At 43.7% G+C, this 129,301-nt stretch overlaps 2 protein-coding genes across 2 annotated transcripts; both read right to left on the reverse strand.

Moving 5' to 3' along the window:
• Positions 1–14,130: 14,130 nt before the first annotated feature.
• Positions 14,131–33,052, reverse strand: LOC118239404 (putative protein FRMPD2-like). Its single transcript, XM_035453444.1, has 6 exons — positions 32,945–33,052; positions 31,211–31,358; positions 29,034–29,248; positions 25,861–25,959; positions 18,476–18,816; positions 14,131–14,179 (listed from the first exon to the last, which is right to left on the reverse strand). The coding sequence occupies exons 1-6, from the start codon at positions 33,050–33,052 to the stop codon at positions 14,131–14,133; spliced, it is 960 nt and encodes a 319-aa protein (XP_035309335.1).
• Positions 33,053–33,784: 732 nt separating this feature from the next.
• Positions 33,785–99,202, reverse strand: LOC100758229 (FERM and PDZ domain-containing protein 2). Its single transcript, XM_035453069.1, has 20 exons — positions 99,079–99,202; positions 97,442–97,599; positions 88,105–88,296; positions 87,743–87,875; positions 85,308–85,546; positions 84,132–84,203; positions 82,657–82,831; positions 79,001–79,148; positions 78,470–78,608; positions 73,391–73,546; positions 67,767–67,952; positions 62,364–62,520; positions 55,339–55,543; positions 49,201–49,289; positions 46,110–46,217; positions 45,900–46,016; positions 45,070–45,180; positions 44,215–44,450; positions 38,743–38,844; positions 33,785–33,934 (listed from the first exon to the last, which is right to left on the reverse strand). The coding sequence occupies exons 1-20, from the start codon at positions 99,200–99,202 to the stop codon at positions 33,785–33,787; spliced, it is 2,997 nt and encodes a 998-aa protein (XP_035308960.1).
• Between the last annotated feature and the right edge of the window lie 30,099 nt (positions 99,203–129,301).

Below are 129,301 nucleotides of genomic sequence, written 5' to 3' on the forward strand. Positions count from 1 at the left end.
AAGGAGCCCCTAATCTGTGCCAGAATAGAAAGTCAGTTGACTACATTAGTTGAGACAGTTTCATCTAGAGTGGTTGTATTAGAGGAACTTCGGGAGTAGACGTTGTCTGAAATTGTGACGCCAGATCCTCTGTCTTGACTAGTATATCTGTCCATTTGGTCCAGTTGCCTTGAAAATATGACAAGGTGTGTGTGCAGCACTTAGCCCCAGCTTTTCATGCTTGTCCAAGAAGAAAGCCACCCGTTTGAGCTGCCGTGTGGCTCAGTAGCAAAAGCTATGCTTTGTCCTGGTTACAGGGCAGTGAGTTTCCTGTTCCAGGCTCCAGGGCTTGGAGATATCCTCTCTTCAATGACCTTTCTAAACCTCTGTTTCACCAGCTGTCATTAGTGTGAAGCATCTTGCAGGCCCGACCACAAGCAAAGTCATCACTTTGCTCCAGAGAACAGATCACTCCAAGAAACTTTCCAACTTTTGTACCACTTTCTAAAAAGGAGACAGAATTTTGTTGAGACAAGAGATGGAAGTATTCAGCCCCAGTTCCTGGCCAGAGTTCTTGCACGCTCACATCCCTGTCTTCATCTGTTTCTCTCTAAACAACAAGCCCACTGCTCTCTCCCCTTGGTCCTCCTGAAAGAGGGACTGGATCCTGTCATGAACCAGACAGTGATCCCAAAAATAGAGGCCAAAACCTGGTTTCTAAGGTCCCTCTTTTCTTTGATCCAGAACTTAACCTTAGGGATTCCCACTACACTCTCAAACCCTTGTTCCCAGTGAAGGCCTAGTCCACTCTCCAGCCCAGATCTCAGCTTTGCCTATTTGGTTCCATTCTTCCACATCCCCTTTCAACCTGGTGGACAAATGTCTTTATTGGTCTTTGCCCTGCTATTCCTCAGATTCCACACTCTATTATTTTTGGTGCTGTAAGAAAGCACCCAAGACTGAGTGTAGTAGACTGTACCCATGGGAGCACTTTTCAAGAACCATCACAGAGACCTGAAGTCACAGAAGACACTAGACCCATATATATTCTTCTTTCTATAAATATAAATACTACAAAGCTTAATTTATAAATGAAACACTGTGAGACATAGCTGACAATATTCATAATAAAGTAGGAAAATTGTAAAAAAATATTTTTAAATTATCACCATCATTACTCTTATACTCTGTGGTCATTATTAAATAAGAGTTATTAGAACATAGTGCTGAGATATCAGGATAGTCAATCTGAAAACCAAGAAGGCTACTATTTGGCATATGGGAAGGCAGCATATACTGCTTGGATATACTAGATAGAGAAATGACTCATGGTTCTGGCACATGGAGTAGGAGAGATTGGGCTTCTACCATACTGTAAATTTTAATGATAAACCTGTACATTATTTTGGGAGATTTTCCATTAATTTTTCATTGATCACAGGTACCGAGATTCATTACCTCAGGATCCCAAGTTATTTTTATTTTGCCTTTAAAATGTTTTATTTACTATTCATACATGCATATAGTTATGAATCTACCCTGTTTCCTCCACAACAATTTCTCCTTTATCCCTCCCCTCACTTTTCCTTTTTAACTTTATATACTCACTCTCATTTCTTTTTAATACCCACTGAGTCCATTTAGTACTGATTGTATGTACATGGGTGTAGAACCATATATTTGGGCCATGAGTTGTCTCTGAGGGTCTTCATCCTTGAAAAAAGTTGACTGCACCCACCCCAGGCAGTCATAAGTTACTCGCAGATCCTTTGTGAGTCTCATCCATGCCGGGATTTTGGCTGGCTTGATCTTGTGCAGATTTTGTGTATGCCGTCACAGCCTTTGGGAGTTTAAATGCACTGTCATATCCAGAAAACGCTGTTTTGCTATGGGAATACATTTCCTCTGAATCTTACCATTTTTCCACCCTCCCTTCCTGGATGATCCCTAAGCCTTTTAGGCAGGGAGTATGATATAGATGTCCCATTTGGAACATCTGCAGTCACTTATTCTCTGCATGTGGGTCTCTTTATTAATTGCCATCTACTACAAAAAGGACTTTCTCTAATGAAGAATGAGAAATGCACACAAATCTATGATTATCAAGGATCAGTTTATTACTATGTCCATTTAGAAGAATAATGGAACTAGTTTTAGATTGGATTCAAGGACTATATCACAAGATAAAACCCATTCCTGGTACCATTAACTGGGCCAAAAGTCCATAGCTGGCAAAGTTACTTCTTCATAGTCTCCAAGGCCCAGGCTTAAACTCAACTTCAGAGCTTTCCATCAAGGCTTGGATCTGGAAAAGCAGATAATAAAAAACAAGAAATACTAACAGAAAACTAAACATGGTAATACACACCTCTAACCCCAGCATTCAGCTAGCCCAGGCAGGAGGATCAAGAGTTTGTAGCCAAGCTGGAGAGGTGGCTCAGTTGATAAAGTAAGTGCCATAAAAGTGCGAGGACCAGATCCCCAGATCCAAGTAAAAAGATGGGTACAGTGGCACATGACTGTAATGCTAATACTAGGAGAGGGGCTGTGGAAACTGGTAGATCCCTGAAGTTCATTCCAGCCAGCCTTGCCCAGTAGATAAACTTCAGGTTTAGTGAGAGACCTGGTCTCAAATAAATAAATAAATAAATAAATGTGGAGAGTGATCTGACCTCTACCTCTGCCTTCTACATATGTGCATACATGTTCATAAACAGCCACACACACATACATGTGAGGACACTCACATTAACAATCACAAACAACATATAGCATACATACACCTCACAATACAAAACACACACACACACACACACACACACAGAGAGAGAGAGAGAGGGGGGAAGGGGGAGAGAGACAGACAGACAGACAGACAGACAGACAGACAGAGAGACATTGTTCAAGGTCGACTAATCTACATAATGATTTCCAGACCATTGTGGGAGTCTGTCAAAAAAGAAGAAAAAAAGGAAAGAAAAACAATGAGAAAAACAGAATAATCCCTTGAGTGGCATTTTCCCTCCACAGCACCCCTGGTGCAGGCCTATGCTTGGTTGCTTGGTTTATTTTGGGATGGAATTTTTTACAGCCAGAATTAAATATGAGTTTGATGAGAACCATGAGCTTGAAAGAAGCTGTGTGGCCTCTCTGCATGCTGCTTTCTTTCTGCCCGACTTTGAGACACTTGCCATAAAAGACTCTATAAAAATAAATTGAGCAAAGTCCAATCCCAATAAAAGTCCCAGCAGAGACTGAAAACCATTTTATTTAAAGAGTGGAAGGACATGCACTTGCTTTGTAATTAATGCCCAATCCCTGAGCCTGGAAGATGGCATATACCCCACAAATATAAAATGATGATTCCATTAGGTGGCTGCTAATCCATCTACAGCATCGATGTACCCATTGCTCTGCAAGTGACACCTTGAGGAGAGGCTGTAGGCTTTGCCTGGAGATAGCTGCTAAGTTGGCATGAGGGCCTGCCACAAACTCTTACACATCCACACTCAGTTCTGCTTATTCACTATAAAATAATTATGTGGCAGAAAGCTGAGTGCTGACTGCCAGACTGTAAGGGACAAGCTGGATTCAGGGCTTTCCACCTTATATGTTACTACTTACTTGATCAATGCCAAGCCTTGTGCTTTATAGAAGGAATACAGATGTTGCCACCTTATTGTATCTTAGTTGAATTTAATAGAGTGCAACTTCTTTGTGTCATTCCAACATTCTCACTTGACCCAGTGTCTTTTCTCACTGGGCTTTTGCATGTAAAACCTTGGTCTGGTCCTCAGTGTGAAGCACCCAGAACAGTTCCATTTTTGTGTAAGTCTCGCTCCGACTTACCTCATTGCTAGTCCCCATTCTGTATTTCTGCCTGGGGAAAGGGAACTCTATGCTTCTACTTTCTCACCCAGGTTTACATGCATGTCCTATTCAGGCCCTGGTATCTCTACAGTTGGCACTGTCGGAAACAAACAAACAAACAAACAAACAAACAAACAAAAACTGTCTAGGCAGGTACTTTGAGCTGGGTGAAAGATACTCATTGCTTCTCAGGGATTTCCCTGCAGGAACTTCATTGCCTGTGTGATGGCACGTAGCCTCCACCTACTGTGGTAATTAACCCTTGCAGAGTTGTCACCATGAGATCTCCAGCGCCTACTGCAGGGCAGGACTCCTACATAGTTGGCTCAGAAGCTCATATATAAAAGACCCAGGGTCCCTCCATCTTCCTGCTCTGGCATCCATAACACTGATTTCATTTGGCTGACTCTGAAGATTGGTTCTACTCCTTAGGTCCTGGAAAGGCCATCAGAACCTATCCAAAGGAGTGCATAAATAGCTCATTTTCTCAATAGATATGTGGAGGAACTTTTCCAAAACACCCCCCAAAATATCTCTGTGTCTCCTGAGTTAAATACAGTGGTTCATTCTATCACTACTTTCTCTGAAGCCAGCAAGTCAGGCATAGCCAGGCAGGAAGGAGGATGGCAGGACACTGAAAAGGCCATTCACAGGCTACTCTATACCCACTGAGGTACACAGGATGGGTGTTGAGAATGGAGTTAGAAAGAGATTTAGAGCCTGTTGATCTTGAACAATCTCTTATCAAAGGGGAGGGTCATCGGGCCAGTCAGCCAAGGATAATTCTAATAATTAAAACAAAGCAGAGGACCCACAGCTTCCATCATTTCCTCTCTTGTTCCTCTGCTGGCCCTTGGTTGTGTGTACTTCAACTCACATCTACACTCTCCTACTGTTGCTCTCCCAGCTTATTAGTGTGTGCAGCACATATATCTCTAGGGCCCTTTCTACACAGAGTCTGGTAGATAAAGCCATGGCTCATATTGCTTTGAGGCCTTAGTAATTGCATCCTCTGCAAAAGAGTCCAGTGCAATCTCACCTTAATAAAAATGTCCCTCTGTTATGCTCTATATCTCAAGAAATCTCAAACTCTACATGTACAGAACCAAACATCACTAAATAGATTATTCCTCAATGGTTCCTGCTTTTTTTTCAGCTTTCTGTTGCTATAACAAAATATCTGAGATTATCAGCTTTCAAAAGAGGTATGGTTTAATTAGACTGCCAGTTTGAGCAGTGTCAGTCTTGTCGTTTGGTCCGGGTGCATGTGAGCCTGTCTTCCTTGAGCCAATTGTTGCCCTACCCCACAAACCAGGTTAATCTCTCCAATATGAACTCTAACAAGCATAACTGAGAATCCAAGCCTCTTCACTCACAATCCACCCTGCCCTTGACTCCTCCTCAACTTCAACTTGTCACCTCCCCATACCCAACAACTCAAGTCCTGTAATACACATCTCTTCTCATTCAAGGTATAATCTCTAACAGGATTAATCTTTCTTTGGAGGTTAAAAAGTATATGTTGTCTATTTGTTGGTTTCTATACCATCATTCTGGCACCAGTCCCTCTGATTATAGTGCTATATCATTATTTGAATTTGATCTCCTCCCTAGGAAGCAGGACTCTAATCGTAAATCACACCCCCATTCATCTCCATCCTTTTGGCCTCATTATGTAGTGAGTGTTCAATAAGTATATATCAAGATGAAATGGAGCACACAGATAATGCTTTTCCAAAAATTGTTTTGGTTCCTTTGTTCTCCATGGTTGTATTCTGCAACAGAGCTTGTGTAACTAGGAGAAAGAAATGCTTTATATTATTTTAATTTGTGGAAAACTACTAAAGTGCCACAGTGGCAACACTGTGCAGGCAGGCTGATGAGCAGTCATGGGCAACTCAGATGCAGTCAATATCTAAGGCTTCCCATCTTTGCCCATGGTCTATAGAGCCATAGCTTTCTGCAGAGCCCATCCTGACAGCATACAAGGCAGCGGTGGAGTAATTTAGTAGAGTTTGGAATCCAGACATTTTCAATTAAACTTTTTTGTTTTGAAATGATTGTATTTTTACAAGCTATTAAAAGAAACAATTCAGAGAATCCCCTCCACCCAGTTTGCCTAAAGATAGCATCGTGAAGAACTGTGGTATAATACCATAATCATGATAATAATCCATCTATCTTGATCAGGTCTTCTCTAACTTCTCTTACTTATGTACTGAATTCCATATAATTTTATCATACAGATAAATCCACATACTCAATATTACAGGGCAGTTCCATCATAATGGGGTTGATGTCTCTCATCTCACAGCACTCTCCCTCCCACTATACCTACTCTCCTCTCTATCCTTAATTTCTCATCTATGCACCTTTTATATAGCTTTGTCATTTTTAAGATATTATGCCATGCCAGTGCAATGGTGGATCAGAGGTGGTGGGAGTGGCCAACCAAAGACTGGTGTAACATCAGGCCCAGGCCACAGAGGCAGCTGGGCCTGATCTGCCCAGATAGACAGGATCTGAAAGCTGGATGGCTCAGAGACCTAAGGTAGAACCAAATACAACTGACCCCCCCAAAAAAAGCCTATGAAATTATTCCTAATGATATTCTGCTGTACTCATAGATCCACGCGTAGGCCAATCATCATCAGAGAAGCGTCCTCCAGCAGCTGATGGGAGCAGATGCCAAGACCCACAGTCAAACATTGGGTAGAGCACAGGGAAGCCTGCTAAACTGGGGGAGGAAGGGTTGTAGGAGTCAGGGGAGGATGGAGCACATGAGGAGAACACAGCCCATAGAATCAACTAATCAGGGCTCATTAGGGGCTCACAGAAACAGCAGTGGCAGCCATAGAGCCTACATGGGCCTGCACTAGGTCCTCAGCATACATGTTGTGGTTGTTTTGTTTGGGTTTTTTTGTGGGACTCCTAACAATGAGAATGGGGTGTCTTTGACTCTTTACCTGTTCATGGGATCTTTTTTCTACTACAGGGTTGCCTCATCCAGCCTTGATATGAAGGTTTGTGCCTACTTTTATTGTATCTTGTTACGTCATGTTTGTTTGATATTACTACTCTTTTCTCAAGGGAAATGGTGAAGTAGTGGATTGGAAAGGGGAGCCTGAAAGAAGGGGAAGGAAGGGGAGACTACAGTCAGGATGTATTGTATGAGGAAAAATAATTTTTTTTTGTTTTGTTTTTCAAGACAGGGTTTCTCTGTGTAGCTTTGGAGCCTATCCTGGCACTTGCTCTGGAGACCAGTCTGGCCTCGAACTCACAGAGATCCGCCTGCCTCTGCCTCCCGAGTGCTGGGATTAAAGGTGTGCGCCACCAATGCCCAGCTGGGAAAAATAATTTTTAAAGAATGTTACACAAATGGAATCAGATTTGTACTATCTTTTGGACTGCCTTTTTTCTTAGTATAATTATTTGGAGTTCCACCCTACCTGGTTGTGTGTTAATGGCCCATTCTTTTTTATGTGGATTATCACCCATTGTTTAGCCATTCATTTGTTGAAAGACACTTTGCTTTTTCTGGTCCAGTGCTATTGCAAATAAAGTCACAATGAATATTTCTATAAACATAAACTAATTTTTCTGGGATAAACTCACAATGGGCAATTTCTTGGTCTTGTGATAATTGCCTGTTTGGCTTTATAAGATATTAGCAATATGTTTTTGAATCACATGTACTAGTAGCATGTATTATCAGCAATGTAGAGGCAGTGCATTCTTGTTTTGTTTTGTTTCGAGATAGGATTTCTTTATGTAGCCCTGTCTGGCCTGGAACTAGCTCTGTAGACCAGGCTGGCCTGGAACTCACAGAGATCCACCGGCCTCTGCCTTCCGAGTGCTGGGATTAAAGGCATGTGCTACCAATGCCCAGCCCTTATTCTATTTTTAAAAGATATTTTATCTATTCTAGAGCCCTTGCCTTTAATATAAATTTCAGAATATATTTTCTTCATATAATTATATTATGAACATAAAACCAAATTGATTGCAGAATAAAGTTTTCTACAGTTCTAAATTATTTTTCCAGGATTACAATAGAAACCACAGTAAAGATACAAATTATTTGAGGAGACTTTGCTATCTTAACTACTTTGAATGAGTTAGCCAACTGACACTGTATTTAGGGCTGGATATACATATATTTCAGCAACTTCTAGCATATATGAGAGCTTGAAATTTCTTTGGCAAGGAATGAGGATGGGGGTTTTGGAAATCACTGAAAAAACCTCAATGATTCTGGGTCAGTTATCCCCAAATCTGGCTATATAAAAAAACATCTGCTGAGCCAGATAGTAGTATGGACCTTTGCCATCAGCCAGCTCTAGTGATTCAGGATTCCTAACGATAAGGTCAGTGAGTCTGTGTTTTTGGACCCCCAAGCATCAGTAAGTTTGGAAGTGTTCCATCTAGAGAAGTGTGAAGGTGTGTGCTGAGTGCCAGGGCTCACCTGTGAATTCATAGGACTGTACCACTCCTTCTCATACTTCCCCTGACATAAAGCAAGTGGCACCTGCAATGGAGCCCTTAAGGCAAATTAACATGTTTTCTTGAGAAATGGCTCAGCATGGACATATGTGCCTGAGGAGACGGGGACCTGTCCAAAGAAAGGAAGACCATGTTTGCTTGGCTGTGTATCTGCCCATTTCTAGTCCAAGTATAGAAGAAGCAACCAGAGTTCAGTGGATTGAAAAGTGTTGTTATTCAGTCATTTTATTGCATAGCTAATTAATTTTCCAAAGCTGAGGTCTACAAAACTGTACAGCAGCATGAGAAGCTGTAACAGTCTGAAGCAGGGCTATTCAAATTGCTGAAAAATTCTTCTCCTTAAGCAGCAGAACAAGCCATGACCTACAAAAACACACACCCTCACTATATTATTAAGTTGTCTTTATTTCTCTGATGTGAGGCCTTGTCTCTGCTATGCGGTCCCCATTATACAGTATCACACCAATGGCTTACACTGTGGTCTGCCAGGTCTGTTTCTTTTATGTATTTGCTAATTCCACCAGTTTTAATTTATTAATGGTAGCATCTACATAGCAACATCAAGAAATATAAGCTCTACGATAGTTTACTTTTTATATAATGAGAATCAGGCATTAAGAACAAAAGGAAAAAAACATTTAAAAACACATCACTATTTGGAGCTAAAGGACAGACATAGAAAAACCAAAAAAGAAGAATACAGAAGTTATTTTGCCTGTGGCCTTTGAACCAAGCCCCTTGGCAGATTCCTTCCAGTACACTAGGGACACTTTGATAAGCAGAGTCCTTTGATCAATGAGGACTCAACGGTGCAAACCAGAATGTAGCATCATCCTTCTCGGAAAATGGTGCACCAGTGTGGCAACCAGAACTTTCCCCTGCCCTTGTTTATCTTACTTAAAGGAACTAGTTCCCAGTTCCTTTCATGAGGGAAGCCCCACCCTATACACACAAAGATTTGCTTGACTTAAACTGAAGAGGAAGTAGTGGCTACTAATGTCTATTAGCCTCAGAAATAACAGGCACAAACTGGTAGAAATAATCACTTAGTAACTGGGCAGGAGCTCCATCCATCCTAGCCCATCCTCTCAGGGATGCTTCTTTCCCAGTAGCACGGCAAGTAGATGCATTCTCTGGACCAGTCAGCTGAGGGGCTCTTCCGCCAAAAGGATGTCCACTCAGAAACCTTCAGGTTCTGTCCCAGGAGATCCCTAGTTCAGTGTGTTCACCTAAAAGTGTAAGCAACTGTTAGTAAGTGGCCTGTTTGGGCAGAAACCTCTCTAAATCACATAATTCAACCCTGTTATTACAATCCCCCTGAACTGTGGTTTGGTGATTTTATTTTTACTGGGTTTTGTTATTGTTGTTTTGGCTTCATAAAAGAAAAGCGCTTGTTAAAAAAAAAAAAAAAAAGTTGAAAAAAAGCATGTTCTTGTCCAGGGCCATGATGAACTGAGCAGGGCAAAGAGACCCACTCACAGGCCCACCCAGGCTTCGAGGAGAACACATGGGCCCACCTGGTGCCACTGGATGAGCAAATGAATAGTATGTTATGGGGGTGGAGGGGGGAAACAATCTGCTTCATTTCCTGTGAAAAGCAGTGAGGAGCAGGGTGAGGGGGTGGCTTGATTGCCACTCAGTGACATGGTGATGTCTTGGCCTGGGTTGTTGCTGGGGCCCATGCCTAGGTTCATGGCCCTGATAAAGCCAAGGTCTATGTTGATGTCTGAAGTCCTTGATACCACAAAGACAGAGAGGATAGGGCTGTACAGAGCTGGCCCTGACCCTCACTGGTTGCAACACTAGGAAGAACTGGTCCTGCCCCTCACTGGCTGAAGCACTCAGGAGAGAGGGTCCTACACCTCTCTGACCCTGTTCAAAGGGGCATAGGCAAGCTGGCTCTGTGGGTATGAGAATGGTAGAGCAGGTTACTCCCCTCTCGTCTGCCATGTGGTGGCTTGGGTGACAGAAAGATGCCCTGCTCCTCTCACCCCTCAATACCTGCAGCAGGTGGGAGACCTGAGCCAATCCCTCACCAGCTGCAGCATTTGGGTGAACAGGCCCTGCACCTCACCTGGGCAGCACAGTAGACAGGGACATGGGTGAGCAGCCCTGAGGGTGTGAAAGGGGTATATCTGGTACTGTCTCCCTCATCCACAGTGTGGTGGGGGTGAGGAAAAGATGCCTTCCTCCCTTTCCTTCCCACCTCAAACAGACAAAAGAACTGACCCCTTTACCAGCTGCAACACTCAGGAAAACAGACCCTACACCTTGTCTGGGCAGCACAGCAGAGCTGATCCTGTTGATGAGGGCACAGGTGAACTAGTCCCAAGACTATGAGCATGGGAGACCTGGACTCATTCCTCATCTACCACATGGCAGCATGTGAGAAAGAGAGATGCCCTCAACCCGGCCCCTATCAACATCTGAGGCAGGCAGGAAAGCTGGCTCTGAGATTAGAAGAGCAGGAGAGCTGCTCCTGCCCTCCACCTGCCCCCCCCCCACCAGCTACAACACCGAAGAACAGGCCCTGCACCTCACCAGGACAGCACAACAAAGCCAACCCTGTTGGCAGCGAAGGTGTAGGTGAGCCAGCCCGGAAGTTGTAAGTGTGGGAGAGCTGTCATGTGGTGGCATGGGTGAAGGAATTATTCTCCCGCCTCATGTGGGAGAGCGGGCCCTGAGGTCATAAAATCTTGAAAACTGTCCCTACCCCTCATCAGCTTCAGCACTCAGGAGAGTGGACCCTACGCCTACTGGGCAATAGTAGAGCTGGCCCTGAAGGTGGAGGTGTGGCAGACCTGACCCTGAGGATTTGAAAGCAGAGAACTGGCCCTGCCCCTTGCTCATCACTGCAAGGGGTGAACTAGCCAGGGCAATGCTGGAGAGCTCACCCTGATGGTGAGGACAAGGGAGAGCTGGTGGGCTGACCAACCCTGCAACTACCCAGGCCCAGAACCAGGGTTAAGTGTTGGCCCGCCCCAACATTCACCCCACCTGTGATTTGCTGTAGCATAGATGGGGCAGGGGTTAGGTTCCTGAAGACAAAGGGATGTCCATAAGCAGAGCATCAATGGAATGTCCAGGAAGAGACCCCGTAAGGGCCCAGTGTTGATAGTGTAGCAGAGAACAGGGGCCTTGAACCAAACCAATGGTTCTTTGCAACAAATGCCTGCATGTAAAAATGTATGGATAAAGGGGTTTACTGCATGAAAATAAATAAATGCTTGTGTTTCTGGAGCCTTAAAAAGTTGTTCTCCTACTACTTGATGGAAAGATGTGTGTGCTGTAGGCTGACGTGGAAAGATACATTCTGTGAAAATGTATCCAAAGCCAATTCTGACAGTTATGAGTCCACACAGTATGTGATCCTGGACAAACTAAATAAAACAACTAAGCCTACTGATAGATGAGAAATAAGAATACCACAAGGGTTGATTACATTTATTTATAGAAAGATTTATAGAAGATACCTTTTTAAGATTCTTAAATTTGTGTGTGTGTGTGTGTGTGTGTGTGTGTGTGTATGCCACCTGTGTACAGGTGTCTGTAGAAGATAGTAGACAGAGTCAAATCCCTGGGAACTGGATTACAGGTGATTGTGAGCCACCTGATGTGGGTGATGAGAACCAATCCAAATCTTCTGAAAGTGCTCTTAACTGTGGATATATTTCTCCAGCACCAGAAAATAAATTTTACTATCATCTATGTCTGAATAGAGCAAATGAAATTTTGAATACGTCCGTAAAGGATGCACTACTCAGCCATAAGTGAAGTCCTCTTTGTATCCTCCTCTCTCAGCTTCTGGGACAAAAGAGGGTAATATGCAGAAGTACTTAACCCTCTGGATTACTTGGACCCTTTAGAGAATTTAAGGGATGTTCATGGTGTTTTTCCCAAAAGAATCACACTGTCCAGAGATGGGTAGCCCTGGGTGCTATGAAACATGTATGTGAACCAACCACAAAGCCCAGGCCCAACCTGGCACCATGAGCGTTCAACACCTGACTGCCACCCTCTATCAAGAGGGGGCAAGACCTCTTCTCATTTGGAGTAGGATTTGATATGATAATGTAGTTCATCCCAACTATACCCCAAGCCACTCTCTATAGCTGAGGGCCAACCAGTCCATCTATTCCACCCTCAACCATAGACGGGTACTTCTTCCTGCCCCAACCTGATGTTAGGACACAAGACTGTCTGCTTAGTTCCTTTGTCTGTGCGGGAAAACAACAGAGTTACACATCTTCAAAAGCTTACATCTTCCCACTGAAGTCTATGAAAACAATAGCTAGCTGTTACCAAGAGCGCATTATACATTTAGCATTGTCATCTCGGCCTTTTGATGACAGCCTCAGGTAGCTGCACTGCCTCCATTTGCAACGAATGGTGTGGTACCAGGTTGAGAAAGCTTGATTTCTGCCTCTGTGCTTTAGTCACTATAGAGCCCTGGAGATGCCTCTGATTTAGCATATGAAACAGTCCCCTATTGGTAAGGCAATCATTCTGGAAGAGAGACCACAGGAGCACTCAGCAGAAATGGCTTCCAGATGATACCCAAGTGGACCCTCACACCAGCCTAAGTGAGCTCTGCAAAGTCCCATCTCACATGGAGTGTGATACCCACCTGAGGGCGTCATCCATAGCCACAGGATCCTCCAGGTCCTCCCAGTCACTCTCGCTCCCATAGGATCCTTCCGGAAGTGAGGACTCTGGGAGAGCACCCCAAGAACAGAACTGTGGCAGAGGAATAGTCTCTGAATCTGCCTCTAGACATTCTTCACAGGGCAGCTGGCCACAGGACATGGAGTTGAGGGTCAGGTATTCTTCATCATCCAAGGTGAGGGAAGTGGTTTCATGTAGAAAACATGTATCACCTTCAACATCATCCCTGTCCAATCCGGGACTAGAAAACAGAAATCTGTGTGTCGTCCAGCCTCCATCAGAAATTCCTGCCTACCCCCCTTCTCCTTGCCTCTCAGGGTCCTCATCCTGGTTCATCACCTATGACCTGGCCAGATTTAAACAGCTCTTGCCAGAGGATACCCTGGGCACCAGGATGCAAACAGCAAATAATATGAACTGGTGAGACACCGAGACTAATGAGAACAAGGGTAGTACAGAAATATCACAGTGTGGTTAATAAGCAGGGGCAGCCCAGTGTAGTACACCTAGGAGCCCATGCAGGAGCTGCAGGGGGGGCACATCAGTGCAGGCAAAGCTATGAGCTGGGGTCAGTTCAAGCTGAGACCCTGGGTAGGTTTACTGCTTATCTGCAATCTTGGTTTTCTTGTCTAAAACACTGGAAGGTGGAAAAATTGTTAGAATTGTTGGAATGCTTAAATTAAATGATTGCTATACATTATATGCTTTCCAGGACGACCTGGCCCAGGGTAAGTTTTCCATCAGTGAGATGCTGTTATTATGACTCTGATGGTTTGAACTATTTCAGCAGACAGACTAGAGGGAAAGAGCCCACGGAGACCAGGAGCAGTCTTCAAAGTACTTTGTGCAAATAGCAGGTCCTTTTCTAAGCACTGATAAAGTGTCTGTTTAGAGAGGCAGCCAGCTGGAGTGACATTTATTCCCCATGTCAAAAGAAGGACACAGGAGGCCGAGGACCAGTGAGGCTCATTATCTGGCGATGCACATGCAGATGCAAGAGAAAGATTCAGCCTTCCAGGGAGAACCCAAGATAGCCACACATGCCTTGGATGAGAAAGAGCAATTCTGCAGACAGCAGGGTGTTTTGTGAAGCATTGCAGACATGCAGAGAGGCACTCAGAAAATATCTGTTGCTAATCTGGTTAGAGAAGATGAGAAGGAAAATCTAAGAGAAAAGCATAAAGATTTAGTTGGGTTTTTTTCTAACCAAATGCATGGATCCTCATTTCTCAGCCTCACGTCCCACACCCAGATCAATGGGTAAGTTTTGTTAATGCTCCCTTTTCCCATAATGCCCCTTTCTCTTAAAAATCAACTCTACAATACCCCAAAAGCTACAAACCAACAAACATCAGACAGTGTGTACCCCATCCTGAGCTCTGCTGTGAAGGGACATTATTTCCAGTCCTGAAAGGTAGCTACAGGATGTGTATAAAAGTGCATTTCATGTAAGCATATGCATGTATGTGTATAAAAATAAATGATTTACCAAGACTATAAAACAATTCAAAATTTGTCAAGTACTTGGGAGGAAATTTGGCTTAAGAACGTAATGAACTTGGTCAAATGTACATAAATTACATTTTCTTATAAACACAGGGAGGGAACAGCAGGCAATTATGACACAAAGCAAAAAAAAAAAAAAAAAAAAAAAAAAAAAAAAAAAGCCATGCACTGTCCAGGCAGGAAATAGGAGACCTGGAGGGTACAGAGCACTTCTGCCTGTGGCCAGTGCTGTCTAAGCTGCATCTTTACAATCACCCCCCTCCACACTTTCAAGGGATACCTCTAGCTTTGATGTGAGACTTAGCCAAAGAGAAAGTGGCTGCTCCTACACCAAAAGCATAGATGACACTGGTCATCCCATAGGGATGCCCAAGCATAATGAGACTTGATATGCCCAAACTTTAGCAAGTAGCCTCGTATAAACATGTATCTCCAGCCAATCCCTCCTCTTCCATAGGTATGCAATGCAACTCTTCCATGGCAATGTACCATGGGAGCTTTATAGTCTCCGGATGTAGGATATAGATGAGAATGAGGAAGGATCAGTGAAATCTAATCTAAACACACACTGAGTTTGCTGGGGTGCTGGCAGCCATCTGGTGTTAAGACAGAGCCACCTGGAGATAGTAAGTTCTGGCAGTTGGCTGAGAATTTCAATTCGATGCAGCTTGTTCTTTAACAAGAATTTTTCCAAGGAAGAGTAGGAATGCAGAATAGTGCTGGGTTCCTACTATGGGCCAGGTACCGTGCTGTCACTTTTTCTTCTGGCTTGCACAGTGGCTGGGGAATCCTGGTGCTAGTTTACAACTGGGCAGCCCTTAACTAATGGAAGACAGCTAGCTATCCAGGCACACACACTAGTAAGTGGTAATGCTGACTCTAAACTACATTTTCCACAGATTTGAGTCTTTTGTTCTAAACTGCAGAATGCTGGACCCAGAGAGGCCAAAAATCAATTGGGCAGTTTGGCTGGGACAGCCACATCAGACCTGCAGATGCTCCCAAGGAGCCCATAGATAACCACAGTCCCACTTTGCAGTACTAATTAGGACCCTATTTGCAAGTTTGGGACCCTTCTTTCAATGATTTCTGGGTACACACTATACTTTTCTTTCTTTGGAAATAGTTGCTAGTGCATACAGGGCTGGTAAGGACTGTCCTGTAGAGGAGGGGCTGCCATGATTTGTGTTCTGTTTTCATAGCGAGGAAATAGTCTTAAAGGAATAAGAAAATGAGGCGAAAATAAAACCAGGAAATGGAGGGAGGAAGAATGTTGTCATTTCATGGAAGCAGTGCAAAGGGGAGTGTGAGCCCAGAGGGGCTTGCAGCTAGCTATTCATGGACACAGGAGCCTAGGGGCGGGGGAGAAGGTAGTAACCATAGCAACTGAGCATCAGAAGCCTCACTAGAATGTTCTGGACAAACATGAAGGACTCTAGTGACCCTCAAAAGGGAACACCCTTGAAGGATGACAGGTTTGGGACATATGGTGTACCCTTACAAGTAAGCCAAATTTAATCTGATTCAGGAAATAAGAATAAATGATTCTCTTGTTTAAAAAAAAAGTCCCACTGCTTGCCAGGAAGCTGTTGACATTTAATTGCTGCTAGGTGAGGGAAAGTCAGTTTTTCTTAATGGAACGACACTTAGTGTACATATCACAAAGCAAAGCCATACACCCAGGAGTAGTCAACCAACACAAATTAGACTACAAGTGGGTTTGTTTGTTTGTTTAAGGGGTGAGGAATGAAGTTGGGTTGATAGGGCAGTGCGAGAGAATCTGGGAGGAGTTGGGAGAGGAGAATGGATACTATCAAAATATTCAAAGTATATTGCATGAAATTTTCAAAGAATAAATAAAACAATATTTTCTAAAAGTGAATAACAATCATATAAGAGGAGATGGGGGTCAGGACTCACAAATAAAAATATGAAAAAGTAAATTTCACCATGGTGTAAGGGAACATTGTCTGACCAACAAGGGTTGGTGACAAATGGCTCCTCATGCAGAGGCAAGTTGTGCACCCTGGAAACATTCAGGTAAGAGAAGGCAGCCCTTCCTGCAGGAAGCTACAGTGTACACTCTCATGTGGAGTACGAGGTTAGAGTTGACCATTTTTTATATGAAACCCAATATGCTGTAACACATGAATAAACACTGATGGTCTACACTAATTAGAAGTTAAAATATTTTTATTAACTATTGACTACATTGAATTAAAGTCATATGGAAATCTATGGATTTGAGCTCAAACCTAGAAATGCTTTTAATCCAGTTATCAATAGCCCCCTTTCAAACTCTCTGGCAATACAACTTTTAGACATCTAGGACTGGTGAAATGGTCCAGCAGGTAAAGGGGCTTACTGCCAAATGTGACGATCCAAGTTTGAGTGTAAGGAAAGAACTAACTCTCCCCAGTGGTCTTACACATGTACAATAGTGTTTTTAAAACCTTTAGAAGTTTAGACAAATGGACTTATGCCTTCAGGAAAGGAGGATTCTCATATGTCCCACAGAAGCTTACTAATGGCCGCCCTTGGGCAATAATCTAAGTCATTCCCTTTATCGCTTCATTAAGTACATCATATGATGCCCGGGATTCCATTGTGAAAAAAATAAAAACTGTAACATAACATTGCAAGGAACATACATTAATTATTAGATAATGAGAATGAACATTATAGATGGATGTGCTTGCCCATGCTGTTTCTATGTTGCAAAGAAGTTGGTTTCTGTTTGGCTTGCACAGTATTCTTTAAAAATTGTATCTAGATGCCTGTAGGTACTGTAAGGCTAGCCCTTACTTGTCACAGTTCTCCCAGAGCCAAGCTGTATCATCCTGCCTTCTGCTGCATACAATGGTCTCTCATTATCCATCTGAGATCAGTTCTAGGACACACACACCACAGAGAGCAGAATCCCCAGGTACTAGAGCCCCTTATATAAATGTAGTACATGCTTGTGTATTGCCACATGCCTCCTATTGTAAATACCAGTTCATTTCTAGATGATTTATAATAATGAATACAGTGAAATGGTTTATAAATAGTTGTTATACTATATTTCCTAGAAAATAATAACCAAAACATCTGTATATGTGCAGTACAAGTGCATTTTCTAATATTTGCAATCTAGGGTTGGTCAAATGCACAAATACAGAACCTATAGACACAGAGGGTTGAGTACATCGTGCCACCTATAAGTCCCTGTGAGTCTACTCTCATCACTCTGTTACAGTGATCAAAAAAGAGAGTCATTGAATCCCAACAGCTTTATATTAGTTTCAAACTCAAATCATTACTCCTGATCGTTGCTCATGTCCATGCATGCTTACAAATGCCTGCAGCAGAAGCATACCCTGCCTCCCTCTAACTTCTCCTTCCTCTTCCCCATCTCTGCTCCCTAACAAGGTTCAAGGTCTCTGTATGTAATAGTCTTCAAACTTAATTGAGAAGTTTGAATAGGAATTAAAACTAGAAATACTTAAGGGTGGGTAGGCACAGAGCTACAGACTAATAAAAATGGTCATTGAAATGAAGGTTTCAGCCTGGTTTTGGAGATAGAAATATACTTCCAGGTAGTGTTGATAATAAAGGTTTATATCAACAATAGAAATGAGCATACACATAAGGTCTCCCATTGTACCACAGCAACTAAAGAGGCAGTGGGGATGCAGAATACATACTGTGTGCTGGAAGAAAACACAAAAGCCTGCCAACAGTAGCCTGTAGGACATACTGGGGATAATTGTCATCTGGATGGAATTTGCTTTTCCCCAAAGTTCTCAGGTTGTAGCAACTCCAACCACAGGTTTCTATAGTTTCTAACTCCCCTCAAATGCCTGGAACAGTGCTGGGCACAATAATCCTCTCAATAGGTGACTACTTGATTGTAACCAGCTGGCAACACACTACTCAAAGCTTACAAAATGTCTGCAAATATGGTAATGCTTACCTTCCCAGCCTCCTGATATCACACACAGAATAGCAGTTTTGTCTCATATCTTTTTCCAGAGAGGTAGCCAATGCTGGTGTCTCTGGTTCTTGGTGGAGTTTGCACAAGTGAGGATGGGATTCCATAGGGTGCATCAAGGACCTGGTCCAGGGTTCCTGTCTGTTTTGGTCTCCTTTCACCTCTCTGACAGCCTTGTAGGAAGACTCTGGCCTGCCACCTAGGCCTTCTCCTGTGTCCAGGGAGGCACTGTCCCTCCAGCTGTCTTGATCTAAGCTGGGGCTCTGCTCTGACTCAGTACCTGTTGCCATGGTGAATCTTTGGTCTGATGATAGTTCAGGAGTCTATTAAAGAAATATGAATAGTTACCAATGTTATCTCACACATGGAAGAAACCCTAAAAATGTTTAAGAAATAGAAAGTTTGGGGCTTAGTTGGGCAGTGATGGCACATGCCTTTAATACCAACACTCAGGAGGCAGAGGCAGGCACATTTCTGAGTTAAAGGTCTGGTCTTCAGAGTTCTGGGACCACCAAAGCTACACAGAGAAACACTGTTTAAATTGGAGGCTGAAGATATGGTACAGTGGCTAACAGCATATACTACACATGCAGAGGACTAGAATTCAATTCTCAGCATCCATGTCAAGCAGCTCACAATGACTTGATGGCCTTCTGTGATCTATGTAGGCACCTGCACTCATTTATACTTACCTTCAGGCAGACATATCCACATACATATAATTTTTAAATTAAAATAATATCTAAAGAAATAAGAATTTTTTCCAGATGCTTTTAGGTCTGAGCTATAGAGAGAGACTTTGTAATCAGCCTCTCTTCTGTCAGGGTCTCAATCCTGTACCTGTTCCCTGGGCAACATAACCTTGTCTTTAAGTACTTTAGTTTGAGAGCTATGAATCTGGGAGACTTTCCAGAATTCAATGAAAATGAATACACAGCACACTCAAATTTATGAAATACAATGAAAGCAGTGCTAAGAGGAAAGTTCATAGCACTAAGTGCCTACATAAAAAAAAAAATGGAGAAAATCTCATACTAGCGACTTAATAGCACACCTGAAAGCTCTAGAACAAAAGGAAGTAACCTCATCCAAGAGGAGTAAATGGCAAGAAACAATCAAAATTGGGACTGAAATCAATAAAAGAAAAAAGAGAACAATACAAAGAATCAATGAAATGAGTTGGTTCTTGAGAAAATCAACAAGATAGACAAACTATTATTCAAACTAAAAGATGAAGAGAGGATATCCAAATTGACAAAATCAGAAAGGAAAAGAGGGACATAACAACAGATACCAAGTGATGGGGGATGTCCTTCTGTATATATGTTTCTCTTATTGGTTGATGAATAAAACTTTGTGACCAGTAGTCAGGCAGGAAGGATTGGCACGGCTACCAGATCAGGAGAAGGCTGGGGAGAGGAAGGTAGGAGAAGGCAAGGTTGCCAAGAGACGCCATGCTGCCCAAGGAGTAACATGCCAGATTACGGGTAAGCCACAGCCTTGTGGCAATACATAGATTGATAGAAATGGGTAATTAAGACAAAGCTAGCCAATAAGAAGCCCTAGCCATCAGCCAACAGTTTATACTTAATAAGTCTTTGTGTGTTTATTTGGGGCAAAGTGGCAATGGGACCAGGCAGGACAGAATCCTCCATCTTCAACCAACAAAATCCAGAGAATCATAAGGACCTACTTTAAAAAAATACCTGTAGTCCATCAAATTGGAATATCTAAAAGAAATGGATAATTTTCTCAATAGGTATCACTTACCAAAGTTAAATCAAGATTAGATACATTTAAATAGACCTATAATCCCTTGGCAAACAGTAGCTGTCATTAGTCTCTCAACCAAAAAAAAAAAAAAAAAAAAAAAAAAAAAAAGCCAGGGCCAGATGGTTTTAGTACAGAATTCTACCAGACTTTGACACCAACACTCCTTAAATTATTCCAAAAAATAGAAACAGAAGGAATATATTATCCAATCATTTTATGGGGCCATAATTACCCTGATACCCAAAACTACATAAAGACTCAACAAAGAAAGGAAATTGCAGATCAATTTCCCTTCTGAACACAGATACAAAATACTTAATAAAATACTTGCAAAAATTCAAGAACACATCAAAAAGATCATCCACCATGATTAAGTAGGCTTCATCCTAGAGATGTAGAGATAGTTCAATGTAATCTACCATAAAAACAAAATGAAAGAAAAAAGCACACAGGATCATCTCATTAGATGCTGAAAAGGAGTTTGACAAAATCCAACTCCCCTTCATGATAAAAGTCTTGGAGAGATAAAGAACACAAGGGATATATATATAAACATAATACAGGCAGTTTACAGCAAGCCTATAGCCAACATCAAATTAAATGGAAAGAAAGTCAAAGCAATCCCACTAAAACCAGGAACAAGACAAGGCTGCTCACTCTTTATATACCTATTCAATACTGTACTTGAAGTCCTAGTTAGAACTAGGACTAAAACTAACACCACTCACTGAAGGAGATCAAGGGGATACAAATTGGAAAGGAAACAAAGTATCTTTGTTTGCAGATGATATGATAGTAAACATAAGTGATCTGAAAAATTCTACCATAGAACTCCTACTAGCTGATAAACACTTTCAGCAAAGTGGCTAGATCCAAGTTTAATACAAAAAATCAGTAGACCTGTTATATACAAATGACAAACACTGAGAAAGAAATCAGGGAATGTGTGTGGGGGGGTGCAGACCTTTAATCCCAGTACTTGAAAGGCAGAGGCAGTTGGATCTCTGTGAGTGTGAGACCAACCTGGTCTACAGAGCTAGTTCCAGGACAGCCAAAGTACACAAAGAAGCCCTGTCTCAAAATACCAAAGACAGAAAAAAAAAAAAAGAAAGAAATCAGGTAAACAACACCCTTTACAATAGTCTCAAATAGTATAAAATATCTTGGGTAACTCTAACCAAGCAAGAGAAGAGATTTATGTGATTAAAAACATCAAGTCTTTGAAGAAAGAAATAGAAGGCAATGTGAGAAGATGGAAAGATCTCCCATACCCATGGACCAGCAGGATTAACATAGTAAAAGTGACCATCCTACCAAAAGCAATCATCAGATTCAATGCACTCATCACCAAAATTCCAACAATTCTCCACATACCTTGAAAGAACAATTCTCAACTTCATGCAGAAAAACAGAAGACCCTGGATAGCTAAAACAATTCTGAACCATAAAAGAACTGCTGAATGTCCCACCATTCCTGGTTTCAAGCTGTACTACAATGCTATAGTGATGAAAACTGTGTGATATTCACATAAAATCAGACATGTTGATCAATGAAATTGAATTGAAGACCAAGACATAAATCCACACATATATGAACACCTGAATTATACACTGGAAAAAAGAAAGCATCTTCAACAAATAGTGCTGGTCAAACTGGATGCTGGCATATAGAAGAATGCAAACAGATCTCTATTTATCACCCTGCATCAAACTCAAGTTCAAATGTATCAAAGACCTTAACATAAAACCAGACACACTGAACCTGATAGAAGAGAAAGTAGAAAATCCATGAACACACTGGCACAAGAAGATAACTTTCTGAATAGAACACCAATAGCAAGGCACTCATGGGACCTCATGAAACTAAAAAGTTTCTATAAGATAGAAGACACCATCAATAGAACAAAATGGGAAAAGATGTTTACCAACTCTACTTCTGATAGAAATATATAATACTCAAAATATATAAAGAATTAGACATCAAAAAACAAATAATCAAATTTAAAAATTGAGAGAACAAACCTAAACACATAATTCTCAATAGAGGAATATTAAATGACTTAGAAACACTTAAGAAATGTTTAAAATCCGTGGCCATCAGGGAAATGCAAATCAAAACAATGCTGAAATTCTATCTTACACCTGTCAGAATGGCTAAGATCAAAAACACAAGTGACAGCTCATGTTGTTGAGGATGTGGAGCAAGGGGGACACCCTCCATTGCTGGTGGGAGTACAAACTTGTACAGTCACTATAGAAATCAATATGGTGGTTCCTCAGAAAGTTGGGAATCAACCTACCTCAAGAACCATCTATATCATTCCTGGCCATATGTTCAAAAATTGTTCCCTCCTACCACAAGAACATTTGCTCAACCATGTTCATTGCAGTTTTACTCATAATAGCCAAAAACTTGAAACAATCTAGGTGTTCCTCAACAGAAGAATGAATAAAGAAAATATGGTATATGTACACAATGGAGTATTGCTGCCCTTAAAAAAAAAGACATCATGAAATTTGCACGTAAATGATGGAACTAGAAAATAATCATACTGAGTGAGGTGATCCAGACCCAGAAAGATAAATATGATACATATTCACTTATATGGGGATATCATCAGTTAAGTTAATGGTAACCAAGCTACAATTAGTAGACCCGAAAGAGGATAGGTAAAAAGGAGGGATCTGGGGGAGGGGACACAGGGATCTCCCAGGGATAAGGAAATAAAATATATTTTTGGGTGGACCGGGGAAGTGGGGATCAGGTTTGGTGGGGAGATGGAGTGTAGGGAGAGAGTGTGGGGAGAGATGGCTGGAATTGTGGGGGACATTTGGGGAATTGGAAACTTAGTACAATGGAAACTTTTTTGCAACTCCATAAATGAACATGCTAGTCTTTGGCATCTCTTTTGAACCATTTTTATCAGTTTTAACATCTGCCTGTTTCCCTTTTTGAATGAGTTACACATGTGTTAATATTTATAACTATATAGAAATTGGGATTTTACATTTTCCTGGAAATTAGGTCAGCATTGGCACCCCACAACAAACTCCCTTCCATCATAGAGCACAGGGCTGAGCTCCCAGCCCTGATCTCATTGGACAGAGAAACCTTCACCTCCACCACCAAGGATCCTCCCTTGGGGGTGAGCCTCTGTAATAGCATATCATCCCCCCACCCCTGACACTGCCAAAAGAAATGAATGCCCCCAAAGATGCACACTTGAATTATAAATCATAACCACTCCCTCGCTGGTACTGTGTCTATTATAAAGGGCTTAAAGAAAATCAAAATCTGAAATGAAAGAAATTTTAAAACATAAAGAGACAGAGTAGTTTCCACACCTGGAAGAGCCTCCCTGCAAGCCCTGGCTCTGACTCCACCCCAGACATCCTCCAGCAGCTCACTCCTCAAAGCCTCTTGTAATCACCAATGCCTTTTGTTATCCTAACACCTACATCCTCCTTCCCCTTTGACTCTACCTCCCTGCAATGTCACTCTCTCACAAAGAAGATCCCCAGCTTACTCCTGCACTCCTCTCTGCTTCCACCTCTGTTTCATTCACACAACACAAGTTCTTTCCAGTTCCCACTGAAAGGGTGTGGCCCCCCCCCAGGAGCTGCCAAGCCTCTGTCCTGTGAATGCCTCAGGTGTGGCTGTAGATGTCAGTGCTCATTCAAGGCTTCCAGACAATCTTTGTCAGTATCAGTTCTGTTTCCTACAGATTATCTTCCATCTTTCTTAAGCCCCCAGCAACTTTCTTCCAAGTCTCCTCTTACTTCACAGCAAGAACAACACATTAGATAGGAGTCCTCCTCACCCACACAAGTCTTACTGGTCAGCCTGTACCCCAACCCCATTCACCCTTCACCTATCAGCCATCTACTCACTTGTTCTACTTCATGGCAAACTCTGAGGGAAATATGTCTAGTAATTAATCTCTTCCGAAAGCCCCAGGGCACTTCTCTGCCCTTTTTCCCTATCTAGCTTTCAGTAACAACCGTTAAACTGGTACATCCTGCTTAACAGATACGCCTTTGCTCATTCTCTGTATGAGATGCCCATTGCTGTCTTGTCCAACCTCTTCTCTTGCCCCTCTTCTCAGCCTTAGCTCTCTATACCAGAGCTCTCAGTGCTGTGTTCTTCATGTTCCAAGGAGGAACTGGACCAACCATTTCGTTTATATAAACCTATGTACTAGTAATTCCAAACTCATTTTTTCTAGTCTGGACCTCATGCTTGTTCTTCACAAACAGCTACTTGATAGACTTCTTTACTGGAGCCCTAAAAGCATCTCCATTTTCTGTGGGACCAGGAACTATCACTTCTCCTCCATGTGCTCAGGGAAAGCAACTGGTGGCCCATGGCCATACATTCCCACCACCTCAAGGGAGATGCTTCAGTGCACACTCTAATGTTGGTGTGCTACTCTGAACAGTTGCCAGAGGCCATCTCAGCTCCAGAACTGCCTGTGGATTCAGCAGAGGCCCTATTATGTCTGTACACTGACCTCCCCCTCTGCTGAGGACAGCTTCCTGATCTACACAGGTGATGCTCCAGTGGTCCAACCCATAGGCTCCCTGTCCTCAAATCTCTGTCAAAAAGTCAACTTCCCAGAGACCCAGCAAGGAATCCCCAGTAGTTGACAGGTCATTTCAGATGTCAACTTGACTAGATCAGGGCACCCAGATTTTTTTTAAACACCACTGTTGATATCACTATAAATGTATTTTTAGGTGTGGTTAATTCTAAAATCAGTAGCCGTTAAGCAAAGAGCACACCCTTCAGGCCTCGGAGATCCTTATCCAATCAGCAGAAGTCTTGAGAAGACTGACTTTCACCCACCTCCAGATTACCACCCCACCTACCCACTCAGCTCACTGCATTGAACCTGTGTTCACGCTCTGCCACCTTCTCCAGCAGCTCTGCCCCACCTGCTGCCCTCTGCACCAGTCTCAACTTCTTCCCAGGTCTCCAGCATGCTGGTTGGCTATGTGGAGCTTATGCTGGCCATCACCAGAATTATGTAAGTTAATTCCTTACAATAAATACCCGTCTATCTGTCTGTCTGTCTACATACCTATCTGTTCATCCATCCATCCATCCATCCATCCATCCATCCATCCATCCATCATCTTTCCCTTTGTTCTATTTCTCTGGAGAACCAGACTAATATACACATCCAGGTAAAGCCCCCATGCTTCTGTGGTCCCAGCGGCTCTGACCTCTGCACCAGCTATACTTGTCTGTTTCAGGCTTCAGGTGGGTGGGTACACATTTTATTTCTCAGTGTGGAAACTCCTACAGGAAATTCTTTTGCCTTGGTTCTGTGCTTAGGATGTCAGAGGACAAAGTCTAGACTTTCATGAACAAAGTCTAACCATTTTCTACACATCTATAAGGAGGCACTAATGGTGGGAGCAAAGGGACAGGGAGGAAGATAGATGCACTAAGGTTTGAGGGGAAAACTGGAAAAGGCTGGTGTTGCGCCCCTCCCCCCACCAAAGTAGTGATGGCTATTTCAGAACCAACAGACTGAAAAGTGAATGGCTGATGGGACCAGTAATGAGTGATAAGGATCCATGTCTCTTACCTGCCATCCCTGCTTCATCTCAGGCAGTGTCCCAGGAGGGGGTCGGCAGAGAAGTAGTGTCACTTCCTCTGGAGCCCCACGCAATACATGGAGCACTTCCTGCAAGAAACCCAGTCACAGTCATATCTGAGTTGCCTCACTGGAGGCTGCTGCTTTGTGCTATTATTCACTGCTCCCAGGAAACCATCTCCCCTGCCTTGACCTATAGCTTGGCTCCAGAGAACTTAAGAAAACACCATTGTAAGCTTAACTCCCCAAACACCCAAGAGACACAAACAGCATCTTGGTAACTCACAGCAGCAATACACAGAGGCCTTCGGGAATCTTCCTAATGAGGCTGAGGCCCTAAAGCTTGTTCCCCTGTGGAATTGCAATGACCTCTTCTTTGATCTTTGTCTTTTCTTAGAACCCTGCCTGCTTCCTTCCTTCTACATTGCCCAGGAGAAACCTTTCCAAAATGTACTCTCTTAGTGAGCCACTTCCTTCCTCACCACAACCACACAGATCACCGAACCTGCATTCCCCAGCCACTGCCTTTCAAACTGCTCTTTGCCACCTGCTCATCTTTGTAACACAGCCTAAGCCTCCCCAGTCCTGATCCTGTGCTCGAGCCACCCTCTCACTGCCGGAGCACAGTACGTTTGTAGCTTCCAGTTCCTGTCTACACCAGGATCTTCCAACTTCCCCATCTTCTCCACATTTGGGGCTAGGTAACTCTGTTGGGACCCATTTGTCAAAGGATGTTCAGCATCACCATTAGTCTCTACTTTAAAGATTACAGCAGCACATATCAGTTGTGCCATCTCTACCCATGAGATGACAGAAGCACATATCAGTTGCGACAACTTCAGTTGTCTCAGGATTCACCAAATGTTCACACCAGGTAACATCCAGCCTCCTTGACAACCTCTGATCCAGGTGTTCCACAATGTCCCCTCAGTTGCCCAGGTCTTCCACTGATTGTATTCTTCCAGTCTAGATCTGGAATGTCCTGCAAAGGCTCGTGTGACAAAAGCTTGGTCCCCAGCTCATTGTGTTGTTGGGAGGTGATGAGATCTACAGGAAGTGGGGCCTAGTTGGACTGCCTAATTGGACTGTGCCCTTGAAGGAAATACTGGGTCTCTCTCTGTGTCTTTCTCTGTCTTGCTCTCTCTCCCTCTGTATAATTCTCTCTCAAACTCTACCTCTGTCTCTCTCTATCTCTGCCTCTCTTCTCTGACTCTATCTCTCTGTTGAGTTCTCTCTCTCTCCCTCTGTATGTCTCTCTCAAGCTATCTCTGTCTTCCTGTCTTCTCTCTGTGTGTCTCTTCTCCCTGTCTCTCTTTCTTTCACTCCCTTCCTCCTTCCTTCCTCTTTCTCTCCATCTGTCATGAGAAAAGAAGCTTCACCTTGCCACACACTCCCCACCATAAAGTTTGCTTCACCAGAGACCCATAACCAGTGGGACCAAACAATCATGGACTGAAACCCCTGAAGCTATAAGCCCAAACCAAATTTCCCTTTTGAAAGTCAGTGTTCTCGGGCATATTGTCACAGTGGCAGAAAACTCACAGCCCCTCTTCCTGGCACCTGGATATGTACACAGAAGCCTGGACTTCTCTTTCACAATACATCCTCTGTAGCGTCTGTGGTTTTCCTGTCTTTTTCACCCCCATCATGACATGTGAGGATGCCCAGCTGTCTCCTCACCACCACAATCACCCCCATATCTATAGTCCTTGGGAAATGTGCTCCCTAGTAGTGGCTTGGAGATCCACACTTGGATCACATAGACATTTGAAGACAAGGCCTCCTCATCTAAACTCAGGCAGTGCCCCCTTTCCTGCTCAAGCTACTATCTATTTGAATGCCATCCTTTGACATGCCTGTGTGGGCTTCATGAAGCACTCACATGGGCTTGGCTGGAGGGAGGGATCAGGAAGAGAGGGAGGTTGGTGTTGGCTCCTGATTTCCCCTGTTGGGTCATCACAGGATGATGACCTCAGTGAAGGCCTCAGACCATGCTGGTGAATCCTTGTTACCTATCCTGTCTCTCTGGTTGGGTAGCGGCTCCTTCTCATCCCCTTTTGAGTGGGGAAAGGTGGAGAGCTGTACTCCATGTCACTATACTCACCTCTAACTTCCCAATAACATGCTCATACCATTATTAAAGTCTCTTCAAATGACTATTTTCTGCCAATACTCCAACTAACAGAGACATTTCCTTGAGATTTTGTATTATAAGCCTCTCTCTCTCTCTCTCTCTCTCTCTCTCTCTCACACACACACACACACACACACACAGAGAGAGAGAGAGAGAAGAGAGAGAGAGAGACCTTCACTATCATATTATTTTTATTTGTGTCTCTGTGTAAATATGTATGCAGGTGCCTGCAGAGATCAACAAAAGGATCAGATCCTGGAGCTGAAGTTACAGGAAACTGTGAGCTACTGGACACAGGTGCTGAGAACCAAACTCAGGCCCTCTGCTACACAGTCTGTGCTCTTACCCACTGTGCCATCTCTCCAGCCCCTCGAACTTTTGGCCACTGGTGGGGAAGTCTATGCTACACTATGTGTACAAAGCAACAAATTCAGTGCACTAATCTCAAGGTGAGTGATAAGGTACCCTCTTTAGTCCCTCCAGTTTCACATCACCTCCTAGAATGTACACAGAGAGACCATTAGCCTGAATATAAGCCAGTTTTTATGCTCAGGTTCACCGAGTTGGCCTACCGAAAAGCAATACTCCAGGCAGATATTTTAAAACTGAGATAGAAAATAACTGTGGGCACATCCTGTAGATTGCTTTCTGTGGGCTCCAAGCCCAGATTCAGGTGTGAATTCTAAGAACCCGAAGTATTCTCTATGGGGATGGTCCTCAAAGAAACATGACTTCCACCAACTCTCATCCACATCTGTACTCCCCACCCCAGCTCTCATCCACATCTGTACTCCCCACCCCCAGCTCCCCAGCTCTCATCCACATCTGTACTTCCCACCCCCAGCTCCCCAGCTCTCATCCATAACTGTACTCTCCACCCCAGCTCTTATCCACATTTGTAGTCCCCACCCCAGCTCTCATCCACATCTGTACTCCCCACCCCAGCTCTCATCCACATCTGCACTCCCCACCCCCAGCTCCCCAGCTCTCATCCACATCTGTACTTTCCACCCCCAGCGCTGCTGAGCACCTGGAAGGCGAGGCCTTCTATGGACTTTCCGTTCACTGCCAGGATAATGTCACCAGCTGCAATGGCCCCATGCTCTTCAGCTGGCTGCCCAGGAAAGAGCCTCTTAATCCTCACAAGGTCGCTCTTGAGGTGGCTGCAGTTTCCTCTCTCCATCTGCACGAAACTGAATCCCAAACCGCTGCTATTCTTCTTCAGTTTGACTTCAAACTTAGGACCTGTAACATGGGAGTTCATGAAAATAGGCCCTTCGGTGGGTGGCAGCTGGCTGGCCTTGACCTGTGAGTCGTCATGGAGATGAACTGCTTCTGTCTTGCAGAGAAGTATTTCAGTGCTAACTTTGATGATGGGGTCCATCACACACAGGACAGATCAGAGCTGCCCATAGATAGAATCTGAGTTGTAAATGCAAACCATAAAGATCCTTTCAAAGCTCTCAAGTAGCTACATGTTTTAAAAAGTGAAAAGAAACAGGTAAAATAAGGTTAAATTATGTATTGTATTTAACTCATTACAGATGCTCCTCATTTACAAGGGGATTACATCCTCGTAAATCCTATGGGAAAGACTGTGTTGAGAGTGCATTGAAAGAATCTAACCTTCCCAGAATCCTAGTTTAGCAACACAGCCCATTGCAGTTTCTCTTGGCAACTTTGATTCTAAGCCACATCTCACCACTGCCTCCCACCATCTTAATGAGAAACTCAAGCTCCAAGTATGGTCTTTTGAATACGTGAGACTTTCACAGCTCATCATGCTATGTTAGAGACTGTCACATATCTAAATTACTATCACATCAATATGGAATCAACACAAAAGATGTTTGAGGTCACCTTCATTCTTCTTACAAACTAAATCTTTGCTCTCTAGTTCACACTATCCTTTTGGATTACCACATTTTAAATGTTTAACAGTCACACATGACAAGTGCCTGCCATACCAAGTGTTTAAATATAAGCAACTAAATGTATATGTAAGGAAGGATCTTTAGACACACACTGTCTGTTTATAGCATACAGTAAAGCTTGCATTACATGTACATTGTGATGTGGGATCTTAATGATGTTTTAGTATATGCAACATGCAATTTTATATAAACAGATCACAGGGACAACAGCAATCAACTCTGAAGAATGTTCTCCCTGCCATTTTGTTTAGCCATGTACACTGACCCTAAGACCAGTCACTTCTGGTTTGCCAAAGATGGACACAACCTTGGGCATCTAGGGAGTCTATTAACCAAAGGATCACGGATTCGATCTTGTTCCTCATCAGGGAGCCTCCGAGCTTCTCCTGCTTTGTCCTCACGGTTTAGAAGGCAATCAATGAACAGAGTAACAGAGCTATGGCTTTTAGATTTTCACTGGAGCAAGAATGAAAATAGCTGAAGCAGAGAGTGAGGTCTGTGGCATATGAGAGCGCCTGCCTTTGCCACACTGGTCTCAGCTGCTCAGTGTTTAGCTGCTTTTTCAAAGGTTGCATTTGGAGTGCACAGATTTGTTGACGGGAGAAGAGGCAGCCTGAATTTAACGATGATAGCACCACCATGCATCCAACCTGCATCACGACTCCTATGGCTCGGCCATAATAATCCCTGTGGAAGGAGTAGGTTGTGGTCAATCAAGCTCCACCCCATGGTGTTCTATGGAAACAGGCCTTTCCTTGCAGGAAAAAAAATCACATAGACATGCAGAGAGGAGGCCCGTCAGGAGATGCAGTATGTCCCTCTAGACTGGTCAGGGTCTGACCTTTTAAAGGATGCTACTAACAAAGCTAGCTTCCTGATCACCTTGTCCCTGAGTCTGCCTAGTCAGCCCCAGGATGTCTCTGTTGCAAGTGCCTGGCTGGAATGTAGAACCAACTGTATTTGAAAATACCTGACCCTTTCATGTCAATTCTATCCCTAAATATTTGTGTACGAACATTAATATTCAGGTCAGTGATCAGGATACTGCATATGATTTGGGAGCAGAATTATTGATAGTAGTCATTTGGACACAATGTATTTTTGTTTTTCAAAGAACATTTTCCACCAGCTTGGATGACAACCATGAGCCATCCTGCTGGCATTTTTTTAAAACCCAGAGGAAGCCTCCCTGCCTTTCCCCCTTTGACTTGACAACTCTAAAGCAGTATATAATGATATGACAATAGTAACACTCAATTCTCTCTCCTCTTACCATCTGTCACTGAGACACAGCTCGCAGGTCTGCCAGACCTGGCTGTTACCAGGGAAACAGCCATGTGTGCATCTCCCATGCTGTCATCAGCAGAAGGACACTGTGGTGCAACCCTGGGGCCTCTCCTCTCTAAGACCAGCCGTGCCACCTAAAGAGACAGAGTACAAACTTCATGTGGTAATTGCAGTTGCCTCTTAATTTTCCAGTGCTTCCAGTGAGCTGCTTCACTTGATTCTCAAGTCCAAATCTCTAGTCTAGCCCTTCGTGGGATACAGATTCGTTGACCCAACTATAACTAGACTCCACACTTGGAGTCATCCAATTGTCCCCCTCCTGCCTCCATGCTAGTTTGGTTCTAAGGCTTATATGTTCTCCAGCAAATGTAACTCTCTCAGACTGTCTCCATTCCTTCATTCCACTGCAGCAAGCTCTAGCCTGACTTTCTGGCCCTTTACCATGTCTTTGGTCCACTCCCAGCATGACTACTAGTGAACTTGTTTAAGACACAAAATTGAACTTGCAATGATCAGTTAAAAGTCCCCAATATTTTCCATCACCTGAATCCCAAAACCACAGAATGGCAACAAAAATCCCACGATGACCAACCCTCCTCCATTTTCCCTGGTTTGATTTCTTGGCCTTCCCCACAGCATCTCATGTTCTCATTACCCAACACAGTTCACAATGCAGTGATGGACCTCGCTATGAAGCTTATTAGAAATGTCAAGCTTCCATTTGGGGCACTTGACCCTGACTCCATCCTTCTGCTGCAATTGTCATTCAACACCACCCCACCTTGGCAATTCCTACTTGGCACTGAACCAGTTTTCTTTAACCATGTGCATTAGTGACAGCCTAATAAGCAGACAGTGTTAATTAGTTATGACCCCTTCTCAAGATATGAAGCAAGGCTTCAACTGTACCTGGAAGCTAGGTAGAAGGCCCTTGAAACCTTTTCTCTCCCTCTTAGCTCCTCTATCACTGAAAGAAAGCTATGGAAATATGTGGCTCAGGATACTGGAACAATTAAAGAGCTCCACTGTGAGGCAGAGGACAGAGCCCAGTGGCAGTCCTGAGACTCTGCCTGGGCATCACAGGGACTAGAGGGTACACTGAGAACTTCTAGCTCTCCGAATCCTGAATCTCAGCAGCCCTGGGGCCTCTCCTCTCTAAGACCAGCCATGCCACCTAAAGAGACAGAGTACAAACTTCATGTGGTGAGTACAAACTCACTGTGATGATCAGAAACCAAAAAGCAACCCAGCTCAGGTCCTAGTGTGTGTAAGCACAGGGTGACAGACAAGAACATGAACAGGGAGACAGAGATCACTATGGGCAAAGTGTGGAAGAGACAGGGCCTCTGAGTGCAGGTGGATGCCCTGGTCAATGGGGTTGGCACAGGCAGGGGTATAGCCAGAGTCAGCCTGGAGGAGCCTGTGTTCTCCCTCAGTTCTCTTCTGCTATCTGAAGCCCAAATCAAGGCAAACAACTATAAGCTTTCCAAATTTATTTAAAGGGTGCGAGGTTTTCTACTTTAAAACATCTGTCTGCTACCTCCTGGGTTTCACATTCTCATAGAAAAATGATGTGAAGATGAAGAGTGAAAAAGGGAAAAAATGTAGACTAAAAAAGGTCCTATTTTGTTTCTTGGCTGCCTTCATCCTACCTGGAGGCAGCTGTAACTTCTGGAAAGCTCTGGAAGTAAGAAAATGTCCCTAGTAAAGGTATGCTCACCTGCCCAGGACCCTTGAGACACTGCACAGCCTGCTTGTGAGTCAGACCACATAGACTCACTCCATCCACCTGCAGGAGCCGGTCACCTGGGAAAGGAATGATGGTCATGTGCCCTGTCCCCCAGGGATACAAGAACTCTCTACAAATCGGCTGCCTACAGGGCAGGAAGCAGAGCTGCCAGGTAGCCCTGGGCTCAGCAGGAGCCTGCATGAACCTGAGCATCAGCTGCCTCTCTGAACACCCTGGGCCTATTCCTGAGGCTTACAACAGAGCAAGGACATGAAAGCTGTCTATTATTGGCTCACAGAATGGCCAAGCCAGGTCTGGTCACCCTTATCTTTCCTCCCGTTTTCCTGTGAAACTATTTTTTAAAAGATTTTCAACTCACTCAGGGGTAATATTTATATCCCCAGGATGTTTTCTATTTCAAAAAAGGTCAGAAAGACAATAGTTGGTGTTAGAAATACTGGAACTGAAGGGAAAACAAAAATAAATAAGATCTTTAGTGTCTTTTTCTGGTTCAGCTGGGCAGTTTCAGAGAATAAAAATCACTCCTTCAGAGTAACAAGAAATTCAGGGCAGAAAAAAAGCTTTCAGTGCCCCTGTGCTAAAGTTGGGTCACCAGTATCAGTCCTGTCTTCCTAAGGAAGCAGAGCTCTACCCCAGCAATAAGCTTCTCTTAAATTTCCTACCCGATTTTTATTATGAACTTTAGACCACTGCCAACTGATCAGATGGGTGAAGCAGATGAAATCCTCCCCTTCTCAGGCAAAGAAATCAGGCCCTGGAGAGAGACTGGAGGCACCAGAACTGAAATGAGCAAGGCCTGAGCTGTACCTCTCAGCGAGGGATCGAAACCACAGAAAGCAGAACTGCCAGTAGGACGTAGCCCTTACCCTGCAGGATCTGTCCTTCCTTGGCAGCTGGACCTCCAGGAATGATGGATTTCACAAAGATTCCTCCATGAGGTACACTTGTATTGATGCCACCCTACAGAATACAAGGCAATACTCAAAACCCATCTGTCCTTTCTTGGGTGCCACCCAACCTCCCTCACAAGAGAAATCAACCTCTCCCAACTGCAATCTGGCCCATTCTGACAGTCTTCTGTAATCACCTGGTAAAATTCTCTTTCCCAGGGATCAAGATGGACAGTTTTACACAGACCTAAAACTACAGTCTGAGTGAGGAAACGAAACCAAGCCAAACCCCAGCTGGCACATGGCAGGTGCTCCATAACCAGAGTCATGTATGGTGCACAAAATCTATGTAGGCAACAAGCAGCATAGGTAGGCTTGCCCTAAGAACTGAGGACTTGTGTTTGGCACACCTTGTAAGTTTGTATGTTTGTTTGTGAACACAAATTCAGGAGTAAAAATAAGTTTAAACTATTCAGTATCTTGCAACTCTTTTTTTCTTCTTTAAGACAGGGTCTTTTTATAGCTTCCTGAACATAACACCAGAAGCACAGACACTGAGATTGACAATTAATAAATGAAATTGAGAAGCTTCTATAAGGCAAAGGACACAGTCAACAAGACAAAATGGCAGCCTACGGAATGGGAAAAGATATTCACAAGCCCCACATATGACAGAGGGCTGATCTAAAAAATTTACAAAGAACTCAAGTAGCTAGTCTCCAAAACAGTAAATAATCAAATTAAAAAGTGGGGTACAGAACTAAATAGAGAATTCTCAACAGAGGAATCTAAAATGGCTGATAGACACTTAAGAGAGTGCTCAACATCCTTAGCCATCAGGGAAATGCAAATCAAAACAACTCTGAGATATAATCTTACTCCTGTCAGAATGGCTAAAATCAAAAACACCAATGACAGTTTATGCTGGAGAGGTTGTGGAGAAAGGGGAACATTCCTCCACTGCTGGTAGGTGTGCCAACTGATACAGCCACTTTGGAAATCAGTATGGCAGTTCCTCAGAAAAATGGGAATCAGTCTACCTCAAGATCCAGCAATTCCACTCTTAGGCATATACCCAAAAGAAGCACATTCATACAATAAGAACATCTGTTCAACATTTACACAATGGAGTATGACTCAACAGAAAAAAACAATGGAATCTTGAAATTCTCAGGCTAATGCATGCAACTAGAAGAAACCAACCTGAGTGATGCAACTCAGTCACAAAAGACAAACATGGTATGTACTCACTCATGTATGGATTTTAGACATAGAGCAAAGGATTACCAGCCTACAATCCACACCACCAGAGAATCCAGGAAACAAGAAGGACCCTAAGAGAGACATACATGGTGCCCCAGAGAAGTGGAAAGGAACAAGATCTCATGAGCTAATTGGGAGCATGGGGGAGGGGAGAGGGAGCTAGGAGAAAGATAGGGGGAGAAGAGGAGGGGAGAGGAGGACATGAGAGAGCAGGAAGGTTGAGTAGGGGGAAGCATAAAGAAGAGCAAGAAAAGAGATACCATCATAGAGGGAGCCATTATAGGTTTAAAGAGAAATCTGGCCCTAAGGAAATGTCCAGAGGATGGCACCAACTAACAATCTAAGCAGTTGTGGAGAGGCTATCTTAAATGCCCTTCTCCAATAATGAGATTGATGACTACCTTATATGCCATCCTAGTGCTTTCATCTAGTAGCTGATGGAAGCAGAAGCAGACTCCCACAGCTAAACACTGAGCTGAACTCCTGGAATCCAGTTGCAGGGAGGGAGAAGTGATGAGCAAAGGGGTCAAGACCAGGCTGGTGAAACCCACAGAAACAGCTGACCTGAACAATGGGGAGCCCAAGACTGATAGCTGGAAAACCAGCATAGGACTGTTCCAGACCCCCTGAATGTGGGTGTCGGTAAGGAGACCACAGCAATCTATGGGGCCTCTGGTAGAGGATCAGTATTTATCCCTAGTATATGAATGGACTTTGGGAGCCCATTCTACATAGAGGGATACTCTCTCAGCCTAGACACAAGGGGGAGGGCCTAGGCCCTGCTCCAAATGATATGACATATGTTGAAGATCCCCATGGAAGGCCTCACCCTCCCTGGGGAGCAGAAAGGGGATGGAATAGAGGGTTAGTGGGGGCAGGGGAGGAGGAGAGGGAGAGGGAACTGGGATTGATATATAAAACAAGCTTGTTTCTAATTTAAATAAAAAACAGAAAAAAAAAAACCACAAATAAAAACAAGACAGGTTCTTTCTATGTAACTCAGACTGGCATTGAACCCAGATCCTCTCTTGCCTCCTAAATTGTAGAGTTATAGGCATGTGCCACAGTGCCTAGCTCTACAACTTGTTTTTTTTAACTTGACAATAATGCATGAACATGCATGTCATAAGATCAAGGTCCAAGGCTGCTTCTTTATTTCAATTTACTTTGTAAAGGTAAACACACATATAGATGGTATTTTATCAATGGTATTTCTCATTCTTGTTCAGTCTTTCACTCCTTCTCAGCCTCTACTTCCCACTCCACTACTAATGACACAATAATAATGAGTATATGTCCGTACACCTCCCTTTGCTTTTCTCCATACTAGTATAATCATATAGAGTTCAAAATAGACAACCAAGCCAGTCAGCTGAACAACTCTATGTTAGTTTGAATCTGGAATGTCCTTCATAGGCTTCATGTTAACCCTTGTCTCCTGGCTCAATGCTATTGGAAGGCAGTAGAACTTGTAGGCATGGAACAGCGTGGGAAGTCTTTAGTTCGCACAGGACAGAGCTCTTAGGGAGGATTATGAGACCCCATTCTTCCTCATTCTGTTACTTCCTGACCTTGAGGGAGTGGCTTTATCCACCCATCCTTCCACCATGTTATGCTACCACATCCCCAAAGCAGTAGATCCAGGCAATCATGAAACCTCTAAAACTGCAGGCCAGAAGGAACCTCTTCACTTTGTAATTTGATTATATTTCTGGTATTTGCTTTAATAGTGGAAAGTTAAATTAACAGACACTATGAGCTAATGGAAGGCTATGCAAGACTCAAGACTTAGCTGAAACTCTGTTTTCTGGCAATGCTAACACAAAACTTCCAAGTGGCCAACCACCAGGAAAGGGCCACCACCCAGGATCTGTCTGGTGCTGTGAACTCAGGCAGCCTAGCCTTCTTGCTGAAACCCAGGCTTTTAGCCTTCTACCTCTAGCTCCTCAGCTGGCTTAGAAAAGCATACTGAACTTGGACATAGAAATGCAGTTTTCCCATTCTGGGCAAACACATTTAAGTTCATTTCATGCTATTTAGTATCTTTGTGTCTTATTAACAACACAGGCCAATCCAACTCAGCTAGATTACATGTACAATATAGATGTCAAAGTCAGTATTTTCCATATGCCTTTCTTCTCAATGAGTACCTGGTGGAAACCTTTCCATGTGGGCAGAGCTAGTGCTGATTCATATGTCTTGGGTACTTCAACTTGGATCCTATGCATTCATGCCAAGACTGCATGCAAACTTTTCTCAATTGATCTGTACTCATTTTCTCCAGTGCACTTGCCACTGTTAGCAACATGGCATTCAAAACCTTCACCTACACAGCCCTACTTAGATTTTTCCAGCTTGCATCCTAATATGAATGTGCATGTAATTATTCACATTTCTATCAGCTCAGTGTAACAGTACCCTTTTCTGTATCACACCAGCTATATTTGGCCAAGCTGACAGTTATAAATTCTAAAGTTTCCCCTTAGCTTGCTTGTATACTCCAGGAGATTTTCATGGGTTTGGATGTCTTTCATTTGTTTAACAGCCATTTGGATTTAAGGGGGACACTTTAATAATTATTTATGAAATGAAAATCCTCCAAAGACAATCTTGCTTTTGCTAGTCAAAAGAAACCACCAATATCCTCTTTGCATATGCATATATCTGAATAATCTAAATTTTAGATGAGAAACTTCTGTGTTTGGTGTCATGATAGGATTGTTTTATAAAGCCAAGAATAAATTGACCATTTTAGTTCCAACCTGTTCAGTCCCTATGGACTCATGAGCCTTATTTCCTGGTGTTAAAACTCATCTGCTGGTGGTTCAGCAATTCAAGGATCCTTGCTCTAGATGCACAAGGGAAGCAAACCATGTTCTCTTCACTCATCATTTGGATTACCTGTAAAGCTCTTCATAGCCTTTGACATTTCCTTACATGCTGGGAATTTCCACTCTGGTTATTTGGATCCAATGGTGTCATCACTGAAGTCCAGCACTACCCTGAAGTCTTAAGTAACGGGTCATATCCAGTGTTCACTAATACAAACAGTGCCTCCCCAACCTGGACCTCTGAATTTGTGGGCACCACCTTTGTGGACACCATTTCCTGACCCTTTGGAGATTCATTTCATGGGGAATCTCCCTTCTCAGATATCTGCCAGTCGAGCTCAAAAGCCAGATGCAAAATGCCAGATAGGATGAAGTCCTCAAAGACTAAACTTTGTCCTGGCCCCCAGAGGATAGAGCACAAGTTTATTTCCTACTTGGAATGACAGGGAGTTACCCACTCACCTTTGGTTTCCATCCATGAAGCTATACCTTACTGCCCCTTCTTGCTGTCCAGCTTAAGCTTGGAGCCAGACTACATCACCCAGTTTCTCTCACATTATCTCCTTCTTCTGTTGCTCTTCCTTAGAATCCACCCATAGTATGACCTCAAGCTGCTCTGTCTCCCAGTTTGTCTTTGAATTCTCATTCCCCACAGAAAGCTCAGTTTACCCCTTACATACAATGTGCACTGAAACACAACAAGCATGTTATCAGAGTGGAAAGTCCCCCAAGGCTCTGGATGGATACCCTTTTACTGTTTTCCAAGCTCCCTAAAAAGTCTTACAGTCACGCTGAATCCAAGTGTTCCATCTTCTTTAACCAGATCCACGAAGTAGATTTCACCAACTTTGGCTTCTAGAGGAAATGAAGGACAATAACCAGCAGCCTGCTCCAAAGAAACAGAAAAACAGAGCCATGAGGCACCTGATCTATTTCTGCAGATACTCAGCTCCCATTTGCTACTAGGATCCAGCAGCATTGACCCAGGAATAACAGGAGCCTAGAGAGACATCTCCAGCTTTATCAATTCCTTAGCATATGACCTTGCAGGAATCTCTCAGACTGTCTAGCCTTCATTTCCTAATCCATGTAACTGACCTCCTAACTGTGACTGGGAATATGCTGGTACATGGCAGTGGCTGAATAAATGTAGATTCCTCCTGTCTGCACTTACTCGGCAAACATCCATGTTAAAACTGATACTGTTCAAGTACTTCCTGCATCACTCAACACATGATGGCAGCCAGGTACAGCATGCTGACTACCAGATGCACAGCAACTCCTTGAGGCAAAAGCAAGTCTCAGGAGAACTTCTGGCCATTCTTAGCAAGACTGGTCATGTTATGGTTGATTTTTCAATAGCTGACGGTTTTATGAAAAAAGCTCATACCATGTATCAGGCAATTCCCTAGGTACTTGTAACAGTAAGTATATAAGACTTGTTCATCCATTCAACTATTCATAAGACATTTGTTGAATACCTATTATGTCCAGGGCTATTCTGTGGTTTGAACATCTCCACAAATTACTCTTAAATGTAATTACCATAATACAATATTAAGAGATGAAACTTTCATAGTGATTAGGTCATGGAGGCACAAGCCTCATGACTGCATTGCTGTAGGAATGGGCTGTGTATAAAAAAGAGGACTTTGTCCTCTTTTTCTTTCTATCTCTCATACTCATGCAACTCTCCCCCATGTTATGCTTTCTGCCACAACACAATAACCTTTACCAGATGTGGCTCCTCAATATGACTCTTCCCAGCCACCAAATCTTTATCCAAATAAATCATTGGTATATAACCGAGGAAATGCCAATTCTTCCAAAGACTCCACACTCCTTGACTTAGCAAAGTGTTTAGACTAAACATTGAATCCTGAGGAATTAAACAACCGACACGGATGAGATCCAAAGTGGGTATGTAATATCCACTACACCACTAGTTACCTGGCCACAAAGCTAGACACATGATCCAAACGAGCCCGATGACATAAGTTCAGTCTCTATTCAGTCTCCTCTCAACTGCCCCCAAAACCAGCTTGCAGGTTTCCCAGCACACAGAGCCTTCTGCTGTTTTCTGCAGAAGGGAGCCTTCTAAAGAGCAGCCTGAGAGCATGGTTTCTGCTCTCGAGTCCAACACGATAGATTCCAGGCTCGGATGCACCACTAACTCCCTGGAGGCTTTAGCACAATCCTTTCCTCTCTGTGCCTGGGTAAAAACCCTACAAGAGGGGTTGACAGTCTCATATAACTTTCATAGAGCTTTCGTGAGATTGCTCTTACAAAGTGCCTAGTATACTGCAGGACACATAAGCCGGTGACTATTGCTACCATTATTATTCTCTCTGATTCTATGTCCAACTTTTGAGGGATGGGTGTAAGGCAAACTCTCACTATATAAACCTTACAGACTTGAACTTGTTACATGGACCAGGCTGACCCCATATTTGTGCCAATCCTCTGACTTCAGTCTCCCAAATGCTGGGATTACAGGGGTGATCCTCCTAGTCCAGCTGCATCCAGCTCATCATGCCTGAGCTGTGTGAATGAACATCATGACCAATTAAGAAGATATTAACAGCCTGGTCTCCAGAGCGAGTGCCAGGATAAGCTCCAAAGCTACACAGAGAAACCCTATCTCGAAAAACCAGAAATAAAAAAAGAAGATATTAACATGAAAAGAGCCATACTGCATGTCAGACCTTGATGCTTGGGGACAGAACATACTACATCATAATAAAACCACTCAGCGAAATGACTCTGCTAAGTTTAAGGAACCTGTGAAACAGCATGAGTAGGCAGGTTTCTGGCCTCCTCTGGCTTTTCTAAACTGAAGCCTGTCATTGGAACCAAGGATTTTCTAACCTTTCCCTGAGCATGGCATAAGGCCCTCATGTGAGAGGAATTTGCAGCCTTAGCTCAAAGGCTAAGGGTCAGAGAATTGAACTAACAGACATATTAAGTGTCCTCCAGTTGGCTCATGCTTTCTACTTAGTCACAGTTCCCCATTTACACCAAACCTGCTATTGAATACACTTCAGTTTTACTGTGTGGGTATTTGTTTCCTCACAAAATCTCCTGTAAAATGTATATTCAATAAATGTGTATGCTCTTCTCTTACCAATATGCCTTGTTACAAGGACTCTATCTAGTAAATGAGGAGGAAAAGATTCCTTCTGCACAATGGGCACAGCATACTTCTCTCTGGGCTGGGAGTGAGAGACCTGTCTGTTCAGTTCTTTGCTGTGTCAGCAGCTGACTAGCCCCTAATACATATGCAGTTGTTGGCAATTATTTGTGGAACGAAAGAGAACATTACATGGTTGAAGCCACTGAGTCCAGAGGAAGCAGTAGCCACACCTAGATTGGAAACAGTATGTAGAGTGTCAGCTTGTCCTATGGATATGCATGGCTAGTCCTCCCTTGGGGGTGGTTCATGAAATGCAAACCACTTGAATGCCATGGCTTAATTATACGCCCAAGATTTTGTCCAAAGTGATAAACCCAAACATCTGTTCAATGGTGAGCACAGGCTTCATCGTTGATGTCCTTGTGGACAGACATCACCCTTCTACTTCCACAAGAGAAAGATGGGAGACATAGAGCAACCTGTTTATTTAAAGAAGCCCAAAAGAACAAGAAAGTCTACACACCCAGTATGGGCCAGAGAGGAGAGTTCTGGAAGTGATCAGAAATATAAAGCCTGTTTCAACAGTTCTAGCAGTTTTTAGAGAAGTGGTGAGCATCTGCTGAGCCTGGGGGTGAGAGGGGCAAGTGGCTGACAGAGCAAGGAAAGTAAAGAGCTGCAGTAAAGAGCTGCTAGTAGGTTCTCTGTTCATCACTGCAGGGATGGTCACCTATGTTAGCACATTGCCAGTGGCAGGCTTATTCCCATTTGTGGCAGAATTTCAGGCTCTTGTCAAAGCTTCTTCCAGGAAGAATCAACTGGAAGAGCCTGTGAACATCAACCACAAGGGATCCAGAACAAAAGAAAAAGATGGACTTGGGAGGCTATGGGGGTTTGCCCACCCAATAACCAAGAAGACATCAGGCAATGCATAGCAGAGACTGAAGCCAAGGCTGCACTTTGTCCTCTTGCTCCATGGGGCAATGGTAAGTACAAAACTATTCTGCTCAAGGACTAATTAGAAGTCAAGATTATAATACACCTAGTGGCCCTAGCCTTGCCCTCAGCACCAATCAATTCCATCATGTTGTCATAATCAGAAACAGTTCTAATAAATGGGTAGGAACACCAGAGACTCCAAACTGAGCCTTAACCCCCTATGTCAGTTGCTCTATCTACTTCCTGTGCCAAGAAGAGGTTAAGCAACCTGTAGCTGCTTGACATGGTACATCAAGAGCAGAGGACAGCATAGGACATGGGAGCTTCACTGGATCCACAGCCTATTCTCTTTCTTCTAGACTCTAGTGTGTAGACCAAGAGGATAAACATCTTTAACGATAGAGGGGAGAGTGGAGGCCTCTGCCTGGGTGGTGATCCCTGCACCTGAGACATTTCCGGTCCTCTGACATTTCTGTTCTGGTCATATGTGTGTGCTGACTCTCTTCCCTGGTGCCCATTGCTCAGGATGTCTGTACAGAACATGCCAGAACTTGCTGTGCTGTTCTTTTCTTCACTGGAGACATTTCCACAAACACCTATAAAAACAAGCCAAGAAGTCAACACTTGGAGAGGCTGGCATATTGGTAGCATCCTATGAGACACAAAATTTTCCTTGAGTGACAAGAGCTTTTATAGTTGCAGGGGATGCTATGAATTCATCATTTTATGAAAAATGCTGAATCTAGAATAAATGGAAGATCTGGAAGTGATCAGAAATGTAAATAGAAGTAACTTGTATGACCCAGTTATGAAAACATGAGAGCAAGGATAGTGAAGGATGCCAGCTCCTCCTTATTAAACTCCGGTCATTCCTGTGAGGAAAGGAGAGGAGAGGAGAGAAGAGGAGAGGAGAGAAGAGGAGAGGAGAGGAGAGGAGAGGAGAGGAGAGGAGAGGAGAGGAGAGGAGAGGAGAGGAGAGGAGAGGAGAGGAGAGGAAGAGGAGAGGAGAGGAAGAGGAGGAGGAGGAGGAGGAGAGAGTAGGAGAGAGGAGATGATGAGATCTTTTCATCCTCTCAACAGGCCACCAGTAAGGTGTCATCTCAGTTTAATTAGAAACAGATTAATTATTTAATGAATTAATTAAAACAGAATCAAAAGGAAAAACTAGCTTGTCCCAAATCCCATTTTCAACATGTGGAGCTTCTCTTAACCCTGACCTTCTACAAAACCATGAGGAGCACAGCTGTTCCCAGCATGCGACAAAAAGACCAACAAATAGTACCCTTGGGGTATACTCGGTAATACCAGGATCTGGGCTCTTCTAAGTGAAGGCTGATCATGGATTCCTGCTTACTCTAACTGGCATAGACAAAAGGGAAAAATGAGATGGGGATCAATAAGTAAACCCTGGAGTAAGATAACCAACATTTCTGGCCTTTGATTTCTTTATATCTAAAATAGATATGTCAGTAGCATGACATTACAGGATTAATGAAAATGAGATTATTCATAGACTTGGGATTTTATATGTATATATGAAGATGTATATGTACATACATATGTGTACACACACATATATAGAGATTGGCATATATAAATCTGCAAATGCATTTACTGTTGGTGTGCTAATACAATATTAGTGGCTCAGCAGATATGTGTTGGAGAAAGGCTAACAGAGCTCCTTCACACCTGGAGGTGGGAACACAGAGGTAGATTTACTGCTTTGAAACAGCTTACTAGCACCCAGGGAGGTGCTCAAGCTCACATATCCAATGAGTTTGACTTGATAAATTTGGTCTTGAGTTATACAAATCTAAGTTTATTTAGTATGGAGTGTGTCTGTGGGGGTGCCAGTCTGTAATGCCATGTTCCTAGTCATTTTTCTCAAAGTCCACTGTCATTGTCCTTTGGGCAGTATTGCAGACATCTGTTCAGTTTTTTCCATGCCCTTTATAGAAGCAGATATCGGGACTTTAGACCTGGAAAGCCAGCCTGTCCCACTGTGTTATTTGTAATTGAAGTATAAGCTAGGAGTCATGTTGGTTAATCATGATTGGCAACTTAATAGGATCTAGAATCAGCTAAGAGCTATATCTCTGGGGCGGTCAGCGAGGGCATTTCCAGGAATGGTTAACCGAGGGGTAAGCCTTTCCTCAGAGTTGGAAGCACCTTCTGACCTTGGCCTACAAGTAGAGGCCCATCTCTGGGGCGGTCAGCGAGGGCATTTCCAGGAATGGTTAACCGAGGGGTAAGCCTTTCCTCAGAGTTGGAAGCACCTTCTGACCTTGGCCTACAAGTAGAGGCCCAAGGGAAAGTAGCACTGCTCACTTTCTGAACCTTCTTTTCTTGCTTCTGATATCTGCCCTTCGCCTTGCAATGTGAACTGAAGACTCGTGGCTTCCCAGGAATCCTCCAGTCCTTTGCTGCCAAATGGGACACTGGCAGCATCCAGCCTCATGGACTAAGCAGCCATGGTTCTCAGATTCTCCATCATGCAGACAGCCACTGTCATTTAAGTCAGTCTAAGAAGTCCCCTTTTATAATATACAGTCATTGTTTCTGTTCCATTGCTCTAGAGGAGCCTGCTCTTCTGTGGGTGATTACAACTCAGTTTACAATCAATTTCCATAGCTGTTATGATGGGCTGTTAGCTGCCAGCTCCTAAGGCCCCATCTAGAACATCTGCCTTAACAGGAGACCATCACTAGACCTCTTCCCCCAGCAAGAGATCAGCTCAGTATAATATTAACTGTGGCAAAGTCATGTTTCTGACAGGTAGCTGGGCCACCATAGGGAGATGGCTTGTAACTCCTGGACAGTGGATGCACTTGTTGTCCGGAATTTTAATACAAGACTGTGGTTAGAGCACTTAAATTTTGGATATCAATTTTTAACATCCTGAAGGCTACCATCATGGTAGCCTGTCCTTGAACTACACTGAACTGTGATTTGATGGTCTAGTATTATTGCCTGACAACACAAGAAGTGAACTGAATGCCCTCAAAGGGAGAAAGTGTGAAGGAAAATTCAAAGATTACTGACCTGCCTCAGAAAGAGGTGTCAGCACTGTAGCGTCCAACAGAGACAGCGATCTTGAGGCTAGTGTGATGGAAATGTTGGGGCTGGCCCCTGAGGCATTGTGAAAGACCCTACCTGCAGTGAGGGTGAGAGAAAGTCACCTGGCAACAGCTAGTGCAAGTGTGAGACTGCTTTTCCTAGGGTCCAGCAGGTGGGATGCCTGCATTTAGAGATGAGTCTGAGTTTGTAGGCCGCCTCATGTAATTTACAAGATCACCCAGCAAAAAGCATCAGTGGTCCTTAGTAACCAGGGTGAGAGGGTATCAGCCTCCCTCCATCCCCTCTATCAAGAACTCCTCCAAAATGCCCCAAAGCAAACACATTTATTCAAATGCTTGTTGCTTGTGTCAAAAGATGAAGAAAACAACCCTTACACAATTAGGACTTTAGGGGGTTGATCCAGACCTACATAAGCAAGAACTCTGTGCTTGTGGTGCAGAGGCAGACTGAAGACAATCTCACTCTCCTTCCCAGCTGCAGAAATCTTGGACTTGAGTATCAATAAGAATTCCCTCCTTGTCATGCAAGGAGAGTGGGCGGGAACACATACATGCTGGGTGTATCCAGCCATATCTAATGAGGAGGCTGCCTTTCAGAGAGACATGCAATCATGGGACCCCACTCTGTCCCTGAGATTTCACAGCATACTGATTTGTGACACTGAGTTGCCTCCTTGCAAGCCAGGACCATGCTTGCAGAGAGCTACACAAAAGACCTACATGGAGCTTTGTGTTTTGTGCCCATGGCAGTAACAGAGGAGGCTGTCCCATTGTTGAAAGTGAGATGAAATGTACCTTTTGACTGAGAGATGATTAATTCTATGTTGTCAGGAGAATTCTGGATCATTCTAACAGCCATGTTGAATGTGAAGCCCTCCAGGCTGATGTGATTCAAGGCTAGTATCTTCCCCCCTGGAGGAAAAAAAAAAAGTATCAATAACCCCAGCAAGGAAATAAGGAAAGTGGTAACTTAATGCATCTTTGTTGATTTAACTTAAGATGTACCTGGTTTGATCATTTTAGCCTTTTCTGCTGGTCCCCCAGGTATAAGGGAAGATATGAAAATGCCAGGTTTTGCTTGGTCCACATCTTCTCCCTCGTTAATGACAAAACCTGTAATCCAAGATGGCATTTAACGATAAGATGATGCTTAATGACTTCGTGGCTCACACAGCTACCAAGTGGTACGGCTGATAAGAGCATCTGAGGGAGATGCCTGGAGAAAGTAGACTGCTCCCTTTACCACCCACAGCTAAGCTGCAAATGCAGCCTACCAACCCAGCTGGCTTTGTGACAGGACTTGGGGTTGCCCGACCCCATCTGCGCTTGTGTGTTACATGTAAGTTCACATGTATGTGTGCACATGTGGAGCCTCAGAGTTTGACACTGGATGTCTTCCTAGATTGTTCTCCACTTTATTACTTATAAGTTTTTTTTTCTTATATGTTTATAGGTGTTTTGCTTGCCTGTATGTCTCTGTACCATGTGTGCGCAATGCCTGTAGAAGCCAGAATAAGGTGTCAGATCCCCTGAGACTGGAGTTATGGTTGTGAGTCACCATGTGGGCTTCAGCCCCTCTACTTTATTTATTAAGGCAGCCTCTCACCGAATGCAAAGCTCACTGACTCAGCTACTCTAATTAGCCAGCTTGCTGGAGGAATCCCTGTCTCAGCCTCCTGAGTGCCAGGATTACAGGCATAATATCATACCCACCCAACTTTTTAATGTGGGTGCTGGGGATCTGAACCCTGATTTCATGTTTGCATGGAAAGCATTTTATCAACTGAGCTATCTCCCCAGGCCCAGGAAAGATGGTTTCTAACCAAATACCTGTCTCAGTATCTTTTTTTCTTACATGACTTTAAGGATTTTTAAATGTGATTAATAATTGAAGACGAGAAAGATTGCCTACTCCTCTACATCACTGAGAACCTATTTATACTGGAGAAAGGTTGGCACAAGGTGTGTGGGGAGGAGGGCGTTTTATTTTTATCTTGTGCTTAGATACACTCTGAAAATACGTCGGCACTTGCAAGGAATTCTTTGCCCCAAAAGTCTTTGTGTTCTTTGCTGGCACTGACAGGAAGGAAGTGGAAGGGGTTGTTGAAAAATGCAAGAAGAGGCTAGGTTGGGGGAGAGGAAAAGTCAAAGAGAGAATGGTGCTCATCCTCTCTCTATTGAGCAGAGCCTGGGCCTCACCTTCAGGGCACCCTCTTACCAAAACCACGATGTGGATCACGCTTCAGTGTCACACACACCACGTCTTGGTTGGGTTCCTCCGTAAAGCTCCTCCTCCAGCTGTTCTGTGGCCCTGGAGGCAGAATCAAAGCACCATGTTTGGGTTTTTCTCACAAATTGGTTGGAACCTAACAAAACACACACACATGCAAGCAAGAGCAGCTCACAGCAAATCTCCCATCAGCCTGAGAACAGACCATTGAACACATATTTGACTGAACCACAACTGGGCCACTGTTAGTCAAGACTGGGCTACAAGAATAGAGACCAAGGCAGGATGGCTGACGGTGTCCATTTTCTTCATGATTCACCGTAAGTCCTCCTCATTGGTGTTAGAAATGGAACCTAAGCCCTTGTACACATTAGGAAGTGTCCTATCACATCCTCTCTCTCTCTCTCTCTCTCTCTCTCTCTTGCTCATTCTGGCCTCCAACTCACTATGTATCCAACACTGGCTTTGACCTCTTGATCACCCTGCCTCTGTAGTCAAGGCTCTTGGATTATAAGCATGAGCCACCATGCTCACCTAACATTTTTTCCTACAGTTGTCTTGAGACAAGATGGAGGGTAAGTGGGGAGTGTACTTCCTGTCAATGACAACTGAAACTAAAACAGAGATGAGACAGTGAAGTCTCCCCCTTTGAGTCTTGTAGTAGCTTGGATCTTGAATGTCCCCAAGAGGACTATGAGTTGATAGCTTTGTTGCCACTGTGTGTTGCTACTGGAGGTAGTGCAGCCTTAAAGAGAGGGTGCCTTAAAAGGGTATAGAAATTGAGTCATTGCATATGTGGTCTTGAAGTGGATACTCAACTGCAAGTTCCTCATTTCTCTGTCTCTCTGCTTCCTGACTCTCATCAGTGAACAGGCCTCACCCATCATCATCTCCTGCTATGGTACACTCTGCCATCACAGGCCCAAAGCAACAGGGCCTAGCAACCTGGACTGATACCTCTGAAGTCATTGGTAAAAATAAACCTTTCTGTTCTTTTGTTTCTAATACAGGGTCTTACTTTGTAGCCCTCGCTGGGCCAGAACTTGAACCAGGCTTGCCTCAACTCAGAGATCCCCTTGCCTCTGCCTTCCCACCTTTCCTCTTTTTAAATTGACTTCTCTCAGAAATTTGTCCTAATAAAGGACCACTAACATGGGTCTCTACCAGTCACCAAAGTACAGGGGCTGATGGGCCAGCTTGTGTGTCCTGGAGTACTTCCCAAGCTTGTGTCTGGAGGAGACCCAAAGCAGAAACTTAAAATTGTTTCTAGGAAGCTGGTGTCTTGGGGTAGGACACAAGTTCTGTCACAGCTCCAGTGGGAAAATCCCCACTGGTGACCAACCATCACAAGCAATTAACATATTTCCTCTCCCAGGGACCATTCCTGAGTCTAGTAGGCAGACAATTTAGTTAATCGAAGAGAGATGTGGCAGCATCCAGATCTGGCTTGAAGGCTTAACATTCTTTAAGTACCAGTACACTCCTTACAGAATCTCTGTCTTCACTTGTGACTGGGAACTTGTGGGAAAAAAAAACATGCTGCCCTCCCTGTGTGTGCTTTTGAGAGAGCACTGGGAGATACTGTTCGCCCACAAGAAGCACCAGAGCTGGTATTCCTCATACTCAACCACAGTTTTGGGAACCACCTTCCCCAAATTATCCCCTTCTAGATTCACAAATCATCCCAAGACCAGATGTTGACTATAAGAGGTCATCTCAACTCCAAAAAGTTTTGAGAAAAAAATTTAAAGCAACATTATTGTGAACTTCTTTTGGGAAACAAACTGAAGAGGTGGTAAAGGTTTGAAAGGCAGTGGCAAGTGTTAAGACCTCCCTTCTCTCCAGCTGCCTGGGTTTGGTCTGTACCTGTGCTCTGGACAACTGCCCCAGAGAGATGCCGAGTTGACTTCTGGCTTGAACTGATGCTGTCCGGTTGCTCTCGGCCACAGTAAGGGCTGAGGGGAAAGATGGAAACATTAAGATTGTGTGCTCCTGGAAGGGATCTTCTTGGCCATTTGTTAGTGTGACCTGAAGAAGGCAGCTTTGTGCCAAGCAATTCAGCAGATACTTAGACCAACTCCACCACAGGCTGGCTTAGTGATGAGGACAACACAAGCAGGAATGGCATTCGGGTCTCTGTCCCAGAGGGCTCATCATAGCCATCCAGACCTCACATGGACTTCCATTGTCCACCTTAGTTAGTTTATGCAATGGCTCCAGAATCCCATTTCCTCAGTCATAAAATAGGAGTGATCTTCCAAGTTCCCAGACTCATTAAGTTACTAAACCCAAGCTGTAGTGGTTCTCTTGATGTTTCATTGTTTATTCTTGCTTTCAACTAAAAGTCCCTAGAAGGGCTAGGCACCCCCACACATGTTGTGTCCCTTGAGGACTCCATACCCATCCATCCATCAGTGCATGTGAGTCGGATGCCCCCTTGTCACACGGGAGTTTCTGTGCAGGTGTTCAGTTCACTAAATGTGCAGTGGCATGGTTTGGATGTCATTTGTTCCCCAAGGCTCAAAGGTTCAACTGTTGAAAGTTTGGTCCTCTGGGAGGTGCTGTTGGGACATGGCTAAATTTTTAAAAAGGGAGGCCTAGTGGGATATGAGTAGGTCACTGGGGATGTCCTCCTTGGAAGGAATTAATTAGTTCCTAAGGGATCCCAGTTAGTTCTACAAGATAGAAAGTTGTTCTAAAAGGGCAAGACTGGCCTGGCCTCTAGCCCCATCTTTCGACAGAGTCTCTCTAACATGCATTCCTACAGTGTCATCTGCTATGAGATAAAGAAGCTAGGGGTGGGAGTAGAGGGCCCAACAGAAGCAGCACCATGCTGTTTGGATTTTCAGTTTTCAAAATGCGAGCTACTTAAACCCCTTCCTCCTTTTAATGTACCCAGCCTTGTTGATCATTTTTATAGCAACAGAAAACAGAATGGTGCACATAATTTCCACTAAGCAAAGACTGGTCTACACAGTAGACTGATGATGAATCAAGTGACCCAGGGTCACCTCAAAAACACACTCAGAGAGAAGCAGAGTGCAGAATGTAAGAACAGATGCCAATATATGTGTGCTTAGAGCTCTGGAAACAACCAGCACTGGATCTCCAGGACAGCCAATCACCAGATCAGTGTCACCCAGCCTGTCCCCAACACCAGGGAGGCTGTCCTCACCATGCTGATTAGACAACTGGACTGCAGCAGGGGATGTTGGTGCAGGTAGCCACCCATGGACCCTCTCAGGATCTCCAGGTTTGGGAGATGGAGCCTGTGGTGGGAGCAGGGCAGACCAAAACAGCTCTTTTCAAGCAGGTATCTACTCACCTTTGTATCTGGTCCTGTAGGGGAAATGTTAGCCACGCCCTCTTGGGGGCTGGCAAAGGTGAAGCAGACCAAGCACACTGGGGTGTGGTCAGAGTGATGTAGCAAGATTTTAAATACAAGGTTTGCATGCATGTGGCTCTCTCTCTTCCTCCTGCTCTCTTCTCTGCTCTGGAGATGCCATGTGATCCACCAGCAAGAGAGAGTGCTTACCACAGGCATCCTCCATAAGGTAAGTCTTATGATTACGGTTGATAATTAAGACTGAGCTAGCATATAAGAAATCCTAGTCAATTGGTCAACAGCATTGTAAAATAATATAAGACTCTTGTGTTATTTTGGGGCGGCCACGTGACCGAAGGGCATGGACGGCTGGCAGAAAGACTTATCATTACATGGTCCTGCTGCAAGTCCAATGCAATTTGACTAAAACCCACTAGGGCCAGGCTTGGACTTGCAAGGTATATGAGTCCGAGATGGGCCAACCCTCTGAAAGGTTTATTGGGGCATCAACATTCCAAGCCAGTTCACAGAGAGAGAGACAATGGCAGAGTCACCCAGGCTCAAGGGAAGGAAACATCCCAACACCCAGGGAGGACCTGAGAGAGGTTGGGACAGTGTTTCTGGTACCCTTTGAAGAATAGCAAGGGCTTATCTGGCTTTGGTTTCTGTGGCTCACATGATATGGGCCACCCAGGGAACCATCTCTCAATTGTTCAAAATCCATTTACTGTTGGCCACAAAAGGACAAATAGTATGTGAGTCAGTTGTTATATGAGGAACTTAGAGGAGTCACACTCACAGATAGAAAGTAGATAGTGTGTACCAAGGGTTGGGTTATGGTTAGGCTGTTGGAAGGAAGTGCTGAGGGGAGGTGGTTTCCATGTGGAAAAATGACAAGCCCCAACAGCAATTTGAATGTGCCCATGTCACTGCCATAGAAACAATAAAATATGATGGTTATGATGATTTTATGCTTCCTGTATTTTACCACAATTAAAGAGTCTCTCTCTCTCTCTCTCTCTCTCTCTCTCTCTCTCTCTCTCTCTCTCTCTCTCTCTCTCTCTCTCTCTCTGCCTTCCAAAAATCCATTTACTGAAAACTTCCACATTCTGGCTTCAGGGCTGAGGATACAACTGGTGCATTGCTATTCTTGGGAGTCTCTGTGCAGAGAGCAGACGGATGCAAGCATGTGCTTGCCGGGGTGGGCACATACAGGGAGGGCTGTCCTAAATGGAACCAGTGTAGCAGAAGAGACAGCCCTTTGCTGGGCACTCAGAAAAGCTTTCAAAGAAGTGATGAAAAGAAGGTGGCCAATATCTCTATCCTCAGAGGCTCCATGTAAGCAACTTCTGTGAATGGCACTGGTGATAGCAACCCCTCAGGGTCAATGACACAGGTTGCCCACCCTTCCCACTCTGACTCTAGCTTACATGCCTCAAATATTAAGCCATCAGAATGACCTGCTCTTCCACACCAAGATCTTGATTGGCCATTTCTGCTTACCTGTGAGCACCAGGAGGCATGGATGTGTCTGTGCTTCGAGTACTGAATTCTCAGCACCCACCCAGGACAGGCATACAGTAGATGCTGAAAAAACTACTCCAGTTAGACTGACAGACTTGCCCATGCCATGCCATCCCTCTGTCTGACTGAAAACAATTCTACCTGCCAATTAAGACTTGATCTCTCTCTCTCTCTCTCTCTCTCTCTCTCTCTCTCTCTCTCTCTCTCTCACACACACACACACACACACACACACACACACACACACACACTGCCATACCTATGCCTGACTTAGGCCTGAACCCATCCCAACCACCATAAAAAAAGAGACAGGATCTTACCACCTCCCCTAGAGTTCAGAGCAAGTGCTAAAACACCAGTTGGAACTGAGCCCTGGTCACCCCCAGTATCTCTTTTATGACACACAACCTGGACTAATGCTCTCCCTTCCCTTGCTCACTACTTCCAAGCCCCATCGTCATAACCCTCAAGTCATGGGATCCTGTTGTGTTTCTTGATGAACTAGCAAATGGCCAAAGACTCAGATAAGTGGGATTTCCCACTTTGCCTAAAGGTTCCAGTAACCTCCTCTGACATGAGTTGTTAGGGACTGTGAAAATCGGACATTTAAAAAGTAGTGCAGAGGCAACATGATTTAGAGAAGGAGTGGGTTTGGTGGAGGCTCCAATTCAGCTTCCTGTTAGGGGGCAGACTGCCAGGCAATGCTGAAAAGTTCCTACATGGGAAGACACTGCAAGCCCCACTGTGCTCATGGCTGCCATGAGATATTTCTTAGGTGATTGCTATGATTTTAGTAAGTGTCATTCAGGGCCCATGTGTAGTTAAAGGCTCAGTCCCCTGCTGTGGGTCTATTGGAAAGTAGAAACTTTAGAGGTAATGCTTGGCAAGAGGTTATCTTAGATTGTGTTATTGTGAGAGAAACAATGTAAGGGAGGGGGATTTATGGTGGCCCAGGGTAAGGGTTTGAAGCCACAGGCCTTGGCAGCACTGAGTGCTGCTGCCGGGGCAAAGGAGAGCATCACAGAAGCATGTGGCAGAGACTGCTCACCTCATGCAGACAGGATATGGAGAGAGACAGACAAGATGAGGGACAATAGACTCCTAAGGACCTGTCCCCAGTGACCTACTTCTTCTAACTAAATCACATTCCTCCGAGTTTCCAACATTTCCCAAAATAGTGTCACCAGGCAGGAAGCAAGCTTTCAGTGTAAGGGATTTTTTTTGAAAGACACTTCCTATCCAAATATTAACAGAGGTCTTGAGGAATGAGAGAGTAGACCCCCAGTTCCTTCCCCTTGCTAGCCTTTTTTTTTTTTTTTGCCACCCACAAGAAATGAATGGGCTTCTTTTACCACGTACTCCTGCTGTGATGTGCTGCCTCACAACAGGTCCAAAATCAGTGGGGCCAGTTGGTTATAGACTGAAACTGTGAGCCTGAATTAGCCTGACCTCTTTTTATTACCTGGGGAATTTCTTTACAGTAACAGAAAGCTAGCACAATGGCCTGGGATAGGTCATTGTTACTTCTACATTTTCTATTTTTCTTTACATTTTAAATTATATGTGTGCATGCATACGTGTGTGTGTGTGTGTGTGTGTGTGTGTGTTCATGTATGGGGACACACACATGCTACGGTGTGTGTAAAAGTCAGAGGACAACCTGCAGGGGTTGGTTTCCTCCTTCCACTATGTGGATACCAGGAGCAGAACTTGCATTGTTAGGCATGGCACCAAACACCTCTGGCTGCTGTCTCTTCACAGTTCTCCTTCTGCTGGTAAACAATGCAGAGTTATATAGTACTTTAAACCAAGGACAGGTGAAAGATACTACAAACCCACTGACACTCACACATTGGGATGAGGCCCATTTCTAGTCCCTTTGAATTTGTATAAAGGCAGGAGCAATGACAGGAATGAGGACACACTGTCTCTGGGATACATGTTATGACATTGGCAAGCTCTTCCCAAATTTGCAGAGCCCAGAGCAGCAGTGGAGACCCTTGCTGGAGCCAATGCATGGAAAGGGCCTCCTGAGGCTGCACAGGGGTCAGAGGGTACCAGCATGAAGCATATCCCAGGGGGTACTGCTGAAGACCACCATGATGCCATGTATACAACAGGCACTGCTGATGACTCCCATGATACCCTCAGTACCATACAAAGCAGAGTTTTGCCTCCTCTGCTAATCCACAAAGTTGTGAAGCAGAATAACAAGATGGCTGCTGGAATACACCACTGTTCTTGGGGTGGTTTGCCATGGAGACTAGAATGAGTTTTGTTTCCTTGTTATTGATTGATTTTGTACAGCATAGTGAGGTGAATTTGCATCAGCAGAATTGGGGCAATAATTCTCTAAGCATTACTTTAGGGTATCTGTGTATATGCATGTATTTCAGCACAAGTGAATCATCTGTTCTCTCCTGCTGAAGCAGATGTATAATTCATCTTCCCCCAAAAGCGGATCCTGACACCCCACCCCCTCCTCAGTACACAGCCTGGGAATCAGTGCTATTTATGTAACTTGCCTTGTAAGTGTAATCCAAGTTCTAGGCTATTTTTAAATGTATGGATCATTGTTTTACAATGAACACTGCATTTATGAGCCCACTGCTTTCACATTTGATTTAAATGGCAAGCCATCATCCTGGAAAGTAGCATGTCAGGGTTACCAGTACAGTCTCCATAATGGGCTGCTGGTTTTAAGTCCTAGCACTTCATTTTCTCTTCTGGAAAATAGAGATAATGATAAAAACCAACTTCTCAGAGGTGTATGGGTTGGAGAACGAGCTCCAAGAGTGGTGGTACCTGGCTTATGTTAATCCAAAGGTGATTGGTGGCATTTGCTAATTTTACCTTCTTCAACTTCCCATTACCACCCAGCTCTTTCTCTACTGGAAGTTATGAACAGAGGAAATGGGAGTGAGACCTGGTCCCATGGCCATCAGTTTAATCACTGTAGTGGTCTACAGTCAATCTCTGAATCAAGTTCAAGGCAACCCAGTGAACACACCCGTTCCTTTGGCATTAAAAAACCTGCTTCAAGTACTGAGAGTTCCAGTCCACCACGCATGTGGCAGTCTTGGCACTTCAGGTACAGATGGTTCCAGTGCTCCATACACCTGGTAGTCTTGGCTTTGAAGAAAGACAAAACCCACCTGCTTCTGATTCCTTCCATCTTGATCTCCTTGCCACCTTGCACGTTCTCCATGGATGTGCTCAGTCTGCCTCCAGTGGCATCCGGCAACCTGGGTACACACAGCTCATTTTCCGAGCATGACAGTTTCTGAATCCAAGTGAGAGGGTTGGCCTGTGTCTGGTGTGCAGAATTCAAGTTGGCTATTTGTACAAACTTATCCCGATCTGAATTGAGAGATAAAAGACAAACATACACACAAGATTACACTGGGTTCAGTCACGGCTCTTGATACAACCATACACTTCTGACCCTGATTGTCCTTTCCCACTTCTTTTTCTGCACCGAGAGACTTGACATTCTGCCTCCTGCTAACCTGGGGAATCCTGTGCCTATCCCTGAAAATTCAAGTCCTTCTAAGCATTACTTGCTAATCAAAGACACTTCAGAAGCCTGAGATGCAAAATGGTCCCTGCAGCTGATGGAGTGGCAGCCAGGAACCTGTTCTAACTGGTGCCACTCAAAGCTTCAGCAGGGCCACACCTCATTCTGCATTCATCCTCACAGATATGCCCTTGCAGAGAGTCCTATAACAAATCACCTAGACCCCAAATCAGTCTCTTCCCCTGGCAGTATTAGTCCATGTAAGAGTTCCCTGCCAGATATATAAGAACACATTAGAAGTGAGGACCTTCAGCTCTGATGTGTTTCTTTCCCCCTTCTTATAAGGCTTAATAAATGTCTCTAGTGATGAGACTATGATCAAGAGGAATGCCTCCTTTGCTGTTTGTATTATTCATATAGGAAATTGAGATCTTATTAAAAGATCTCTTAGGTTAACAAGGCCTTGCTCAAAACTGCACCTATTGTGCTGTTGTTAGGGTTTTTATTTGTTCATTTTGTTGTTTTGTTTGATATAGGGTTTCCAGTAGTCCAGGCTGGTGTGGAACTGTCTTTATAGTCAAGAATGACTTTGAACTCCTGATCCATCTGCCTCCACTCCCCAAGTGCTGGGATTACAAGAATGAGCCAACACACCTAGCTTTTATTTTTATTTGGAGAAAGGAAAATGTCGACTCTCTTTAAGGTCATCTGCTCCCTCCTGAAACCAAGAAGGAAGGAGTATAACAGTAGCAGCAGAATCAGTATCCATGGCCACCCTCTTCCTTTTCTTTTCTTTTTTGTGTATGTGTAGCGTACATGTATGTATAAGTATGTGGTATCTTCATGTACATGTGGGTAGAGATGTAGATGGGATGGGCATCATATGCATGTCTTTCAGTTATCTTTGCACACATGTGCCATGGCTGTCAGAGGTAGAAGTATTTATATCTGTGTTATGATGTGTGTAAATGCATGTATGCACGCTCATTAAAACACTCTGCAAGGAGAGAATGAGGAATATTTGACTACTTGAGCAGACTCTCTTTTTTCTGGTTTGTTGAGAGGGCTGTTCACCCTGAACAAGCTAGCCACTAAAATGAATTACTTGTTGAGAATTTGGGAGTATAAACGGACTGTGATATCACTGCTTACATAGAGTGAGCAAGAAAGGGTGGGGCAATGTAAGTAATTTGAATATGACCTGTAGCTTTTGCACAGATTTTATACTCTTACTCCATAACTTGGGTCTGCGAGGAAGAAGATAATACTGGTAGCTAGTTCTGACTAAATGTGTCCTATGTGACAGAATCAGTAGCAAGCATTATCACTTCCCTTGTCTCACACAGTCCTCACCATAACTCCCCGGGGTGGATAGTGTACCTATTTTACAGATAAGAAAATTTGAGAAGGGATAGTTTTCTCCTGATCCCAAGGCTGGTTAGTAGTAGAGCAGGTTTTACACTTAGTCCACTGGCTCCACAGTCCACACTAGATAGTGGGAGTTATACAGACACTGAACCACAGACGGCAGCACCAAAGATTCACATAAGTACCCCAGCCTTCTCATTACCAAGTCTTGAAGGAGAAGTCACCTTGTACTTAACCATGGTGGATGGAACACTTCATGCCTAGAAGGGATTTCTAGGCAGATATGGAGGAGACCAGTCTTCCAGAGAGATTTAGTGGTTTGAAGCAGGACTGGACAGAGACTGGCATTCGAGGAAGCAGCTGTCCCTAGAGAAGGGGACTCACACAGGAAGCAGAGGAGTAAAAGCCCCACATGTCTGGTTCTTCAGGAGCTATGTTCCCAGAGAATGTTGGGAGTTGAGCAGGCCTTAGTATGCAGGATAGAGATCACACGTCAAGGTGAGAGATGGAGATCATAGAGGCTAATACTCAGCACGACAGACTCTGCACAAGCAAGGCACCAATATCACAGGTCATGTTCCACAAACAGGGCCAAGACCAGATAGCACAGTGATACAGAAACGAGGGTACCAGTGTCACCAGGCAACGACTCCATGGTGCTCTACTAGTGTACCAACAGGTAGGAAGGAGAGCCAAGAGTTCTGGTCTCCCAGGATTAGAAGCAAGGGTTGTTGAGAATGTCCCAAAGACACTGGCATGCTAAGAGGGAGGTATCTGTCTGTTGGCTGTGGGTGACTCCACAATGTAATTTTAATACCAGTAAAGTAGCTGACAAATGACTGGCTCTGTCTGGATGTTAAGGCTCCAGTCCAAGTTAGTTATAGCATCCTAGAGGCAACCTGAGCTAAGGCCACTAGGAAAAAAATCACAGGTGTGAGACCAGAGCAATCCTGCAAGCATAGGTTCAGAGAAGGGCTAAGCACATCCCACAGTCTAGGACACACCCACAAAAAGGACTGACAAAGTCTGGGCTCACTAGGTAGTGATGACAAATCTTGCCTGATTCTATCCTGGAACTGTGCACTTGTGGGAGCTGGAGATTTTTATTTATCCCCAGGGATCCAAATATAACTATGAAATAAAGTGCCTGTTGAGACAATTCACAGAAGGATGGCTAAGAGACATTTGGAAAATGTTCAACTTTTCAACCATCAAAGAAGCAAAACAAAGCCACAGTGAGAGATCATTTTTATCTGTCAACTGAACACACAAAATGCAGTGGAATCTACTCTTTGAGATTAAAAATAAAATAAAATAAAGTTGGATAACAAGGAGCTCCAGCATTCCAGCATGACATTCAGAGACACAGTGAGGCCTTAAAAATTCCCTGGTTTGGTACCCAAAGTTATACTTCTGAGGTTAAGAAATGACATGGAAGCCAGAAAAATATTTTTCTAATGTTGTTTGCCACAGTTGCATTTGCAATATTGAAATGTATGCATCAAAAGGAAATTATTAATTAGTTTTATTTCCATACAGATCATCCATCCATCCATTTATCCAAGAGACAGGTATTAGAGGTAGACTCTGTAGTACATGAGTATAGTCCAGCACCTGGAAGGCTAGGGCTGGGAGATCATGAATTTAAGGCTACTCTGGGATACACAGAAAGACTGTCTCTAAATTAATCAGCAAATAAATAAATAAATAAATGCATGTATATATCACTTCTTATTTGTCATACCTCTGTTCCACATTAGAACTGGGAAGGCTGTGAGATACGGTGCCTACTTTGAAGAAATTTCTCCTCTATCACAGCAAATGTCACAGGTGAAAGACAGGTCTACAAAAGGAGGCAGTGATCCACTCCACCCAGGAAGGAATCAGATGAGAAGAACCAATCAGGAGAGGCTTCAAGATAGAAGCTTTTAACTTATCCTAGGAGAAGCAGACTTATCTTGGTAGCCTGATCCCAGGAGGGTTAAGAAAAGCATGGCAATGGAGGCCACTGTATTGTTGTTACTTTTCTATTTGCAGTGACCAAATACCTGACCTAACACCTTAATGGAAGAAGGTTTTATAGCTCAAGGGGAAGTCTGGCATGGTGGGGAAAGCATGGCAGTGGAAGCATGAGGTTGCTAATTGCATTGCTTCCCCCAAGCAAAATGCACAGAGCAACAAATGTAGATGCTAAGTTTTCTTTCTCCTGTTTTATCCAGGACGCCAGCCTGCGGAAATGGTGTCATCTATAATTAAAGTGGATCTTTCCACTCAGGTAACCCAGTCTAGATACTCCTTCATGGGTATGCTTGGAGGCTTGTCATCTAGGCATTTCTAGATCCTGTCAAGCTGATAGTCAATATTAACCATCACAGCCGCTGAGCACCAAGACACAGAAGACTGGGATGTGGTTTTCAGCCTCCATCATCATGGCATGCAGGACAGTTGAAAAACAAAGAGAGGTATCAGAACAAGAAAGAAGTCAAGGCTGGGGCCAGACTGGGAAGAGTCCCCTTGGAATGTGGGGCTTGTCTCCCTGCTTAGCACAACTAGATCAGTCCATTTGAAAGGCCACTCCAAAGGCTGAAAGGCCAGTTAACAGGATGCTAACACAGACAAATGACTATCTGGGAGCATGTGGTAAGGTGTAGGGTAGGAAAGGAGGGTGTTAGTCTAGATTCCAGTTTCCTTGGTGAGTGAAGAATGGTCCCGTTTGAACAAGATAAAGATCATGTCAAAGGGAAGGGGTTGAAAGAGACCTACTGTGGAAACAAGTTTGGGGACTGGTAGAGGTGGTCTGCTCTCCCTTCCATGTAGCATCGAAAGTGATGTCCAGGTTCTGGAGAGATTGCTTAGTCCTGCAAGCACCAGGATCTGACTTTGAGCCTCAGAACTAACATATAAAAGACAGGCACAGAGACACATGTTTGGGATCCCAGTGCTGGGGTATGGGGGGAGACTGACAGATCCTTGGAGCTCCCTGGCCAGGCAATCAGTAGCCCCAGGCAGTCAGTGGTAGATCCTGTCCCCAATAAAACAAGATAGACAGCTCCTGGGGAAAGATATCTGAGCTTGTCCTCTGGCTTTCATATGCATGTACCCACATACAATACGCACACACAAACACACACACACACACACACACACACACACACACACACACACACACACACTGAGGGATGAGGGAATGGAGAATGGTATCTGCAGAGACTTTCTCAGAGAGTTTTTTAAAAGGCAAAGGGGAATTGGTTATGAGGGCATTTAATGTAAATAAAACGGTAGAGTCCTGGAAACCACTAAGATGACAGAATTTGACATTTGAGAAAACAGTATTAGGAGTAAAATAGGCCTGGAAGGACCAATTTCACAAATGAGCTCAAAATGCCTGTCTAAATATTTATGGTCATTGAAATCAGGCAATAAAAACAGTATTGGTAGTGTTTCACACACAGCAATAGCAGGAAACTCAGGTACAATTAATTTGCATTTATCATTTCTGGATACTTGGAAATCTCCTGAAATCAGCAGTCTGTGGTTTCAGAGACATAGTCAGGGGTTTGTTATATTACAGACCAGAGGTTACTTTTAGACCTGGATTTGGTCCTATTTCTGAAAACTTCAGTCTTGCTCTCCAGTTCATTCAGGCCATGGACTGACCCCTAAAGCCCAGTGTCAAGACCTCTGTGTATATTGTCTGGAACAGAAACAAAACCCATAGGTAGAAGCCACTGTCACCATTTTCACAGTACACTGAGCACTGGTCACACTAACTAGTGTGATGTGACTGTATGGCCTTATTTAAGCCATTAATATCTTAATTATATCAGTAATACATGCTAAATAAAGTTTAATACTGAGAAATATTAAGAAAATAGCCATGCTTGTGTATGTAACTCCTTAAGGTAGTAAGATTTTGGTTTTTCTGGTACCAGGAAAAACCTCAGGAATCGACAAGGATGACCCCAGCTAAGATTCATAGCAATAGTGTATAGAGTGCCAGAACTGGCCTTCTCCTGTAATCAGATTGGTGACTACCCTAATTTCATCAGAGAGCATTCATCCAGTAATTGATAAAAGCAGATGCAGAGATCCATAGTCAACCACTGGGACAGGATCAGGGAGTCCTGCTGAAGAGAGGGAGAAGAGATTGTAGGAGCCATGGGGCAGGGGTCAAAGTCAAAACAGAAGAACCCACAGAGACAGCCTGACCTGAGCTAGTGGGAATTCATGGACTCTAGACCAACAGCTAAGGACCTTGCATGGGACTGACCTAAAACTTCTGCATATATGTGACAGCTGTGTAGCTTAGTCTGTTTGTGGGGCTCCTGGCAGTGGGATCAGAACCTGTCCCTGGTGCTTGAACTGGCTTTTGGGAACCTATTTCCCATGCTGGGTTGCTTCACCCAGCCTTGATGCAGGGGGTGGGGGAGCTTGGTGCTGCCTCAACTTGACATGCCATGTTTTGTTGACTCCCATGGGAGGCTTGTCCCTGAATGGAGGAGTGAATGGGGGGTGGTAGATGGGAGGGGGAGCAGGAGGGAGGAGAAAATGTGGTCAGTAAGTAGAATAAATAAAAAAATAATTTTAAAAGATTTTGGTTTTGTTTATTTCTGTATTAGTTCTTGTTTTATAGTGAATGTTAACCACATGAATATATATAAATTATCCATTTAAATTTAAGCATAAATCACTAAAACTTAAGCAAAATGACAGGTTCAATTTCTAGGTTACTCCTGCTACCATTTAACTGGCTCAATATTACACCTGGCTGGTGTCCCACCCCCTACTGAAGGGTGGAGATGTTCCATTAAATGCTACAATCCTCTCTTGCCCTTCCTCGCTCAGCCCTGTACCATGGACAGTTCCACTTGCCACCAACTTCTGTACTTAACTATCTCAGGATAAATATCTACAGCAAAATTGAGAGTTCAAAGACATATAGACCTTTCAGCTTTTACAAAGTTAGATGGGTGGACAAAGGGAGGGAGGGACAAGGGAGAGAGAAAGAAAGGGAAGAAGGGGAGAGGGAAAGGAGACAGACTGGCAGGGAGGCAGACAGACAGAGCTCCAGTTGTGTTCTGGAAAGATTGTATCCATTTTTCTTCCAGTGTTATTTCCACTTTCATCATTCTGAGAATGAAATCTATACTTCATTTTTACTGTGTTTCTGCCATTGTTGGCTATGATTTTTAGACTTTTCAGCTATTTGTGGGTCAACTACATCTTTTCATACAAATTATTTTATGAGCAAGCAAGCCTGTCTGATTGTGTGTTGCTAGTACAGTATATACTCACCACTTAAAAGATGAGGAGGCTGCTCAGAGCCCATCTGTGCATTAAACCAGTGCTGGGCAGAGCAGAGACCCAGCAAATATTTACAGGTCTTGGCTGAATCGGTGACAAAGGTGTACTTTTTTCCAGTGATGCTGCTGGTGATGGTGAACTTTCTTCTCTGGAGGAATCAAGCACAGACTTAGAACTCTGACCATCCCCATGCTTCCCTCAAAGTACATTTATACAGAGAGCAATAAAAAACCAGCTCCTCAATTCAATATCAACACAGTTCCTGAAGTGCAGGGTAAGGGCTGACAAAGGCCCAATTTCTTTCTTAGACAATGGCTAAACAAAGTCCTTCTATTTATTTTTCTCCTTCATTTGTGAGCCAAATGTTTATCATTTAATTGCTATTGTCAAGGAGTGTGCTGGGCGGAAAAAATATGAAATGAGTCAGTGGACAGTTGGTCTTCACAAGTACATTACAAAATGGCCAGCAAGCATCCCCACTGCTTTTACTGTACAAGCTCCAAGCTTCTTGTTCTGATGAGACAGGGAGCCCACAGATAACAAGCAGGCAGCTGCACTGTAATAAGCAAGCAGAGAAACTGAGCTGTAGTCAGAACCAGCCACCACCAAGGCAGCAAAGAAACTGAAGGAGAACTGACCCGGATCCTCATTATGCCTCATTATGCTACATTAGCATAGTGAAAGCTTCCCGAGGGAGAGATAGAACAAAAATACAGCAGTGTTTTGAGCAGTGTGCAAAGTGGCACATGCATACTGGAAGCCTCCTCCCTTATCTGGAAAAAGAATGAAAACAGAAACCCTTCTCCACATCTCCACATATTGCAACCCAAATCTTTGTTTCTGGCTCCTCTGCCTATGTGACATCCTGATTCTTTTCTGTAATAAAATTTCACTTCTTTTAATTTCTGTCATAGCCAAGACAAAAGGCCCTACAAAAGGTGCCTGGGTAAGAATTAAGCTAAGAATTTTGTGAGCATTTATACCCCTTGTCACATGGCTACAGAATGAGGACGCATTCTTTACCCTAAACATGACCTAGGAATCCTGGAGTCTAGAAACAGATTTAGAATACTCAGACTCCACATCATGGGTGTGGTGGCCCACTCCTTTAATCCCAGCACTCTAGAGGCAGAGGCAGGTGAATCTCTACTCCAGCCAGGCTACATAGTGAGACCTTGTCTTAATCAATCAATCAATCAGTAAAATAAATAAAATCTGATAACTATTCTCAAACATATTTGAAAAGGGACACACACACACACACACACACACACACACACACACACACACAGAGAGAGAGAGAGAGAGAGAGAGAGAGAGAGAGAGAGAGAGAGAGAGAGATTCTTTCAATGTATTAACTATTAACAAAACTCTCCCATTGGGTGCCAGCGCTCCAAGGGTGTGGTGGTTTGAATGAAAAAATGCCCCAGAGTCTTGAGTATTTTAACACTCGGTCTCCCCATTGGTAGTGCTGTTTGGGGGTTATGGAACCTTTAGAAGGTAAAGCTTTACTGGAGAAAGTACATCACTGAGGATGGGCTTTGCCCCCATTTCCTGTTCACTCTCAGCGGCTTCACATGTGCCACTATGCCGTGTTTTCCTTGCCATTATAGAAGATCTTTCTGGAAACTCTAAGCCAAATAAACTTTTAATTTTATAAATTGCTTTTGGCTGTGGTGTTTTATCACAGCAGCAAAAATGGAATTAATCTAAAGGAATTTGAGAGAAAGTAAAACGCCCACTGTTTCTGGGCATAGGTCTAATGATGCTCTTGATGGTAGTGGATTGGAGTTTATGTCTGTTTATCACCACTTACTAGAATTCATACCCATAGCAAACTGCTCCTTGAATAACGATGCAATAAGAGTATAGAACTCTAACCTCAGAGTGTTTTAGCACAAACTGGACATCTTTTCTTAGACTCCCATTATTGCAGGTCCTTCCACAATACTATATTTGTTTCTTAGCATCACTTTCCCATTCTGAAACAGTTTATACCCAGAAGTTTCATTGTTATTGTTGCTTTGTTCCAGTCCATTTGCTTTCTCACCTGTTTCTTTACATACATCTTTGCAATTACATCCTTCCAGACAGGGACAGATTTGTCCACGAACAGAGCTCATGAAGCTGAAGCTCCAGCACCCTCGCCTGGTCACACACTTTCCTGGAGCCGCCCTGGCTATGTGTATACATGTTCTGGTAATATTGGAAAGCAACATGTTTCCACCATAGCTGGCTAAGACCATTGACACTCTTTTCCCCCTCTGCTCTAATCAGGATCTTAAACATCCATCAAAGGAGCACAATTGGGAATTGGGCCTTTAGTAGGTGGAGCCTCATGGGAGGAAGTTAGAACATGAGAGCATGCCCTTGATGATGGTACTGGGGCACCAGTCTCTCTCTCAACTTATTTACTCCCTGGCCATGATATGTAAGTGTCCACCCAGCTCTCTGCCATGCTGTGCTGCTTCACCACCAACTCAAAGCAGCACAATAAGCAGCCACATGACACTCTGAGCAGCATAAATCTTCTGCATTTATAAGCTAATGCTCTCAGACATTCATTATAAGTCAAGAGAGGAGAAAAGCACACTCTCCTTCCTAATTCGGCTCTCCCACTGGGTAGTACTGGGTGGACTGGGAGTAGATCCTTTTAAGGAAAAACAAAATGAAATTAGTAGAGTGTCTCTATGCCACTTGCAGTTATCTTTTACAGTGGCTACATTGTGGTCAGGTGTCTCAGAACTCACTTTCCTTGGGCAAAACCATGCAGGTCTCTGCACGAGGACCAGAAGCCACTTGAAACTAACCATGTGCTAAGATACTGAGCTCCTAGGAGGCAGCAAAAATGTACAGAGCCCGTGGCTGCTCTGAGGCAAAATTTCACAGTCATCATAAATTAAAAACTAAAATTTAGTTCTCAAAAATACCCGATCACAACACATTTATTTTTAATAGCAAACGAGTAAGATAGGATTTGTTAGATTGCCAGCACTTGGGACTGGGATATAGTTCATAGATAGAACACTAGCCTACCATGTATTCATCTTTAGTGTCATCTCTAGGACACCACCACCACCACCTCCAACACCCAAATAATCCCTGCATTTGTAGCACAGACACTTATAACAACTCACAATAAGCAAACTGCATGCTTTACCTAGCCTACTTCAACTATACTAAAAGATATGTTAAACAGTATTTTTATTCCCTCTGGATAGAATGACATTATAAAATGTTGTCACATGAAAAACAAGAAAAGGATATACCACCCTAAATTTGAAAAGAGAGAGCATTGCAGGCTTTGCCAGAGAGTTAGTTGGTAGAGTGTTTTTCTGGCACTTGCACTATTTAAAAAGTATGTCCTCTGGTTTTTTAAATCTTCAACTTTGGGGGTTCCTTTTCTTATTCTAAGCAACATTCCCTTTCATGATGTAGCTGCTATTTGCAATTTTACATATTTTGCTTAAAGAGGCCATGTATAGTCCTGTATGGTCTGGTCTGTTCCACGCCTTTATCTCCAGAGATTAGAACTAATGCTTGAAAACACTATAGTTACCGATAGATACCATTAGGTCCTTGTTCTAGAAGGAATGGTTTTTGATTGAACAATCAAGTATACATAGATGCCAAGGCATCCAGGGATTACATTCTTTGAAAACAGCATCCTTGCCAGGTGGTGGTGGCACACACAGCACTCAGGAGGCAGAGGCAGGCAGATCTCTGTGAGTTCAAGGCCACCCTGGTCTACAAAGGGAGTTCCAGGACGGTCATGACTGTTAACAAAGAAACCCTGTCTCAAGAAAGAAAGAAAGAAAGAAAGAAAGAAAGAAAGAAAGAAAGAAAGGAAGGAAGGAAGGAAGGAAGGAAGGAAGGAAGGAAGGAAGGAAGGAAGAAAGAAAGAAGAAAAGAAGAGAAAAGAAAAGAGCATCCTCCTTCCCTGGCTACTTCCCTACAGGGTAAAAAGAAGAAAGAGACGTGATGGAACATCTTGGCTCCAGCTATTAGTAAACAAAACTGAAGCTAGCCTCCTGAACCAATCTCACATTACTCCACACTCACTCACTACCTGCAGAAGCACAAAGAACCATTTTCTGTGGAAGACGCTTAACTGGCCAGAAGCAGCTGGTGAAATTACTGAACAAGATGACTTTTCAAAATATTTGTGCCAAGGAGGAAGCTGATCATCAGGGTACAGGAATCCTAATTAAACAGTTGTTTTGAGCTTGTGAACTTGATGACTTCCCAGATTTAATATTTTAAAAAAATTTTGGCCTAATAATGAGAAAACAAATACCTGTAAAACTAAATATATAATTGTGAGGTGTGTGTGTGTGTGTAAATAAACTTTATGGCCTCAAAATTGTCTATGTTTTAAAATTACTACTTAGAGAATCTGTATTTAGACAAATCACACTGAATCTTTGATTAGTTAAACTTATAGTGAGGAGACTAAGAAAAAATTTAATATTGTTGAATTTCAAACACATTTTGAATTCTTTAAATATCATTCAATTAAATTAAAATTCTGAAACTTTATGAATTCCATTATATATATACATATATGTATATATGTGATTCTATTATATATCATACATTGACGATATTAATTTCAAAAATCAAAAGACCACAAAAAGTATCCAGAAATTCAGAAATTGAATAAAAGCAACCATATTTTACCTAGGAAATGCTAATATCAGATAATAAAAATAATGATCTAACTAGGAGAAAATTTTAAACAATAGGAGTAAAGTAAACAGAAGAAAAACTGAAAGGGTATATGGGCCAAAAGGCAAAAAGCTTTGTCTTCAGTGAAATACAAATACTGACCTGGATAGCCCTGTGACAGGCAGGGACAGTCAACTACCAGGTCCCAGTGCCAAGATGATAGAAACTAAACTGGGAAACTGAATAGTTAAAAAGGCATTTTAATATGATTTGAAATGGACAGCTGCTGGGGTTTTACATATTTTAACTTTTCAGTGGTCATCCGACACTCTGTCTGCCAGGGTACCTGCAGTTCACCCAAGACACACCAGGTGCCTGTATGTGCAGACTCCACTCAGCCTTCACTCCATTCTCTTCCTTTGGATCCCACTTGTCCTTGCTTTGGCCACAGATGGGCTTCTCAGGTTAAGAAGAATGCATGGAGGGAAATGTAGCACTTTAGGCTACAGGCTATTTATGGAGGCTTGTGAGCAAGCTGGCAAGAGAGCACGAAAAAAAGGGGGGGAGACTTCCTGGGGATCACCAGACCCCACCCGTGAAGAATTTGATCTCCCCAAATATGTCAGTGACTATGTCAAGAGAGATTCATGTAGCCAATGCCACTTAAAGGGGCTGCAGGTCAAAGGAAAGGGAGGCATAGGTGGCTAGCAACTGAGCTTCACTCACATGAGTTGAGATCATTCCAGTTTCTCTCCATGGAAACTGTGATGTTGCGATCCTGCGGCTGCTTTTCACCTCGTAAACTATGATACCTTTGGCACAGACCCCCAAGGCCATTTTCCCTTCTGGTCTCTTCTTCTCAGGAAAAACCCGGTGAACTAGGACTCCATATTCTGGGAGTTGCTGAACAACCTGGATGGAGGAAAAGGCCAACTTAGGACCCATGAATTGACTGGTTCAAAATCGTGACCCTCAACCCCTTATGTGGAAAAATCCATTGTTGCCAAAGCAAGATGAAGAAACATCCAGTTAGACATTTTTTTCTCACTCTGGAATCTATCTAAACCTTTGATATGATGACATTTTTCCTTCTTTTTTTGAACCTAAAGAATCTTTTATTTGTAGAATACCAAAAAAAAAAAAAAAAAAAAAAAAAAAACATGGGAGAACATTCTTATAAATACAGGACACTAGCATATAAATATGGTGAACAAGTATTTTTTATGATTCAGAATCTCCTGGGACATCTCAAGGTTAGGGGCTCCCTTCCCAAACTGTGTCAATCATATGGTCCCATCTTTTCATGTTCCAGTTGCAAAAGCTGAGGCATGGGCACAAAAAGTAGCCTTCAGGTCATTATCAAGGCTATCAAAGAAGGCTGTGCCGAGAGCAATCTGCAGGGGAAATGCCTGTCACTCCAGCATGCCTTTCTACTAAGCAATACCTCTGTAGGATCATCATAGCCCCATCCCTTTGCCTAGTTTACCAAGCTAAGGGATTGAATTTTCCAAAAGGGCCAGGGTTAATCGAAGTTGGTGGCTGAAGCAAGCCAATTGAATTCTCAAGAGAATTTCAGATGTGAACTCAATTTCAGATGTGTTTTATTGTCTGAACAGCTATCCCACGGCCAGGAAGTCCTCATCAGAAGGTTGCTGCCCATAGATCTGCAGGAAGGGCTTCCTGTTCCAGACATCTGACAGCCTCTCAGACAGGCTTCAATGGTGAGATCTGGTGCCCTTTCTCTATCCTCAGAAGACTGCCATGTCCTATCAATATGATCTTCCTCATTCCCAGGCACAGTTATAGACAGAGACCAATTAGAAATTTTGTTAATTTTGTTAATTTTGCTGATCTCTTACCTGTTGATGAATAATTGAATCTGAAAATACCCTGGCTGTCTGTAAGATCATGATTAAATGTCTGGATGTTAAGCCTCCTGCTTTCAGCTTGAAAGAGACACTGTCATCACTGTCATCATCGTTGTTACCATCACCTCATCATCATCATCATCAACATCATCACCACTGTCACCCAAAAAATGCTGAGCACTTGTATTGAAATATCAATGACCAAGAAGGACATTGATTAAAGTATAACAAAGAGAGGCTTCCCAAGACATTGTGCGTGGCATTGTAAAAGAATTTGATCAACATTGTTTTAAAGCACCGAAGTAAATAGTCAATGTGAAAATTAAGATGCCTTTTCTAAACTTGCTTTTTATCCTAAACCCTTTTTTTAACTGTTTAGCATCAACTTTTCATTTTTGTTTTTTAATTATTCTGTAAAGGTACTTGAGTACTGATAATACCTGCTGCCAGCCACAGCCAGGTATTGTTTCATTATTGTTGAGTTTTCATAACAATCATAAGACAAAGGTGTAGCTGTCTTTTTCCAAAGGAGAAAATGGAGGCACAGAGGGAGGACAGAAGGTAGAAGTAATTGGGTCAGTTACTCAGGTCAGTTAAACTTTTATTTTTGTCTCTGCAGGCCAAGTTCTTCAACTGAAAATAAACTTTAGTTTTGTTTTGCTTTTCACAAAATCCAACATTTTAATGAGGGTATATATTTCTTCTGTTCTTATTGTCTAAGGAAGTCACAAAGAAACTAGTTGTTGGGGCTGGAAAGATGGCTTAGACCTGAGCTCCATCCCTAGCACCTATGTAAAAAGCCGGATGTGGTGGGATCACTGGCCAGCTTGCCTAGCCTAATTGGCAAGCCCAGGCCAAAGTGAGAGGCCCGGACTCAAAAACAACCTAACACCCATCATACAAAGAAAACAGCTACTGACATCTCAGGAATTCTTTCCTGTTTTTAAATCTATAATTGCTTTAACAGAGCATGTAACAAGTAACCATGGCACCTGAAAAGGCTTGATGCTCCCTATCATCACTTGCCAGTTGACAAGTCATGTTTGGTCACAAAACCAAGCATCATTAGGACCATACTCAGGTGAGGGATATAAAGATTTTGATGGCATAGCTATTCTTCATTAAGCAGCTATGTGTTATTTGGACATTATCAGTGGCTGTTCTGCCCAGACTACTTCGCTGCCTCTTTTGAAGTTCCGCCTGGGTTCACATTCACACAGATTCACCAGCTGTGGCTAAGGATGCTCAGCCTCCCCTTTGTTTCCAATATGCTTAGGTTACCCATGTAATGCCAGCTTCTGTTTTCTGTCCCTGTTGATGTAAATGCCTAAAATATCAAGCCCCGTTGGAACAAATATAAAGCAAGGTACAGGGCCATGAAAGCAGTTTGTGGTGATACATTTGAGTCTATGTGGTTATACTTATGTGGTTCAATTTGGAAATAATGCTTTCAATTTCTTTTTACTGCATATATCAGAACAATTTTCTGTTATTGGATATGATGTTCAAACTTTTGGGTTAGCAAGCTTAGAAAAATATCAGAAATAAATTCTCCTGTATCTGAGAGATAAATCATTCAACTGATGAAAATAACCTGCCTAGATTCCCTGGAGGCAGGAATGGGAATCTCAATAGAGGAGTCTGTTTGACCCCAAGAATTCACTCTCAATAACTAAACTTTAGAGCATTTCTGAAGACTGGGAACATAGATAACTAAGCATAATGTCTTCTGGGGCATCTTCAATCTGTTCAAAGTAAAATAACATTATCTGTCTCCTGCCTTCCTGCCACGGTTCCCTGTTCTTCCAGCAGCAGATAGCAAAGTGACCAAGCACTCCTAACTGTTCCTTGCTGTACTGAAAACTGCAGGTCACAAATGGATTGTTCTTCCTAATTCACAGCAATTTGTATGCTTTGGCCCTATAATTCCATTTCTGAGAATGTACTCCAGGAAAATGTGCTGCGTAACCAGGCAAATCCTTCCCTTAATTTTGTTCCTAATTTGGTGAAGACTTGCAGGGATAGGTTAGGGAAGCCTATCTCCGAGGCAGGGAAGGACAAAATGCTTGCAACACCCAGGGAATGCATTCATTAATGCCAAGGAGAGGAAAAATACAGAATTTAACCAATATGATTCCAACAGGCAACTGGAATTATTTTCATATCACATTACAGCACCCAGTTGAGTGGGAATAGGTAATATATTGAGGGTATCTGGAAAACAGTGAGCTAACCTTGAATAGGCTGATCATGGATTCACATGCTCACACAGCTGTGAATCTCCCAGACCAAAGGTGGTGTTCAGTGGTACCCACACTGGACTGCTACCAAGTCTGCTGCCAGTGGGAGGAAATGAATTGGCAGAGTACAGCATCCGTCAACCAAGCCAGCAGGCAACCATCTGGGAATGATTTCCTCTATTTATGAAAAAGACTAGTCTAAAGGAGCTATAATTAAATTTCTGGTGATTATTTGTGGTATGTGGATTATTTGTGGTATAAGTGGGCCCTGTGAATCCAGGGCACTGCTGGTGTTGACATCCTGGTTAGAAGGACAAGGAATGCCCAGAGATAAGTGGGATATAAGATGCCTCAGCAAATGTAGCATCTGTGGTTGAACTGAGCACTGCCACCACCTGTGTGACTCCACTCATGAGATTCTTGCCCTAATAAATGAAACAGAAATACAGCCAATGATGGATATAGAAAAATACTAAATTCAGTATTGCACATTGGGACTATTTAATGCAAAGAATACAGTATTGAAGAGGAGTGTGTATCGATTCAAAGTAAGTTTTCGATTTTTTTGCAATGCAGGGTTATATGAATACATAGAAGCACCTATATAATACATTGCCCACTTGTAAATGTATATGCATGTATACATATATAGATGCATATAGAAGGGTGAATATATCAAAATGTCAGTGTGCTCACTCATAGCATGGTGGGGAAATGTTTTCTTTCCTATGTGGAAAGGGAAAAGACTTTAATGACTCACACAGTGACACAGATGCTCCCAGAGAGCTCTGGGGTGCAAAGTTCATTCTGTCTTCAGCTCTCTGTACCAAGAACAGGCAGCCTACAGCATTAGTCATGTGTGAAGGCCGCCAAAGGGAAGGAGACAGAGTATATCTCAACATGAATGAACATTGCATGCAAGTGAAACCAAATCTGCCTGGTGCTTTTTGTGAAAGACAGGAAGAAAAAAATAGTCTCCTGCCTTTTGCTTCTAAGATGGTAGCTATTTTTATAGTCACTTTCTCATAGTTCTACCAAAGGAAGGAGAAACACAACAGAGCCCAGCACATAAAGCTGGGCTTGGGACAGGATGCAGGCAGCATACATCCACAGTAGTGGCCAGCAGGGTGACGTCCTTGTTCTCAACTCAGCTCTCTAGTTCTGTGGCCATTCACTGTCCTCCAATAGCCTTGACTTCTCCACATGCCCCTCATCAAGGGGATGTTTTTGAAAGGGAACATGTGTGAGATGGAACTACAGAATTCAGTGAGTGTTTCTGCTGGGACTTAGACAATGAAATGGTCGCAGGCTACCTCCATGCTAGGTGTTGGGATCATTTTCCTGTATGATTGGTCAAAAAGGAAAAGGCAAAACCTTGCTTTTCCAGTTCTTCTTTCAAGTACTGATCTTCTTAAAGGCAAAAACAAACAAACAAACAAACACATGGGCAGGATATTTTGACCCAAGTTAGGAGGCTTAGATACAGAGAAATGTGCACATTAGAGTGTGTCCTTTGGAAACGGTTCCCCAAGTCTGAAGGTCTAGCCACATGGATGTCTTCTCAAAGATCCTCCCATTCACACACACCCTGCTCATGCACCTGCAAAGAAAAGAGGCTACTCCTGCCTAATCCCACCAGTCACTGGCATTGGTCCTGTTCTCTCTGAGCATCCAGCACAGTGTGCCCACCTCTAGATGAAGACCTGGGACCCACCAGGGATAGGGAACACATGTCTTTGTCTCCATTCCCCACAGCACTTGGCCAACAGTGAGTGGAGGCAATGAAGCCAGCCAAACGTTCTTCACTGTGGGTTCTCTCAGTGTGTGAGATTGGAGTGCTTCTGCTTTGAGGTGAGGAGAGAGGACAGAACGGAAGGGAGCTGCACCCTGAGGAGTCTCCTGATAGCTCTGCCCAGCCTGTAGCCTAGTTTTCTACCTCAGTATCATCTATGAGATCTCCCTGCCCACAGGAAAGCATCACAGATGTCTCCCTAAGGTCAAAGCAAGGCCCTGTGACACCCAGCCTACCCGGATAGAGACCATCCCTTTGAAGGGCCACCTATTACCAGAAGCTTCTTTGTGTTGCTCAGGGTGATAAAGATTCTTCCTTTTGCCAGTTAAGCCCTTGCCTATACCTCCTTGCAAATTTAATCCCTTCTGGTCCCTAGATGTGGCTGCAGAGAGAATCACTGACTACATTTCCTGGACCCAGACATCTCCCTTGGGACCCCAGAGGTCTCACCTCTAAGAACTCCAGCTCGGCATCTTCTCCCCAGGGAGCAGAACTGAGTCGGTGCATCTCGGAGATTTCTACTTGGACCCGGATTGCTGTCATCCGCTCAATAAGCCTTGCTGGGATGTAGTCTTGAATTTGGAAATATGCTTTCCTTTCCAGCTGCTAGGAATAGCAAGTAGAGGAAAGGGCTTACCCAGGAAGCCTTCCAGACATCTCTGAACAGAAGAGCAATGTGGCTGGGTGATGTTGGCACAGGCCTTTAATCCCAGCACTCTGGAGGCAAAGGCAGGCAGATCTCTGTGAGTTCGAGGCCAGTCTTGTCTACAGAGTGAGTTCCAGGACATACTCCCAAGTTACACAAAGAAACCCTGTCTCAGAGGAGAGAGGGAGGGAAACCATACTCTTAATGTGCCCCAGGACAGGACACTCCTTTGAGGTGCCTCTGAGACACAGTGTTGTGTTCTGTGTTAGAAGTGATGCCAAACAACAAGGAAGTCTCAGATATGACATCATCCCTATACATCTGAGAAGATCTGATCCCTCTTTCCCACACAAACCTCAACCTTCAGCAGTTCTGCTACTTAGGAAGCTGACGCTACAGCCCCCCAGGAGAAGATAAAAGATCAGTGTCACCTAGTACTGGGTTCTCTCAACACAGACTTTGGGACAAACAGAAGTATGGTGAAGCTCATGAAAGTACAATCTCCATGTCCACTGCAAAAAAATTCGGAGGGCAGAATGGGGTGGGGGGGACTTAACCCTACATCTGTATTTCTGATTCAGTCTATCCTGATCTTGAGGCAACCCTGCCAGCATACCCTGTTGTGGGATAATCGTTTTGTACACTGTAAGGATGTGTCTCTGGCTAAGGTGCCTTCTGATTGGTTTAATAAAAAGCTGAACAGCCAATAACTAGTCAGGAGAGGATAGGTGGTACTTCCCAGTAGACTCAGAGCAAATCGGATATGCAGTACTGAGGAAAAGTAAAGACCATGTGGCAAAACGTAGATTTAAAAAATGGGTTAATTAAGTTATAAGAGCTAGCTGAAACAAGCCTAAGCTAAAGGAGAAGCTTTCATAACTAATAACAAGTCTCCATGTCATTATTTGCGGCTGGTGATCCCAATGAGAAAGAACTACTACACTACCCCTTGGGCAAATCACTGTCCCCCAGCTTTGATAGAAGTGATCCTGAAGAAGGCAGCTGAGGGCTGGGTGAATCTGATCTCTACTCAGAAGGTAAGTGAGTTAGTCTGATGAGGTTCAGAAGGGCATACCACTGTGCTCACAACACCCCACATTCAGGCTGTGGCAAAGGCCTATCCACATTTATTCATAGACTAAGAATACCAGAATTCTCCAGGTGAACCAGGCCGAGTCAGGGTTCAGATCAGAGGCACAAAGAGAAGAAACTTCCCAGCAACCTAGTGCATTTAAAAACATGTTAAATAAAATTTAAAATTATTAGATTGGCCAAAATGCAAAACACTGACAACACCAAGTGCTATGGGGAACAGAAGCAACAGGACCTCGGATAAATTGTGGGTGGGAGTGGAAAATGGTATAGCCACTTCGGGAGACAGTTGGTCAACTTCTTACAAAATCAAACAGACTCTATCTGAGGACCTCGCAATCAACCCCCAAGCCTTGAAGACCCATATCCACAGAAAATCCTACCATGGAGCTCAGGTAAAGAAGGTTTGCCTAGCATGTAGGAAGCCCTGGGTTAGATGTGCAGCAATGAAAATAAATAAAGAGCTGCACGTGGTTGCTAATAGCAGCTTTATTTATAACTGCCAAACCTTGAAAGCAAAAGCTGTCCAGGGAGTGAGTGAAAAAAAAAAAAAAAAAGATGATGGTGCATCTGGGCAATGGCATGCTCGTCAGCACTAAAAACTAAAGGAGCCGCCAAGGAAAAGACATGAAGGTGATTAAATGTGTGCTGCTAAGTGACGTAAACCTACATGAAAGGTTGTATGTTATCTCCAAATATGAGATCTCCTGCCACAGATATGGTAAAGAGATGAGTGGTTGCCAGGAGAGGGCAGAGCACTAATAAGGGGAGCGGTGGTGATTTCTAGAGCAATGAGACCTCTCTGTATGATACTATAATAGTGATTCGTGTCATTATATATTTGTCAAAAACTATATGACACCAGGAGTGAACCCCTGCACTAACCAAGTACTCTGGTGACATCAATCTGTCAGCATCTGTTCATCGATGGTAACAAATGTGCCTTCTGGTACAGATTATATTGTTCACTGGGGGGGGGGGCTATAAGGTGAGGGGAGTCAGTGACACCTGCCATTCAGCTTTGCTGTAAAACTAAACATTCTGTTAACAATTTGGATCTTAAATCCCTCAAAGGTCCATATGCTGAAGGCTGTCATGAGCAAGTGGCACTCTTTGGAGGACCCTTAGGACACAGGATCCAGCGGAAGGGAATGAGATCCTTGAATTTTTGTTCTAAGGTTGCTTCTGGGACCCTAGCCCCTTCTCCTTTTTCTGCCATTCTGCCTCCTGGCTACCATAATCCACCATGAGTTTTGCTCTGCCCTACCCCTGATGTTTGCTGCCTCAGCTAGGCTTACCTAAAGAGAGGAAGACTGCAAACATGGGTCAAAACCTATGAAGCCAAAACAAAGCTTCCCTCCTTTAGGTGGGTTATCCTGGGTAGTCTGTCACAGTGACAGGAAGTTGACTAATGGGTGTCCTGAAAAGTAAAGTTTATTGAAACATTTAGGGAGGGAAAGGGCATATAGGGTCTTTATCCCAGCATTTCTTGCTGAGAACATACCCAAGAGAAGAAGTCAACAGGGACCTAGAAAGTTCTATGCACAAGTACTTTTATCTATGTGGCATTTATAAAAGAGAATGTTCAGCCGGTCCCAGTGACACAGACCTTTAAGCACTTGAGAGGCAGAGGCAGAGGCAGGCAGGTCTTTGAGAGTTTCAGGCCAGCCTGGTCTACAAAGTGAGTTCCAGCATGGCCAGGGCTATGCAGACAAACCCTGTCTCAAAAAACAAAACCAAACAAACAAACAGAAACCAAACAACAAAAAAGAGAACAATCAGGTGCAACTGCTGTGGCAATAATCATAATTACCACTTACACTATCAATGGAATGTTCAGCAGAAGGGATGGGATATATGGGGGTTGGGATACATGAAGGCAGTCCCAGTCCCATGGAGCTGCAACATGCAAGCACCCCAGCTCCGTGGCATCCTCCGGAAGACCACACATCATAACAAGAGAGAGTGCAGATGGAGTGCAGCAATGTGTACGACTGTATAAAATCCCCACATGTGATCAGGCTGGAAGAGAATGTGCCCATGGAATGTATTCTGCTGGGATGGTGTGATTAAGGAGCTTTATTTTTATACTAAATTGCCTTTGTCTCCCTCTTTAAAATGCAAATGTAATCATGTTACTTCCCTGCTTAGAATTCTGCAGGGGCTCCCGTCTTTCACAATAGCAGTTTTCAGTTCTTTTCCCACCACCAGAAGCACTTATCAAACAACATACAAGCCCCTTAGCAAGACATACTAAGTCCTCCCAAGTGAGACACGTGCCACCTAGCCAGTCTCATCACCTCATGAAACACCTGAAGCCTCTTCCTCCTGACCATGGACAACACAGAGAGGAGCTGTCCCTTTTGAAGCCCCCTTACTGTGGTTAGATTGTTAAATATCCCCTGAAGGCCTCGTGATTTCAAAGCCTTTGGTACTATTAGAAGTGGAACCTTTAAGAGGTAGCTATGTGACAGAAGTTGAGTCGCTAAAGGCACTCACTCACTTGAGATATTTGGACCCCAGTCTCCTCACCTCTCTTTCATCTTCTCTTCTATCACCATCCACTGTGTCACCACATCCAAAAGTGACAGAGCCAATGACCATGTATTAAAGCCTCTGAAACTGTGAGCCAAATAGATCTTTCCTCCTCAAAAGCTGATGGCCACAGGTATTTTGTTGCAGCAATGGAAATCTCCCCTAATGCTGTCTGAAGTACCCACACACAGAAAATCAAGCACAATTATGGATTCTAGATGATGGCAATGTGTCAGCACAGGTTGGTTATATTGTTTTGGGGGGAAGACTATAAATGAGGGCAAGAAATCTCTGTATCTCCCACTTAATCCTACTGTAAAGCTAAAAGCGCATTTAAAAATAAAGTTTATTGAATCTTTTTAGTGAAGATAGATTTTTTTTCATACAATCTATTCTGATGACAGATTTCTCTCCTCCTGGTCCCTCCCCACTACCTCACCTGCCTAAATCCACACCCTTACAGATTTTCTATGTAGAATATGTAATATTAACTTTGCAATGTTTATGTGAGTTAGATGTTTGGGTCAATGGCAGATAGAGTGATCTCTTAGTAAAGATTGGCTATTAATATTGGTGATGGTGGTGATAAAAACTCAGTAAGTGCTTACATTACTATGGTTTGGCTCTGGTCTGAGTGGTCCCCCAAAGGGTACAGTGTGGATAGTCCTGATCTTAAATGTGGTGTTACTGGGAAATGATGGAGCTTTCATGGAGGAAGGACTTAAGAAGGGAGACTTTAAATCATGGGAGGCTTTCCTGCAGAAGGGACATAGGATATCAGTCTCTCTCCCTCTAAATTCCTATTTGGCATCTTGAGCCCCCATCTCAACATGTGTTCCCACTATGGGGTACTGCTACCTGGCACCCTCATCAGAGGGCAAACCAATGGGGTGGCCCAATCTTGGACTTTGAGCTTCTAAACCTACAACCTTTTCTTTGTGAGTTAACTGTTTGGGATGTTACCTTGTAGTAGGACAAACTGACAGATATAAAGAGGGATGTGCTGGATTAGAAGCAAATTAGGATGTATGAACTTTGTATGGTTATCCTTATATAATCCAGAACACAGGAAAGTGTTTAATGAATGCTTGTTTGATATGTGAACGGGTGGGTAGATGGGTAGGTAGGTAGGCAGAGGGATGCATAGATGCTAACAACACTTCTCAAAAGCAAAGCCTCTATATTCCTAGAAGCTGCCTCCTTTCACAGTCATCTTTCCAGGGATTCCACACAAAGACCCCAGGTATCACCCCTACCTCCTTAGGATAACTTCCAAACTCCGCCTGCAGGGCCAGGACCCCCAGCTGCAGTAGTGTCTCATCGTTGCAATACAGCCTCTCTTCTAAAATGTCTTTCCGAAGCTGCAGGTAAAACTGATGCCTTGTCAGGCTGTGCCTAGCAAAGAAACACAGGAATAAAGACAGCTTGATCGGTAGGAGAGTGCTTCATGGGAGGGCTTCTCAGTATGGAAAAAATGGATACAACCCAGCAGAACCCAGAGAACAGAACCAAAGAAACTAGACTTCTCCATACACACCATGCCCCCTCCCCCAACACCCATAAGGATATAGTTTAAGCCATAAAACTGATATTCAGTTAAGTAGTGTCTCCAGTAAGCAACAGAAAGCAGAGACAGTGAGCTGACTTCTATTACATCAGAACCCCATGGACAGAAATTGACCTTTATATGTATTCTATCATTCTCCATGCCTCTACCTATCCATTACCCATAATGCCAGCCAGGTATAGACCCTTTAATGATCCTAGGAACGGGCTGTGACACTCACCGCAGCAGCCCATAGTGACTGACAAAGAACTTTATCCGCAGAAAGAGTGTCAAAGTGTCCATTGAACCTTTTGGGTGCTGTTCTCTCCAGCCTTCTGGGGCAACTTTGCACAATCTGGTGTCCTTGTCCAGGAAAAAAAACTCTTCACCTGAAATGGTAATAGTTTGGAGAAAGAATGGATAGGGAGTGCCCCACCCTCAAATTCATCCCTTAAGCTCTGCCCAGAGGGATGGGGTGTAAGCTGCATTGGTACAGGAGAAAGCAGAGGTCCCTTCAGTATCTGGTAACAAGGGACTCTTGCATGGGCCATAGGAACTGAGAGGAGACAAAGGAAAACAATCAAGAAGAAACATAATCACAAGCATCCTCCATATGCACAGTCTATGTCTGCAGATTCAACTAACCACATATTGAAATATTTGTTTTACATGTACTAAATATGTACAGACATTTCTGTCATTGTCTCCTCTACAGTGTGGCACTCACTTAGATAGTGTTCACATTTTAAGTGAGCACTCTAGAGACACATGGGAGTGCACAAAATACAGGTATACATCATTTCATTTCATATATGAACTTCTAGGGATTTGGGAGTCTGCTGGGTCCCAGAATTCAAGTCCCATGGATGCTGAGTGACAACTGTATTTATGATGAAGAACTGTCACTTAAAGTCTGCTTTCCAGCTGTCATCATACGACAAAGGAATGGAGTATGAAGTCCCTGCCATGTGCCAGGTCTTTCTGTATCAGTTGACAGTTGAACCATATTGCACCTCCCAGTCACAGACACATTACCTACTAAATGTCTGCATCCTCCTCCAACTCATGCAGTGAGCCCAAATGTCCAGATTAATGGCTCTCATAACCGAGTTTCTCTCTTCCTCTCCCATCCTTGCCCCTCCCCCTCTCCCTCCTCGTGTGTGTGTGTGTGTGTGTGTGTGTGTGTGTGTGTCTGTCTGTCTGTCTGTCCTCCTCTCCCTTTTCATTCTTTCTTTCTACAATATAAGGACTCAGTGAGAAGGATTTCCTTTGTGAGCCAGAAAGCAGATCCCTACCAAGAATAAAGTCAGCTGACAAAACTTTGATCTTAGACTTGAAGATTTCAACTTGGGGGGCGGGGAGAGCTAACTGTTTAAGACACCCAGCTATGGCACTTTGTTGGAGCAGCTCAAACTGAGCAAGTCAGAGATAAGAACTATCTCATCTGAAAGCTCGGGTCTTCAGCTCCAGCAGAGTTGATCCCCCAGCCAATCTAGATGAAGATTAGATCAGTCCAAACCACTGAACATATTGTCCCCATTGCTCTGCTCCCTTAAAAGCTGTTCTCAACCAGACTGAGCATCATCGGCCACTCCCAGGATTCCTGCAGGTCTGCTCCTCTCTGACACTCTGCATATCCCATGCTGTCTGATCCTGTGCTCCACCCTCCAGTCTCAGTGTGTAGGTCAGTGGCTTGTCTAGGGTGGACTCCCACCACAGCTAGAAGGTAGGGCTGTTAAATTAGCAACCAGCCTTTGCTTCCTGGGGAGGTATATGTGGAGAGGTAGGTATATGTCCAGGTACTTCTAATGGCCATTGCCCAACAACCCCAGCCCTCCATCCTTGCTGCTGAATCTGACTCCCTACACCATACTCACTTTCCCTTAAGATGGATTCTCTCCGATTGGTGGATAAGCTCCCAATGTAGTCTGGCTGGCAAACACTCCCAAGATAGTCTCTATCCAGATCCATGATTCCCCATGAGGCCCCTCCCTAAGCAGCTCCAAAAATCCAGGAATCATGCCCATAAGAAGGGTTTACAAGCATCTCCTTGATTTGAGGGTAGAGGTTTTACTCACCTAGATTTTACTTAGTTGTTCATTGAGTGTTTTGAGCATACATGTGCATGTTTGTGGGAGCATATATGTGGGAGCATTCATATGTATGTGCCTGTAGAGGACAATCTTGAATGTCATTACTCAAACACCATCCACCATTTTTATTGAGACAGGGACTCTAGGTGGCCTGGAACTCCCAGGTAGGTTATATTGGCAGGTCAGCAAGCCCCAGGGATCTGCCTGTCTCTGCCTCCCCAGCACTGGAATTACAACAACACATCATCACAGTGAGATTTCCTTTGTACATGAGTCCTGGGAATCAAACTCAAGTCTTCCTGCTTACCAGGCAAGCACTTTACCAACTGAGCTATCTCCCAAGCCTTGGCTTTTACTTGGATGATACATTTCTTATACAGAAGACAGAGACCATTACTGAAAGTCACTACTAGTCAAAATGCAGATAACAACTGACCATGGGACACCAAACCCCAACTAGTATATCTACAACACAACCCCTACACCTAAAGCTCCAGGATAGTGGTGGAAAAGGGAGTGGAAGGCTTGTGAGCCCTGAAAGTCTGCTATAAGATTGTGTCTTCTGGATGTGGCAGGAAAGCCACACCAATGACATCTAAACAAAATAACTTACTAAATAAGATTTGAATAGTGACAATTGGCATGCCAGTATGAATAGGGGAAATCTCACAGGGCTCTAACTCTAGACAAAAAGCTACAAGCAACTAATGACTGTTGAGAGTGAAAGGCGAATTAGTTTTCCCCAGAGATGAGCTCTCTAATCAATTACCCAATACCAAGTGTCATCCCTGAAAACATGTGTGTGTGTGTGTGTGTGTGTGTGTGTGTGTGTGTGTGTGTGTGTAACACTGAACGTGAAACAGACTCAGCAGGTTTGCATGTAACAATAATAATTAATGAATAAGAGGTCATGAATTTGAGAGATGGGGCATAGGTGGGGTTTGGAAGAGGAGTGGAAGGGGAGAAGTGATATAACTGTATTTTAATTAAAACATTTTTAAATAAAGTGATTTTAATAGCTTCTGATATACAGCAGGCACCTAAAAAGAATACAATTCTTCCTAAAAAGCACTTCCATTTGTATGTTAACCAAAGTTAGACTTCATTGATCATGACCTACATCGAAGTACAAAATGACTGTTCTATTTGGAAGTGGTGTCCTTGTGGTGGTGGTGGTGGGAGTGGGGTGTCTGATAAGAACTCTGGGAAGACAAAGACACTGCCACCAGCCCCACTGTGACACACTAAGAGCTCACAAGCCCCTCTTTAGAGGCTGGAGGATGAGGAATACCGAGACTCTAATACCTCACAGACAGGGCCTGGAGCTCAGACTGAAGTCCCATAAAATCTTTTCTCAGCCTCTTTCCCTCTGCACTTTAGATTGAGGCTGAGAACTCCATCTGCAGTATAGGAGTACTTTGAGGAGAGGAGATAAAAAGGCCTTTCATGAAAGAAAGACTTGGGAAAAAATGTTTGCAAACCATTCTCTCAGGAAAGATTAACGTGGATTCTTTGGGGCCAAGGTGCAAAATGCCAGTAGTTCCTTGGATAATTTACCAATGTTTTTATATCTGTTTGTCTTAACTTCAGAGCACTATAACTGATCAGACCCAGCAAGCCACAAACCCACATCCTACCCCATTCTCTCCTGACAATCTGTGCTCACCAAGGCACCCTCTCTGTGTTGAGCTAAGCAAAGTTCGATGTCCCAGGATCAAGCGGTTTTCCAGGAGGAAGAGTCCATGCACCCATGAACCTGGGCTCCCAGAAGCTCATGTCAGTAGTGTCCCCGGGAAATGCCTACCTTTCATATAAGCCAAACCAAAGTAGGTGGTCTCCCCAAGGTTGGTGAAGGACATGACAGCATTGAAGACAGCTCCTGCTGTGGACTCCATGTCACACTTCACCTCCAGACACTGTCCATTCAGCAAGACCACACAGAGGTCTCTGAGAGCCAAATAGGATTTCCCTTTTTTGGTCTGAAAACAATAATAACATCAATGCTCACAATTAAGAGGAGTCTAGGAGTCTTTAACTTGGGCTAGTCCCTAGGCTAAGCATGGCCCATGGATTACTTCATTTAAATGTCTAACTACCTATTAAGTGAATATAGTTTTGCTCCCTATTAACAGATGAGAAACTGAGGCTTAGGGACAATAAGGGACTCTTCCAGGGCTTCACAGTTGGAAAAAGGCAGAGAACCCAGGCCCAAGTATGAGCTCTCTGAAGAATCTATGAGGTCAGCAATGTGGGGAGGTAAGATCCATAACCCTCCTTCAGACTCATCCGTGAGTCATGCACCCCTGACTGAACCAGAGTGGGTTTCCTAGTGTTTATCTGCATTGTTCTGAGCTACAGAGAAGAGACACAAGGGGATAGGAACCTGGGAAAAGAAAGACACCATCCCAGGCTTCCCACAGCCCTGCCTTCAGAAGACCTAAGAGCCAAAAGGCAGCATTGCCAGGCAGGGTTGGCCAGACAAGCATCTTGGCTCTAGGAGAATGGAAAATGGGAAGGTCATCTTCCCAAATGTTCAACATTAGCTGAGAAACTCATGGCTCTAGGCTGGGTATGAACCATGAGGGCATGTACTTGACTGAGCTGGCAGCACAGCCATATAGTGCTCTCCCTCTGCCAGACCCTTTTCCTAAAATCCCCCATGCCTCTCTCCCTTCTTTGTCTCCTTAGAGCCACTTCCCTGGCTGAAGCAGCAATTTCCCCCCATCCTCACATATCATCCTCTACCCTCTTCCATCCTTATGTGTCTTCTCATTTTTTTTAAAGCACAAAGGGCTACCTGGCATGCTTTTCTATTACGCATTTGTCTCTCCTTCCTCCTCCTGCTAGACTGTAGGCGTCACAGGGAAAGGCATAGAGTGGAGCCTGGCAGAGTACCCAGCCTGTGGAGCTACTCCCGGCATCTGTGCTGAGTGGGGAGATGAAGGCTGAACTGAGATTAGGGGCAAGGACAAAACTGGAGGCCACAAGGAGCCCCTCTCATAGGGGAGAACGAGAGGCGGGAGTAGCATGGCCATGCACTGGCAGGGGTCTGGAGGGATGGGAGAGATGGGAGCAGATGAAGGGGATAGAAAGGAGGACGCTATTCTTTAAACAGCTTTGAGAAGGCAGAAACATGGGAGGGTGGTCATGAGAGAAGGGCCCAGAGCAGGGAGACTACCAAGATGTCCTCAGAGAAGACCCCAAGCAAAGTCCAGTCAGTTTTGAGTTTGTTTAGCCTGAGGATTCCTTCTCACCCCACCCAGGCTAAGCAGTAGTTACCACAATGGATCCAGGCAAATGTAGGGTCACCGGGGCCTCTCCAGCCAACAGGATGAACTCTGGTCTGGAGAACTGAGAAAAACACGCAGAATAAGCAAAAGTGGAAGGACCTTCCAGTTTTGGAGTTCATCTCCCTCTGTCTTCTGCAGTCCTTTGCATCATTAGAGGTTAACATTTGCACCGCAGTACATAATATTCATGGGTATCAAAAGCCTAAAACAAGCCTGTGCTCTCAGCTCTCATGAGGTTGAGGGATGAGATACACAGTAAAACCATCTCAAAAACAAAACTTAAAGAAAATCCAGCACTGAGGAGATCTTCAGTCGGTAAAGTGCCAAGTACAAGCATGAGGACCTGAGTTCAATCCCCCCAGAACTCAAATAAAAACCAGGCTTGGTGGTTTGCAACTATATCCCCAGCACTGGGGAAGTGAGGACAGGAGGCTTCCCCCCTGGGACTTTCTGGTCAAGCAGTCTAACCAAATTTGGTGAGTTCTAGATCCAATGAGAGACCCTGCCTCAAAAAAACAAGATGCCAAGCAATTGAGTACTACCCTGAAACTGCTCTCAACAAGCTAACTGATGTCAGCAGAGTTCTTCCTGCCTATGAAAAATCCACAGGAGGTATAAATAGACTGCAGGGGCCACCTCCTAACTGTATGAACTATTAGCTTGGCCTTCAAGGCTGGGCAAGTTGGTATGGCTGCTCTCTGGCCTCTCTTCCTCCACGTTTTCCCAATTGTAACACACACACCCACCCACACACACACACACACACACCAACAAGAAAGGAGACACTTCTTCCTAGCTAAGCCACCTTGCAATCTTATGCATGTCCCTGCATTTTGTCTGCCCACAAGGCCTCTTACAAGTGCACTCTGCCTTGTCATCTCTCTTACATGCCACACTGGGGTATTGTTTTACACACATGGCCTCAAACTTCAGGAGAGTAGGGCCTGAAACAAACCCCACATCCTAAAGAACATTTACTGTACAGCCAGTCCAGGGGTCAGAGATGGGGGCTGGATGATGCCTAGCTTCAAGTTACCAGGTTCAGATTTCTGTCAGCCCAGGGTCCCTGAGTGCAGAAGCCCTGCCTGTATTCTCCCACTGTGGTGCAGGTCCCAGCTGGAACCCCTCTGGACAGTGTCCTCCAGCTCCAGACCTCTTTGCTCACCTTTCCCTTTCTTTGTAGGAAATTCCTAGGAGAAGTTGCTGGCTGTGATTTTTCTGCTTCAGTCAAGAGCATAGGCCCAGAGTCACGCTGCAAACCCTCCTCACAGTCACAGGGACCAACACCTGCAAAAGTGCTGGCCAGGAATGAGGAAGGGTAAAGAACTTGATGATGCATCCATCCTGCAACAGATTCAGCTGCCACCCTGTGTTCCCACATCATGAGAAGTAACACAGAATCTTCTGTTGAGAAGCCAAGACCCTCAGAAGTTAAGTTCACCGGCTGGGGAACTACTTAAGGTGTAAGACCACATATACTCCCCACCACCACTACCACCATCCCAGGATTCTGACTCGGTGCTCACCATGACCCCAAAGTCCCAATATTCCATAAATAGATCATGGCTCTGACTTTGTTTTATTTTGGACATTCAACCCTTTTTGACAATAAATAGTCATGAACCACCTACTGATGCTTTGATCAACACAGGTCCTGTAGTACAATGAAGCTGGCAAACTCCAGTCACCTAGAGAGGCTGAAGCCATCACAGTATGCACACAATGTCATGTACTCAGGGGACCCTGTGGTAACAAACCCACTCCCCATGAGTGAAGCCTCTCCAGTCAGTGACTCAGCTGGTCACAGATGCAGAAGGTGGCCAGAGAGGCCAGGAATTCAGCAAGCCCCACTCATGAGTTCTGAATAACTGTAGCCAGTAGCCACTGTCTGGGAGTTGTTAGCAGGCAGGGTGTATCTAGAGATCACCGCTAAAACACCAATGCTCATGTTGTTCCATCTCTGAACCTGAATGGGACTCCCAGAAGACATGAGGTTCCTGACAAGATTGTTGCCAACAGACAACGCATGTCTTGGCTTTTCACTAATGTCATTTTCTGAAGATAGGGCTTCTCATCACTAGTCAGCAAAGAATCAGGGTGTGTAGACTCCCACACCAAGTTCACAGTGCTCAGGAGCAGGAGACTCACCCATTAACGAAGCTGAAACGACTGTGTGCTGTGGTGCTCCAGTGTTGCTCCAAGGAATTCTGTGCCTCTGTGCTTCTCTCTGAAACTAACCAAACAGTATGGTTGGTGTGTAGGGATGGTGCAAATAAACAGGTTGGCTTTGTACAGTAAGCAGCCCAGTGAGTGGATACCACCACAACTGGTCAGCTGTGTGCCCTTGGTGAAATTACTAAACATCTCTGAGTCTATTCTCACACGGCAAATGGAAATGACAGTCACAACACTAGGGAGATAAGAAGAATGTGAGAGGGGAGGGCAAGCCTAATGACAAAAGGCACAGCAGTTCATTGATTTAGAAACAACAATCAACAACTTTAAATAAAAATAAGCAAGTAAGATTAGGCTTGGTGGTGTGCACCTGTGATCTCATACTCGGGAGACAGGAGGATCAGAGTTCTAGGCTGTGTTGTGAGATTCTGTTTCAAAATGAATTAAGTAAATGCATAGGGTGTGATGGTTAAAACTGATCAGTATGACAAGGTTTGGAATCAAGCTTCTGGACACGTCTTGAGAGACATCTTAGATCGGCTTAATTGAGATGAGAAGATAAGCCCTGTGAGTCCATGGGCTGGGTTCCCAACCTGAACGAAGAGAAGCAAGCGAGCTGAGCACCAGCATTCATCTCTCTCTGCTTCCTCACTGCCGAGGCCATGTGACCAGCTGCCTGTCACTCCCCACATCACGCCTTCCTACGTTGTGGACTGTATCCTCACACTGTGAACAAAACCAAATCCTGCCTCCTTCGGCTGCTTTTGTCTGTTATTACTTCATTGCAACAAGAAAAGGAGCTAATACGTAACTCAAGTTCAGATAGCTGAGAAGCAGGTAAAGACATATTTGAAGGGTAATGTAAAAGCCACTCTTTCAGCATACCTACAGTAAAAATTTAAAAAGTCTTTTATGAGTTATTTGCTTGTCATTCCACTTACAAGGTCATTTTTAAAACCTTTTTCTGTTTGGGGGCTGGAAAGATGTCTTGGTGGTAAAAGCACTGGCTACCTTTCTGGGGGCCATTAGTTCAATTTCCAGCACCTGCATGGGGGTCCATAACCATCTGAAACTCCAGTTCCAGGAGATCTGATGCCCTCTTCTGGCCTCCACAGGCATCAGGCCAGTACATGGTACATAGACAAAACACTGATACATAAAATAAAACAAAACCTTTTCCTTGCTTTTTCTAACTTGTTCTCATCAATTTGGACAACTAGACTCCAATTTAGACCGCTAATATTATAATTAACTCTATTCAACTTTAGTAGGCACAACGACCGTAGGTCCAGGCTATTAGCACTTCCTGGGAGAATAGCGCTCTCATGGGAATTCTCTGTGTATATAGCAAGGATGTCCATATTCAGGGCAGGAGACAATGGACTGGTCCCTTTGAGTACCCTCTATCTATATAGGACCTCTCACCTCTTTGAGGCTGCAGACCATCAGAGGCTCGAGCTCCAGGGCTCTCACTGCCAGCCTGATGCAGCTTGCTCCTGAGAAAGTGGCTTCTGCTCTGCCGCTCACAGGTGCCTTCCTCTACAACTCTTCTCTCCACCTGAGTGAGGATTGGTGGACTCACATATCAGCAACCAGGTCAGACAAGTGCATTGATACCAAACACATGTAAGCTGCCTGTCAGGAGCATCTGCTAGACAAGTTCTCTATCATGGAGCCCCTGAATTTTTTTATTTAATTTCCTTTTAATTAAAATTTGGCTAATTTAAATTCCAATAGGCACACACAGCTCATGGCTCCCAGTGGGAAAGATGGATTCCATAACTGACCTCGGAAATGGTACCCAGCACCAAGCCCACCAGCCGACTGATGTGGAGACTGGCAGGGGCTGGGTACACAGCCACTTCTTCCTGATGAACCCGACAGGCTTCCAGAACTGCCTGCAGTGGCCGCCGTCTTCGAGGCTGGTCTTCGCACATGGCCAACAGGAGGGAGTGCATGGGCTCTCGAAGCTGCAGGGGCTGCAGAGCACACATTGGTGAGAAGTGTGGCCAGGTAGAATGGCTGCTGCAGGGCACCAAGGCCTACATGCCCTGGAGACTCCAGGAAATACACTCATCACTACTAGAACTCATTTGCTTCTTCTAGAACAGACATTTGATTTGTCATTGAGGCAAGCAATGGTTCCTACATCTACTGTGCATGCTACTCCCTACTCTGAGCCATCCAATGCAAGCTCAGTGAGCTGATGGAAAGCCTGTGCCAGACATCATAGACCTTGACCTGGGCCAAATGCTTGGCTGCACTAGTGGTCACACACACACACCAACCACTGGTGTGTAGCCTGGTGCTTCCTACAGTTATCTAGTGGAGGAGGGAAGTTATCTCATGAGAACTTCCCCAGGAACATGAGACCTGTAAGTTGAAGGGGCTTTTCATACTGAGCCATAAGCAACAGGCAAGGGCTCAGTCACAGTCACCATTGGTAGGACTCTATGCTACACAGACATCAAGCCAAAGAAAAAATAGTCTTGTACAAGCACTCCCTTCATGCTCTCAGAGAGCCTGCCTTCACAGCAACCAGGCCACTGTGTCAGGTATTTACACGGCTCCCTAGAGGCCACTGTGTCCAACACAGTTGCTCTTCATCCTCATTGCCTTAAAGATCACAGTTCCGCACAAACGTTACTACTTAAAGAGCAAGAACAGCTGAAGACAATGAGGGTTTGACCTCAGGAAGCACAGGACCCCACGAGTATACAGACAGAAGCCTGATCTCTCCAAGACCTTTATCATAAAGGGATGTTGAATTTTGTCAAAGGCTTTTTCAGCATCTAGTGAGATGATCATGTGGTTTTTCTTTTTCAGTTTGTTTATATGATGGATTACACTGATGGATTTTCAAATTCCTAGGAGGAAGCCAACTTGATCATGGTGGATGATTTCTCTGATGTGTTTTTGGATTTGATTTGCCAGTATTTTGTTGAATATTTTTGCATCTATGTTCATGAGGGATATTGGTCTATAGTTCTCTTTCTTAGTTGTGTCTTTGTGTGGCTTGGGTACCAAGGTAATTGTAGCCTCAGAAAAAGAGCTTGACAATGTCCCTTCTACTGCTATTGTGTGGAACAGTTTGAGGAGTATTGGTATTAGCTCTCCTTTGTATTCCTGCTATAATATTGCACTGAAACCATCTGGCCCTGAGCTTTTTTTGTTGTTGTTGTTGGTGGTGGTGGTCGACTTTAGATGACTGCTTCTATTTCATTAGGGGTTATAGGTCTGTTTAAATTGCTTCTCTGTTCTTGATTTAATTTTGTTAAGTGGTATCTACCCAGAAAATTGTCCATTTCTTTAGATTTTCGAATTTTGTGGAGTACAGGTTTTCAAAGTATGACCTGATGATTCTCTGGATTTCCTCAGTGTCCGTTGTTATGTCTCCCTTTTCATTTCTGATTTTGTTAATTAGCATGCTCTCTCTCTGCCTTTTGGTTGGCTTGGATAAAGGTTTGTCTATCTTGTTGACTTTCTCAACATTTCATTGAGTCTTTGCAATGTTTTCCTAGTTTCTACTTAATTGATTTCAGCCCTCAGTTTGATTATTTCCTGGTGTCTACTCCTCCGGGGCAAGTTCACTTCCTTTTGTTCTAGAGTTTCAGTTGCGCTGTTAATTCTCTAGTGTGACTATTCTCCAGTTTCTTCATGTGGGCACTTAGTGCTGTGAACTTTCCTCTTAGCACTGCTTTCAAAGTGTCCCATAAGTTTGAGTATGTTGTGTGTTCATTCTCATTAAATTCTAGGAAGTCTTTCATTTCTTTTTTTATTTCTTCCTTGACCCAGGAATGGTGCAATTGTGCATTATTCAATTTCCATTAGTTTGTAGGGTTTCTGCAATTTGTATTGTTGCATTCTAACTTTAAAGCATGGTGGTCTGATAAGATACAAGATATTCCAATTTTTTTGTATATGTTGAGGTTTGCTATGTTGCTGAGTATGTGGTCAATTTTAGAGAAGGTTCCATATGGCACTGGGAACAAGATATATTCTTTTGTATTTGGATGGAATGTTCTATAGATGTATGTTAATCCCAATTGGGTCATAACTTCTGTAAGTTATTTTGTGTCTTTGTTAAGTTTCTGTCTGGTGGTCCTATCTAGTTGGTGAGAGCAGGGTGTTGAAGTCTCCTACTATAAGTGTGTGAGGTTTTATGTGTGATTTGAGCTTTAGTAATGTTTCTTTTACAAATGTGGGTGCCTTTGTATTTGGGGCATAGATGTTCCGGATTGATATTTCATTTTGAAGGACTTTTCCTGTGATGAGTATGAAGTGACCTTCTTCATCTCTTTTGATTGATTTTAGTTTGAAGTCTAATTTGTTAGATATTAGGGTAGCTAAACCAGCTTGTTTCTTGGGTCCATTTGATTGGAAAATCTTTTCCCAACCCTTTACTCTGAGGTATCATCTGTCTTTGAAGTTGAGATGTGTTTCTTGTATGCAGCAGAAGAATGAATTCTGTCTTCCTATCCATTCTGTTAGCCTGTATCTTTTTATAGGCAAGTTAAGACCATTAGAATTGAATGATATTAATGACCATTGATTGTTGATTCTTGTTTGTTTTGGATTTGTTGTTGGTGGTGTTATTATGTGTGGATTTCCCCTTTTTTATTTTTAGTGTTTGGTAAAGTGGGATTATCCATTGCCTATGGTTTTTTGACCATAGTTATCTTCGTTGGGTTGGAGTTTTCCTTCTAGTAATTTCTGTAGGGCTGGATTTGTATAATATATATTGCTTAAATCTGGTTTTGTCATGGAATATCTTGTTTTCTCCATCTATAGTGATTGAAATCTTTGCTGGATACAGTAGTCTGGGCTAGCATCCATGTTCCCTTAGCATTTGTAGAATTTCTATCCAGGATCTTCTGGCTTTCAAAGTTTCCATTGAGAAGCCAGATGTAATTCAGATAGGTCTGCCCTTATATGTTACTTGGCCTTTTTCTTTTGCCACTCTTAATATTTTCTCTTTATTCTGTAAGTTTGGTGTTTTGATTATTATGTGGTGAGTGGACTTCTTTTTGTGGTCCAATCTATTTGGTGTTCTGTAAGCTTTTTGTACTTTCATAGGCATATCCTTCTTTAGGCTGGGTAAGTTGTCTTCTATGATTTTGTTGAATATGTTTTCTGTACCTTTGAGCTGAATTTCTTCACCTTTTTCTATACCTATTATTCTTAGGTTTGGTCTTTTCATGGTGTCCCATATTTCCTGGATATTTTGTGTTAGGGACTTGTTGGACTTGAGATTTTCTTTGGTCAATAACTGTATATCCTCTAGTAAGTCTTCAACACCTGAGATTGTCGCTTCCATCTCTTGGTTTCTATTAGTTATACTTACATCATTGGTTCCTGATCGTTTACACAGCTTTTCTATTTCCAGCATCCCCTCATTCTGTGTTTTCTTTATTGCGTCTAATTCTGCTTTCAAACTGTGAACTGTTTGAATTATTTCCTTCATTGTTTGGTTGTTTTTTCTTGGCTTTCTTTAGATTCTTTTAGAGATTTGTTTATTTCTTGAATTTTTTGGCTTGTCTTTTCCTCCATTTCATGTAATTTTTTGCTTGTTTTTTCTTCTATTTCTTTAAGGGATTTTCTTGTTTCCTCTTTAAAGGTCTCTATCATCTTCGTAAGATAATTTTTAAGGTCCATCTCTTCTTCATCCTCTACATTGGGCCTTTCAGTTCTTGTTGGTGTGGTGTCCCTAGATCATATTGGCCTTTCTGTTGTTGAGTGTGTTCTTATTCTGTCTTCTTCCCATCCCTTCTTCCAGTGGGTGCAGGTAGCGTCTCTCCCTCTCTTCTAGTCCCCTCAAGCAAAGAGTGGAGGGCAGAGGAGGGACCAAGAGTGAGGTGTGTCCAGACTCAGGGTGGGCCTTCCTGTCTGGGAAGGTCCACTCTTGTCAAGGGGCAGGCTCGGGAAGAAGGAGGAGTTTATGGGGGGGGGGGGGTTTGGGGCCAGAGGAGAGCCCAGACTCACCTCAGGAGGCAGGCAGCCAAGAAAAATTTTTTAGAAAAGTAAAAAAAATAGAAAAAAACAAAAGGAATTAATTAAAAAATAAAAAAGAAGCGACGAAGACAAAATGAGGAAGGAAGGGAGGGAGGAAGAGAGGGTATTGGTGAGAGGAGAGGGAGGGTCCCGTGGCCAGGTTCAGCAATGATTCTATAGCCATAGCTTTTAAAGGATTCTTATAATGTCAAATGAAAATAGGTGCGCGCGCGCACACACACACACACACACACACACACACACACACACACACACACAGGCACATACACCAATGTATGTATTCACACCTGCATGCACTCATCAGTAGAATTGTGCAACATGCTTTGCTCCATAAAGCTGCTGTGTTTGAAGCTGGCCAGTCAGTAACAAGCTAGTGTGAAACCTCTTCCAGAGGAGACATTTTATCTCAGTCACTGAGCACAGAATCCTTTTCTCCGGCAGCAGTTCACTTCAGGAAGGGTTGATTCTAAAAGCACTGGAGAGAATACATAAACAACTGTCTTTATCGTATATGAAATCCTCTAGCTTGCTATTTCCTGTGGTCAGAGAGGACAAATGAATCTTGTCTGGACTGACAATCCCAACTTGGGTCTGCTTGGAGTGTGAGGAGATGCTGAGGTTGTTTATCCACTCAAGGGAACGAACTGTGTAACTGGTTGGCAATACCTATGTAAGACTTAGCACAGAAGGGAGGTGACACCACACTGGATGCATGTGGTCCTGCCTAGGGGAGAGCTACTCAGCTAGTCCAGAGGGATGACCTGCTAATACGTGAGTCATTCTTGTTTACACACCTGGTTTGGTGGAACACGAAACCCTGCTGACCAGTAGAGAGTCATCCCTAAGGAATAGACATGCATCTGCCCAAGAGAAAAGCACATGATTAGAAGTCAGGCATGGGGGCTCCACAGTCCTGCAAGTGAAGCATGGTACAGTTTCCACAGCAAGAGGTGGAAATCTGGCTAGCCCAGCACCATCTGTACCTCCTTAACCTTTGCTGCCTCCCACGCTGCAGGCTAGAATTTTGTTTGCTAGCAGTAACCAAGACTCCCAGTTTGGTGAAAACTAAGAGAGAACATCTGTTACGGTGCTTCCGGAAGGAGAAAAAAAGAAACTTTTGCTTTATTGAAAAAAACATCATGTGACTGATCCCACACTTGCCCTGTTGTTTCTACCTTTGAAACCATATGATATGTGGAGTCATAGCAGCCATCTTGCAACCATGTGGAAATATGCACAGGGACTACAATAGAAATATATACCCTGAATCCTTGTTGATATCATTGAGTTGCTGCTACCCATACCTTAAGTACCAAATGACTAACTGTGGCTCTGGCTGTTGTATTTCAGGCTTTCTGTTTCTTGTAACCATAGCCATCCGTACACTGCATGATATGCGTCAGTCTTTCTGGAAAGCCCTGTATCTCATCAGAAAATAACACAGTGTGACAGGAAGAGCATGGTCCATCTTCTCTGAAGCTCTGTGATTTTTAGAGTGTTCTGCCCAAACCCTCACAAAGATGGAGTGCAGAGCACTTAGGGTGGTCATTATTGTCAGGCCAAGCCCTATTATAAGCTTCGGGCTTATTTAAATGTATTTGGTCTTCACCACAACCCTCTGAGTCAAGTTTTTAATTGTCCCATTCTAGATAAGAGGAAACTATAGCAAAGGGAAGCTATAGGATTTACCTAAATAAGACCCAAACATGGGATTGAACCCAAGCAAGCCTGGAGCTGATGCCCTGAGCACCATAGCTGTGGCCTCCAGATGGATTAATGTATTTTGTTGATGCTGGGGACTTACATTGTAGGAGAAAAAGACCATATTCTTGAAGATCCTTCTCAGGAAAATACTTTTGGAACTGTGCAAGAGAAGCCCCTGAAGTAACAAACCGTGTGTCAAACCCGTGGTTACTGAGTGCTGCCTGGCACTTTCCTGGTGTCCTCCAGAGCTTGCTGGGAAGGCTTTGCCCTCCCCGGGGTAGTTTGGGGAGAGCACATAGAGTGCCTTGGAGCAGGTCTGGCCAGTCCTTTGCCTTAACATCCAGGGCTAGAGAAAATCCAGCCCCCCTGTGTTAGACTCCCCCTGTGTTAGACTACGAACACAGGTGATCACAGGTCCCACATCAAGGAGATGAGGAGTGAATCAAGTATCACCTGTGTCTGAAAATCACTGTCTTTATTTATCTGAAATTGCATCCCTATAACCCAGCCCCACCCCCAGACCCGGTTAGAGAAAGTTCCTAAACTGCATCTGCATAACTGCAGTGACCTTGGGCAGAATTGGGATGGCATCCTGGACACAGCCGGAGGTACCACTCACACCCAGGACTCTCCATGGATTCCAAGGCTCTGTCCAAAAAATGTTCTGGGGACCAAGCTGAGCCCAGTTGGCTCCATTCCAAACCCTAAATTCAGCCTACTGGGAGACACACAAAAAGCCAGGAAGAAGGTTTCTGAAGGCAGCTCCTGGCTCTCTGAGCAAGAATACCAACGGCCTGCTTGGAGGATGAGGTGAGATAAGGCTCCTCAAGGTACTCCCAGCCAGATACTTGCCCACATCTGATACCTGTACCTGGTCTAGACTTGGGCATGGCGCTGAGTGCACTAGTTAGAGTACTTGATGTTAGTCTCAGAATGCAGCTACGGCTTGGAAAGGGTCCTAAATATAGCCCCTGTTGGGACCTCTATGCTCCTGACTTCCTAGATACCCCTCACAACCTTCTGCCAAGTTGGGTAAAGAGAAAATGGGTGTAGTGAATGGAAGGGGGCTATGGTTCATCAGAGCTGTTCGTGTGTAGCAGATCAAGAGACCAGGTGGCCCTGTCTGCGTCTTCCTAAGGGGACTGAGGACACTGCCTTCAGCCCCTCCTGGAGGCACTCCAGAGGCCAGCCAGAATTGAGGGTTAAGCAGCCTACCAAACAGTTTCAGGATCGGTTTGAACTCAGCCCCACTCCACACTGGTTCTCTGTGACTCAGACCCGCTATTTTATTCTTTTCTAGGTAGCCTCTTAGTAACACACCTGCCCAATTCTGGGCTCAGCCTCTTCCAGACTTAGAATTCCCTAGGGCCTGACACTTCTGTATGGAGGAGTAAGCAGCAGGAGCTGGATTTTCTCTGGCTCTGGATATTAAGGCAAAGGATTGGCCAGACCTCCCCCAAGGCACTCTATGAAAGCCTAACTACCCTGGGGAGGGTGAAGCCTTCCCAGCAAGTGCTGGAGGACACCAGGAAAGTTCCCAGCAGTACTCATTATCTATCTCAGCTCTAAAAAGCACAGGCAAGGACTGGATATCAAAGCTTCATTTTGAAGCTATAAATAAACCCAGGGCAATGAGAGTGAGGAGAAAGAGAGAAAAGAAACCAAGATAGATGTGGCACACAAAATCACCATGCTGCCACAGAGCCCAACAGGATGGATGGCACACATGGCCCCCTAGATCTCAGACGGGATCTCCAATCAGTGTGCAGAGATTGTACATTTTTTACTCCATCCATTGGGGGAAAGAAGAGAGAGAGTTTACCCTGTCAGTTCCTCCCTCTTGCTCACCACTGGTTAGGGCTAGTCCCTATAGGCAACTATCCCTTTTCCACTCCCCAGCATTTGCATATCACATTGGTGTGTCCTTGTAGAAAGCCAGAGCTCAGAGTCAGTGTGGCATGTTCACTGAGTCAAGAACAGAACAGGTGGGGCACAAGGCTAGAGATGCAGATGGAGGAGTCTGAGAAGCAGCCATCTCCATCTCACCAAGAGGCCCAGTCACTCCTCCAGGCATCTCACAGCTGGGAAGGTGTGCAGGCCTGGGGAACAGAAGCCATTGCAATGGGTACTCCAAGTTTCTATTGCTATGGTATAATTTGGAGCTACATGGACCCTGATGAACCAAACATGGAAACCATACAGGCCCTGAACTCTTCTCAGAGACCAAAGGAAAGCAGCAGCATTCCAAGGTGGTCTTTGGAGGAGCATGACCCTAGATCTGCAGGTCCCCCATGAAAAACCAAGCAAGATGAGCTGTGCCCACCCAGCACCATGAAGCATTCTGACACTGAGTTCTTCTTTGTTAAAACTGAAAATACTGGAACACATTGCTGTTCAGAAGGAAAACATTTTTCCATTGAGGAAATCTAGAAGTCTCCACTGATGCTGTCATCCAGCATAAAGCTCTATCTATCTATCTATCTATCTATCTATCTATCTATCTATCTATCTATCTCTGTCTCTTCTTCTTCTTCTTCTTCTTCTTCTTCTTCTTCTTCTTCTTCTTCTTCTTCTTCTTCTTCTTCTTCCTCTCCCTCTCCCCTTTCCTCCATCCCCCTCTCCCTCTCTCTCATCACTAAACAAATTTCTGCATCTCACATGAGTGCCATCTTTTCTCATGTCCACTCTTCACTGACATTTATTTTGTTTCTACTTCATGGATGACGTCAACAGTATACTACCAAGCACCTCTGCAGCTTAAGCCACCTGAACCTGCCTGAGGGTAAACACCTATGGAAGACTGGCTAGAACATTCAGAAGGTTCTTGCTTCATGTTGCCAGTGGCCACATTATGAAGACCATGTGCCCACAGTGTTCCCAACACACACACACACACACACACACACACACACACACACTATATATATATATATATATATATATATATATATATAGTGCATATGCCCATGCACACATATGTAGAGGCCAAAGACTGACAGCTGGGTGCCTTCCTTTTTCATGTCCACTTTTTGAGATCTCTTACTGGGACTGGAGCTTGCCAGTTGAATAAACTAGCTGGCTAGCTAGGCCCTGGAACCCTCTCTCCAGCTTTCTGCGAGCACTTTAACCACTGAGCCTTCTCCCCAGGCCCCAACACTGCTTCTGATGCTGGTAAAGCTTAAGCTACAAAGTTCTATTTATCTTGCTTGACTTACTGACTGACTGACTGAGAAACTTGGGCTAAGTGAGGGTAAACTGCCTTCTCCAAGAGCTAGTAAATTTCTGGCAAGGAAATCTCTCAAAGAGCATGCTCTAAGCTTCAGAATTGGGGCTGGGCAGGGAGTTTGGGGTATCTCCCCAAGAAAAGGCTTTCCCCGGGTACTGGATGCAGGATGCCACACATCCCACCTGTGATGCTTCAGGTTGCTCAACCTCATTTGGTCCCTGTAGCAGTTCAGGAGCCTTGAATGGTGCAGCCTCTATGTGAGAAACGTGATCCTGGAAAGAAAGACTTCCAGATGCAGAAAGCAGAAGTGACCAGGGGCACACCACATAGTCTGAGGAATCTGGAAATGAGGCAAAGATGGGATATAAGAACAGGACCACTGTGCCAAACAGCACTTGTTCTAGGATTGATTCTGACCCAGGCCTATATGGGCACAGAGCACAATAAATTCCACCCAACCCATAGAAATGTGTATTACAAAAGGTAGTTGTAACTGTGGCTAAGAATTTAGCACCTGCATCTGAATCTATGGAGGACCTGAGAATTTTAAAGCAAAAAGGTCAAAAAAGGTCACGACCAGCTGGAAATTGATGCAGAACTGATTTCATCGCAGCAGGGTCAGGGCCTAAGTAAGGCAGATGTTCATGGCACAGATCTATAATAGTTAATCAGATCCCCCAGGGCAGGAGAGAGGAGTGAGAGCTCGGGAGGAAGAGAAGCTAAGGCATAGGTGTGCATTCTCCCTCCATTGGCTGACGCTGGGACTCAGTACCCAGCAGAGCCCATGTGCTCTCACATGCCTTTATCCATGCACTGCAGCTGCTAAGTAGAAGGCTTCTGAGTCAATACCTAAGTGTAGGCTCTCTGTGTTTGTTTACCTCACCTGCTGACTAAACATGGCACAGCTCCAAATCACCTTTCCATCCAGGCTCCTTTAAACATCTCTGCTGTCAGCACTATGAACATTCTTCTCAGAATGTTCCTCTCAGGAATCAGGGGCTCTCCTACTATGTCTGGGAGCCAATGGTATGAACAGAAAATGACCAGGCAGGGGCATCTCTATCCTGGACTCAGCTGCAGCATATGAAAGACCTTGGATACCTCACAGGCCTCACCCTGTGACCACTTTGTCATGGACCTGTCCACAAAGATGCTGCAGGCTCCAGTCTTCCTGCCCATGCACCATCAGCCTGTTCACCTGAGCGTGCCCACATTCCAAGGGTCACCCTAACTTCCACGCCCTCTGAGTCATCACCTGACCATTGCCTCTGCTTCACCTGAACCATGACTGTAGACTACCTCTGGCCAGGTCATCTGGGGACCTTCATCATCATGAACTACAAGCACAGATCCTCCATCAGGATAAAACCCAACCCAAGGAGGACCTGTCCTTGGCTTTAGGGTTCCAGATAGGATTTTCTTACATCTTCATTATCTCCGCAACACAGGTTAGTGATTTTCATGTTAACCTCCCTTGTTTAGACCACAGTATAGGTTCTGCCTTCTGATGGGACAGAATGGCACAGCATCTGACCGATGGAGTGTGGGGACAGCCCGGGTGTTGGGAGAGGCCTATGTTGCTAAAGCTGGTCTCTCTGTAAGCACCAGCAAGTCCAAACAGAAGCACACACAGCCTTGGTTGTATGGCACAGGCCTTGGAGACAGGACACCCCTCAGCAGCCGCTGGATGGGGACTATTTGCTCTCTTGTTCTAAAAGCTGAGAGTTGATCACAGATGGAGAAGCATCCAGAAGGAAGTTTGTTTAAGAAACTTTCCTTTCAATTTCCTAGGATCTAGTTGCCCCAAATACTGTCTTACCATTACGGAGGTCTTCCAGGAGCCGCTCAGCAGCCAGTGACAAGAGGGACCAGATTTCCTCTTCAGACAGAGCTTCACCCCTGACCTGCAGGGCACTGGCAAGTGTCACAGAAGCTGCACTCATGCCTGTGAAGACAGAGTTCCGCAGTGCCTGGGAATGAATGCTCCATCACTCCAGCTATTTGGCTCAACCCGCTCTCATAGCCTGCACCTCCAAGGCACAGGACTGCACCTGGCTGGGCAGGTTGGTCGCTTCTCAGTGAATGAGCAAATAAATGGATCAATCAGCTATCAGATGAAAGGTTGAAGAAATGGGTGAAAGACAAATGACATGTAGCAAGTACCCTGCCTCCAGCAGAGCTCACTACACCAGGGAGCGCTCAGTGTCTGCTCTTCATCTCTGTCTGCAAAACCAGATTGACAACCATTTTAGTCTGGGACACATGAGTATGCCTTTAGTTGTTAGCTGTCACTGGGAGCTGGCTGCAGTGCCAGAGCAGGCCCTTCTGTCAGCTCTTGCTTGCAGAACAAGTGATAATTCCCCTAAGAGAACAAGAACCCAAATTTCAGAGCAAGGACACACAGGAAGCTGGAGAAGGTGCCACCGCCAGGAGGGCGGCTCTCTTTCCTTCCAGTAGGTTCTTTTGAACCAAAGCTGACATTTCAACCCCTCCCCCCCTCAAAGACGCCCTCACTAATCTGCAAAGCCCTGTTGGAGCAGCTGGAAGGCCCAGGCTGCAGCTTTTCCTAATCTGCTGATGGCTGCAAAGCTTTTTCCACAGCCAGAGCCTGGAAGGCACAGGGCTGGGCAGGGAAGCCACAGGCACCCCCAGCAACCTGGTGCTAAGCAAAGCTGTCTACTCCCCAGGGGAATAGAGGCAGACTCCTGGCTCTTTCACCTGGACCTGGAGGAAGCTATGGGAGCTTCTGAAGTCGCCTGACCTGTGAGCTGTGGTTTGTCACAAAGAGTCTGTGAGGGCAACTGGGGTCTCCAGTCACAGACAAGAAAGAAGTCCCAGAGGCCAAATGACTATCTGAGGTGCTAGGTGTTCTGGTTATACCCAGTGGATCATTACACGCTGTCTGTGCTCATCAGAATCACACCGTACCCATATTTGTATAATTTATATGTATCAATCAAAATTTTCCAGATATGGATTAGGACTCAACCCAGGCCCTCTCCCTCCTTTTTTTCTTTTCCTCTCCACTCCATTACTTTTACTTTTTGTCTTTTCTTTTGCCTTTTCTCCTCTTAAAAGCCATTACAGAACTATAGACTAAACATTCCCATTTAGCCATGTGCTTCTAACACTGTAATCATGGTGAATGCCTTTTATCAAAGAAAAGGGAGAAATACTTTGATTCTCAGACAGAAAACCTCAAAGTCCCAGAGGATTAGAAAGAAAAACACTGCAATGTAAGCCTGCTATGCAGGTTGAGGCTAGTTGAGACTGTCACTTCAATACAGCAGTTCTGAGGAGAAAGGATGATGGCCTTTCCAACAAATAGCCATGTGTCCTTCATAGGAACCCTGAGCAATGGCCTAAATCTCATACATTTACAAAAATTAGTTCACAGTGGGTCACAGATTTCACATAGTACACAAAGCTATATAATTTCAGGGAAGCCAAGGAGAAAATGCAGGGTCTAAGACTGGACAAAAGGTTTGGGGAACTTGGTGCCAAGACCATAATGTATAACAGGGTGTTTAAGTGATAAGTAGGACATCACTGAAATTGATTTTCTTACTCTGATAAAAATCCCATGAAAAGTATGAAAAAGCAAATTATACTAAGAAAAACACTTTCAAATCACATATCAGAAAAGACACACATATTTAGGGTATCTATTTTTAAACCCTCAGAATTCATCAATAAGAAAACAGATTCAGAGAGAGCTTGGTGGCCAAAAGCTCTTGCTGTCCAAGCATGAAGACCTGAGTTTGAATCCCAGAACACATGTAAAAGCTAGCTGTAACATGAGAGTCTACAAACCACCTGTAGCATGGTGGGACGTGCAGACAAGTAAATACCGTAAGCTAAAATGCCAATTAGCCTGGTGTACAGAGGCATCATCATCTGGGGTGGGGTAGACCCTGCTCAAACAAGGTAGAAGGTGAGGACCCATTGATGCCAAGATCATCTTCTGACCTGTTTGCACATGCCATGGTAAATGTATGCCCACACTCACCCACATGAACACACACAGGAAAACAGTCTAATTAGAAAATGACACAGACATTTCCCCAAAGATATTTACATAGATACCAAATTAAAACCATGAAAATATATTAAACATCATTAGACAGTAGGGAAATGCAAATTAAAGCCACAATGACATGATACTGCATACACATTGGAATTACTAAAATAAACATTTGTCACAACCCCAAAGGCTGATGAGTATGCACAGAAACCAGATCTCTCACACTGCCAGTGAGACTGTGAAGAGGACAGGTACACTGGAAAACAGTTTGTTAGCATCTTTAAAAAAAAATTAAACATGCAATTGCTATATGACCCAGAAATAGCACTCCTGTACATTTAATTGAAGAGAAAGAGAAGTTTTTGTTCACATAAAAACCCATCTATTAGTTGACTCACCAAGCCACCTTGAAAAAACAGCCTGAAAAGGTAAATCTGAACATTCAGGTAAACACACATGCTCACACACACTCATGTACCACCCTAAGTGTGGATGCTCTGCTCCAGGGCTCTCACTGGAGTTGGTGGCTCCAGACACACCATGTGTGTGTCCATGCATACATATATATGGACTGAGACAGTCTCAAAATTCAAACACTGCACCCCTGCACAAAGGCCACTGCGTCACCCAAGAGGCACACCTAACTTTGTCAGAAATGCAGCCGCAAAATCCTGGGGAATATGTAGGCCAAACAACTGGGGTTCTCAGCAAAGACATTATTTAAATTAAACAAAGGAGGGAAGGGAGGAGGAAGGGACTCATAGAAGGACTCACCAAAGTAAGTACCTTCCCAAATCTTGCCATCCATAAAAACGGTAACAAATGAGCAGTTTCCTCAGACACCACAGGGTTAGGCCATAGCTGTGGCTCTTTCTAATCCCATTCTTTGGCATTGTCATCCCTGGAAATCTCTCACAAGAATTATTTGTATTGGGGCTAGAGAGATGGTCTCGCAGTTAAGAGTATCTACTGTTCTTACAGAGAAGATATCATTTTTTAAAAGTAAAATCCTGAAATTAGCCTCAAAAATAATTGTCTGTATTGACCCAATTCAGGGTTCCTCCAGTGACAACAGGTATTCCTATGGAGACATTTTTAAAAAAATAATCAGTATCAATTATTTAACATTGCAACTGTCTGTGATTGCAATAACAATTGTATAGACAAGAAGTGAATCAAAGACCCTCAGAAAAGCTGATAGTAGCCAATTTGAAAAATCTTTATGCATCTCCAAGAACCTTAGAGAGTCACTTTTATTTGTAGAACTGTGTCCAAGTTCAGGATGGTGCACGTGCTCTGGAATACTTAAAAGGACTCTAAATATTTACCTTTGGTCCCCCATTAGACACTGAACAAGTAGGAAGTAGAGGCTAAGCCAGATTTGTGGGCTTCTCAGAAGGTGGATAAAGGCATGTCTTTGCATCCATCACTGGGACCTGTTGGGAGCCCAAAGGTCCTTGTGCTCAAAGACAAGCACTAAGGAAACCAGTAATGTTAAACATGGAGGACTATCTCTTCAACAGACTTGTATAACCTGTTTTTCCACACTGAAGGTTGGGAATGAAAGTGGTTAATAATCTGGTGATTTGCACAATCTGTAGGGCCAGGCCTTACCAACCTCCCACCCACAGGGCTGGAGGTGGCTAATAGTCTAAGTGACTTTTGTATTATCTGTATAGCCAGGGGCTCCCCTAGGCTCCCACAACCAGATCTGGAGATACTTAATCATCTAAGTGACCTTTTTGTTATCTTTATAGCCCAGGGCTCCTCCAAGCTCCCACAATGTGGAGATGGCTAATAGTCCAAATGACCTCTACGCTGTCTGTATGACTGAGGCCACCCCTAGGCACTTAAGATAATACATGTAACCTATCTCTAGAACACATCTTCATGGAAGAAGTGACATGCACTTTAAGAAGAGTTCTAATGTCATTATGAGTAAATGTGCACAGGGGATTGTGTTATACCAGGAAATACTTCTAAATTATACTGTTCTTAAACATGCCTAAAATGAACTTCCCAGTGTCCAACTTTAGAAGTTTGAACCAACACCAGCTCCTAAGTCATGTTGAACCAGTTGGATTTCCTTCTTGCCTCCCTCAGATCAATACTCTGATGGCCCTGGTGTTTAAACCTCTACAAAGACCCTCAGCAAAGCCTAGGAAGACATTAAATCCAGGCATTAAAGACATCCCTCACCAACCTTAAGTGACAACTAAACTGAATGGAGACCTCAGTGGCCATACACAATAGATTCGGAGCTTGGAAAGAAAGTTCTGGAAAGTAATTAAAGATGCAAGCAGTAACAATGAAGAACAACTGTGGCAGTCCTGGAGAAAAGCAGGAGGGACATTTTTCCAGTGCTCATTATGTTATTTAAAATGTTATTTTCAGTCTACCCTAGAAAAATATGATACACACAAAGAAACAAGAAAAATTTCCCATGAGGGATGGAGAGATAGCTCAGAGGTTAAGAGCACTGGCTGCTCTTGTGGGGGACCAGAGTTCAGCTCCCAGCATCTACCTGGTGGCTCACAACTATCTGGAACTCCAGTTCCAGGGGATATTTTGAACTCCACTGTCATCTGGTACACAAATACACATTCAGATAACACATTCATATACATAAAACACAATAAATAGGTCTTTTATTAAGCAGCCCATAAACACAACAGAAAAATAGACAAGTCATTATTCTAAGGAATCCCAGATATTAGACCTACTAGACAGACCTTTTATTGGCTGGTTAAAAAGCATTCACATTACCATAAACTGTGTCTAAAGAACTGAAGGGGAGCCAGGCATGGTGGTAATACCTTCAATCCCAGCATTTGTGGGGCAGAGGCAGGTGGGTCTGTGTGAGTTCAAAGCCAGCCTTGTCTACAGAGTGAGATCCAGGACAGTCAGGGCTATGTAGAGAGACCTTGTGTCCAAGGAGACCGAGAGGGAAGAGAAGAACGTGGAGGAGGAAGAAGAGGAGGAGGAGGAGGAGGAGGAGGAGGAGGGAGAGGAAGAGGAAGGGGAGGAGGAGAAAGAACAACGAAAAACGGAGGGAAGCAGGAAAAAGATCCCTCACTAAGCAGAGAACAGCAGTGTTGAGACAGAAACTCTAAGAAGAGAAGCCAAAGAGAAAAGAGTATAACTAAAATGTCTCAGCAGAAGACCTGAACAGCTGATGCCATCAACAGTAGTGAACTCACAAACAGAGGGAAGGAGATTATGGGCCTAGGGAAACAGAATTAAAAACAATGAAGAAAGATGAGCTCAGTTATCTGTAGGACACTGTCAGCTTCACTAACTTCCTGGGACCCAGAATCCCTGGGTGTGGAGAAAGAGGGGAAGAGAGAGCAATGAGCAGAATCATTCTGAATGTCAGGAAAAACATCAAGCTGCATGTCTGAGAAACTCAGAGAAGATGGAAGAGGATAAGCCCAGCCAGATCCACAGCTCACCACTTTAGTTAAGTGCTGGACAACAAACTAAAGGAAATTGAAAGCAGCGAAAAGGAAAGAAGGAACGGGCAGCAAGTCTTCAATAAGATACACACAGTTGATTTATCATTTAAACCCATTCTGGTGCAGGGAGGTAACTGAGTGATGCAGGGAAAGAAAAGCTGTCAAGAATTCTGTACCCAACAAAGCAGTCCTTGGAAATTAAAGGAGAGGGGCTGGAGAGATGGCCTAACAGCTAAGAGCACTTGCTGCTAAGGCAGACCACCTATGTTTGGCTCCCATCACCCACATGACAGCTCACAACCACCTGTAGCTGCCAGTTCCCAGAGATCTGGCACCTTCTGCTGCCTCTGTGGGCTTCTGCACACATGTGGTGCACAAAACCTCAGGCAAGCAGATGCACATACACACAGATAAAACAAATAAATAAGTCTGAAAAAAGAAACTGAAAGGGAAATCAGGGCATCCCCACATAAACAAAAAATATGTTAATTTGTTGCTTGTAGGTTTGCCCTTTAAGAACCACTAAAGGGGGCCTTCAGATTGAGATGACCAGACACTAGATGGTAATGCAGATCCACATGAGAAATAAGAACTCCAGGAAAGGTAACATAAAAGATCAATCGCTGCAACCCTTGGTTGAAAAAGGACAGCATCCACAAGAAAAGGACCCCACTCACGTGCTTATGGGTCAAACAAGCTCCTCTCTTGTTGTCAAGGCTAGAAGACCCTTGAGACCTGAAGCTGTGCTTCTTATTATAGAAAGTATCATTAGCACAGCTTCCACACTGAATGCAACCCTGTGCCTACCCCCATTCCTGTTCCAAAGCCATGATGGTGAAGGAACCAGCTTCCCTTTTGGCAGCCATAATGGCCGAACACGTGCTTCTATGACCTTGCCCTAGACACTAGAAAGTCAGATTCCTGTCTCGTGACAAGGAACCAATCGGGAGTTAGCTGATGGCGCTATGCTTTATGGCTCTGGGTGTGCTTTACGGACAAGCACACAGCAATGACATAGAGAGCATAGCAACCACCCTGGGAGGGCCTATGGGCCATAACAACCAGTTGACCAATCAACACAGGGCAAATCCTCCAAGCCTGGAGGCACACCAATCGTGAGCCTGTGCGTACCCCTAGACACTCCCCTTACGCTGCCCTATAAAGATCTGTGCCAAGCGGCTTCGAACCGTCTTTTCTAGCCATCCGCCATGGCGGGTGGGTGAAAGACCCGAGCTAACATGGGGTTAGCTCATTAAATTACAATAAAGCCTCATGCAGTTTGCATCAAGCTTTTGCCTCCATTCTGTGATTGGGGTGGCCGAGGTCCTGGGCTAAGATTCTGGAAGCCTGGGCATTTCGAGGGTCTTACAATGGCTCTACAGGAAGGAAGGCACATTCCACTTTCCTGTGCAAACACTCTGACTGGCTCCAGGGCAGCAGCAGTGTGTTATGACCTGCTGCCAGGGTCCATGGGAGCCAGAGGAGAACACTGGTGCCTAGAACCATCCAGAGTCCTGTATTCCCTGGCAGCAGCTCTTAGCCACAATGCTGCATGCCAGCTGCCTGTGGGAGACATCCCAATGGACAGCAGTAGCCCTTGCAGGTCTATTTCACAGACTCCACTCTAGGCCAGGCCTCAAGAACCAACCTGAAGTCACGGTTAACTTTCTCTTCAACTGCGGTTCCGGAGCTATTTGATACTTCCTCTGAACAAGATCACACTTCCCTGGTACTTACCAGATGTCAAGCAAGGTTCCATGTGACAACTGAGTCAACCATTTTAGCCCCACTACAGAATGTAAATGGTGCTGTTGTCGGGCCCACTTTATAGACGTGCAAAGTGAGGGACAGAGACAGAACAACTTGGCCCACTAGTGGCACATGACTTAGGTTTGGGCTCATGTTCCTGATATCCAGGGCAATGGACTTTCCTCCACATTCTGCTGGCTGTGGGGATGGCTCAAAGCAGCAGCCTGGAGCTGGGAAACAGTCCTCAGCCTTTCACACACCATGATGCCTCTACGCTTCTCTCCAAGTTTCTCTAAATGGTCTGGTGGGCAAGGTATTGCTGTGTGGTGAATTAAACAGGGTACTATTAACTATTAAAAGAACACAGGATCGCATTACACAGATCAGTCCGGTCAGTCAGCCAGTGGGGATTCTCTGGAAAGCATGAAGCCAAGGGGGCTGCTTTGGCCTACAGGCACACACACAACCCCCATGCTCGTCGCTCACAAACCTCCCAGTATCTTATCTCCATGGACCTCATTATCTGAGGATTTCTGGAGTCACCTCACAACCTCAGATCACTCTTTCAATCCTAGGCTCCCTATATGCATCCCTATACTCCCAACCCTGTGCATTTCCAGGCTGTTGTGCATCCTGCCTGCCAAGATTCATTTTGGTTAATCTCCAGCCTCCAGCAGCCCTCATCCTGGTTTGGCTCAAGATAACATATTGTGCTAACCGTGGCCTTTAGTGCTTCTCACATGGGCCATGGAGACAGAAGCTAGAGCTTCATCTGTGAGTCTGTCCTGGCACTGCTACCTGAACTATTCTAGTGTATTTCAAGCTCTCTGAGTAGATAAGTGGCCAGTATAACACACTGCCTTTGTGAGGGTTGGGGGACAGGCAATTAACAGGTAAACACATAAAAATAACACCATCTCGTAGAATGGCAGGCTGCAGAGAGAAACTGTGATAAGCCGATGTACACAGCATACAGGAACAGGGAGAGAGGGGGTACTTTAGCTGAATATCAGGAAAGGAATCTTGGAAGGTAGCATTTAAGCTGAGACTCAGAGGTGGGTGGGGCAGAATTCAGGCAATGAACAAATATCCTCGGGCTTAACAGAGTTCAAGAACACATGGTGAGGGTGATGAGGAGACAGAAGTCAGAGTTTGGAGGCAGAGTCACAGGGCTGAGAAGGAACAGTGTGCATTCTTGCCTGGCAGCAACAGGAAGCGTGGCCCGCTACAAGCTGCTAGCTTATAGAACAAGTGCAGCATACTTGGAGCAAAGCCTGGCTGAAGCTTCTGTGCCCTGGCCTGAGGCTGGGTGATTAAGGGAAGTTCAGCGCCTAAACATGTGTCAGTCTGACATCTCGACGCATCTGGGCCTCACCAGTCATGCAAGTGCATGGTTTTCATCACTGACAAGGCTCATGTCTACCTCTGCCCCACCCCCAGGAAGGACATGGGACATCCGTGTGTCCTAGACAGCTGCTGATTGATGATCACTGGGTGCCTGATTGTGACTGAGGGCACCTACCACAGTGAATTCCATGTGTGTTTGTAGTCAAGCTATTGGGCAGTGTATGCCAGGTGCTGGCTTCTGAAGAGTTAACAGTCTCTGCTGGCCCTAAGTGTCTTTTGACTGGGTAATGGTTTTGAACAGTCAAACTCCGAGAACTTCCCAGGCCCCTCTCCAGCTTCCATCAAGGAACCACAGAGGAACTCTGACCTTGGCCTATGGTTTCTAGAGAGATATACACCCCTCTGGAATGCCCTGGGATGAAAGCTCGACCCAAGTCTCGGGAGCCTTTTCTTATCTCTAGGGTTCAGGGTACTGATGCTGAAAAAATAAAGGCATAAACATACAGCCAAAGATGGCAGTGTGGACAGTGCACATATCACCTGTCTCACAGGGACAGGTGGCCAGGTCCAACTCTTTCCTCCAGTTGTTTTCTGTTACTTCTTACTCCCCTTCTAACTTTCTCAGTATCCATGCTGCCTCTCATACCTTCTGAAATGTTGGCCTTCAGGATACACTCCCAGGTCCTCTATTATTTTCTCTTTTTTTTAGTAAATTTTCATTTATTTCCTCTATTGTTTTCTTATTGCTCTCATAACAAATTACCACAAGCTCAGTGACTTAAAACAATAGAAATTCATTGTAACATAGTTTCAGGTATTGGAAATCTGAAATCAGTTTTATGGGGCTAAAATCAGAGTGAGGGCAAGGCTGTACTCCTTCCATGGAGCTCTAAGGGGGCCTATTTCTTGCTTCTTCCAGTTTCTGATGGCTGTCAGCGTTCCTGCGTTTATGGCCACATCATTCCAGTATCTGCTCTAGAGTCTCACTGTCTTCTCTTCTACCTGCCCCCATGTTGTGAGTACAGTGATGTATAAGATCCACCTAGATAATCTAGAACACTATCCCATCTCAGATCCTTTCATTCAACTGCATCTACAGTCTCTTTTACCATATATGGTAACAGTCACAGATTTCCAAAATGAGGGTGTGGATCTCCCTATTTTTAGTTTGTGGAGGGGTATTTTTCAGGCCTTCTCAGGCCCTGCTTTCATTCTATGCTCTCTCTCTCTGAGAAAGACATGACATGAGCTTTAGACATTGAATCCCCAGTTTTCTGACTCTGGCTGGGTGACCTTGTGCATTGGCATATGCTTAACCTCTCTGAGCATCGGTTTTGTTATCTAAGAACTAGGGTCAACAGCTGCTGCATTGTAGAACTGTTGAGATTATATCAAAGCATTGATAATAGAAAAGGAGCCGAGCTCATCTTGACTCCTCTCTTTTTCCATCTCTGCTGCGACCATCCAATCAGGGCTTTTAAGCATCAGGATTGTGAGCTGCTTCCAAAGACGTGACTTTGAAGATACAGTGCTAATTGTTTCCATCTGTCTGCCAGGACTGAAGTGCTATATAAACATCCCATTTCAACCTTAGTGAAATGCTTCAACAATCTCAAGGACCCCAGAATAGACACCCCAGGAGGAACAGGGAGGGTGTGGGGATCCCAAGGAATTGCAACTTGCAGAACAATATTGTCCCCACTCTTTGTTCTGTGACACACCCCGCCCCTTGCCCTGGAGTTATGCCTTTGGAGAGTCATTGAAAACCATCCACCCACAGCCAAATCAGGATCTGAGTGCCATTTGCCCCAAGACAAGCTACATCCCCCTGCTCCCCAAAGGAAAAGAGTCTTCTGCTCCATTTGTGTCTGTGATCAAAGACTAAAGACACCAGGGCTCCGCCCTTCCAGAGTTCTCTGTGATGACTACTACATTACTATGACCAAACACGTGACAGGAGAGTTTTTCCTTGGTTTCAAAGGCACTCTCCATCATGGCGAGGATGGCAGCTCTTTCCAAGATGGCTGTGATGGTTCGAATAAGAATGGCCCCCAAAGGCTCAGATATTTGAATGGTTGGTTGATAAGGAGTGGTGCTACTTGAGAGGGATTAGTAGGTATGGCCTTGTTGGAATAGGCATGGCCTAGTTGAAGGAAGTGTGTCAATGAGGGTGGGATTTGAAGTTTCAGAAGCCCAAGCCAAGCTGTCTTAGTTAGGGTTTCTATTGCTGTGAAGAGTCACTATGATCACACCAACTCTTATAAAGGAAAACATTTCATTGGGGCTGACTTACAGTTCACAGGTTTAGCCCATTATCATCATGGTGGAAAGCATTATGGCATGCAGGCAGATGTGGTGCTGGAGAAGTAGCTGAGAGTTCTACATCTGAATTGGCAGGCAGCATGAAGAGAAAATGTCACTGGGCCTGGTTTGGGCTTCTGAAACCCCAAAGCCCACTCCCAGCAACACACTTCCTCCAATAAGGTCACTCCTACTTCTACAAGGCCACACTTCCTAATAGTGCTATTCTCTGGTGACCAAGTATTTAAATCTATGAGCCTATGGGGATCATTCCTATTCAAACCACCACACAAGTCCAGTGGCTTTCTGTCTTTTCCTGCTGACTACATATCTGAATCTCCTAAAGGTCCCATACCCTTCCTAGACAACCCACCAGGCAGTGAATGAGACCTCGAGACATGAGCCCCTGGGGAACATTCCAGATTCATACCATAGCAAGTATATAGTGCCTGAAATTGCACCACTGCTGCTTCTCCACATGTATCTTTTCTGCCCTCCAAGCCCCAAGACCAGTGACCCATCCACATGGTGGAGACAGCACTGTTGTGACATGACTTTGTACAAGGACACTCTTGAACTCATACTTGCCCATCTGTTAGGCTGAGACCACAGCTCCTAAGTCACAGGTTAGACCTGACAAATAGAGTGAGCTCAGGTGAGAATGGCAGCTAGTTCTGCCCAACTCCCCACCTCTCCTTGGTGCTTCAAGGTGGATGGCCCCCTCATCTGTTCCTTAGCCAATGGCATCCAGTCAGAGGTATAATTTAGAGCCATTTGAGATGGCATGTCTCCTATCCCCAAGGCTTTTACATACTATCTCTTGTATTTATTATAGTCTCATTACCTTAAGAAAAAGTTTCCCCTGTGTAAATGCGTTTACTCCCAAAAGAAACCATTTGTAAGTATAGTGATGAGAAACTTGTATTATTAGATGTAATGAGAAGGAAATTATAACCATTTTTAATGTATTGAACTCATGACAGGTAATATGCTCCAGAGACTCTGAGCCTGGGGCCTGGTCTTTTCTTTTGAAAGGAGCAATTAGTTTGAGAAATGGAAAAAGTCTGTGGTTCTAAACATACTGTCTTCCTGACATTATCTGAAAAATTTAAAGTAAAATGTCAAAAACATAACTCAAGATTATTAATACAGCTTTTGTTCCACCTGAGAACAAACAGTCCTGCCTGCCCTTCTAGAAGCCCCACTTCAGCCTTTCCAAAGTCTTGTGGGACTGCTTCTGTGTCCTCAGCATGAGCTGGCTGAACCTTCAGCTGTCACACTTTATGGTAATGATTGTAGGGAATATAGTACTCGACAGCTTTCAGAGTCTTCTTAAACTTGTACAGTTTCCATGAAAACGTTTTAAACCAAGCAAGGCAAAAAAAAAAAAAAAAAATCCCTTCTCCAGACAAAGAAAGTGAAATTTAACTGTTGTATGATGACAAAAGTCACATGGCTATAAGAGGGAGGGATGAACCTGTGAGCTAACAAGACTAGTTAGAGGTACCCCTGTTTAAGTTACCATAAATTTTATTTAGGTTGTGAGTTTAGAAAGTGGTTGTGTATTGTGTCTTCAAGTTAAGCTTCAAAGTACTATGCTCCACCAATCTAGTGATTTATATATGAAAAAAACTATTGTATCTGGCATTTGATTAAAGTTCAACTAATTCATGTCTGTTGGGACATTGTTCTCTAAAGAGCAAGGCTGAGATTCCACTTAAGAAAGAATTTCTAGAGAAACTTAAATACAGGAGAAAGGAGAAAAACAAGAACAATGAAGGAAACTGAAGCCTCAGACACTAGTTGACCCTCAGAGAAACAGAATCAAACGGCAATGTGGGGGGGTGGGGGGGTCTCCATGTGTCTATATGTGAAACTGATTTGTTATGAGGAATTGGTTCACGCAGTTGTGAAGGTTGAGAAGTCACATGATCTACCATCTACAAACTGGAAACCCCGTGTGGTAAATCCAGCCAAGTAAAAAGGCCTGAGAACCAAGAGCATGGATCATATAATTTCCAGCATGATGTAGAAGGTGGGATCTGCCAGTTCAAGAAGTTAAGCATAAAGAGATTAAATTCCTCCTTCCTCTGCTCTTCTTTCTATCCAGGTCCTCAACTGTCAGGATGAGGCCCATCCATACCAGGAAAGGCCATCTGCTTCACAAATTCCTGTGCCTCAAATGGAGACACCCTTACACACAGCCCAAGTGATGTTTAATCATCAATGACCCAGTCTAGTTGACACATAAAATTAATTGTTGTATCTATGTTGTGGAATATTAGTTCAAGATGTGTTACATTCATTTATACTGTGAACTATTTTTTAATGATGCAAAGATGTGTTAAACATTCTTTTATGCTGCATTTGTTTACTCTGTAAAGCTGTGTTACTTGATCTAATAAAGAGCTGGACATATAATAGCTAAGCAGGAGAGAGAAATGGATAGGACTGGTGGGTAGAGAGAATAAATAGGAGGAGAAATCTAGGGAAGTGATAAAGGAGTGAGAAAAGGAGAAGAGGAGGATACCAGGGGTCAGCCACAGAGTAAGAAGGAAAGAAAAATATGTAGAATAAAGAAAGGTAAAAATCCCAGAGGCAAAATGTAGTTAAAGAGAAACAGTATAATTTAACTTAGAAAAATTGGCTAGAAACAAGCCAAGCCAAGGCTGGGAATTCCTAAGTAAGAACAAGTCTCTGTGTATTTATTTGGGAGCTGGGTAGTGGGCCCCTAAAGAGTTAAAAAAAAAATACAAACCTACAACTATAGCAAACAGCATAAGGTCTAGCTAGACAAACCAAATGACCACACTAAAGGCCTGTTCATCTCCTTTTATAATACCAAATAGAATTGTGCAGGGTTGTTGATGAAAATGTACAAGTTATGTATAAAAACGAGAGAAAATACAGAACCTAAACAGGCAAAACAAGTGACACAAGCAATGATTAGGGTGTAGAAAACATCTTCAAATCACCATACTAGAGATAAAAAAATACTTTACTAATACATTAAGGCCTCTAGTTTAAAACATGGATATTATATCTAAGCAGAAAGGTATAACTTCTAAAAACAAACACACAAAAGAAATATTTACAGTCAGCAATATGGCACCAGGCATGGTGGTACAACATCCATAATTTCACCACTCAGGAGGCTGAGGCAGGATAATCAGTTCAAGGTGATCTGAGCTTCACAGAGAGTTCTGGAAAACCTGAGATACATAGTAAAATGCTGTCTCAAAAACAAAGAAGCAAAAAAGAGAAAACAACCCAGCATCATTGTGAGAGAAACAAAGATAGCCTTCAGGGAGCTGACCATGTTCTGAAGAAAGAGCCAATGACATTGAGGATGTATCAGCAGACTTTCCTGAGCTGATACTAAAGGGTAAAGGGTCAAGGTAAATGTGGAGCAGAAGATTATCCAAGAACTGTGTACAACAGCAAAATCTCTATCTGTTCTCTTAGGAAGAAAACAATGCTAGAACAAAGATACTGACATATAATAACCAAGCACTTTCCAAATTGGTAACAGACACCAAACACAGACCCTTGAAGCTCAAAGAACATTCATTAGAACAAACAGTTAATACATGCACATATCATACAAAAAGTGAAACCAAACACAAGAAAATCCTGGAAAACACCAGAGGAAAGTCACAATGGAAGGGATGAGAATTATACTGGAGTTACCTTCAAAACATGCTCAAGCAAAAAGATAATGGATCAAAATATCTAAAGACCTGAAATAAGACCACCCACGTACAATTTTTTATTTCCCTTTTTCTTAGTTGATTTGTTCAAGTGATAATGGCAACAAAGGATTGGGCCATTATACATTGTGAATAAATGAAGTGAGTGACAGCTGGTCATAAAGATAGGGGAAAGACCAAGATTATTAGCATCCAACTACACTTTTATTGTTAAAAGTGGATTCCAGTACACTGTAAACTTTTACTGCAAATGCTAGCGTAACCACTAGAAACATTTGTAAAAAGAAATATATCTAATATGGGGGATAGAACCTTATAAATGGAGCTTTATAAAATGCTCAAGTATGATTAAACAATAGTACAAAAATGGAAGATTTAAGGAAATAAGCACAGGAGAGAGCCAAATTATAAACACAGTCACTGTTTGTTCAAGTGTTTCAAGTATCACTTCAAATATAAATGGTCTGATAATGACTGAAAGGAACTGACAAATGACTTTTAAAAAAAAAGGAAAACCCTACTATACTGGCTATAAGAAATATACTTCAAACATAAAGGAACAGATAGCAGAGAAAGTAAGAGAAAGAACAAAAACTAAATTAAAAATAAAGGGATGGAAATACATCATACTAAACACAGATAAAAGAAAGCTGTGGTAATTATTAGCATTTCCGAGCAAGAAAAACTGTCAAGAACACTGCAAAATGACAGGGGTCAGTACTCCACAAGGCATACAAATTCTTAATATGGAAGCATTTGACAGCAGAGCATCAAAGCATTTGAGACACCCTAGTCAGAATGGCCATCATCAAAAAAACAAACAGCAAAAGGAACCCTCATATATTGCTGGAGAGAATATAAATTATTGCAGCTATTATGGAAACCAATACGGAGAGGATCCTTTAAAGAAAAACTAAAATTAAAATCACCATGTGATCCAGCTATACCATACCTGCCTATATACCCAAAGATATCTCAATCAGCATACCACAGTGATATGGGCACGCCTACATTTGTTGCAACACTGCCCAATAGCCAAGTTTTGGAATCAATTTAGATGTTGTCTTAGTTAGAGACTATTGGTACAACGGAACACCATGACCAAAAGCAAGTTGGGAGGAAAGGTTTATTCAGCTTATACTTCCACATCACTGTTCATCATCAAAGGAAGTCAGAACAGGAACTCAAAAGTACAGGATCCTGGAGACAGGAGCTTCTTACTAACCTACTCAACATGGCTTGCTCAGCCTGCTTTCTTATAGAACCCAGAACCGCCAGCTCATGGATAGCACCACAACAGGCTGGCCCCTCCCCTTTTGATCACTAATTGAGAAAATGCAGTACAGCTGGATCTCATGGAGGCATTTTCTCAACTGAGCTTCCTTACTCTCCAATGGCTCTAGCTTGTGTCAAGTTGACATCCAAAACCAGCTAGTACAGATGCCTCTCAACAGATAAATGAGTAAAGAAAATGTGGCGTCGAAACACAGTGGAGTTTTATTTGGCCATAAATAAAAGTGAAATTATGTCACATGAAAGAAAGCAACTGAAGCTAGATAACATAATGTTAAGCAAAATAATCCTGATGAAAGGGGCAATAGGATAGGACAATGAAGGGAAGACAGATATGCATGCTTTCTCTGATATTTCAAATCTAGTTTTATATATGGTAGAAGGGAGACTAAGAGGCAAAAGGGGACCAGCAGTCGGGAAAGGGAGGAACAATAGTAGACAGTGGAAGGGTAAATATGAGCAAAGAACAGGGATACACATGTATGAAAATGTCATAAGGAAGCCCATTATTTTGTATGCTAAATACACACGTGTGCACATTCATGAGGCAAAAGCTGGTAGAACTGAGTGGGAAATAAACAATGCACTATTGCAGCTGGAGATGTCAACACTCCTCTATCAGTAATTAACAGATTCAGAAGGCAGAAAATCAATAAAGACGTAGTTAACTCAGTGCCTCATCCATCAACTGGATCCAACTGACACCTATAGACTACTTTATCCAGCAGACCATATATTCTTTTCAGACTTGAATGGAACTTTTACCAAGATCTGCCACAATTGTATACCATAAAACACACTTTAACAAATTTACAGAAATCATACAAATATGCTTACAGTAGAACTAAACTGTAAATCAGTAACAGAGGAGCTGGAGACATGGCTCAGCAGGTAAAGCCACTTTCTGCATGAGAAAGAGGGCTGGAATTCAGAGTCCCAGCAACATGTAAATATCAAGCTGGCATGGCAGCCTGCCTGTAATTCCAGCTAGACTAGACAAATTGGTGAGCTAAGTTCAGATGAGGACTCTGCTTCAATATATAAGGCAGAGAGTGACTGAGAAAGACACTCAAAGTCAGCCTCTATCCCCACAAGCACACACACAAAAATGTGTCCCAACACATGCAGTAGACATAATACACACATACACACCATACACACACACACATACACACACACACACACACACACACACACACACACACACACACACACAATCCTCAGATGTCTGAATATTAAATCTCTCATGGAGCAAAAAGGAAATCCCAAGAGAAATTTTTAAAACATTCTAAATTACTTATATATTTTATTATGCATATTGGTGTTTTGCATGTGTGTGCTTCTAAGTTCTCTCTCTCCCCCCCCCCTCTCTCTCTCTCTCTCTCTCTCTCTCTCTGTGTGTGTGTGTGTGTGTGTGTGTGTGTGTGTGTGTGTGTGTGTGTGTGTCTGATATCAGAAGAAGGCATCAGATTCCCTAGGAGTGGGGTTACAGATGGTTGTGAGCTGCCCTGGGAATCAAACCTGGGTCCCCTGAAAGAGCTGCCAGTACTCTTAACAGCTGAGCCCTCTCTCCATCCCTAAAATACATTTTAATTAAATAAAATGTATGAGATGCAGTAAAAGCAGTGCTTATACAGAAATGTATAACATTGAATTGCAGCCTGGGAAAGAATAAAGACCTGAGTCCATATTGTATGTTCCATGTAGCATACAACAGGAAGAGGAACAATGTAAACTTGATAAAAGAGAACAAATAATAAAATCAGTAAAAGTCATTATAATCAAAACAGGAAAACAACATAGAAACCAGAAGCTTGTAGGTTTCTATTTCTTCAAATAGAAATAAAATTGATGAATACATAGGCAAAAGAAGCCAAGAAAAAACAGAAGATAAAAATAACCAAATCATAAAATGAAAGAGGAGACAGTACTTCTTATTCAATGATAAAAGAATAATATGAACAAGTTTCAAGACACAATTTAATAACTCATGTATGCAACATTCAGAAAAAAATCTATTACTATAACTCATCACTTCTATACACTGAAGAAAAATCATCTAATCACATCCAATAATACAGAAACAGCATTTGTAAATTCCAAGCCCCATTCATGATTTCACAGTTAATCAGAAGTAAAAAGGAATTTTCTCAGCATGATTACAATAACAGTAACAGAAACAGCAACAACAAAGAAACACAGCCAACAACCCATAGGATTATCAGCCGATGAATAGGTAAGCAAAATATACGATGTTCATACAATGAAATATCATTCAGCCATCACAAGGAATAAAGTAATGAAACATGCTACAGCATGTCTAATCTTTAAAAACCTATATGTTTTTGCTGATTTTATTCATAACATAAACTTTATAATATCAAAAATTTTAACAACCAAAAGGTCTTTTGACTGGTGAATGGATATACATATTGTGGTATAGTCAAATCACAAAATACTACTGGGATATGTGTAGCAATGTGGATGGATTGCAAGGGCATTGAGCCAAATGAAAAATGCCAGTTTCAAATGATCATATACTGTGTAATAAGTTAAAGATTGTGTTAGCAAATGGGGGCTGCAGACTAGGCCCTCTTATAACTCCCATTTAATATAGGAAATAAATTTATTTGGATTATTTAGGGTGATATATTAAAATTGAAAATACAATCCTTCAAATCCATCATCAATTTATCATCACCTACAGAATGTCCCTAAATGCTACACAAAGCAACATGAGCAGAAGGGTGTCACAGATAGATGATGTCGATGCACCTGGGGTCTGAGGCCCCAGAAGCAAGATACACACACACTGAAGGGCAGATTCCTGCAGGAGCAGGACCAGGCAGCTCTGGCAGGCACCCCCAACACAGAAAACACAATCCCTCTCTCTCTCTCTGCAGCAACAGCTAAGGAATAAATCTCTAGTTGAGGGGACACATGCAGGACAGAGGCTCAAGTTGGTTCTCTCCCTGTCATAAACCCCATGGAATCAAATCTTGTTTTAAACTATTCTTCCAGAACTACAGTTATCCCATTTAGTCAAACTTACCCACCCAGAGTAGATTATTAAACAGTAATGTCTAGAGAAGAACAGCTTAACTGTGTGTTTCCCACTATTGCCAGAGATCTCACTTCTGCCCAGACAGGCAATGTGAGAGCTGAGAGTGGGAGCCACAAGAGACATTTCCAGCATTCCATGCTGTAAGGCTTTGGAAGAGAAGGTGCTAGGTTGTCTCTCCTGCACTTCACGCCCACCCCCAGACAGGCCTCCTCAGTCATGGAATTAGGAAGCTGATTTTTCCCCATGGCATCTACAAACTGCACTGCAGTAGACATAGCCAGATCAGGTAAGAGATAAAGGCCATGCTGAAAGTGACCTCTACTTAAGCAGCTAAAGATGAAAGAGCCATGGGGGTCCTAGTAGGATTAAATAAGCAAGATATTGAGATTAAAGGAAAGTCATTCTGTGGCTAGAGAGATGGCTCAGCAGATAAGAGTTTATACAGCTCATTCAGTTTTGGGTCCCAGCACTCACATGGGGTAGCTAAAGACTGTCTATACCTCCAGATCCAGGAGATCCAACACTTTCTTTAAACACCAACACCTTCTTCAAACACACACACACACACACACACACACACACACACACACACACACACACCTTTTTTTTTATGCATTGGTGTTTTGCCTGCATTTATGTCTATATGAGGCTGTCAAATCACTTGGAGCTGGTTACAAACAGCTGTGAGCTGCCATGTGGGTATTGGGAATTGAACCTGGGTCCTCTGGAAGAACAGCCAGTGCTCTTATCCGCTGAGCCATCTCTCCAGCCCCCACACATCATTTTTTAAAAAAGAGAAAGCATAAAAAATTATAATGCATTATTTAAAATGTTGAGAATTGTCTACCCTTATGTGAAACAAAAGAAATGCAAACAGAAACAGCCACAAGATTACTCTTCTACTTACCAAGTGAGCTTTGCTGATGGGCATTCAGTTCTCTGAAGTCTTCCGGAGGCTGCTGCCCTCAGAGACATGCGATGCTGGCCTATTTGAGTCTATAGGAAATTTTGACTTTGTGCAGCATAAGCCAACGACTATCCATACCTGCCATCATATTTTTCCTTCCTGGTAGTTTATGTAGAGGATGTAATTGACAAAGTAGTGTGTGGAAAGATATTTTCCTTGACACTGTCCCAAAGACAAACAGCCAAATGTTGGTGGCCCTCAGGGTACTTTCTACCCTGGCAACTCTTTTTGAATCACTCCATGTGCTCTGAAATTTTCAACTGTCACCCCATGATGTCCACAGCTCTGTTCCAAGCTTAGCCTTCCCCCTGTGTCTACAACTACTGCTTAACCTTGTTTGGATATTCAAGAGTGAACTTTCTCTTCTCCTGCTTAGCCTTGCTTGACTACTCAGGAGTGAAGTGTCTTTCTCTCCTCCTCCTCTGTCCTTCCTTAGCCAAGTACATGGCATGTCCACTGCTATGATTTGAATACCTTTGTCTCCATCTAATTTTCATGTTGGATTTGATTCCCAGCAAGGCAGTACTTGGATTTTGCCATTTTGGATGGAGTTAGCTGCCTTTTGAGCTTGATGACCTTCTATCTTCTGCCAATTGAAAGCATAGCATTCCTCCCTTCAAAGGACACTGCATTTGAGGTTCCATCTTGGAAGCAGAGACTGGACCATCAGCATACAGACAGCCCACTGGTGTCTTTGTCTTGAACAAAGTTCTGCTCTTTAAAAATTACCCCAGTCTCCAGTATTCTCCAGCCACATTACAAGCAGAACAAGACAACTGCCTCTCTAGGCACTCAAGCCAAACCTTCAGGCATTATTACTGTTTCCTTCACATCCTCATCTCCCCATCCACCTTCAAATATTTCTAAAAATCCATTTTTCTCTCCAACATTGAAAACCTGCTGTCACTGTAGTCTAAGGCATCAGCACTACTCCTGCATGCTCACTGTAGTCCCCCGGCACCACTGTAGTCTAAGCCATCAGCACCAGTGCCTAGATATTCAATGTAGTCCCCCTGCACCACTGTAGTCTAAGCCATCAGCACCTATCCCTGAGTGCTCACTGTTGTCCTCCTGTACCACTGTAGTCTAAGCCATCAGCACCATTCCCTGGAAGCTCACTATAGTCCTCCCAAATGGTTTCTTTTAACACAGTCTTACTGACCTTCCAATCCTTTCTCTACCCTACAGAGTCTTTGGTTTCCAAAACCAAAATCCAACCTCATCATCCCTCTGTGTTCAGGCCTTCAGGTGCTTTCTGTTCTCTACAGGATCTGTTCAGATCAACATTCCTGAAAGAGGCTTAGGAGCCTCAGGCCTGCCCTTCCAGCAGCCCCAATCCTTGTCACCCTTGACTTTTCTATCTTCAGGTGTACCACCTGCTTCTTCTTTCCTGTCCTTGCTACACCAGCTTGAATTGAACCCTGGGTGAATTGCTGAGGAATACACTCTATGGGTGTATTTCATCCAGAAACATGTGAAGCCTGACATTATGGTTCATACTTGTAATCCAAGTGCTTGACATGAGGATGAGGCAGGAGAATCTCCAGTCACAGGCAAACCTAAGCTACTTAACAAGACTGCATCAGAGGAGGAGAAATAGAAAAGGGAAGGAAGGAGAGAGAGATGGAAGAAGGCAGGAAGGGCCAGTGGAAGGGAGGAAGGAGAGCATGCTTAAATGATACTTTTTGAAATGCCCAGACACTATTTTATACCACATTGTCTGTGAGAAAGTAAGTTCTGACAGCTGAGTTTTGAAATCTTGCCATTTAGTCAGTGCCAGACTACCAGGACTAGTCCTTTCCACCACTCCCTAAGTACTTCCTCCTTCTGTCACTTCTTACTCACTCTCTGTCACCAACTGCACTGTTTCCAATGGCTCTGAACAAACACAGACACTTTACTTCCTGGAGATACAAGAATAAAGAGATATATGGCCAAGGCAAGAAGAGCTGGGCAGACAATTCATAACAGAGCTGGAAACAACCAAGAGCAAAATGAAGACCAAGTTTCCAGACAGTCCCCAAAGACATGCCCAGAGGAGAGCCGTTATGCCAGAGCAATCACCGGGCATGGACACTCACAAGGAACTGGGAATCACTAAGTAGAGTGGCTTGGGTAGCTCTGTGGTCAGCATGGAATTGGACCCTGCTTCAGTTCAGAAGAGCGATGTATTCTCTTTGCATAGTAAATCACCAAGTCAGGTGTATGATAATTTCTCAACAAACACCATCTACTCATGTTATTAACACTGGACATGGGCGAGCACAGAAAACAACACAGGTATAAACCTGCAAAACTATGGCTTGAGAACAGAAATGGCTCCATGAGAGAAGGCTGAAGATATCTGCTGATGGCCTTGGGACCTACACGCTGCATGTCCTAATCCCTTTAACTCAGAGCAGCCTCAGTGGCATCTGCTGATGTTTGCTAGAAATGCAGATGCTGGGTGTCCCAGACTTCCTAGTCAGAACCTGCATCATAGCCATCTGCATATTAAAGATGATTCATCTGCATATTAAAAGTTCAGGGTGGCACTTCTCTGAGTCCCTGTGGTGTCCTTGAACAAACAAATTCCAGCTGTAGCCAGTTGGAATTTTAAGGTAGGATTGCTTTACTGTATTCAAAGAGACTCACATCCAGGACTAGTCAGTGGTCTCTAGAATCTGGGAAGTCAGAAGGGGAAAATTTACAGGATTCATCAGACAAGGAACTTCTGACAGAAGTCAAGTCAAACTTTCTAATAGAGAGTGGACTTAGAATGGTTCTGAAGAAAAGGAGACTCTGTGGTGAGAGAGTGGCCAAAAGGGTCAGAGACTAAAGAGACCTGGGAGGGGAGAAGTCTTCAAAGCTGTTCCACACATGTTGCCATGCAGACTATGAGCCTGACCATACTCCATTAGTCTACCAAACCACTCTGCAGCTCCTGCAACCATAAGTGAAGACATACAGCCGATGGGGGTGCAGAAAGGGCAAGGAAGTGTTCTAGACTCTCCAGGAAGGTCTGTACCACTTTGCACATATGACATTGGATATAATACTCCTTTTTAGCAAGATGTAATATCTTCATTTTTATGGAAGGACAAAGTCGACTGTATAAATGAAAGAATGCAGAAAGAGAAATCCTGTGAGACTAAATATTTCAGTTTATGAAATTAATGTGTGCTAAGCATGGTATGGCATACTCAGAAGTCTAGATGAAGAGAATTTAGAGATGCTCTCAGCTCTCCTCTTCCTAGTGTGTGTGTGTGTGTGTGTGTGTGTGTGTGTGTGTGTGTGTGTGTGTGCATTTATGCATGCACATGTGTGCATGCACATGCAGGTATGTATAGTCATGTTATGTGTATGCATGACCTGAGATCCACCTCAGCTGTTATTTCTCAGGAGACTGGCTGGCCAGCAAGCCTTAGGGATCTAATTGGTTTGTGTCTACCTCTAGCTGGGAGTGTAGGTACATGCTGCCTGCCATTCTTGGCTTCTTATGTTGGTGGAGTGAATCCAAACTCAGGACTCATGCTTGCATGATAAGCGTCGAACCAACTAAACCAACTATCTCCCCAACCCAAAATATCAAGAGTTTTGGTATCTGATTGTTAAAAACATCCATTACACAAATCAAAACTACTCTGAGATTCCATCTTACACCAATCAGAATGGCTAAGATAAAAAACAGCAATGACAGCTTATGCTGGAGAGGGTGTGGAGAAAGGGAACACTCTTCCATTGCTGGTAGGAGTGCAAACTTGTACAACCACTGTGGAAATCAGTATGGTGATTTCTCAGAAAATTAGGGATCAACCTACCTCAAGACCCTGCAATACTACTGTTGGGCATATACCCAAAGTAGGCACATTCACACCACAAGGACATTTGTTCAACTGTGTTCATAGAAACATTATTTGCAATAGCCAGATCTTGGAAACAGCCTAGATGTCCCTCAACTGAAGAATGGATAAAGAAAATGTGGTATATTTACACAATGGAGTACTACTCAACAGTAAGAAACAATGGCATCCTGAAATTCACAGGCAAATGGACAGAACTAAAAAAAAAATCCTAAGTGAGGTAACCCAAAACCAGAAAGACAAATATAGTATGTACTCACTCGTAAGTGGATACCAGATATAATGCAAAAGGTACCCAGCCTACAATCCATAACCCTAAAGAAGCTTGAACCCTCTTCCAAAAACAGATGGAAGCAGATGCAGAAATCTACAACTAACCAATGGTCCAAGTTCCTGTAGTATAATCAAGGTGAGGGATGAGCAATAATATGAACAAAGGGGTCAAGACCATGATGGGGAAACCCACAGAATCAGCTGACCCGAGCTAGTGAGAGATCACTGACTCAGGTCTGACAAATGGAGAACCTTCATAAGACCGAACTAGATTCCCTTAATATAGCTAACAATGGTGTGACTGGGACAATATATGAGGCCACTGGCAGTGGGTCCAAGATCTAACACTAATGCACAAATTGACTTAGTGAAGCCCATTCTATATAGAGAGAAACCTTGCTCAGCCTAGACACAGGAGTGTGGGGGTGGAGAGGTGCCTTGGTCCTGCCTCAACTAGATGATGGGACAGACCTAGTAGACTTCTTAGGGGAGGCCTTACCCTCTCCATGGAGCAGATGGGAGGAGGGGGGGTGCCGGGGAGGAAGAAGGGAGAACTGGGATTGGAATGTAAAAAATAAATTAATTTTAAAAAGTAAAAACATCCATAACCCGAAAAATGGTAAAGAAACCTCTGATTAAATTAAGTTGTAGTAGCACTGCAAGTGGTCATTCAGGTCTACTATTCTGACTCCTGCCAACCAAAATTCACATCAATGAACATGAAGGTGTAAGAGGTTATGTTTTTAAGCAATAACCAAAACACTCATTTCTGAAGAACAGAAATGTCATTGTTTCCTGGGAAAGCACACTCTAAATGCTGTAATATGATTGTTGTTCCCACTCTGCAGATGTGGAAACTGAGTTTTGGGAAATTTAAAACATTGTTTCAATTTGCATATAAACCAAGCAGCAAGTAATTCAGAGAAGGAAGAGCCTGATCTAGTTCATGTCTTCTCTTCTGAGTCCTTCCATTTCTGCTTTGAAAACGAACACCATAATATGAGGCCCTAGCAGAGGCCTGCAGTAAATAATGCCCCCAGAATCACTAATGCAGGACTGGGCATCATCCTAATTCCCCCAGGCTCCTCTGCCATAGATTCTCACTTTCCCTGATTCAGATTTACAGGAGAAAAAAAGAGCCACACCCAGCAGTACCTGTGTCCTTTGTCAATGGCTGCATCCAGATATCTCTGCAAACGGGTCTGGGCCTTCAACTTAGAAAAACTTCCAGCAGTACACAGGTACAATGGACTACAGCTCTCTCTCCTGAAGCAGCAGCCTCAGCCCAGCCGAGGCTGCCTTTGTTTACTGTTTGTCACTAAGCACTCACTGCCCAGTGAGTAAGTCAACAAGGCCCCTCCGCCTTCCTGCCACTCTGCCAGTAACCGGCAGAGCCACCCAGCAGTCTTCTCAAGGCCAGTGGGCCCAGAGCTCAACCGGATTAGGAGCCACTGAAGGCTGTAGGAGCCGGCTCAGGAAGGCTTTTACGTGACGTTGCTCTATCATCTGCTCCAATAAAAGAAAGATCCCTGCAAGGAGGAGGGGGGGGCACACATCAAGTGCCACAGCCTGATTTCATCAGTTCTACAGTTCTCCCTGTCCATGAACAGTCAGGCTTCTGACCTGCACCCTAGGTAACCCAGAAGCATAGATGATCCTACCCAGGCCCAAGGACTTGGAGCTGCTGGTGGGAATGCAAGAGGAACACCCTGACCCAGCCTCTGGTGCCTGAATTCAGGAAGGACTAGGTTGAGATAAAAGGAGCAAGAGACAGATAAAACCTCTCTAGAGGTGGCTGTGAAAGAACAAATCTTTTAAGCCCTTTCAGAACTGGCAGTGTCAAACTGAGAACTATTTTTGAAAGGAAAAATACAAGGTTTTTCTTGATCAAAAGAATTTAATACATTTTGATGCAGCTGATGGGATCAGCCAATGAATGGATTCTCATCTGAAGTAGTAAGATGATAGACCAAGGTCTCTCTCTTTAAGAAATGCCAAGTGCACATGTTGTTTGCAAACCCAACAACTCAGAAGTAACTCCATAGGTACATTGATAAAAACACAGGCAGGCATATGAAAAAGGTTGCACACTGTAGTCTAGATGCTTTATTTTGTTTTTAATAGCATATAAAATTATTGTAGTACACCTTTGTAATACAAAAACCCTAGTGACTGGAAAGCTGAGTGGGTATGGAAGAATGGACTGTTTAACCATTAAAGACTATTTCACCCCACTAGAGATACTAGAAGTCACTGACTGAGCCTCTCATCAAGTGTCTGACTCTACTTTAGTGAGATGTCTTTCTCACCCTCTGTCTCTCTCAACTCAGTAGGAAATTGGGAGAAAACAAGACCAACTCCCCCCAAAGCTGAATACTTAGCACATGAATTAGTGGCTTTTCTCAAATGTTATGACAGCAACTTCTTTCAGGAACTTTGTTTTCTTTTGACTCATAGTTCCAGAAGTGTTTCACAATGATTCCATGGTTGTGTGAACATGTGGTAAAGCTGCTTAGGAGGTAGACAATGGCAAAGGAAGCAGGCCAGGCTTAAAGGCCTGTCCCCAGTGACCACCTCCACCAGTCAGGCTCCACCTTCTAAAAGTTCCATGGCATTTCTAAATAGTGCCACTAGCTGTTCACCACATGTTCAGACATATAAACCTATTGGTAATATTTCACATGCAAGCTGTAACAGCACATACATCCTCTTCCTGGAGCTGTGATAGTAAGAACATTTGGGGATTCAAGAGTTGTTCTAGGATAGAAAGCAAAAAGTCTGCTGAAGACTTCAGGAAGCAATTGGAATTAAGGGTATCTTTCACAGGAGACTATTCCTTGGAAGTCTTCAACATCTGGACTACAAAGATGGTTCAGTCAGTAAGCTGCTTGCCACACAAGCATGAGGATGGGAATTTGGAATCTCAGTACCTATGTGGGCGAAAAAAGCAGGACGTGTCATCACATGCCTGCCGTTTCAGCTCTGGAGAGGTGGAGATGGAGGATTCCTGGAGCTCTCTGGTCAGCTGGCCTAGAGGAATCTATGAGCTTTAGAGTCACCAAAAGACTCTGTCTCAGAAATTAAGGTGGAGATTAATTGAAGAAGACATCCAACATTGACCTCTGGCCTCCGCGTGTATAGCACTCACAAGAGACACACCATACCTGCATGTAAACATGTGCACACAAAATCACATATACATGCATATACTATGCACTTGCACACACACACACACAAACACACACACACACACAACTTCATCCAAACTTGTGCACACAAAATCACATATACATACATATACTATGCATTCACACATATATATACCTTCATGCAAACATGCGCACACAAAATCACATATACTACACACACATATATACCTTCATGCAAATATATACACACAAAATCATATACACATACATTTATCTTGCCCATGCATGCACACACACACATACATGTATATGCAGAACCAACAACTTCTCTCTCATGTAGGAACTAGGGCCTCTAGTATTTCCCACCCGCCATTGGGAAAGAATCCAGGCAAGCCAGAAAGTACTCTTTTCCCACCTACTTTTATATACAAGGGGGATTAAAAGAACAGCAATGTGAGGACAATCAGTAGCTGGTGGCGATTTTTATGTCGTTGTGACAGCCAGACATGTGTATGGATGTTTCCAGAAAGGGGTCACTAAGGGAGGGAGCCCTATCTTGGATGGGTGGCACCATCCTATAGACTGAGGCTCTGAGTGGAATGAGAGGAAAAAAGGAGAACAGCCAATAGCACAATCATCTCATCTTTCTGTTTTCTGGCCACCATGAGGTGGCTACCACATACTTCACCTCCCTCACCTTCGGCCTCACCTTGGACTTAAAATGTCAGGGCCCAGGCCATTAACTAAAACCTCAAAAACAGTAAGATTCTCCCTCCTTTGCTTTCCTCAGGCTTTGTCATGAGTCAGAAGGTCTGACTAACCCAGTTGATAGTTTTCTCTACTTCCCAGAGTTGATTTGACTTTTTTCCTATTTACATATACACACAAAAATATGCACACATATGCACATTGTACATATCTGTACATATTATATATATTGGATATTGTATATATAACACAGTGTATGTGTACACATAAGCATGCATAAGCACTTTGAAGTGCTTCCATGCTTGGACAGGATATATGCTGTGTCTCATACATTAGCTATCATAGCTATTATAGATGGTGATCACATATGTATACCTCCTGGTACAAATACCTGGAGCTGCATATTCTTTACTGGCTGCTGCAAATCTATGCCCTATCCTCTCATCTGCAGTACTAATACAAGACTACACCTGCAGGCTCTGAGGTCCTACTTGTGGCTTAGTCCCCAACTATGACTCAGGAGCAAGGTTAGGAGGTTAGGACTCTAAGACCTCCTGTTCTCTCCCTACCTAGCACCAAGCAAGGGACACCAGTATGCTACTACAGACCACATCTCCTGCCATGGGTTTTTCCTACCCTCACAGGTGCTAAGAATCGCACCTCTCTGTTACGATAAATCTTTCTGCCAAAAGCAGCTGAGCCCCACCACTACATGTGAGCTTTACGCCAGCCGCCCGCCCGAGTTAGGCCCAAATGAATACACAGAAACTTGTATTAGGTTCAATGCTGCTTGGCCAATGACTAGGACTTCTCATCTGCTAGCTCAGTCTTAATTATCATAAATCTATATATGTTATAAGACTTATCTTATCGGATGCCTTATTAGTGTCCCTCCTTGCCGATGGGTCACATCCTGCCGCTGGAGGAGGAAGGGGAAAAAGGGACCCTTCCTGTTTCTCCTTCGCTTAAATATGAGTCTCCTTGCTATGTCATTTCCTGTCTGGATCATCACTTCTCTACTACATTTCCCAGAATCCTCTTTGACTCCTAGTCCCACCTAACTTGCCGTTTCCTTGGCCAAACAGTATTTTATTTAACAGTCAATAAGATAAACATACACAGTACATTCCCCATCATCTCCTCTTTTCTGTCTAAATAAAAGGATAAATTATCTTTTATAATAACTGAAGAAAACTATAACCATAACTATCTGTCTTCAACTCTATCAAAGACCTGCCTGACAGCAATCCCTGGACACCCTGGAAAGAAAATGGGCCACACCTCCTTGACTGCACTGGATACAACTTGCTCCATTTCAACTGACACTCCCACCAGAGCTTAGGGTACTGACTTCAATCAAGTTGAGGATTTCAAGGGAGATCTTCAATCAAGCAAATCCCATCTAACATGGACTGGATACAATCCATTCAAGACTTTCACTATACTAACATTTTCTTCCTACAGGACCTCACATGACTATCCTCATCCCATTTCAGCAGGAAGTAACTTAGAGGATGTTATGCCCCCTTTCCCCATTGTTGTCACTTAGGATAGTGTATATACCTAGTTAGGGATAGCTTCCTATTGTTTATGGTTGGGATTGGAAGGAGGTATTCAGGCTTGGACACCTCTTTCAGATGACTTTAGGGTTTAGTTAAAATAGATAGTTAGGATGTGACATAAGCAGATTGTTGTATCTTCTTATATTTTACCTTTATGATTGTTAATTTTGGATACTTAACACTGTTAAGTTTTAATCCTCTTTTAGACTAAAAGGGGAATTGTAGGGGAAGCTGTAGCCACACCTACTTAGGGGCTGGCTACAGGTGTACCTGACCACACTTGCCAGGGCGTGGTCAGGGTGACGTAGAGTGAGACTTTCAGGGGACTGCGTTTCTCTTTCGGTTTCACTTTTGTACTTGCTGGACAGACTGCTGCCACGCTGGCTGGCTAGGTTGCTCTGTAAGTAAGGCTTTTCCCTATTAAATACCCTTATATTTCCACTTGGCTCCATATTGGTAATTTCCCACTATGTCTCCCCTTCTGCCTTCAGAGCCAGCTGGTACATCTCTTGGCTGTTACCAGTCCCAAAGTGCTGCTTTGCCATATGATGGTCTCCTTGAATCTTGTTCACATCTGTGGAAAAAGCTCCTTACTAAG

This window comes from Cricetulus griseus (genome assembly GCF_003668045.3).
Source record: "Cricetulus griseus strain 17A/GY chromosome 1 unlocalized genomic scaffold, alternate assembly CriGri-PICRH-1.0 chr1_1, whole genome shotgun sequence".
Classification (NCBI taxonomy): Eukaryota; Metazoa; Chordata; class Mammalia; order Rodentia; family Cricetidae; genus Cricetulus; species Cricetulus griseus.

What these genes read in the sequence shown, in the direction of transcription:
- LOC118239404 (XM_035453444.1), bottom strand. Translation starts at nt 33,052, where the DNA reads ATGACCATCATTCCTTTCCCAGGTGACCGGCTCCTGCAGGTGGATGGA. An exon ending in GTCTCAAGGGTCCTGGGCAG is followed by an intron (nt 31,359 to 32,944) that starts GTGAGCATACCT and finishes CTGTCTCTTTAG; the next exon opens with GTGGCACGGCTGGTCTTAGA. An exon ending in TAGAAGGCCTCGCCTTCCAG is followed by an intron (nt 25,960 to 29,033) that starts GTGCTCAGCAGC and finishes GGTTTCTTGCAG; the next exon opens with GAAGTGCTCCATGTATTGCG.
- LOC100758229 (XM_035453069.1), bottom strand. Translation starts at nt 99,202, where the DNA reads ATGAGTGCAGCTTCTGTGACACTTGCCAGTGCCCTGCAGGTCAGGGGT. An exon ending in CCGAGCTGGAGTTCTTAGAG is followed by an intron (nt 67,953 to 73,390) that starts GTGAGACCTCTG and finishes TCCTCCATCCAG; the next exon opens with GTTGTTCAGCAACTCCCAGA. An exon ending in ATGGAAGGAATCAGAAGCAG is followed by an intron (nt 49,290 to 55,338) that starts GTGGGTTTTGTC and finishes CTTTCCCCTCAG; the next exon opens with CCCTTACTGTGGCCGAGAGC.